Source organism: Ceratotherium simum, chromosome 13 (genome assembly GCF_057802395.1).
Source record: "Ceratotherium simum simum isolate JZ-2026a chromosome 13, ASM5780239v1, whole genome shotgun sequence".
Classification (NCBI taxonomy): Eukaryota; Metazoa; Chordata; class Mammalia; order Perissodactyla; family Rhinocerotidae; genus Ceratotherium; species Ceratotherium simum.
This window is the reverse complement of record NC_141912.1, coordinates 53538769-53682947: the sequence shown is the minus strand read 5'-3', so window position 1 is coordinate 53682947 and position 144179 is coordinate 53538769. Positions and strand designations below refer to the sequence as shown.

The following is a 144179-nucleotide window of genomic DNA, read 5'->3' as shown; positions in this document are numbered from 1 at the left end:
CTTTGCCTTAAATTACTCCTAATGCTAGTCTTTCTCTCCATTTCTCCCTTTATGTGAGCCATAAAACTAATTTTCTCTAAGCTAGATTGGGCTGGGTTGTCCGTCATGTGAAACCAAAAATGTGCTAATGGATATATATTGAGTTCAAATAATCTTGAAATGTACATGAATGCTAAATTCAATAATATGTAACACTAGATATTAGAATTTTGTTCTCCTAATATGCAACATGTCTCCTCACCTAGTGAATGGAGAACTATATATTAACATATATAAAATGAAATTAGCAAGCTCTATCTAAAAACAAAGAGAAACGGGAGCTTAGAGACCTGGACCTAGGGTGGAGAGCTGGGACCTGAGTTGGACACAGAGGTGGAATGGGATTGATATGGGCTTCAGGGCACAGACCCGATGGAAAACCTGAATGTCAGAGCCAAGTAGATGGTCCAACAGAAGCATTAAGTCACAGAGGCCAGTTAGTAAGTCAGAAGACAGGCAAGAGGCAAAAGACCACAAGGATCCCCAAACCAGTGAATGAGGTTTACAATTGGTATTAAAAGGGCCTTGAAGGGGGTGCCTGATGACATGGGGATTAGCTGCACCGCTTTTTATAGGTCACCTTTAGAGTCAGCATAGGTGGAAAGGGAATTATTGAAGGCACCGGATAGACGGCGAATATGCTTGACAAAATAAAATATTCAGTTATGTATCCAGGCCACGTAAAATATTCAGAATTCAGTAGACCTCCAAATCCCCAAGGCAATATTACTTTGAAAGGAGGAATATCTTCATGTAGAAAAATACTCCCTATTGATGAAATGGTAATTCTCTGTGACCTGCAACTGAATGACTGAAAGCAATCAAAGCTCAAGATGAAAGTTGTATTTCTCTGCTTCTCCCCACCCACCCACTCCCACCCTAACATAGAATGTGTTTGGCAATGACTGCTTCACAATAAAAAATAAAGACATGACCTAAATTTACTGTAAATGCATGTGAGATTAAGGAAAGAGGTGAAAAATTTAAAGGTATTGCTACATAGAGAGAACCTGAAGAGTCCACTTGCCCAACAGCTACAGGTCAAAGCTAGACTCAGACAAAATTATGAGATGAAAGTCCTTACCCAAGTGGTTCTCAAAGTGCATCCCAGACCGGCAGCATCAGCATCATCTGAGAACTTGTTAGGTTGACCTGCTGAATCAGACACTCTGGGGAGGGGCCTCAGCACACTGTAGTTTAATAAGGCCCCCTGGTGATTCTGATTTACACTCAAATTTATGACCAGCTGCCTCAACCCAGCCTCCCCTCTCAGCTCGAGCCATCAAAGCTTTCCCTCTGACAAGTCAACCATAACCACTTTCTGAGCACATAGTGACCATGGAAGAGAAGATACAAAGAGAAAACCTTCTGGCTAGTATGGCAAATGTTCTCTACTTTTACAAAAGAAAAAAAATGAAACATTAACAAATAAAAAAAGAAAAAGGTGGATGAGGTCTTACTAAGGGAAGAAAAAAATTTTTTTTTCCTGGGTATATTTTTTCTTCATGAAAAACAAATATTATTGACAGCCAACCACAAAAATATTTGGCAATGTGGTTGCTACATAGATGCCTACATTGTGTAAAGATTCAAATGTGCGTTTGTTAACGTTTTTATTTGTTTTTAATTTTAGGCAGAAATATATTTGAAGCACATATTGGTGATTTACACTGGAAGTGAATACTAACCACATTGAAACCCAATACTCATCATAGACTCTTTGTATTGGGAGGGATGTTAATGGTCACGGATTCTAATCTCCCAGCCAATGCAGAAACCCCTTTTCCAGCATCCATAGTAAGCAATCCTCAAGTCTCTGGATGAATATTTATAGGGAGAAGAGACAGTTTGAGTGAGAATAATGGTCAGAAAGTTCTTTTATTAAGACTAGTGATCAGAAAGTATTTATTTTTTGAACTTTAGCTGATAAAGCTGCCTTGATATATCATTTTGTCAGCAATAACCCCCATTTTAAGGAACTCAAAGCCTGGTCACATGTGGAATTTCCTATAAGATGGTATTCAAACTAGGGTCCTGTTTGCTTATCTCCCATTGCTATGATCCACCTTACTCTCATGAAATTTAGCCACAAATGGTCATAACTTTTGGGTGTATATGTGGCTGCTTGAGGGTTGCTGGTATTTCAGAAGCTGTAGTAAAGCTCTTGACACTAACATTCTCTTTCTTGAAACCATATTTTAGTGCAGTGGTCATCTAGCATCATTAAATACGGGATCTTAGTCATATATGAAATTTCCAGATAAACAAAAATTTCCCCTATTAGTAATAACAGTAAAAAAAGGTGTAGTGTATACTTTACAGCCTGAAATGAGGAGGCCCCTTATAAAAAGCCTTTGGTGTGCAGAGCTGATCTTGGGGAAAGAGATGGACCAATTTGCTTAAGGCATTTGGAAGAGAAAATTTCAAGACCTTGAGTCATGCTCCATAATATTCAATATCAGTGAGAGCTAACTGAGTGAATTCATTCATTCATTCATTTATTCACTCATCCCTCTATCAAGGACCAAGCACGTATCTAGATGTTAGGGACACAGCAATGAACAGGGCTCCTGCCTTCTGCTCCTGGCCAAGTCTGCTGGCAGAGCAGAACTCCAAGAAGGTGCTTGAATGGCAGCAAGTCTGCCACTCTAAGGACAAAAGTACACAGGAGGAGAGATGATATTAGCACACCAGCCTCCCTGCCTTAGTGACTGTGGTCTGTGGAGCAATAACTGAGCATGGGAATATGAATAAAAAGACTTGAAATTTTGATCCTCATTGTGGAACATCATTATGGTGCTGGCAAGAGCCTGAAGCAACAGAAATATTCCTGCTGCAATGGAGAAGCATCATCCCACATCTGTGTCATCCATTAGCTTCCATGCTGTTTGAGAGGAAGGAACTGATGGCAACAATGGATCAATTATTTTTCTGTCTGCTTAATGTCTGAAAATAATACTAACCTCCTTTTGAACTGAATAACTTCCTGGAGTTTTTGGACAATGGGAATTGGTGGGCAGACGTCTCAAGAGAGAGATAATGGATTTACTGATAATAAATAAGCCAATGATTGAATGGCTAATTGACAAAAGTATAAGTGGTTATATACTTATAAAAGCAGGTGAGTTGGTACAGTTGATCATGGAGGCTATTACTAGAATATCAATGCCTGCTGTGCTATGAGCTACATATATATTATGTCTAACCCTCCCACAATTCTACATGATAGATCGTATTTCTCTTTATTTAATAATCTGTACAACATCACACAGCTATCCACTAGAAACTAAATAGTACTTTAAACCACTGTTGGTATATCTTAATAGTTCAGGGCTCTTTCTTCTTAAACCAAGAGGTTTATATTGCACATAGTGCAGCCATATTAAATAGAAGCTACCCAAAAGAAATTAAAGCCCTTTATCAGTGACTCAGGTCTTCATCGTGAAAACTATTAACATGATAGCAGCATAATATTACCATATGGAATTCACATATTCAAAGAGATTTGAAATTATGTTGATAGGCAGAAGATTTATCCCTCTCTCCCCCAAAAATTTGCTCTATTTTTGTGTCTTAACCAGGAATCTACAGGAAACTGAATAGACCAGGGAGAATCACCATTTGCATAATGGCCTTTGGTTCTACCACATTCTGCATTTCTTCTTATCTACAGTGTTTACTACTCTCTGGAGAAGGAATCTAGTTCTTCTCTAGCATTTTGATGAATTGCTGCTGGACTTTGGGAGAACACACAGGAAATTAAAATATGAAGTAGGGGAAGCTTGGAATATTGGAAGACCTCTATAATCCACATGATTCCCTTGGTATGCTGTAGGTCTGTAGTCCTGAGAAGCCAAAAAGGAGGCAGGGTCCCCAAAAGACAACATGAGATGCTTCCTCTATGGCTTTTTGCCCAGTAAGTCTACTCATGTTTTAGAATACAATTATTTATGGTAATGGGAACTTAGAAAAAATTTTATATAGAAAAGGAATCATTTCTTTGTGAAATGTACAATTCTTTGTGAAAGATTATTTCCTTGAATTAGTCTTGAAACAGGGTAGAATCTATTCTTATGATATAGCTGGACATTATTAGGATAACAAGGTCAAAAACTCTAGAATTTAGGGGCATCTCTGCATTCACTCACTTCCTACTCTAGGACCTTAAATGATCATGGCCCTAGAGAGGATCTTGGTACAATTAAAAAAATAAAAAACAAAAAAACTCTCCAACTTTTGTGCTAGACTATTTTTGAATATGTATAACTCTTAATTTTTCTTTGATATCTCTTTTTGTCAACATTCTCAGACAAATGCTGCATCTGTCTGTGTTTTCCTCCTGCACAGGTGACTTCTTGTCTCAATCCTCCTCTGACTCCCACCAGATAAATCTACAACTTTATTTAACGTAGGATTCGAATGCAAAACATTCAAGGCAAAACCCTCAAGTAACTTCATATTTTCTATGCAAGATAAGCTTTACGGGCTGTATGATAGCTATTTATTTAGTTTTTCCATCTACTTCTGGGAATGTAAAAGGGCATTGGCTGAGAATTTTCTAAATTCCAACCACTAGCTAGACAATGTGTTACTATAAGGTGGACCATAATGCTTCACATCAAGGCCTATTCCAGCGAAAATACTGTAAATGAAGGATTACTAAACCAGACTACTCAGAGATCAAATACTGACATCCTTACAAGCAAGCTATATTTCTATAAATTCTAAGAAGACTGAGCCCAGCAGAACTAACTGAAATATATTCACCTTAGGATTTAAGGAGGCTTTATCTAAATTTTATTAAAAAGTTGTTTAACAAGTATAACAAAATACCATATTTATATGCAATGACAATAATTCTTCTGTAATGTAGTTGTGGGACAAATACATATTTTTTCAATCATCCCGTAAATATTTATTGAAAACCCGGTATGTATCAAGCATTGTTTGTGGTTCTGAGGGTATACAATGAACAACAAAGACAATGTTCTTGATCTCAGGAAATTTACATTCTTGTGGGAGGAAAAGCCAATAAAAGTAAATTAATATAAACATTTTAGATTGTGATAATGCCTATGAAGGAAATAAAAATTGATAACAGTGTAAAGAGGAACTGGACCCAAGAGCAAGAGCCTACTGTGAATAGAGTTGTCAGGGAAGGCCTCTCTCACAAGATACATTTTAGCTCAGACCGGATGAAACTTTAAACTTCAAAAGTTAAACTAGCATTTGATATGAACTAAAAACATTTTGGTAAAGGAAAAGTTTAGAAAAAACAAAGTACACAAATGAGAGTCATAAAGCTCGGAGGAAAGAAAGATAATTTAAAAAACATGTTTGTGTTATGTAATACTGAAAGTTCAGGATTTGTTTTTTAAAGTAGACGTCATTGTATTGCTAAGCATTCACTGGACGTGATTGAAAGCTCTAGCGAGTAAGTTATTACAGGCAGATACACTCTGTGCACATTAAAATGATGGAAGGAAGATTAAAAGTAGAAGTCTTATTAAAAAAATCACCTATCTATATTTTTGCCTGGGATGACCCATATTTTCTGTTCCAAAGCACCTCCACATAGGAAAATAGGATTTGTCATGCTGGATTAGAGCACTGCTCTATTACATGTGCAATGCTGATTCCAGCAAGAGTCAAATAGTCCTTGCGTCGGGCAAAAGCAAAAACTTCCAAAATAGGTTGTCATACTTGCTGTGCTTTCAACAGCAGCCAAAATTCCTTCTGGAGCTATACTTCATTGGACTCCCATTTTAGATAGAAGATATTTTATTCAAGAACGTTAATAATACTGTATTCCATATTTGAAAGTTGCTAAGAGAGTAGATCTTACAAATTTTCGTCACAAGGAAAAAAAATTTGTAACTATGAAGGATGTTAACTAGACTTATTGTGGAATCATTTCACAATGTATGCAGATATTGAATCATTATCTTGTACATCTGAAACTGATGATATAATGTTATGTGTCAATTATACCTCAAAAAAATAAATAAAAAAAAGAACTTTATAATAACTTGTCTTATGAAGGTCTGTATAAGTCTTAATATTGTCACATCTTCCAGCTTCCCTTCTCCTCCTCTAAAATAATTTCTCCTTACCCAACATCTGCACTCAAGTTGGCTGTCATGGAAGGTAAGGGAGACACAGAGGTAAAGAGTTAGAGAGTTCCATGAAGTGTGGTTGAGGCAACAACCATGCTCATCTTTTAGGCTGCTCTTTAGAAGTTTTCTTTCTGCTTCAAAGAAACCTCTTGGTGTTTATGTTACAGCTATGTATTTTAGCACAAGGGACACATAGTGTGATTTGCCGTGGCCCATGAGCCCATAGGAATGGCTCCATTATCATTCTTTAGAACCTCTCTGCCTGAAATGCCATAAGAGTCATGGTGGACCCCACTCATGTAAAGAAATGGTTAGTCATAGATAGAATCTTTTCATGCCTAGTTTAGGGATTGTATCCTATACCTCTATACATCCCAACTATGCTTGCTTTACTTTCCAGATTCTCTTGCACGTTGTAGGTACTCAATACACATTCTTTACAAGAGCCTGTCAAATTTGATTTTTCAGTTGAAGAGTTTAGGCCATTTACATTTATTAAGATAGCCAATATATTTGGCTTTGCCATATTATCTTATGTTGCACTTTGTTTTCCTGTTCTTACTGTCATTTACTGCCATTTTCTGTATTGATTTTTCTTTTTTTTTCCTCTTTTACAGGTTTGTAAGTTATAAAATGTATTACTATATTTTTGTGTTAATTTAGGAATTTTAATATGTATATTTACATTAAAATTTGAAGTCAATCGACATTTTTACCTTCAATCCAAACAATACATGGGCATTAGAATGCTTTAACTCCAATCACTCGTTCCCCCATATAGTCTAGTAACTATTATTTTAAGTTTATCTCATTTAAACTTAACTCCAGAAATTAGACACAATTATGAATTTATATGGTCAATATTTGTTTATATTTGTTCACATAGATTCCAGTTTTTGCTCACCAACTCTTCTTGCGTTATAAGCCTTCCTTCTGAGATCATTTTCATTTTTTCTGAAGTACATTTTTTAGCATTTCCTTTAGTGAGAGTATGTGGGTAACAAATTCATTTTTGTTTGTCTAAAAATTTTTATTTTACACCCACTTTAAAAACATTATTTCACTGATTATAGAACTCTAGCATTTCTAGGTTATAGGTGGTTTTCTCTCAGTGTCTTGAAGTTATCATCCCATAGTTTTTTGGCTTCTATTATTTTGTTAAAAAGACACTCATCAGTCTAATTGCCTCTCCTTTGTAGGTAATCTGTCTTTTCTTTCTGGAAGCCTTTAAGATCTTTCTTTGTGCATGATATTCTGCAGGTTCATTCTGATGTATCTACATTTGCATTTCTTTGTATGTATATTGTTCGGAATTTCTTGGACTGCCTGAATCTATGATTAAGTCTAGTCAATCAGTTCTGAAATTTTTTGAGCCATTATTGGTTTTGATATCATTTCTTTTACATCTCTCTATCTGCTTCTTCTGGAATTTAGATTAAATAATTGTCAAATCTTCTCATTCTATGATTCATTTGATCTAACCTCTTTTTAATCTCCCATCTCTTTTTCTTTCTTTCCTGGGTATTTTCTTCAGATATTTCATCCAATTTATTAATACCTTCTTCAATTGTGTCTAACTTATTATTTAACTTATCCACTATTCTTTATTATATCATAGTTATATATTTTATTTTGGGTTATTTTTCCAAACTGTCAGGTCAATTTTTTTTTTTTTTTTTTGAGGAAGATCAGCCCTGAGCTAACACCCATGCCAATCCTCCTCTTTTTAATGAGGAAGACTGGCCCTGGGCTAACATCCATGCCCATCTTCCTCTACTTTATATGGGATGCCGCCACAGCATGGCTTGACAAGTGGTGCGCCTGTGCATGCCCGGGATCCAAACCCAGGCTTCCAGCAGCAGAGCATGCGCATTTAGCTGCTACACCATGGGGCCGGCCCCTGTCAGGTCAATTTTGATAACCTCTTATCTCTTCATCATATATTTAATATTCACCTTAATGTCTTTAAATATTTTAAACATATTTATTTTTGGCTCTGATTATCTGATAATTATCTAAAATATCTGATTATTATAAATTATTGGAACCTTTTTGTTTTAGGTTCTCTAACTGTTGCACTTAGGGTTTATTCTGCAGTTGGTTGTTTCTGATGACTCCTGTTCATTTGGATTTGTGTGGTTTATGATTAAAAATTCTAAGGAGAGACTCACTTTTAAAAAATTGTTATTCCTCCACTCTATGCAGAACCAAGGACAAATAGGCAAACTCATCATTTCCCTCTGAGACACAGCTTTCTAAGCCACTGAGCTTGTCATCCTCTACGGATCAGGTATGATACAATAGGACAGTTGTTTCCTATTTGGCTGCCCAAGAGTTTCTAATCTGTTTCCTACCCAGCAGACAAGCCACCAGATCTGAATACGCTCTTGGAACCTTCTCACTTCCCCATATTTAGGCTTTCTTTTCGTTTCACACCTTCAAGTGTTTCCCTTACTCTCCCACCAGTTGAGCTATTCATTAGCTCAACTAATGCATTTTCTAAAAACTTGTTTTAACTGTGTATGTATATTGTATATATATGAAGACATAATGTTCCAGTTATGAGCCTAGGTCTCCACTTCCTTTCTTGAACCCCTAAAGCTACCATGTGAACAATCTTGAGCTAGCCTGCTAAAGGATGAGAGGCCACATGGACGTGAGGGAGCCAATTCATTTTGGCTAAGACTGCAGACAAGTGAGAGATCAAAGCCAAGATGAGCAAAGCCAACCCACAGATGACCTGAGAATTGATTACAGACACTTGAGTGAAGTATCATGGGTTTTCAGCAATTTTATTATGCCATGCTATCTTGTGGTTTTCTTTGTGTTTGTTTTGCTTGGGGTTTGTCAGTCTTCTTGGGTCTAAGGGCTTATTAAGTTTCATCAAATTTAGGAAATTTCCAACCAATATTGCTTCACTGTTTGTGGCTTCCACCCGTCTTTCCTCTCTTTCTGGAACTCTAACAACACAGCTATTAGACCACTTAGTCATGTAAACATTGTTTTTTTTTTTTTCCAGTCTCTTATTTCTGTGCTTCATTTTTGATAGAATCTCTTCTCATGTTAACTGATCTTCTATTCTGCATTGTCTAATCTGCAGTTAAACCAATCCACTGAATATTTTATGATATATTTTGCCTTTCATCTCCAGAAGATTCATTTGTTTATTTTTATATCATCCATTTCTTTTATCATTGTATGCTTGTTTTCCTTTAAATATTTGAACTTAGCTATAATATTAATAAAGACTATATTAAAGCTCTTGTCTATTAATTCCATTCTCTCTGTCATTTCTGGGTCTGTTTCTATTAAGTAATTTTTCTCTCAGCTTTGGGCCCCAATTTGTTACCTCTTAATATAAGTAGAAAATTTTTATTGGATGCTGAACATTGCAAATGTTACTTTGTTGAGTGTTTAGATTTTCTTGTCTTTCTTTGAAGAGTGTTGAAGATTATTTAGGCAGGAAGTTAAGGTTACTTGTGGATAAAATTGATCCTTATAAGCCTGGTTTTTTAAGCATTGTTAAGAAAGATATAGAGTAGTCTGAGTAGTTTTATTCTAGGGCTAATTTCAGCCTACTAAAAAGGCATGACCCTTCTAGGACTCCTAATGATTACCCGAATGTTCAATGAGCTTTCTCCACTCTAGCTGGCTTGAATTTAAATATCTTCTAGCTCTGCATAAACTTTGGGAATTGATCATCTTATGACTTCCCAGCATTTTTTCTTGCCTAGCCTCCTGAAGTTTCATCTCATGAATATACAGATTAGTATTCAGCCAAAGATTCAAGGAGAGTGCTGTAGATCTATAGAGGTCTTACTATGTATAACTTCCTCATCTGTGTTTCTCTGCCTGATAAACTGGTCCAGCCTCCTCAACTGTATTCTCTGTCTCTTCATCTCAACAAGAGCTTCATCTCTGCTTGAATTCTGCTCAAACACACACACACACAAATGCACATCCCATATTCCAGAAGTTGCTTCCAGACAGAAAGTTACAGTGATAATAGAATTCATTCCATTTGTTTCTCTTTTCTCAGGGAGCATAGTCTCAAACTACCTGCTGCCCCAATGTCTGAAAACAAATGTTTCATATATATTTTGCCCAATGTTCTATTTGTTTGGGGCAGGAAGCAAGTTCCATGCCAGTTTCCTTCAAGGCTAGAATTAGACGGCCTTTTGATGCTGGGGTTCTCTTGCTACATAGGCACTCCCCTAAGGTTGGATACATACAAGAGAGTCCAAGTCCATCTACTTTCCAGTATTTGCTCTCATCACTGGAAAATCCCAAGTCCTTGGCATGCAAAAAACCAAGAGTCAAGCTGTTTCACTGCCACTCCCTTTTGCTCAGACCATCGTATCTATTCACCAACCTTTTTACATATTCAAGGAGTCGTGGAAGCTCATATGTTGGGCATGATGACAGGTAAGCTGTACTATAGAGTGAAGGACAGGAAGCAGTTCTCAGCGTATGGGCTCCTGAAACACTACAATGACCAAGGAGTTACACTTAAAGCCAAGTTTTCTCCCAGATGTTTATGCATTTTCTCTTCTGACTCGCATTTTTATTTATTGTTTAAGCAGACTTTCATTAATCATCTGTTTAGCTTCACTTCTCCCTCACTCTGTGCTGATTCTTATCCTGCAGAAATGACAGAGTTTCGTACATACTTGGCTCCTGTCTCTTCCACAGTCCCTTATAATGAATTCTTGGCAGCTGCTGGCTCTACCTATTTCATTGGTCAGTATAGTCTCACTTGATTTTAATCTTCTAGTAATTATTTGAAATATCTCGTTCATTGATGATATTCATTTTATTCTCTTTGCCTTTAGGAGTTTACTTCCTTCTGTACATCTATACATTGTTGGGAGGGGGGAGAGTGAGAAGACAAATGTTTTTGCTCAAACATTGCCTGAGGTGCTCTCATTGCCTTTTTAAGTGCAGTATGTATCATAAATCTGTTTAGTTATCAAGGATTGTTATGTATCTCATGAGTGTTTGTCATGAACATGCACAGCTTCAAAGAATAGAAAACATTTTACCCAGATTCCTGGAAATAAAGATTATAGTTCTGATTTTTCTACTATATGACAACATAAGTCATTTGCCCCTCTGGAATGCTGATTCTTTATCCTTAAAAAGAAGAAGTTGGGCCATATTCTTTTGACTAAATACTCTCTGAAAAATCCTTAAATTTTATAAATATATGAAAAGCATATATTATAATCTATTGATGTAAACATGGGAGGTCATACTTTTTTGTTGGTAGTTTTTCTTTTGTCCTTCCATTTTTGAAGATTTTATGCAGCTTAAGTTTTTTTGTAAACATTTTTTATGCCAAGACTTATCATGCATGTGGTTAAATGTCTGCCTACTGGTGGACTTGTCAGAGTGGAAGCCAGATTGCAGTAAAATGAAGACTGAATAGTTTGATACATTGGAAACCATATGTATAGATAAGTCTTTCATTAACTTTGATATGAAGGAAAGGTAAGAAGAAAGTGGAGAGGGACGTGGAATCAAGAGGGGTTACTTTGGAGGTGGAGTCAAGATGGCGGCGTAAGCAGACTCGGAACTCACCTCCTCCCGTGGACACAGCCAATTTACAACTACTCGTGGAAAAATTACCCCTGAGACAGAACTGAAAACTGGATAAGAGGAACTCCTGCAACAACGGACAATCCTAACTGAGGTGGAAGAGGCAGAGACTCCCTTCTGGAGAGGAAAAACGCTGCCTTCACAAGCCGCCAGCTTCATGGCCGCGGGAGCAGCTCACAGGTACGCAGCCTCCCTGGAGGCGCGGGGCCCTGAGCCGGGGAGCGCCCTCGTTGTGGGCATTTTGTGGACCCAGCACAATCGAGACCAGCGGCATAATATCTGACTGCCTGCTACTAAAACACTGGGGAGCACCCCCAGAAAACCCAGTTCACAAAGAAACTAAAACTGGCTCTTAAAGGGCCCGCGCGCAAACTCACCCATTTCAGAAAGCATCCTAAAATCACCAGAAAGAAAGGTGCACAGTGCTGTGGTGAAAAGAGACTCACCTAATAGGCCCTGAGTGCATCTCGGTGAGGGGTGAGACCTCTCCAGGGACTGGGACATTGGCGGCGGCCATTGTTGTGGCCTGGTGTGTGCGTGCTGACACAGATGCCATTGGAGTTCTCCCTGAGGCCTGCTAGCCCAGGGTCTGCCCCACCCGCTAGAGCACCGATTTAATCCTGCTCAGCCAGGGCAGGCAGCCCACCCTAGAGACTGGCCCCACCCAACAACAAGCCCTCAGGCAACTTGTGGGCCTGCATAGATTGGTGACTGGATTCTCTGCAGCCTGGCAACTGAGCCGACTTGAGCGGGGCAGGGTGTGCACAAGGAGCGGGTGGAGAGTGTGGGGCAGTGACGGAGTGTGTGGGGCTCCCGCCGTGGAGAGACTGGGTCCACTTGGGGAGGTCGGGGCGCTCACACGGGGCAGGACTGTGTTGACTGTGTGTGTGGACCTGTGGGCGGCAGGGTTTGTCAGCTGCAGAAGACTTGTGCTTCTCAAAGACCCACATAGGAGGTTTGCCCCACCTTCCAAAGCCTGAAACAATTGGGTGCTCCTGTGCCTGAGGCCAGCCCCACCCAGCTGCAATCCTCAGAGAGCTGACAAGAGACCTAATAGGCTAGAGACTTACAGCAATTGTAAGCCCCTGAGCCTAACAACCTGCCACACTGGGGGCCTACTCACTTAAAAGAAATACTGCAACACAAATGTGGTATTAGAACTTGCAGCCAACTGTGCTGGGGCTCCCCACACCTGATAAAGAGACTAAAGGGCCCACAACAACTACAAGCAGCTGAGCATTACAACAGCTGGCCAGGAGCATAACTCAGCCTCCCTGGGCGCCTACAGGGAGAGCAAACAGGCCGCAACAGAAGGACACACGTAGCCCACATAGGGGTCACCCCTGGAACATTGAGAACTGAGGGAAGCACACTGGAAGCCTCCTAAGCCATCACTCACATAAGGTCACCTATCCAAGAGCAGGAGACGTAGCTGACCTACCTAATACGTAGACACAAGCACAGGGAAAGAGGCAAAATGAGGAGGCAAAAGAATACATTCCAAGTAAGGGAACAGGACAAAACCCCAGAAAAGGAACTAAGTGAAACAGAAATGAGCAACCTACCTGACAGAGAGTTCAAACTAAGAGTGTTAAGGATGCTCACTGATCTGGGGAGAAGAATAGATGAACTCAGTGAGAATGTCAACAAAGAAATGGAAGATATAAAAAAGAACCAAACAGAAATGAAGAATACAATACTGGAAATGAAAAATTCATTAGAGGGACTCAAAAGCAGAGTAGAGGATACAGAAGAACGGATCTGTGAGCTGGACGAAAGACTAGAAGAAATTACCCAAGGTGAACAGGTAAAAGAGAAAAGAATAAAAAAGAGTGAGGACAGTCTAAGGGACCTCTGGGACAACATCAAGCGCACTAACATCCGTGTTATAGGTGTCCCGGAAGGAGAAGAGCGAGACAAGGGGGCAGAGAACCTATTTCAAGAAATAATAGATGAAAACTTCCCTAACCTAAGGAAGGAAACCGACATCCAGGTACAGGAAGCACAGAGAGCCCCAAACAAGATAAACCCAAAGAGGCCCACACCAAGACACATCATAATCAAAATGTCCAGAATTAAAGATAAAGAGAGAATCCTAAAAGCCGCAAGAGAATGTCAAGTTACATACAAAGGAAACCCCATAAGGCTATCAGCTGACTTCTCAGCAGAAACCTTACAGGCTAGAAGAGAATGGCATGATATATTTAAAGCGCTAAAAGGAAAAAACTTACAGCCAAGAATACTCTACCCAGCAAGGTTATCATTCAAAATGGAAGGAGAGATCAAAATTTTCCCAGATAAGCAAAAATTAAAGGAGTTAGTCACCAAGAAACCAGTGCTACAAGAAATGTTAAAGGGACTGATTTAAGGGGAAAAGAGAAGACCACAAATAGGAAAAATTATCTATTTCCATGATTAGAACGTAATGGATACAAATACACAAAAAAGAGGTTAGATATGATATCAAAAACATAAAAGGAGGGAGGAGGGGAGTTAAGAGTACAGCTTTCAAACAGAGGTCAAACTAAAGTGACCATCAATTCTGTATAGAAGAAGAAAGGAACAGAGAAGGACTACTAAAACACTGAGAGCAAAAAAAAAAAAAGTTAAAAAACGGCAGTAAGTACATACTTATCAATAGCTACTTTAAATGTCAATGGACTAAATGCTCCAATTAAAAGGCATAGGGTGGCTGACTGGATAAAAATACAAGACCCATATATATGCTGCATACAAGAGACACACTTCAGACCTAAAGACACTCACAAACTGAAAGTGAAGGGATGGAAAAAGATACTCCACGCAAATAGCAATGAAAAGAAAGTTGGGGTAGCAGTACTCATATCAGACAAAATAGACTTTAAAACAGAAACTGTAAAAAGAGACAAAGAAGGGCATTACATAATGATCAAGGGAACAATCCAACAAGAGGATATAACACTTGTAAATATCTACGCACCCAATGTAGGTGCACCTAAATATATAAAGCAATTATTAACAGACATAAAAACAGAAATAGACAGTAACACAATAATAGTAGGGGACTTTAACACTCCACTTACACCAACGGATAGATCATCCAAACAGAAGATCAACAAGGAAACATTGGCCTTAAACGACACACTAGAACAGATGGACCTAGTAGATATATACAGAGCATTCCATCCAAAAACCGAAGAATACACGTTCTTTTCAAATGCACATGGAACATTCTCCAGGATTGATCACATATTAGGCCACAAAACAAGTCTCCATAAATTTAAGAAGATTGAAATAATACCAACCATCTTTTCTGACCACAACGGTATGAAACTAGAAATCAACTATAGGAAGAAAATCAGAAAAGCCACAAATACGTGGACATTAAACAAAATGCTACTGAACAATGACTGGGTTAATGAAGAAATCAAAGAAGAAATCAAAAAATACCTGGAGACAAATGAAAATGAAAATAGGACATGCCAGAATTTATGGGATACAGCAAAAGCGGTTCTAAGAGGGAAGTTTATAGCGATACAGGCCTATCTCAACAAACAAGAAAAATCTCAAATAAACAATCTAACAATGCACCTAAAGGAACTGGAAAAAGAAGAACAAACCAAGCCCAAAATCAGTAGAAGAAGGGAAATAATAAAAATCAGAGCAGAAATAAATGAAATAGAGACCAAAAAAAAATAGAAAAAATTAATAAAACCAAGAGCTGGTTCTTTGAAAAGGTCAACAAAATAGACAAATCTTTAGCTAGACTCACCAAGAAAAAAAGAAAATAAGTAAAATCAGAAATGAAAGAGGAGAGGTTACAACAGACACCTCGGAAATACAAAAGATTATAAGAGACTACTATGAAAAGCTATATGCCAACCAATTCGACAATCTGGAAGAAATGGATAAATTCTTAGAATCATACAACCTTCCAAAACTGGATCAAGAAGAAGTAGAGAATTTGAATAGACCAATCACCAGTAAGGAGATCGAAACAGTAATCACAAACCTCCCCAAAAATAAAAGTCCAGGACCAGACGGCTTCCCTGGTGAATTCTACCAAACATTCAAAGAAGACTTAATACCTATCCTTCTCAAACTCTTCCAAAAAATTGAGGAGGGGGGGAAGCTCCCTAACTCATTCTACGAAGCTGACATTACCCTGGTACCAAAACCAGACAAGGACACACAAAAAAAGAAAATTACAGGCCAATATCACTGATGAACATCGATGCAAAAATCCTCAACAAAATACTAGCAAATCGCATACAACAATACGTTAAAAAGATTATACACCATGATCAAGTGGGATTTATTCCAGGTATGCAGGGATGGTTTAACATTCGCAAATCAATCAATGTAATACACCACATTAATAAAATGAAGAATAAAAATCACGTGATCATCTCAATAGATGCAGAGAAAGCATTTGACAAGATACAGCATCCATTTATGATAAAAACTCTGAATAAAATGGGTATAGAAGGAAAATATCTCAACATAATAAAGACCATATATGAGAAACCCACAGCTAATATCATCCTCAATGGTGAAAAACTGAAAGCCATCCGTCTAAGAACAGGAACCAGACAAGGATGCCCACTGTCACCACTCCTATTTAACATAGTACTGGAAGTCCTAGCCAGAGCAATCAGGCAAGAGAAAGAAATAAAAGGGATTCAAATTGGAAAGGAAGAAGTGAAACTGTCACTATTTGCAGATGACATGATTTTATATATAGAAAACCCTAAAGAATCCACCAGAAAACTTTTAGAAGTAATAAACGAATATGGTAAAGTTGCAGGATACAAAATCAACATACAAAAATCAGTTGCATTTCTGTACACTAACAACGAAGTAGCAGAAAGAGAAATTAAGAATACCATCCCATTTACAATTGCAACAAAAAGAATAAAATACCTAGGAATAAACTTAACCAAAGAGGTGAAAGATCTGTACACAGAAAACTATAAAACATTTCTGAAAGAAATTGAAGAAGACACAAAGAAATGGAAAGATATTCTGTGCTCTTGGATTGGAAGAATTAACATAGTTAAGATGTCCATACTTCCTAAAGCCATCTATAGATTCAATGCAATCCCTATCAAAGTTCCAACAACATTTTTCACAGAAATAGAACAAAGAATCCTAAAATTTATATGGAACAACAAAAGACCCCGAATAGCTAAAGGAATCCTGAGAAAAAAGAACAAAGCTGGAGGTATCACACTCCCTGATTTCAAAATATACTACAAAGCTATAGTAACCAAAACAGCATGGTACTGGCACAAAAACAGACACACAGATCAATGGAATAGAATCGAAAGCCCAGAAATAAACCCACACATCTATGGACAGCTAATCTTTGACAAAGGAGCCAAGAACATACAATGGGGAAAAGAAAGTCTCTTCAACAAATGGTGTTGGGAAAACTGGATAGCCATATGCAAAAAAATGAAAGTAGACCCTTACCTTACACCATACACAAAAATTAACTCCAAATGGATTAAAGACTTGAATGTAAGACCCGAAACTGTGAAAGTTCTAGAAGAAAACATAGGCAGTACGCTCTTCGACATCGGTCTTAGCAACATCTTTTCAAACACCACGTCTGACCGGGCAAGAGAAACAATAGAAAAAATAAACAAATGGGACTACATCAAACTAAAATCTTTTGCACAGCAAAGGAAACCATCAACAAAACGAAAAGACAATCTAACAATTGGGAGAAGATATTTGCAAACCATACTTCTGATAAGGGCATAATCTCCAAAATATATAAAGAACTCATGCATCTCAACAACAAAACAACTACCAACCCAATTAAAAAATGGGCAAAAGACCTGAACACACATTTCTCCAAAGAAGATATACAGATGGCCAACAGACACATGAAAAGATGTTCAAAATCACTAACTATCAGGGAAATGCAAATCAAAACTACAATGAGATATCACCTCACGCCCGTCAGAATGGCTATAATTAACAAGACAGGAAACCACATGTGTTGGAGAGGATGTGGAGAGAAGGGAACTCTCATACACTGCTGGTGGGAGTGCAAACTGGTGCAGCCACTATGGAAAACAGTATGGAGATTCCTCAAAAAAGCAAGGATAGAACTACCATATGATCCAGCTATTCCACTGTTGGGTATTTATCCAAAGAACTTGAAAACACCAATTTGTAAAGGTACATGCACCCCTGTGTTCATTGCAGCGTTATTCACAATAGCCAAGACTTGGAAGCAACCTAAGTGCCCATCAAGGGACGAATGCATAAAGAAGATGTGGAATATACACACAATGGGATACTACTCAGCCATAAGAAACGATGAAATCCAGCCATTTGTGACAACATGGATGGACATTGAGGGTATAATGCAAAGTGAAATAAGTCAGAGGGAGAAGGTCAAATACCGTATGATTTCCTTCAAGAGGGGAAGGGGGGAGGGAGGAGGGTGAAAGGGATAATTCGGCACATATGTGTGGTGATGGGTTGTAATTAGTATTTTGGTGGTGAACATGATGTAATCTATGCAGAAATAGAAGTACAATGATGTACACCTGAAATTTTTACAATGTCATAAACCAATGTTACTGCAATAAACAAAAAATTAAAAAAAAAAAGAAAGAGGGGTTACTTTTTTTGAATGAAACATCCTTGAGCATGAGAAAATGCTGATAGTAATTCACCTTTAGAGAGGGAGAGATTGAAGATGCAGGAGAAACTGTGATAACAGCTAGAACATGGTCCCAGAGAAGGTTGAAGAAAATGAGATCTAGAGCACAAATGGAAAGATAACACTTAGAAGGAAAGAGAACTATCTCATTTATTTTAATATAAATTTAATAAAAATAAATGATCAAAGAGTTGGTCATTGATTGAATGATTGATTTTGGTAGCTGGAAACTGAAGGAAACCTAACCATAACTCAGTGGCTTGAAACAACTTGCATTTATTTAATTCACAAATCTGAAGCTTTGCTAGGGGTTGGCGGGGATTAAATTAGAAATTGATAACAAAAAACACCTGGAAAGTAGCAAATACTTGGAAATTAAATAACACACTTCTAAACAACCATGGATCAAAGATGAAGAAAATAAAGGAAATTAGAAATTATTTTGAACAAAATGAAAATGAAAACTCTACAGAACACAAGTGGTAGGATGTATCTAAAACACTATTTAGAAGAAAATTTATAGCCCTAAATGCTTATATTAGAAAAAAATCAAAATTCTAAAATCATAGATTATGCTTCTACGTTAAGAACCTAGAAAAGAAGCGCAAATTAAATGCAAAATATGTAGAAGGAAAGAAATAAAGATAAGAGTGAAAATAAATTACATGGAAAACAATAATAGGGAAAAATCAATGAAACATAAATTTAAGTTTTAAAGATCAGTAAAATTTATAAACCTCTAAATAGATTTATCATGAAAAAAGAAAGCATGATATCAAGATATAAATGATATTACTATCAAGAATGAATTAACCCGCATGGCCAGAGATATGAAAAGTATTGAAAGGATAATAAGGAAATATTGTGAACAACTTTATACCAATAAAACTGACAACCTAAATGAAATGGACAAATCCTGTGAAAGACGAAAATTTCCAAAACTCATATCGACAGAAATAGAACATCTGAATATCCCTATATCATTGAAGAAATTGGATTGTAATTGAAATTGCCCTCAAAAAGAAAACTGCAAGCCCAGATGGCCTCACTTTAATTCTATCAAAAATCTAAGAAAGTTATAACAGTCCAAAAACTTTTTCAGAAAATAGAAAGGGAGGGAATAATTTCCAATCTATTTTATGAGGCCAGGATTATCCTAATAACAAAACCAGAAAGACATTACAAGACAAAATAATCACAAACCCACGTGCCTTATTAATCCTCCTGCCTGTTATTATGCCCATTTTACTGATGAGGAACCTATACTTAGAGTCAGTTGTCCAAGATCACGTAGCTAGTAAGCCGCAGAGCTGGGGCCGGAACTCAGGGAGTCCATGCTTTTAATCACTAAACCCTTCTGCCTATAAGGAGGTGCCCACATTTTCTACCAGAAGCTGTGATTTCTAGTCGATACCAGATTCCAGGCATGACATCCTGGAGAATTACTGCTTCTACAAATATCTGGTACCTTCATACACTCTGCAGGATAATTGTTTTGATTGGGTAAAGGAGTGCCTAAGGTTCCCTAAAAATGACCAGCAGTCTTACTATAAATATATATTTAATTGCAGCTATAAATTCTAGAATTCCTTACTTTGGATACCAGTTTTTAAAGTCATTGAAAGACTACAAAGTTTTACATGCAAAAATTCCATTCATTTCTGCACACTTTTAACAATAGTTGGCAAGAAAAATAGAAACAAGAGTTGGTAACAAATTTAGAGAGCAATCAGCTTATCCACACCATTCAATAATACTTGCAGGCAATTCTGCTAAAACATTTAAAGTAGGTAGTTTTCTTTCATCACTGTTGATTCTGCAATTTTGATAAGGAGTTACAGTTTTAATCAAAAAGTGAAGTTTGTCTGAACTATTAGATTTATCCCATGTCTTGAATATTCCAACATGTGTTTTACCTCCTGGCCTATACACATGAAAAATGAGGAGATGAAGAAAACCTTGTATCTTTAAAAAAAATATACAATTTATAATATTTTCCACGCCTGTTACGCCATTTGATACTCAGCTCTGTGAATTTGCCAGAATTCTCACAGTTTGCTCCATTTTACAGAAAAGTAAACAGAGACACAGAGATATTAAATGACTTGCTTGTCTAGGATCACATAACTAAGATGGAGCAAAAAAGTGTGGCAGAACTCAATCTTTTTAAGGTTAAAATTTTTATTCAGCAATGTATGTTTATTGTCTCTTAATTTGATGTAAAAGTTTCTCAAGTTTTTCTTTTCCAATAAAATAAATTAACCTGGGTGTGGCTGCAGAGGGCTTGTAATTTACATTTCAAACACTGGACATAGAGGAGGGAATCAATAGAGCATAATCATCATGTAACTGACCCTTCTTCCTTAGAATCCATGACAGAGCTACAGCTATGGCAAACACCTAAGCATCCAGGGAAAGGGTAAATTTCCAGTCACTGCTCTTGTATTTAGAAAAAATCTGATCTAAGATAACGCCTGCTACGCTGTTGCACTTCTGACTTTTAAGGCTATATATTGAGCCAACTTTTGAGTTAGAGTTATGAGAAGTAGGTTACAGAATTTCTAACAGCCATGAACACTAAAGGTACAGATGTATAATTTTTCTGTGTCTGTAAAGACATCAACATACCCTAAGAGCGTGCGTGATGGCAAAGAGGTCACCCTTTCTCTACATAAGAAGGGCTACAAAATGGAAATGTCTCTGCTATACATAGGTGCATGGGTAAAAACACTATTAGTGTCTTCTACTTAAAGTTAATACCTTCTACAAGAAGGTCCTGTATAGATTACAAAACAATCTTTTAAAAGACAATTTAACTAAAGTTGGCTGGCTAACCTCAGTTTTTTTTGATACTCAGTCCAAAGTTTTTGTAATGTTCCTGGAAGCAAGCTGGGAGAACCTATCTGGTTGCAGCTGAATTTGTAAGCATACTCTCTCAGAAACAACCAACCAGGCAAAAGGAGTCTTTCTTTGCAAATCCGATCTTTTCCAGATGCATGAAACATTGGCCATTATTGTAGCATTCAAATTAGTAGTTTAAAAACTATAAAAGTGTATTTAACAATTTAACTGTTCATTATTTAATTATTAAAATACTAAAAATCCATTCATTCATGTAATAAATATTTTTGAAGTCAATTATATGGAAGGCACTATAAAAGAATCAAAGATGTATAGGACATTTATCCTGGCCCCAAAAGAGTTTACAAAAGAATAAGAGATTTGTCAATATACATCAATTACTGCAAAACAAGACAGGCTATGATGGAGGTGACGTACAGCAGGGGTCGGGGTCCCTTGTACACTGGTGAGCAGGGAGGGCTTGCTGTAGGAAGTGACGTGTGCACTGGGTCTTGCAGGATAAGCAGGTGTCACTGGGCAAAAATAAAAGGGAATCTAGGAAATGGCATGAAAAAAACAAAAGGATGGCCTGAAAAAGTGTAAGGCATTTTTGAAGGACAGCCAGCAAAATATTGCATGGACTGTTCCTAATAAGGTAATAAATATGCTATATAATATAAAATAATAAAATTTTGTCATGATTTACTTTAAAATATAATCATTTTACGGTGGCTTTTACTGATTTAAACTAACATCCTGACCCAGCAATTTTATTAGCAGGGCAATTAAATCTGTACCTGAAATATGTAATTATAATTTTAATTACAAAGTTTTACTAAGATATTATGTGGATAACTACTGACGCTATATGTATAAGTAATCAGTTGTGTCAAATCAGTGTCTTTCTACTAGCACTGTATTCCTGGCGGGCACACAAAGTATTTTCAAACTGTGAAAACTTTCAATTTCCTTATAAATGTGCTCAAATTAGAAGTATTTCAAAGAAAGCAGCAATTTTATCAAGGATAAATGAATATGAATCAAGATACATTCTATCATCAAACTCCACAAATGAATATATTTATCTTGATTACCAAGAATGAAACTTTGTAGCCATTTTTTTTATGGTGAAAATAAATATTCTTATTATACTTTGACATCATAAAGGAAAATAAAAAATGATCAGACACCATTTCTAGGCGTACAAGTGAACATGAGCTAGTTCGGGTCTGAAACCTCCGTGCAATTCCTTTAGTCCCTCACAACTGGAGGGCGCCCTCCTCACTCAGCCCCAGGATGTGCACCAGATCCACCAGGCCTGCCCTGGCCCTAGGCTCCTCCTTTATCATCAAGTTTATGAATATGGGTTCCCTACCTCAAGACTCAACATTCTCCCCACTCCATCCTCTCTCCCTTTCCCCACTAGGAGGAAAATGGTAACGAGGATCACTACAGCCTTCACTCTCCTGAGTTACTCATTCTAAATAAAAATGCCTTAACCCTTAAGTTCAACTTTTTGTGCAATAGACCCTTTTGGCATTCTGATGAAGTCCATGAACCCCTTCCCAGAATAATGTCTTTAAATGCACATAATACAATTCAGAATATTACAAGGAAATTAGTTATATTGAAATTCTATTATTAAAATTAAAACGTGATATAGTGATATATGTTTCTTTATTAACCTATTAAATAGCAATATCTAGTGAAATGTCTAATACCATATTTTCAAAGTCACAATGAGAGTAAATGATATTTTTGGAATACTGCAATAACTTATGTGCCATAAAAATATCTACACTGCTGGTGATAAAGCCACAGGTATTGCTAATTCTACTGTGGTTTGTTGCCTATATTCAAAACTAATGAAACTGCTAAATTTGAGTCAGATGTTAGTGAAAGTGATGATGTAGGTTTTTCCTCACCCAGGTTCCTGGATTCCCTTAATCCTCTCTATGCACCCCTGGTTGATCCTTGCATTAATGATGACAATGAGGAATTTGTGGATTATGACAGCTGAGAAGCAGCAGAGTGTCTCATGAGTTTGATAATCAGTGAGACCCAAATTTCAATCCAAGATATACTATTTACCTAGTACCAAACTCTGACAAGTTACTTACATTTCCGGCCCACTTTCCTGCGAAGCACAAATAATAATAACTACCTTGCAGTGCTATTGAGAAAGGGCTTGTCGCCTAGTGGTTGTTCCTTTCCCTACCTCCTCCTGGTGAGGCCAACTCCTGGACAAAGACAAGGAGTCTACTAGGATTTCTCGAATCTCATTGTGTAGTCTGATGTAGACCACAGCAACTTCTAGAACTATCCCAGCTACAGTCTAAAGAATAGTACTTTCTTTTGTGCTCTCCTAATTATTTATATTTCTCCTTTGGCACTTGCCATCTATGACTTCTGTATGTATTTAGAGGCCAAGTTGTCCTTTAAAACGTAAAAAAGCTGGTATGTTTGTCATCCCACATTCACTGTGTGGTCTAACAACTCTACCATATAAACCTCTGTGTATTTATCCAGGGCATATTCTCTCACAGGGACTTCTGCCCAGTCTCTGTTTTTGGTGAACTTTTAGTACTATGTGCATCTCATGTTCTTTTCCTCTTTTTAGTGCTGACGGAAATGGAGAACTGGTCACTCTTCCACGATCACCCTCTTTTGCATATCCTCCTCAATAAAGAATGTCAACAATGCACAGAAGGCATTTTGTAGGCAGACTTGACTGGCGCTTTAGGGCAATGGAAGGCTCCATATCTGCCTGTTGCTTAGATCCCTTTCCTCTCAATTCTCTTCTCACAGCTCTGTTTTCCCAGCCCTTAGCATCCTTGGGCTCTGCTAGCAAACTCATCCCCTTTCCTATTATTGGGATCAGTATTTTAGCTCTTCATCACCTAAGGCATGCAGAGTTTACTTTTGTTGATCCAAAGACTCATAAATATCTACTCTAGCAAAGGAACCATCTATTCCTTTAACAGCAAAGAAGAATCGGCATTTCTGTTCCCCTTCCTCCAGCAGTCTCTGGATAGGAAAGAGAGCAACAGGGAGATTTATTTTCTCACTGATGCATATTTTGCCACCCATCTCAGAAGGCAGTGAAAGGTGGGTTAAGTTTTCGTTTTAAATAACAGATTCCTCTGTTGCCCTCACATGACAGTTATCTGGTGGACCTTCTAGCTTTCTCAGGGCAGTCCCAGATCCTGGAGGAGAGAGTCAGGGACTTTGCAACACACGAGCTCCTCATTGTATAGCGAAGTGCTTTGCACACTGTATTCCTTGAGGGGGAAATGAATGAATAGGTGAATGGGTGAATAAGGAGAGAGGATTTGCAGTATTGTGCAGTCTCGGCAGGTACGTAAATGTTTCATTAGTGGTCTGTGTGAGCAGCAGTTTGCTGGATGGACAAGGTCCAAGTGATTCATTTGCCAGGAATGTGCTCTATGTGAACTCTCAGTGAAATCACCTCTTAAATAACATATTTAAATGGTAAATGTGTACCGAGAGCTATTAGGAGAAAAAAATGTAGATGTAAAATCATTCTGAACTCTCATAATACAAAGGATCTAAATAGAGTTTCTTACTTTCTGATACATATCACAAAGTGATAAAGTACATGGGATTTAGAATAAAGCAAATCCAGGTGCAAATCCTGGTCTGCCACATACAAGCCAGGTAACTTTCACAAGTTTCTTAGCCTCATTTTTCTCACTAGTAAAATAGTCATCATTAAAGAAGAGGTGTCGTGAGAATTAAAAGAGAGATACTACATATAAAGCCACTAGCTCACGTCACATAATGTTTACTACACAATCAGGAAATATAATAAGCTGCTTATAATAACTGTCATTCTATTATTAAAAAGAAGCAACAATAACTAAACCTCTTAATGTTGAGGAATGTGCCGGGCACTAAGCTAAGATTTCCTTTGACTTCAACTTGTAGAATTTGTTAATCCTCTGGTAATCTTTGAAGTCAAATGAAATTTTGTAATTCTCCCTCATTCCACTTATTTTCAACCATGTTCAAGAAGTACAAACTAAGCCGTGTGACACATCTGTGGTTCAATGAGATCAAAAGAAAAACCTCAAAATATTCCATTGTGTTATTAGCAAAAAAAGGTTGTCAGATCAGTTCTAGTATAATCCAATCCATGGCACATTTGTACAGATTTTATTCTAAATTGTGAAGGGGAGCTGGTTGTGCCATTCATTATAGCTTTTATTGCCTACCATTGGAAAATATATAGACAAATTATTTCAATGATTTATGTACCTATCTTAAAATTGTATCCAAAAAATGTGGGAAGGTTCTTAAGACTATTCTATGAAAAGGGATTTAATTCAGTGAGTAGGCTGTGTTTTGACAATGTGCTGTCCAAAACTATCACTGGCTTCGACATTGCTGTGTGAATTTTAACTGGGACTCAGCCATCTTTTCTATTTCAGTGTTTGTGATTGCCAAAGCCATGGTGATTAGTCTTTGTGGGCCTGATTGAGCTTTCTCTGGTCTGCAGGGTGCTAACTGCCTCCACTTTGTCCCTTTGTACTGAAGCCTTATCAACAACTGCGTGGACCTTTTAGCTCCATATAAATCCCGAGTCCTGTGAGAAATAGAACTTCCTCAAAGGGCAAATAAGATCCCATGCCGTTCTCTTTCCTCACATTTATGGGTAATCAATGCCCATTTAGCTGTGTTCTCTAATGCATGGTGTCTGCCCATTACAAAAAATGAAGCATATTTTGCATGTATGTTAATAGCATTTGTTGAAGTGTTTCTGGTTTCGTAAAGCTAGAAAGGCTATTTCTAAACACAGAAAGAGAAGAAATTTGAAAGTGCAAATATATATTATTCCTTTCGTACCAAGAACATATAAAAAGCCTATATTCCTAAATAAATATAGTCTTACGTGTGTCAAGTCCCTAGGAAATCTCTACAGTTCAAATCCCCAGAGTTGAACTGTAGAGGAGTTGAGAGCTAGGAAAGAAACTGCATTTGAAAAGTAGATGAAAACCTCTGCAGGCAGCCAGCTGCTCCTGTTGACAGTATGTCTGTGGGGAGAGACAGCTCCTGTTTTCTTTTCCTTGTAGGAACAACATTGAATTTGATTGTTTTCTAGCCCAATAGATGCCCCTACATCCAATAAGCGCTTGGTGAAAGAGAAAAGATTCAAAAGTAGAGAGATCCAGAACAGGATTTGAAGGACGAACTACAGAAAATGTGGGAATAAATCTGCCTAACAACTAAAAATAGAAGACACTGATCTTCCATCGTGGCACAGGGACAGAGGAAAAATAAGAGAGTGAGAAATAACGTGAGTTCACAGATCCCTTCGTATGCTCTCCCATTAACTATTCGTGTTTTTGCGTGAACAAACAAGAGATGACAAGTAGGAATAGAGGAAGCTACATGGTCTATACATTACCATTGGTTATCTCAGTAACCAATAGAGGTATATGTGATAATATATTAATGAAAAAATACATCAAGTACCACGATTTGTCAATAGATATAAATAGTTTTATAAGAACAGCCCAGATCAATTTCCCCTGGGCCATAGATATTTGCTAAAATTTAATCTCCATTGGTTGTTCAAAATTTCTATCTGCCTAATCCCCATAGTGCCTCTCTAAAAATGATGTGTTTAAATATTTAAATGAGGTCGTTAGGGGCTAAAGAGTGAGAATTACTAATGCATTTTGGGGATAGACTCACAATTGTTTAAAACAGGCTTCATTTCAAATATTTAATTCTGTAGTCGTCCAGTAAATGTCAGTTTGAGTTGGCAAAATATAATCTGTCGAGTGCGGCGAAGATACAGGAACGAGCAGAAGTTGGAGTGGGTAGAGGTAAGAATAATCAAATAGTTTACCTGTTGCTCTCTCAGCTTTTCTCTCTGCCACATTGTTCATTTGCTAGATCCCTCCATCCCTTTCTCAATCTGAAAACATTCTTATCAGTGCCCAGTTTACGTGTTTCCTCCATTGTGAGTCTGTCCTGAAAAAATCCACCCCACACTAAAGGAAAATTATTTCTACCATTGTGGACCCAGAGAATTTTTTGTGTGTCCTGAAAGCTTAATATTTGGATACAATGATTTGTTTTTATGCCCGTCTTCACCTTTACTGGGTCTTTCCATACCACGTATTTAGCATAGAGTAGTCACTCAATGAGTGTTTACTGAATAACATGAATCAAAAGCAGTAGAAGGACTCGAGCTGAGCAACAGAAAATTGGAGACATTCCCCACCTCTTTCCATCCAAGGACCATATTTCTGGTCCATTCCACTCTTACTCGGCTGCCTCTTACCTTTTATTCTTCTCTTTCTTTTCTTCCTTTCTTCTGGTATCTTTCTTTTTCCTTCTTTATCTCCTCTCATTTTCTTCTTCTTTCTTTTTTTTTTGTTTTTAGTTAGAGTTGTTCATTTATCATGAGACCTAAGAAACCCGAGTGTTAACTTCACCATTAATAAAATTTAACTTTTAACTTTTTATTTATGCATTAGAATTTTCTTCATGATCTTAAAATTTCAAGGAATATAGAGGAATAAATGCTTTTTATTTCTCTCTTTTTCTCTATTCTCACTTTCCCCGATCCACTCCATACTCCCAAGACTTACTCACAATAAAGTCTAACTAAAGTTATTTCCATTTGTTTTTAAATGTAACCAATTTTTTGGATTCATCAATGAGGAAGTGGCCATAAAAAAAAACAGATTTTTTTCTGCTTGGTGTGCAAGAATGCTTATTGCTGAGATCTATGTATGCTATCAATTAATCCTAATTCCTTATAGATCAACTGTATCTCTAAACAGGAGAATTTACCTGGAGCCAAGTATAATCCTGAAGATTTTTTATGTTTATAGCAGAAGAATAAATCAGCAAATAGAAGATTGTTGACTGCCTATTTTTATTTTAGCTCAAGACCTCAAAGTTGAAATCAAATAGGAGTATTTAAAAAACTCCCCAGGTTCTTTTTTTCCTCATAGGCTAATTCATTTTGCTCTAATCAGTTCTTACATTCAAACACATTTCACAATAATTCCTTTTTTTTCCCTATTGAAATAGATCGTGTTTCCTGTCTTCATAAAAATTATTTACATTTCAAAACACTGGATGGTGTATTTGACTGCAGTTTTCTATTATAACAATCCATTTTCTGGTTTGTTTGTTTTTTTCTTTGAGAAATAGACTTTTGTTTTATGGAAGATGCACTGCTCAAAGAAAAGGTAAAGCTTTGAAAGCTATGTCTTTGAAAGCCATATCTCATCACAATGTCCCAATGTGATAGGGAAAAAATAAGCTAATTTCCTCGTTTTATGGAAGAACATACTAAATCCCAGAGAGGTTAAATGACTTGACCAAAGGCATGTAGCAGGGAATGGAATACAGAAATTTATCATTCCCACACAAGTATTTTGTGAAATTTCATTTCCTCTTAACTCTTAAAGCAATTTTAAACTTATAGCACTATAATTCTGTTTTTTTTTTCTTCCAGCATGGTTCTTTTTGATCCATATCTATGATAAACATTAAAGAAGATTATATTACACCAGTCCAATAGAGGCAAAAGAAATACACAATATACATCTCCTTGGTGGAGAAGAAATAAATTCCTTGTCATAGGATATGTGGAAAGACACAAATTACCTCAGCCTCCCTGTTGATGTTCAGCTTGTAAAACCAATCCGATTAATTGGAACATATGAACTTATAGAGTATTGGAGAAGGTAAAAATAAATGATCATATTACAGTACAGTTAAGCACGCAACCATCATTAGGAGTGCCTTATTTCTTTATATTGTTCAATGTTCATAGTTTTTGCCAATAGAATCCACCTTAGCTAGTTTAAGCAGAAAGGCATTTGTGGAGCCTTATTGAAAGTGCAAAGAATCATGAGGCCTTGAATACCATTGTCAGGAACATCTCCTACTACAGACTGGCCTGAGAAGTTTGCTTCACACCCTAACGACACCAGAAGAACTTTGGCTCTGCCACAATTGAAATTCTTAGTTTGAGATGCCGTCACATTACCCACTGCCAGCCCCAGAAACACCACACCGAACTGGCTTGGTTGGGAATTTGTCACTACTGTCAACCACAGAAACAAGAGTCTCTGATTCTACCCAAGTCAGCAAAGTGCATTTTCCATGTTGAGCTCATCGTCTAACTCAACTACAAACTAGAGCTCAGGGAGGCTTTGTCTCATTGGAGGAACCTAGATCATCTGTCTGACACTCATGGGAAGGTAAGCTGGGGAATACAGTCTTATGCCATGGGAAGGCAGCATTCATTAAGACTATCAAACGGTGGAGGGAATGTTCAAAAGATTCTGGGCATCTCTGAATGACAATTGGTCATTACACCTGTGCAAAAGTATCACTCTTATTTGTAGACATATATAAAACTTGAAAACAAGTTAAATACTAACCATCCACTAAGTTTTTTCATGCAGATTACCCGTAGCTAATTGGTTCTCAGATATTTCCTTGGGAAGAAGTTCTGAGGCAAGCTTTATTTTAAAATCATAAAGTTAAAGGTGTCCGTATATTTTAGTTGTAGTTGTTCGGAAAAGTAATCAAAGTAGACTTCTAAAATTATGTTCTTCAAAGAGTCAAAGTACCTCTGGGATTAATTGAAAGAAATGTTTGACAGTGATATGATTAATGAAGCCCACTGCTTTCTAACCTTTCAGAGTTGAACTTTGTTAAACTTAAGGTACAACGCTCAACTATATTTGCTTTCCTTTAATACAGGTTTCTGTGATTTCACATTTTTTTGGTAAAACATTATCGAATGCTGTTATTTCCAGGTAGCTTGTTTTAGAAGATACTCTTCATCAATAAAGAGATGCTATTTTACCTTGGCTAATCTAATTTGGGATCTATTTTCTTCCCCCTGTTTCCTATATATCAGGTTGAGCTACATAAAGCGAAATAACCAGGTGAAGTGAAAACATTACCATCCAGATATTGTCAACCATGGGATCATACCAGCAAAATCTTGTTTTGCTAGTAGGTCTGCCACATCTGACCAGCAAAGAATATTTCCTGGATTGCCCATTTGAACGCTTGTAGTCTGGTTTTGACTCCATCATTAGATGAATAATCTTCAACAAATCATTTAAACTTTATATGTTTTGTTTTTCCACAGTGGTAAGATCTAAAGCTGACTTTTTTGCATGACTCTTCCTTCTCAAAATGGTGGAAAGATGAAATTGATAGCATCTGTACATGTTCTATGTTTCTTCCAAGCAATGTATAACTATTAAACTGTGGTCATCTTTGAGTTAGAGAAGAATATCCATTCTTCTGTGTTTCTGTTGACCCTGCATCTTTTCCCCCTTGTTTTAGGTAACAGCTCTCTCCACGTCTTTGGGGATGTCCCCTCCTCTGCTTCACCCAAGTGATTCTGGAGGAGGTGCCAAAACACAGAACCTCATTCCCCCGGCCAGGGATGTGAGGATATACTTCAGACCAAGCTCATTACAGTTTCTACTTCCCTGCCTCTAGTCATTCACCCCAAAATTTGAGACATAATGGAAGCCAAGCCAATAAGAGTCTGTCCCTGAGATTCATGTACCCTGAAGAAGACAGTTTTTCTTTCCTCCAAAGCAATGGTTCTCTCCAATTTTGGCATCCTTCAGAATCACTTGAAGGGTATGTTAAGACACAGATTGAGGATGGGGAGCCCAGATCCAGAGTTTGTGAGTCAGTAGGTCTGGGATGTGCCCCTGCCATTTGCACTTCTAACAAGTTTCCAGGTGTTGCTGCTGCTGCTGGTCCAGGGAAAACACTTTGAGAACTGCTCCTCCGGAGTCACCAAGTTAAGATGATGCAAGCCTAAAACCACTAGTGACTAATTCCTCTGCTATGTGGATAAAGTCTGCTCATTTTTTTCTAATGTGATGAAGCCAAAGCTCAAAGAGGTGGAGAAAAAGAGGTCAATGAAGACAGGAGATAGAGAGAGAATGGTGAGGTCACCATTAGGCTCTGAATCCTGTTGACCCTGTGCCTGGCTCCATCTCTATCTTCTCAGTTATATGAATCAATAAATGTCTTATCTAGCTCTTATTTGAGATGGCTTTTTCAAAAAAAATAAAGGAAAATTTGATAATATCATTTAATGATCTAAGTTTTATTTAAGAAAGTTCCCAGAAAAATGTATGGCACTGTGGCCATGTTTGATTCTGTAGGAAGATGTCGAGGCATCTTTACATATACAATATTTTGTACCAAAGTAGTACAAAATAGTACCTATTTTTAAATTGGTTTACCATTTTCATGTGTCACACACTGGAATATATTAGATAGTATAGAGGATCAATATATTGGTGATTGGTTTCTTAAGAAATAGATACACATAATTATTTTGAATTACCATTAAAGATGATATTTAATTTCAACACAGCTTTTTCTCTGCTCATCATTCTCAGTTGGTTTTGAAATAGTTCATCAACAGAGTTCAAACTATAATAACATAGGGGCAGAATAATATTTCACTTACTTACAAACATACTTCCAGTGCTCTAGTTTGGAACATACCCACAATGAAGAACCTGTTACTTTTTTGTATATTTGCACTGTTTTATTAATTTATAAAATCACAGAACTTATTCAGAAGTTTAAATTAATTTCCAAAAATAAAACTAGAAGGATATGAGCGAATGGTGCACGGAAGGTGCAGGAGAAGAATTTTGATGATCCTGCTAGGTAATTAACACGATAAGTAATGCCTTCTTTGCATGAGCTCTCAATTCTCCCACAGAGCCCAAATCAAAGTCTTTTCATCTTTTATTCTGTCCCCATTTCTAAAGATCTTTTCTTTATACTTCCCTGAAAAGTCCTTCATTTCTCATTAATGCTTTAAGTACAGAGCTAGTTCTGATGATGATATAATTTTTCCCAAGTCTAAATTGGTTTCATACAGAGCATTACAAAGTCAGAAGGCAGAACTCATGCTGTTCTGCTATTTGACTTAGTGTTTATATGAATGAAGAAGCATGGAGTTTCAGATGTTTGTTTTTTCTTTTCCTTTGTTAAATCAAATTTTTGTAGTTGACTTAGCACTTGTTAGACTGAAAATAGCAGAAGTGGTCAGTTTGATTATTTCTATCATTAGACTTTTTGTTCTTGCCCAAATTTCAAAAGGATACATAGAGTTTCATTCAATAAAGAACTTCTGTATATGTAGCCAAGGAAGGAGACATCTAAATTTTAGTAAAACTTTTCTGTGTATTTGCATCATATGAGGCTCTATCAAACTCAACTTCCTGATGCTATTAAAACCCAATTTTTATTGGTTTCTTATTTTCTTAGGATTTTGATTAATCTGAATTATCTCATTCTACAGTCATTACTGATACTAAACTTATCCAAACACTGAAATGCTCACCAAAACATTTATATTGTCTGTGTTTAATATTGGCTATTCATCAGCAAGCATACATTAAATATGCGTTTGGAATAAATATTACATTAAGCACAATTGAGGACATAAAGGTTTCCTCTCTCAAGAAAATTCCAATCAACTATGAAGAGAATATACGTTATACATACAGGCACACACAAACAGACACAGATGCATACACACTCTATACATATACATACACACACATACACATACATACACGCATTACTTTTTTAGTATTTTTATAATACTGTTTAATGTCTATTTTAATTGCTTATCCAATATTATGGACAAACAATGTAATATTAGTCAATTCTTGGTAAACATAGTCATTTGTATTTCAAAATCAATTAACTGAGGATTTATCTCTTCCCTGACTGCTTTCTGGGAGGTAGCTAATTCCTAGGACTTATTTAGCCTGCACTGGAGCACTGTGTGTTGGGGGAGGGAGTAGAAAGGCATTTGGACCTCATCATATGCATCTGCCCAAACTGGCATAAGCTGACATGATGCTCATCGTCCTGTCTGGTCTCAGGCAGGATCGTCCCTTTATCCACTGGGACGTTCACCTCACTGTCAACCTCCAGTTCATTCCCATTTTGTCCAACTCACTCTAACTTAGAGGCCACTCTTGCTATTTCTCTGTCCCTGTCTGGTAACTAGGAGACTTTCAGTCTCTCCCATGCCACTCTAGGACTGTGGAAGACTTGGAGTCATGTTAGTTTAGCATGTTCAAATGTGAACTCTTGGTTTCATCTCATTACCTGCTTTTATTCATTCTTCCACATCTCAGTGAATGACGCCACTATCAACCCAATTGGTCAAGGGAAAACCCTAAAAGTCTTCCCTAATTACATATCCAAATCCTCTTTCTTCCTACTTCTCCTTATCGCTCAGTCCTCAGTTACTACCCTAATCTGAGCCTCCATTACCTCTTACCTGGACTACTGCAATAGCTTGCAGACTGGTTCTTTTTCTTTGTCTTTCGTTCTCGCCAAACTATTTTCCACACAGCATTTTAGTGATTGATAGTAGCTGCTCAGTTGCTTCCCTGAGAATAAAATTCAAGCTCCTCACCATGATCTCCACAGTCCACATGGATCTGTCCTCTGCTACTTCTCCAAAATTACCTTGGTCCGTCCCCCCATGATATCTCACCCCACCCCACTATGCTCTGGCCAGTTTATCCTTCTTTCAGCTATTTTATGACATCAAGAATATTCCTGCCTCCCCTTTGCATAGGATATTTCCTTTCCCTGAAATTCTCTTACTTCCTTTATTTACCTGGCTGATTTCTTAATATCTTTAATGTAATGTCCCAAAAAAAGCCTTCCATGCATGCCCATGCTATCTGCATGCCCATACTCTCCCTCATCCTAGCCTGTTTCTGTTCTCTATGACCCTTGAATGTTAAATATATTTGCTTTTTGTCTGTTTATTTGTTTATTTGTCTGTCTACTCACTAGACTGACAATAGAAAGTATGTCCCTTTATTTCATCCCTATGTGACTAAACTGTTCTCAATACTCTGCAATATACAAGGCACTCAAAAGTATCAGTTGAATTAGACACCAAATGAACCGATGCAGAAGAATTAGACCCAGCAAGTTAATATCCTCCTTCAAAGCAGTATTTCTAGGACAAATTCAACATATCCTGGAGATTCACTCTGACAGTTCCTGAGCTGTAACTTTGTTAAGTTTTCCAGAACTCTGGAGTCATTTTGGAATTCCCTCTCCCTTCACTCATCACCATTGGTCCTAGATCAAGTCCTGATAATCTTATAACCCTAAATATCTGGCAAACCTGGACAATTCTCTTCTTCACTTCCCTAGTCTAAATCGCCACCATCTCCAATCTCAGGTTCACAATAGACTGCTGACCAGTATCCTTGTATCTCGTCTTGCTCTTCTCAAATCCACACTCCAACTAGCAGCCCAAGTGACCTTTCTAATCCTTTAACAGCCCCCGTTGCTCTGGAGATAAAGGCAAAACTCCTTAACATAATTTCTATGGTCCTTTACGATCTGCCTATTGCCCACATTTCTAGCACCCTCCCTGCCAATCTCTCTCGCTCACTTACAGAAGAACCTCTACTTGACTTCTTTGAGATAACTTCTCCCTCCAGGCCTCCCTAAAACATTATCACCTGTCATCTAGGCCTTCCTTTCTCTGGCCTACTCCTACGTTTCCTTCAGGTATCAACCTAAACATTCCTCCTGAAGAGGCCTCTACCCACACTCTGAACTATAATTCCTCCTGCTACAGCTCCTAGTCATGTGGAATTTTCCATTAAATTATCCCTCATAATTTATTGTAATTATTTTTTAATGTCTATTTTTTCATGCCAGACTAAAAACTACACGAAAGTAGGACCTAAGTCTGACTTTTTGCCCAAAATATCCCCAGTATCTGGCACAAAATCTAACACAGAGCAGGCCCTCAATAAACTTCTATTTTATGATCAACTTCCAAATTTAGACATGAAAGATCCTCCCACCTGCAAAGTTCCAAAAAGACTGTAGGTGCACATATGTATAAATGTGGGCACATGTGTGTGCATAGGTCTGTGTTCTCACCATAGAAGACATCAGATTATTAAAACCATTGGCAACAAATGAACACTGAGGCCCTCCTCCCTACCGCAACAAGCCCTGAGAATCGTGGAGGATGGAGGCTTCCATTTCCATCTCCTAAAACGAGACTTTAAGTATTTACTCCAGATTCTATCAGGCAATTAGGACTCTCCTTTTTCTCCCCCTACCCCTGTCAGTCCTTGGAAAATAACTTGAAAACTAGAGAAGAGTCAATTCTATTTAGCGGCCTTTGTACACACGGTATCCACGGGGCCTAGATTTTTTAGAGTAGTCACAATGTCAAATAGATATCTTATTACCTCCCTAGGTACACTTGTAGATATCCAACCAGGCACCCTGATGGTCAGAAAATACGGACACTCACCTTACCAGAACTACCCTGATGGCAAGCGGCTTACGCTTAGCCACCAGCCAGATTGGATCTTGGGGAGTGAGAAAACAGCTTCTAAGACTTGTTCAAAAGATCTGTGTTCTCTTCCCTCTACCTTCGCTGCCCCTGGTACCATATTAGGATGGGGAGAAAGGTGCTCTGTCATTAAAGGAGTTATACCTGTGCTCCTTTAAATGATATCTTCTTCAGCTGCATGGACTCCTCCTAAATTAAGTGAGAGACTGTATGAATAGCACTTCTCTTGTTACTCTGTACATAGCAAAAGCCCAATGAATGTTAGTGTGATTAATATGATAACTTAGTTAACAGGAACAAATAAAACAATAAAGGTTTAGTAACTTCCCAGAGGTCTCAAAGCTACTTTACCTGATAATTTAATATTCACAAGGTGCACTGAGGCCTTCTCTTACTGTATTTCACAGATACCTTTCAACACTGTATTAAAATAGGAAAAAAGTTTTCTTTTGACATATTTGTCTATCCTTGTGGAATAATAAAGTGTTTAGTTACCATAATTTCAAAAACAATGCTATTCTTATTACTTCAACTATGTCATCATCTTAACCATTCTATAATCCTTTTAAGCACTGCTCACAAGCATGTTTAAGCATGTCAATACGTAAAATATTCTGACAAATAATCAAAATGAGGTTTTTTCTACCAAGAAGTTATTCCAATTTTAAGTTAATATTTATTTCCAAGCAAAGATAGCTCATGCCATATTAATTCATGAACCAAAAGCATAAATTAGACAGAGTTGGTTAAATGCTAAAGAGATTGTAAATGGCAATTATCAATGGTAATTGCAATGATAAGAATAAAGCTTACTTCCTTTGAGTAAATATCTCTTTTCTTTACTGGGACTATACCTGTGAATTCAACAGATCAAATACTGAAAAACCTTAAAGAGAAATATAACATACTACAAAATCTGAAACAGATTGTTAAATGCCAAAGTCATTTATGTTTTAGCTGACTTTTTTTGCTACTTTATTTTCTTTTGCTCTGCAGGAAATTAGCAGACTCAGAAAGGAATGAGTTATAGCTTGTAGTTTCACCTGAAATTAAAGAACTAAGACTTATCGCCCTGGCCACAGAGAGTGGCGCTCCCTTGGAGCGTGGACTCCATGAGTAAATGCATCTGTGAACTAGCCTGTTGTGAATTTTCCGGTTCAAATATATATTACAGACCTAAAACACTTAAATATGTTTCTTGCAACACAAGGTACATCGGTGCAGCTGGTTACCAAATCACATAGTCTGCATATCATGCTATTAAATTGTTTCTACATTGTATTTGTAAACTCACTGAGTAGAGATGATCTAAGAGAGTACAGGAGAAATAAAATTAACTAGAATTGATGCAACTATTCTCCAGGCTTGACTATCTACAAATGTGTTTTCTTTTAAAACAATTAAGTAATTACAATTATAAATAGCTAAAGGAAGCAATGATTATACTGAGAGGCATCACTTAGAGAGCACCCTACATAAATGCTTAAATTAGAACACAAATAAAGCTCAAAATTAATGAGCTAAGAGTCCAATTTACGAAGTTAGAAAAAATTATCAGAATAAATGCAATGAAATTAGGAAGGGGAAAATAATAAAAATGAGAGCAGTCGCTATTAACAGAAAACAAAAGTACAGAAGAGAGTATCAATAAAACCAAAACTTGTTTCTTTGGAAAGGAAAATAGAATAGACAAAACTCTGATGATGTTGTTCAAGAAAGTAAGAAAAAGAGAGTCCACATATTAAAGAATAAATAACATTAGGAAGGAAAAGTAAGAAATAATTGCATATCCAGAAAGATTAAAACAATATTAGTCTGAGTAATATAAACTAATATATTCCAGTAATGTAAAAACTTATATGAAATGAGCAAACTTATATATAAATAAACATTTATTGCTTATATATGCTGCAAATCTTTTCTTTCCCTTTGCCGTGTCCATTCACTTTCCTTATTGTCTTTTGATAAGCAATGTTCTAAATTTCATTTAGCCAAATTTAGCAAAAATGTATTTCATGGTTAATGCTTTCTATGTCTTATTATCTATTTCTTGAGTCACTTTGTTTTATATATGTATATGTACATATACACACACACATATACACATTTATATGTTTAATTATATAAATTTTATAATATATATAAGTAATTATATATAAATTATTAGACAAATATATAAAATATAAATATACAAATATTATATAAAATATAATATATATTATATAATAATGTATATATAATAATATACAAAATATATAATATGTATTATGTAATAGTAATGTATAATATGTATTTATTTAATTATATAAATGTATGTATATGAAAAAAAGTGACTCAAGAAGAAATAGATTGTAAGACACAGAAAGCGTTAACCATGAAATAAGTGTTTGCTAAATTTGCCTACATGAAATTTAGAACATTGCTTACCAAAAGACACAATAAGGAAAGTAAATGGACAAGGCAAATGGAAAGAAAATATTTGTAATATACATAAGTAGTAAAGGTCTGATAGCTGGAGTAGGCAAAGAATGCCAACAAAGTCTAAGAAAAAGACAAAAACCTTTACAAAAATTGGACAAGAAGACACTAATAGGTATTTCTCAGAAAAGGAATCACAAATGCCCATAACTTATGAAAAACGTTCAGCTTCATTAGAATCAGGGAAATACACATTAAAAGCATAATGGAATATCACTTTATACCCAAAATGATGGAAAACATTAAGAGATCTGAAAATACAAAGTGTTGGTGAGAATGAAGATCATTGGGAACTCTTCTATATTAATGATGGGAATATAAACTGGTAAGCAATCTGTCATTATCTTACGAAGTTAGACATTTAGATGTAACCCAGATAATTTATTATAGACGTATCATAGAGCAGTGATTATCAAATGTTAACATGCATTAAAATCACCTGGAAGACTTATTAAATGTTTTCTGGACCATTCCTCAGAGATTCTGATACAGTAGTCCAGACTCTGACCCATGAACTTGCACTTCTAACAAACTCACGTGTGATGTCAATGCTTCTGTTTCTAGGACCATACTTTGAGAACCACTACACTTGAGAAACTTATTCCTGTGTTTCAAGAGATATATACATGAAGGTTCATGATAGCATTGTTTATAACAGCAAACAAAACTAGAAACAAGCTAAATGTTCATTGATGTGAAATACCACAAAGCACTGAAAACGAATTATAGTTACACGCAACAACAAGGATAAATCCTAGAAAGTTGCAGAAGATTATTTATAGTAATATTGCAATTTTGAAGCACTCAAAAAAAAGTAAAATTATACCATATATTGTTTAGGTATTATAAATGTGTAATAAAGCTATTTAAAATGATAAACACAAAATTCAGGACAGTGGTTCCTTCTGGGGCAGAGACAAGGCAATAAAATAAAAGGAACTCAGGTAGATTAAATCATATTTATAGTGTTTTATGTTTTATTTGTGAAGTGTACATTCTATTATTATGGTTCATTAGTTATGCATTTTTACAAATAATCTTTTATTAAAATGTATTTTAATATACATTTAATTTTAATTATATAATTTAATGTATTAAAATATATAATAAAAAACATTTTAGAAGACTGTTGCAGAAGATACTATGAAATATACTTAATATTGCCAATGTGAGGATCTCTCAATCAGTCACTATTAACACTACAGGATATGTTTTTACAGCTAAAGTGAATCTTGTTTAATGGGCAGGGAAACTGAAACCAATGAAAATAATTACCCTTGGAACTGCAGCTGGCATCCCCATCCATAATGGCTCACTAAAGGCTGGCAAGTCAGAGAATCATCACCCCCAACAGCCTATGTCAAAAAAAGGCTAAACCTTCAGGTAATTCATTTACATGAATGATTTCTGGGACTAAGCAGAGGATGATCTTGTATTCATCACCCTCTCACATGGAGCTACAGTTGTTCCACACTCTTTCTTTCAGATTTGGGATGCCTACCACAGGGTACCATTACCTCACTCCAGGGCTGGATGCTTGTTAAAGTGCAGAAATCCACAAGACAACCCTGGTATTCTGACTCGGCAGCAATCTAGAGAAATTGACGTGTTCCTTGGTTTGGATGGTGGATGTATGTGTATAAGATAATGGCCAAAACCCATCCCCCCTCTTTGAAGAATTCTAAAGGGAAGAGTTTGGCAGGAGCAACCTGCCAGAAGATAACCAGCATGGCTATCAGAGAGGACAAGCTGGCACCCCAACACCTCTAACAGTTTCCCATGGGTCTTGTAAGTTAAGAGCCCTAGTTAGGTTGGCACATTGCCTGAGAGAGCAGGCTGTCAGGGAGGAGGGGTCCCCAGCAATAAGAGGCTATGGGGTGGAATGATGAGAGCAAGAGCTGAATGGAGGGAAATCAGACAGAGAAAGCCTAATGTATATCAGCCTAATGTATGAAGGGTGGAGGTTTCTGCAGAACTGCTAGAAAGCCCACACATCTGTAACCCATGAGAGAGCCAGCATTTGGATTCCTGTCATCAAAGGGCACCAGGACGAGCCCGCTAGAGCCAAGAGAGGACAAAAGAGGAGCCACAGTTAATAAAAGAATTCTGTCCTTTCCCATTAATCTTTGTCCCTCCCTACCCCCGGCCACACTCCGCCTTCCCTACCCCTGTCCTAACCCCGCAAGTGGACAGAAACAAAAACGGAAGGCAGTGGTTTAAAAATGAAAGACCACGTGCTGCTCCTTCTCCCACTCCAGTCCCTGAGCCAGGAGTCAGAGCTGGGGCCGAGGCACAAGAGGGAAGGCGGGTGCTGTTATTTAAGCTCCGCAGTCTATGGTAATTTGTTACAGCATCCCAAACGGACTAAGACAGAAATTGGTACTGAGAAGTGGGGTTCTGCTGCAACAAATCCCTAAAAACGTGGAAGCGACTTTGGCACTAAGGGTAGAGGCTGGAAGAGTTCTGAGGTACAGGCTAGAAAAAGCTGATATTGCTGTGTAGACTTTTATTGGCAATTCAGGAGAGAGCTCAGCAAGAAAAGAGGAGAGCTGGAGAAAAAGCCTCTACGTTCTTAGACAATACCTAAGTAATTATGAATAGAATGTTGGTAGAAGCATGGATATTAAAGGGCATTCTGATGATATCTCAGACAGAAACAAGGAACACAATGAAAACTGGAAGAAAGGTCATCCTTCTTATAAAGTGGCAAATAACTTGGCTGAACTGTGTTTGTGTTCTAGTGTTTTGTGGAAGGTAGAACTGTGAACGATGAAATTGGATATTTAACTGAAGAGATTTCTAAGCAAACTGTTGAAAGAGTGACTTGGTCCCTCCTGATTGCTCATAGTAAAATGCCAGAAGAGAGAAATGAATTGAAGACAGAATTGTTAAGCAAAAAGAAATAAAAACTTAAGGTTTGGAAAATTCTCAGCCCGCCCATATGACAAAAAATAAGAAAGCTGGTTCAGAAGAGACCACTAAGAGTGTGGCGAACTGATCATTTGAAAAGGAGATTAGCGTGGGTGAGAAGCACAAACTGATCAGCCATCTCAACAGAGGCCAGAAATAGAGATGGGATTATGCCAGCAAACACTGCCAGCTGCGACTAAAGGAACAGAGAAAATGGGACAGAATGGGGGAAGGCTGGGCATGTATGCTATACTTCAAGAAAAGGGAGGGACCCCAAAGGCTACTCAGAGCTCATCGAGACCACTGCCTAGTTTTCACCAAGGCAGACAGAGCCTGACAGAAGCTGTGCCCTTATAAGAAGAGATGCTACAGCTTGCTCTCTTTCTCCCTCTCTGCTCTCCACCACGTGAGGATACAGTGAGAAGACAGCCATCTGCAAACCAGGAAGTGGACTCTCACCAGAAGTGAATCTGCCATCACCTTGTTCTTGGATGCCCTAGCCTCCACACCTGTGAGAAATAAACGTTGTTTAAGTCACACAATCAGTGGTAATTTGTGATAGCAGCCCAAGATGAACAAGACAGTAAGGTCGTGAGAGATGATAGCATTGAGCTGGAGGTGAAATTAAAACTTTGAATTATAACATAAAAACTTTTTTTTTTTTTTTTTGGTGAGGAAGATTGGCCCCGAGCTAAATTCCATTGCCAACTTCCCTCTTTTTGCTTGAGGAAGACATGCCGTGAGCTAACATCTGTGCCAATCTTCCTCTACTTTGCATGTGGGTCACCATCACAGCATGGCCTGACAAATGGTGCAAGTCCACGCCCGGGATTGGAACCCACAAACTCTGGCTGCTGAAGCAGAGCATGCCGAACTCAACCACCATGCCACCAGGCCAGTCCCATAAAAACCTTTTAATACTTAAAAAATGACAAGTATTGGCATGTGACTGTTCTTATAACTGAGACTGACTGGGTACCTTGGACAGATATCATCAAGGGTGAAGAAGAGGAATCTGACAAAGCATTTTAGAAGGTGGTAGTTGGAGAAAAGTAAAGCCATCTTTTGTCTCTGTAGCTCTTTATACTCGGTCCATTCAATAAACTGAGTACATAAGGGACTGAATCCCACTGAATTAAAAAATATTTGATGACTTTAGCAAATCATTTGTGGCTCACCAAAGAAAGCTATATACTTCCTAGAAAAAAAAATTGTCATGCTTTTAGTAATTAAAACAAAAGCTTCCTCAAAACTTGTCAATAGAAGTTATTCATTCCAGACACTGTGCTTGGATTGGTGGTCATTGTACAGCCATGTTCCGTGCCCTTCAGAAGATGACCTCACAGTGGAGGATACAGGGAAAGAACGTGGTTAGTGACAGTGTAGTATAAGTCAAAAGTGGTTTTGTTCCAACATGATGTGTTCAATGCTTAGTCACTTGATAATTTAGCAAGCATTTGTTGTATATAAACCATGTTTGCTACTGGTGGTAAAAATCGGGAGGAATAAGACAGAATCTTTACCTTAGAACAGCTTACACTTCACTGGATATCATCTTACCAAGCTCTAATGATTATCAACAGGAAATATACCCTTGAAATTGGAAGATATAACATTTGTGGTTTTGCTTTTCAAAAGGGAGTTGTGGGTCAATGACTTGTACAGTTTTAATATCCCTGATGCAGAGATTTAAATACTACAAACTATGAGCCTGCTGTGGGGGTAACTGTCACTTACATACAGAAAGAAAGTCATCTACTGATGCTAATGACTGACCTGAATAACAAGTGAGCAGTCTAGAGAGATGACGGGTTTTAGCCATTAATCAAAAGTTGTCTATAACTTACGCAGCAGAGGGTTGGAATTATTGGTAGCTGAGATCCATGATAAGAACCCTTCCACTATAATGGTCATGAAAGCAGTGATGACATTGGTGATGACAATAGCTGTCATTTATTTACAGCTTACTCTAGGCCAAGAATCACGCACAATGTTCACCATACACTCTCAATTACTACTCATAATAGCAAGCGTTATAAGCATTTATAACTCCAGTTTATAGATTCAGAAACTGAGTCTCAATGACAATAATTTGTTGACAGGGGGCTTCCAGCAGCCATCTCGTTGCTGCATCGAGAAAATATAGCTGGGAAAGGCCATATGGAATCAAACAGAGCTGCGACCTTGAGAAAAAGGTGGAGTACTAATGGGATCATTTAAACTGTTGGAACCAACCACGCCTAAAGCTAGATCCCCCCTCTTGATCACTTCCATTTTATAGGTAAATGTCATTCCTTTCCGGCTTAAGCTAGTTTGACTTGGGTTCAGTACCATACTATCAAATGAAGCCTAGTACTATTGGTCGGACACACAACACTTTTGAAATATATCCCTCAGAAAAGAAAATTTTGTCCTTCATTGAATAAGTTTAAGACACATTTTAAAAAAGGATGACTGAAATTTTGGGTTCTCTTTAAAACACACCTCATTGAAGCACAGTTCTCTCACATACTTTAATGGCACTAACACACCATAGTCTTTGACTGGCTCGCCAGTGCACTGTCATAAGACATTTCAGACTGACTCAGACCTAAGGTATATCCAGCCCACGGCTGCGTTCTGAGAAAGGCACCAAAGGCGATTTGTAGGTAAAGATAAATGTTCCTTATTTTATCAGAAGTCAGAGGTCAGGGAATGCCAATCTCTCCCTAAAAGCTAATTATGCACCTTATTATTCAAAACTGTATACATGCCAGTATCTGCAAAGTGTGTTTTACAACAGAATAATTTGAGGGATAATACAGGGCAAGGACTGTCTCTCTTGTCGGTCCCCCTGCTATCTATCTAGCACCTTGCACAGTGGCTAGAACCTTGCAGGTATATGATAAATATTGAATGGATAATGTGTGACGTTGGGAATTTTTAGGGGAAAAGGGTCTGTGGTCATTTGTGGAACCATTGTATGTAATTGTACGTGTTGGTCAGCGCAGAAGTACCTGAGCAAGATGAGAGAGGGCTGAAACCCAGGCTGTGATTTGCCAGACTTACTGAAGGACTTCGCAGCAGCCTGTTCATTGTGAATCTTGAAAATGGTAGATATAACACCAGATGAATCTCAAATTCTACATAACTAGACTCGTTTTCCCTTATAATCTCAGGAGAAACATAGAATTAAATGGCTCGCCTTATGGGGATAGAAGGTATAGACAGGGGATGGATGATGAAGGGAAGAGTCATTGTCACTCTTTTTCTAACTAATGAGGCTCCTGTGGTGGTGTCTCAGGAGAAATCCCACTTTACTTAATTACCTGTCAATGACTTTTTAAACATTTCTATCAGATATGGTAGCAAAATGATACACAATAGTGTTCATGGCCTTCATTCAACCACCCCATTCTTGACAGTGTTAGCCTGGGTTTTTCCCTCCTTCATTGACTTCTGTGGGGAAGGAACGTCTGTGTGTTCTTTCGGAGTCTCCTTTCTGATGCAGTGGCGTCTGATGGATTGATGTTCCTTCTCTTAAAATATTTCATAAGACAGTAGTTTGTCAGCTACTGCTCTCTTTTTCCTCCTTTTTTTTTTCTTTTGAAAATGGAATCAGCTTCCGGCCAAAGAAAAATAAATTTCCTGAGATCAGATCCTCACAATCTTTTTGATAGGCAATGATGGTCAAACATCAGACAGAGTCCCTAGAAACTCTTGTGAAGAAAGTGGAGAAAAAAATCTTTCCCTGCATAGATTATAGTATATTCCCAATAGGTCAAAAGTGTTTAACCAAGAAAAGAAAAAGAACATGTAAGAGCAAGCATTGTAGTACTTAAGACATATGTATTAACTAAGGACTGAGTCTGTGAGCTAATCCATCATTGAGAAACCATTCATTTATGTAACCTTAATTTCCAATATTTACATGGGATGAACCAAAAATTTATTTTCTATGTTTATCCTCTTATTTATTCCTTGCTCTTATCCTATTCCCTTCTGTATCTGTATCCACCCGATAAAGGATGGAGGCTGACTCTGACAGCCTCTTCATTTCATAACCTCCTGAATCAGTTGTCTTTCGGCAGGATCAGCCAATGAAAGGCACTGATGAGAGCTGGGAGGCAGGAGGAAAGGAGAAGCCTCTGTGTTTCTCCCCCTTCCTCTCTGCCTCAGTTGGCAAATTTGGCAACATCAAGTCTTTTCATGAGTCCAGCTTCCACCAGACAGGCCAGCCTTGCTTCTGGTTACCACCAGGAAAAGACCAGCCTCTACATTCCAGTAACCCACCTCTTCACTCTGTCCCTTCAGTCTAGGGACAATGGCAGCTTCCTATTGTTGCTCTTCTCTGGACTGGTTCACCATCCTCTTGCCTTCTGTGTTCCTCTATCACCTATGCAGCCACTTTCTTTCACTATATTCCTTCTGTTGGAAACACTTAGAGAGGTTTCCTTTTTTCTGGTTGAATATTGCTAACAAACTTCATTCCATATTATGCATTTTTAAGAAAATTTGTGAATATGCATTTTAAAAAGCTGGGAAAGTCTTTTCATTGTTTAGAACAGAATGAGATAAGACTCAAACATTGTGACGCAGGAAAGACCATGCGCCCTATCTATATTCAAGGTCTTCCCTACTTCTTCCTGTTTTATATTTTTTAATGCCACCTGAAGAAAGAAGCATTGTTCAACCGAATGGAGTGGCCAGGCTTTAATTCAATGCGCTATATTGGGATAACTTCCTCTTTTTCCAGGAAAAACCATACACAGTAACCAGTTTAAACTGGAACCCATAAAAGCACATAAATGGTACATACTTTTGACTGAATAGGAAGAAAACCAGATCTTAGTGCTCACAGTGTTATCCAATCTGAGATACATTATCCTGGCAGAGTTAAATGATCTTTATGGACAATTTTTCTCCTGCATATTCTTAACTCAAAATACTAAGACCCCATATATGCAAACAGAGACAGGAACTCTAAAGACATATGCACCAAATGTGTGGTCTTTTCCATTGCTCAGTCCAAGCTGAGGTGAGTAGGGCACACTTGCATGCCAAGAAAAGCCACAATGTAGGAGAAACCCATCTAGTCATCAGTCAAATCAATTTACAAAGAGTTACTCAGTCCCTAGCGTGGGCAAAGGAATATACCAATCACTATTTCCTGAAGGTTGACTCAGGGCCCTTGGCAGGTAAATAGAACCAAACGTGCTCTTTAAGTTTTAAAAATGAGAAGCAACACCATTCAAAGGAAGACACTACCTCAACAAACCTCAGGAATAATATTTCCTTATCCCATTGGTATACTTCTGTCTCAGCTAACTTCTCTCACCTTTACCTCTTGGTCTGTAATTGCTGGACAAATATATCTTTCACCTTTCAATGGGACTTACTATTGTGATATTTTCTTTGCTTTACCTTCAAATCTTTGGGATCAGCTTCCTCATCAGTTGGGATCATTAGAAAGGTAGGAAATTTTAAAACAGCAGAATCTAGGCCCACAATGTAGATGCACAAACCACAATGTGAAAATTAATTCCAACAATTTTTGTCCGTTTACTAACAAGGACCGAGATTGGATCAACTTAATCCCATAAACAGTGGCGTTAGTCCTCTGGCATCTTAGTGCCTTATCATTTTTTACTTCCTCAGTCTTGAACACCTAAGGAATGTTTTAAAAGTGTTTTAACATCTGTAGCAGAGACACTGCAGGTGCCCTGCCCACATAGCCTCACCGGTGCCATTTCAGTGGACATCAACCTGGCGTCCAACCACAAGAACCTGCTTTTCTTTGCCTGTGGGGTTTTTTTTTGACACTGGAACCTGCTTTTCCCACCCTCATGCCAGATCAGAACAACCAGGGAATTCACTGCCCCCAGGAGCAGCCCACAACCAACAAACATCTTTCTTGGGTGGCATGTATCTGAGGAATGTATGAGCAGTCCCCAGTGGGATAAGAACAAGTTGCCTGTGGCGGTGCTTTGCTTGGTAATGCACCCTATATAGTCTGCCTTCACTACCCTGCATCACTGCCCCAGTCGCTTCTCAGTGTCCCCTTCTCTGCCCAAACTATTTGCACTCAAAACCTTGCCTCAGAGGCTGCTTCTAGAGGAATCCAGACTGAGACAAAACCAAATTATTTCTCAACCCTCTGAGGGAACATTGGCTAATCCCAAGGTGAACCAGTCTTATGTATATTTTCTACAGAAGAACCAAATGAATTGATGCTTTTTCTGACAAAGCTGCGGTGATGAATGGAGAAAACAGCAATTGCAGCAACACTGCACCTTCCTGTGCTTGGCTTCCTCTCATTTTCAACACATCCAGCTTATCTATCCCGGGCATCTTTGGACACAGCAGTGTAGAAAAGCCCCACACCCGAAAATGAAGATGACAGAGTGTCCAGAAATTAAGGCCATTGTATCCCACCATTGTAATTATAACTGGCCATTCTCACCTATCAGCTTTGCTTCTTCGTTTATTAGTTTGCCATTTAAGACGCCAGTGAATTATTAAAAGATTATGTCCTTTCCCAACCATTATGATGATGCTATTTTGGTTTCTCTGACTATAGAGAACTAAAATAAAAGTTATATGCAAATCAGTGCCAAAATAGCTTACTTTTTAGAATCTCAAGCAGTGAACTGTGAAATGGTTGTGATAAAAGTGTATTTATTCTTTCTGACTCGTGGCATCATGTTGCTGTTCTGGGGGGTAAATATGTTATCTTTCCAAATACACTTTTGCAGCTGATTTTAATAGACTTGACACAATGTGTACTGGCTTCCAAAAATAGGAGTGTATATGTGTCAAGACTACTTCTATTATTAGCCTCTAAGCATTCCCATTACTTACCATCTCCTCCACATCACAGGCTGTTACATGGTACCATAAAGAGTAGTTATTTCCTGTGGGCAGTTACCTTCCTTTTTGAATTCAGATTGTGAGATAGGTTTAGACAAATAAAAAGAAACAAAATGTTAGCTTATTAAGAGAAACAATAGTCTATTTCCATTGCTTTGGGCAAAACATAAACAAGGTCTGAAGTGAGAAAGCACCATTTGGTTGAAAAAACCGTAAAGATAGTAAACTGGTGTTTTCATTGCTTTTTGTCGTCTGAAGTCCTCATTGATCAAAGAGAGAAACCACATCGTTGCTACAAATGAATGCTATGAACTGTTAAGACCAGTGCTGTCACACTGTGAACTATCAAAGTCAAAAGGACAGTGTCATGAGAGAAAAATAAACACAACCAGGGAGCTTTAAAGGCATTTAGCCACTCTGCCGTCCTCTGTAAGTATTTTCATGTACTCAGTAATATAAAGGAAGCAGAAGCAAGAGCCTGGGGTGAAACAAGAAGACAGGCACATTATAATAACAAGGTGAAGAGACAGATCACAGAGAACCTCACACTGCTTAATTTCAATTTAAGGGGTTACTTAAATGCATGGCCTTATGGAAATTTGATAATATGTTATGGTTCATCTGAACTTGTCAGTTGGCCCCAAGCTGCGATAATCAACTTTTCAATGTCAGACTCGTTTACTCCTCGAAGAATCCTGAAATAGCCATTCTCTCCCCAGGACTTTCCCCAGGAATTGGCAGCGACCTGTAGAAAAACAAAAAAATAAAAAAGCTGAGTATCACACTTCCATATTTTTTAATCCTGCCTGTAAAAACACAGGGAACTGATATGTAGCTTTAAATGCCTTTTGACTTATTATGAATTGTAATTATTAAGAACTGAAATATTTTCTAAATAAGAATAAAACAGTTATATTATTCATAAGTTAGATTAACATGCATGGATATACATGTAGGCAATAGCCAGGATTGGTGTAACACCTCTGAGTCCCCCAAAGTACAACAGTGACATATACGTCAGAGCTTGAAATGCCTCATCAGAAGATGGCAGACAAGCTGCAGTTATCAAGTGTCTACTGCGTGACTGGCCCTGTGCTGGGCACTGGAGGAACACAGGTAAACAATACCTTATCCTGTGTTCAGAGAGCTCATGGGCTAATGAAGGACGACCACCATAAGGCAAGTGCTAAGGTAGAAATACGCACAGAGTGCTGTTGAAGTCAGCAGAGGGGCATCTCGCTTATTTGAATGGCTCACGGAAGTTGTCCCGGAAGAAGTGCCACATGAGATGCATATTGAAGCCTGAGCATAAAATAACCAGATAAAAAAGGAGGAAGGAGAGTCAAGTAAAGCGAAACAGCAAAAGCATAAATACCAAAGCACGAAGCAGCATGAAGCAGCGAAATGAAGCAATGAAATTGTATAATTAGATCATTAAATGGAAGCAGGCTGGTAGGTTACGAGGCTGGAACAGAAGATAATAACATCCATACTGAAAAAATATGGTAAAAATAATGGCAAGTTTTGAGTTGTTTCCAGTAGGAGAACGAGGTGGACAAATTTATGTTTTGATTACATTACTCTGTGTGAAATGAAATGGATGGACTTAAGAGGGTAGACCCAAGAGGCAAGGAAACTTGTTAATAAACTTGTAATAATCAAGTTGGATGACAACGGGGGCAGAGAAAATAGGGAGAGAAACAGAGAAAGTATTTGAGAAATATTCAGAAAGTAAAATCAATAGGGATTAGAAATTTTCTTTCTATTTTTATTTTTAAAACAGGAGGATGGTTAGAGAGTTGGGATAGGTCCAGAATGTCTCCCGTGCTTAGAGCTTGGGTGAGTAAGCGTACAGGAAGCAAACCCATGAATGCAGTAGATAGAGAGTCTCATGAAGGCCAGAAGGACACTCAGGAGGGAGGCAGTTGACCACAACTAAATGCAACAGAAAAGTCCAGTAGGATAACAACTGAAAATTTTCACGGGATTTGGTAAATTGGGGACTTCAGAACAACAGCTTCCACGCTTGCCTCACATTCACCCTCCCCTGGGCTTAAGATGGAAAATTTTCTCAAACGTGAACTACACTGATATTCTCAAGGTATATGGTGTTGCGTTGAGTTCGACTGTTTTCTATCATGTAAAAGGGCAGGTTTACTCAGCGACAAAATAGTCGTGACAACATAAGCTTTAAGAAAGAACTGACTCTTGTCATTTCTTTTAAGATTTGTCTCTTTGCCTTCTTTTTTCCCCAACTTTATTGAGATATTGACATATAAAATATGTAAGTTTAAGGTGTACAATGTGATGATTAGATACATGTATATGTTGCAAAATGATTACAACAAATTTTAATTAACACCTCCATCTCTTCATGTAATTACGATTTGTGTGTGTGTGTGTGTGTGTGTGTGTGTGTGGTGATAACATCTAAGATCTACTCTCTTAAAAACTTTCAAGTATATAATATAGTATTGATAATTATGGTCACCATGCTGTGCATTAGAGCCCCAGATCTTATTCATCTTATACCTGGGAGTTGGTACCCTTTGACTAATATGTCCCCATTTCCCCCACCCCCCAGCCCCTGGCAATCACCATTCTATTCTCTATTTCTATGAGTTTGGCTTTTTTAGATTCCACATATAAGTGAGAACATATAGTATTTTGTCTTTATCTGTCTGACTTACTTCACTTAGTATAATGCCCTCAAGATCTATCCATGTTGTCACAAAAGGCAGGATTTCTTTCTTTTTCATGGCTGAATAACATTCCACTGTGTATATTTTATATATATAAACATTTTCTTTACTCATTTATCCATTGATGAACACTCAGGTTGTTTCCATGTCTTGGTTATTGTAAATAATGCTTCAATGAACATGAGAGTGTAGATAACTCTTCAATATTCTTTTTTATTTCTTTTGGATATATACCCAGAAGTGGGCTTGCTGCATCATCATATGGTAGTTCTATTTTTAATTTTTTGAGGAACCTCCATACTGTTTTCTATCGTGTCTGTACCAATTTACATTCCTACCAACAGTGCACAAGAGTTCCCTTTTCTCCACAGCCTCACCGGTACTTAATTTTTGTCTTTTCGATAATAGCCATTTTAACAGGTGTGAGGTCATCTTGTTGTGGTTTTGATTTGCATTTCCCTGAAGATTAGTGATGTTGAGCATGTTTTCATGTACCTGTTGACCATTTTTATGTCTTCTTTGGGAAAATGTCTATTCAAGTCCTTTGCCCTCTTTTAATTGGACTACTTGGTTTTTTGCTATTGAGTTGTATGAGTCCCTTATATATGTGGGATATTAACCCTTTATCAGATATATCTGTTTTGCAAATATTTTCTCCCATTCCATAGATTACCTTGTTATTTTGCTGATTGTTTCTTTTGCTATGCAGAAGGTTTTCAGTTTGCTGTAGTCTCACTTGTTGATTTTTGCTTTTGTTGTTTATACTTTTGGTGTCATATCCAAAAAATCCCCATGCTTTTGTTCTAGGAGTCTTATGGTTTCAGGTCTTACATTTAAGTCTTTAATCCATTTCAAGTTAATTTTTGCAGGTAGTATAAACTAGAGGTCCAATTTCATTCTTCTGCATGTGGTTATCCAGTTTTTCCACCATTTATTGAGGTAACTATCCTTTCCCCATTGTGTCTTCTTTGTTCCCTTGTCAAATGTTAGTTGATCATATGTCCGTGGGTTTATTTCTAGGTTCTCGTTCTGTTCATTGGTCTATATATCTATTTTTATGCCAGTATCATGCCGTTTTGATTACTATAGCTTTATAATAAAGTTTGAAATCAGGAAGTGAGATGCTTTCAGCTTTGTTGTTCTTTCTCATGATGGTTTTGGCTATTCAGGGTCTTTTGTGATTTCATACAAGTTGTAGGATTGTTTTATCTATTTCCGTGAAAAATGTCTTTGGAATTTTGATAGATATTGTATTGAATCCATAGATGGCTTTGGGTAGTATGGACATTTTAACAATATTAATTCTTCCAATTCATGAACATGGGGTATCCTTCCATTTATTTGCATCTTCTTTAATTTCTTTCACCAATTTCTTATAATTTTCAATATACAGATCTTTTATCTCCTTGGTTAAATTTCTTCCTAAGTATTTTTTTGGATGGTATTGTCAATGGGATTATTTTCTTTATTTCTTGTTCAGATAGTTTGCTGTTAGTATGTAGAAATGCAACTGATTTTTGTATGTTGATTTTGTATCCTGCAACTTTACCAAATTCATTTATTAGTTCTAATAGATTTTTGGTTGTGTCTTTAGGGTTTTCTACGTATAAAATCACAGCATCTGCCAACAGAGACAGCTCTACTTCTTCCTTTCCAATTTGGATGCTTTTTATTTCTTTTTCTGGCCTGATTACACTGGTTGGGACTTCCAGTACTATATTGAGAGGAGAGGTAAGATTGGGCACCCCTGTTGTGTTTCTGATCTTAGTGGGAAAGTTTTCAACCTTTCACCACTGAGTATGATGTTTGCTGTGGGTTTATGATATATAGCATCTATTGCATTAAGGTATGTTCCTTCTATACCCAATTTGTTGAGGACTTTTATCATAAAATGATGTTTAATTTTGTCAAATGCTTTTTCTGCATCTATTGAGATGGTCATATAAATGTTATGTTTCATTCTATTAATGTGTTGTATCATATACATTGATTTGCGTATGTTGAACCATCTTTGCATTCCAGAGATAAATCCCACTTGATCATGATGCAAGGATCCTTTTAATGCACTGTTGAAATCAATTTGCCAGTAATTTGTTGAGAATTTTTGCATCTATGTTCATCAGGGATATTGGTAAATAGATTTCACGTAGTTTTACTATCTGACTTTGGTATCAGAGTAATGCTGGTCTTATAAAATGAGCTTGGGATTGTTCCCTGCTCTTCAATTTTTTGGAAGAGTTTGAGAAGGATTGGCATTAATTATTTAAATGTTTGGTAGAATTCACCAGTGAAACCATTTGTCCTGGGCTTTTCTTTATTGGGAGGTTTTTGATTACTGATTCTATCTCCTTACTCATTATTGGTCTGTTCAGATTTTCTATTTCTTCATTATTTTGTCTTGGTATGTTGTATGTTTCTAGGAATCTATCTACAGGCATACCTTAAAGATATTGCAGGTTTGATTCCAGGCCACCACAATAAAGCAAATATCGCCATAAGGTGGGTCACAAATTTTTTGGTTTCCCAGTGCATATAAAAGTTATGTTTACACTATTCTGTAATATGTTAAGTGTGCAATAGTACTATGTCTAAAAAACAATGTACATACCTTAATTGAGAAATACTTCATTGCTAAAAAATACTAACCATCATCTGAGCCTGTGAATTTTCCAGTTTTCTTCCTGTTTTTAATTTCTAGTTTCATACCATTGTGGTCAGAAAAGATAATTGGTGTGATTTCAATCTTCTTATATTTTTTAAGGCATTTTTTATGACTTAACACATGATCTATCCTGGAGAATGTTCTGTGTGCACTTGAGAAGAGTGGGTACTCTGCCGGTGTTGGGTGGAATGTTCTTTATATGTCTATTAGGTCCATTTGGTGTGATGTATAGTTCAAGTCCAGTGTTTCCTAATTGACTTTTTTTCTGAATGACATTTCCATTGTTGAAAGTGTGGTATTCAAGTCTCCCACTATTACTGTACTGTTGTCTATTTTTTCCTTCAAACCTGTTGGTATGTGCTTTATATATTTGGGTGCTCCTTTTTTGGATGCATAAATCTTTACAGATGTTATATCCTCTTGTTGGATTGACCCCTTTATCACTATACAATGACCTTCTTTGTATCTAATTATAACCTTTGTCTTAAAGTCTATTTTGTCTGATAAAAGTATAGCTATTTCTTCTTTCTTTTGGTTTCATTCTTTCACATTCAGTCTATGTGTGTCCTTAAAGTTGAGGTGAGTCTCTTGCAGACAGCATATACTTGGATCTTGTTTTATTATTCATTCAGCCATGCTACGACTTGATTGAAGAATTTAGTCTATTTACATTTAAAGTAATTATTGATATGTAAGGACTTACTAGTGCCATTTTATTAATTGTTTTCTGGCTGTTTTGTAGTTTCCTACTCCTTTTTTTGTTTATTGCTGTATTTCTTTGTTAATTGATGATTTTCAGTAGTGATAGGCTTTTATTCCCTTTTCTTTATCTTTTGTGAATCATTGTAGGTTTTTGCTTTGTAGTTATCATGAGGCTTAAATAAAACATTTTGTATATATAACAGTTTATTTTATGTTGATAACAACTTAACTTTGAACATATACAAAAACTCTAATCTTTTACTTCCCCCTCCCCATAATTTGCTTTTTGATGTCATAATTTACCTCCTTTATATTGACTCTTTGCCTTCTTAACTAGCCCTGACTATATAAAAGAGCACTTTTAAAACTGTGTTTAACATTATTAATTCAATTTACCACTTCAAAGATGGAATGGACTTTGAATTAAATGGAAACAAGACAGCATTAAAGCGTGTGAGAGTTTTAGCAGCTGAATTCCAATTTCCATATTTTCTAGTCAGTTCCAATATGTATACTTCCAAACACTGAGAAGTCAAATAAAATTAGTCGTAACCTAGGATAAATTGTTAGGAATATTAATATTTTGTAAATTCTTGAAACTATGCTATGTAGCATTCTACCTAGTCTCATTTGGATGTCTTGAAAATTATTATTACTCAATACTTTATCATTATATATTTGGTAAAAATCAGAAAGGTATGTGATGATTTTATAAGCAAATGCAAATTTATGTACTGAGAGCTAACCATAGATTTGCAAGAAAGTCAAAATAGTTATAAAGAGTGGCACTTGGTAAAGTAGTGCTAATAAAAGGCACCTCAGGACATGTATTATTTTTATTAGTCTTATCCTTCCTACTGTCATTTCTTTCATTTCTTCATCAATTTTGTTTCTTCCAAAAACCTGAATTTTTAAAATTTAATTATAAAGGAATGGGCAGTAATTCAGGGGAGAAATTTTATAAAAACTTAACTTTCTATCTTTTATATTGAGATATGTGATACAGTCACATGTGTAAAGTGCATTAATCTTAAGTGTACAGTTTGGTGAATTTATACACATGTTCATGAGGTTTATGCCAATGCGACCTCCACTTAGATCAAGATATAAACCATTGATAGCACTCCGGAAGGTCAACCATATTCCCTCCCTATAAAAATCTACCCTCCTCTCTCTCATTAATTTTTCCTGAAATTGATCTTTACAATAAAGAGAATAATACAGTATGTATTCTTTCGTGTTTGGCTTCTTTAGTTCAATATAATGTTTATGAAATTCATCCATGTTACAGCATATATAAGTAATCTTAATTCCTTTTTATTTCTGTGCATTTTAGTTGTATAACAACTATGCCATAATTTATTTATCTATGCTCCTGTTGATAAACTTGCTGAACATAAGTTACTTGTATTATCTACATATTCATTAGTAGTATGAGGGTTCTAGTTACTTCGTATCCTCACACTCACCCAATTTTCAATTTTAGCCTATCTAGAGAATGTGTAGTGGTATCTCATTGTGATTTGAATGTGGATTTTCCTGATAACTAATTATGTTGACCACATTTTCATATGTCTGTTGGCCACTTGGATTTTCTTTTTGTGATTGCCTGTTCAAGTCTTTTGTCCAATATTTTATTGAGCTATTCATTTTTCTTTCTTCATATATATTTGAACAAATTCTATATATTCTATATGTGAATCCTTGCCAGATAGTTTTCCAAATAGATAGATAGATAGATAGATGGATGGATGGATGGATGGATGGATAGATAGATAGATGATAGATAATCTTCTCTCAGTCTGTGGCTTATCTTTTCTATCTGATAATGCTATCCTTTGATGAGTAGTAGTTCTTATTTTATTATAGTCTGATAATTTTTTTCTTATAAAGTTTATTCATTTTGTGTCCAGTTTAATAAAGTTTTGCCTAATCAATACCATTCATATATCACCTATGTTTTCTTCTAGAGACCTTATTATTTTGCAATCACATTTAGGTCTATGCTCCACCTCAAATTATTTTTGCACGTATTCTTGAGGTAGGAGCCAAGGTTCAATTTTTTTGTATACAGATATAAAATTGCTGTAGCATAGGCATTGGCAAACTATGGCACATGGACCAAATCCGGACAGCAGCCTGTTTTGGTACAACTTAATGAGCTAAGAATGTTTTGGTTTGGGGTTTTTTTTTTATGTTTTTAAAGAGTTATAAACAAAATTTTAAGTAAAATAGGTGACAGAGACTGTGACACTCAAAATCTAAAATATTTACTATTTTTCCCTTTACAGAAAAAATTGCTAAGCCCTAATCTAACACTTTACTAAAAAGACCCTCCTTCCTCAATTGAAATGCAATGGTGTCTGTTTTAAAACAAGTGTATTGTGTGCTGAAAATCTGGATTATTTTTTGTAACATCTGTCTATTTCTCTATTCTTGTGTTAATAAATGCTATCTTAATTACTGTAGCTTTATATAAGGTCTTGAAATCTGGTAGTGTTAAGTCCTCCAACTTTGTTCTTATTCACTGACGTCACTTGGGTAAAAAATCTCTACTGGGACTTAGATTAAGGTTTTATTGAGTTTATAAATCAATTTGGGAATGTTAATATGGAGCCTTCCAAAACATGAGCATGGTGGATCTCTCCTTTTGTCTAAGTCTTCTTTAATTTCTCTTAACATAATCTTGCACAGCTTTCATTGAAATGTGTCCTAGGTTTTTACATTATGTCATTTTAGATCATATTTATTTTTAATTTCCAAATGTTTCTTGTTACTATATAGAAATATAATTCATCTTTTATATTGACCTAGTATCCAGGAACCTTGCTAAATATGCTTATTATTTCTAATATTTTCTTTCTAGATTTTTTTTGGATTTCCTATATACATAATCATGTCATCTGCAAATAATGTCAGTTGTATTTCTTTCCACACTTCCCCTTTATTTCTTTTTCTTGTTTTACTGCACTAAGTGGAACCTCCAGTAAAATGCTAGTGAAGGTGATGACAATAAACGTTTTATGTTTCAATGATAAGAGAAAAGTGTTCAGTATTTTACCATTAAATATGATGTTAACTGTAGAGTTTTTGAAGACAGACTTCATAAGATGAAGGAAGGTAAATTCTATTCCTAATTTGCTAAGATTTGAGATCTTGAATGAGTTCTGTGGTCTGTAGAATTCTAGAATGGCCTCCAAGATTCCTGCCCCCTGGTGTACTTGCCTTGCATAATCCCTTCCACTTGAGTGTGGGCAGGACCTGGGAATACAATGGGATGTCACTTCTGTGAATAGGTTGTATTATATGACAAATTTGAAGGAACTTTGAAGATATGATTCAAATCCCCAATGAATTAACTGTGAGTTAATCAAGAGGGAGATTACTCTGCCTAACCTAACCAGGTGAGCCCTTTAAAAGAGGGTCTAGGGGTCAGAACTCTTTTTCCCAATGCCCTTGAAGATGCAAGCTGATGTGTTGCTGACAGCCAGCAAGAAAATGGAGACTTAGTCCTACAACCACAAGAACTTAACTCTGACAACACCCATGTGAGCTTAGAAGAGGGCCTTGAGCTTCAGAAAGGAACACCACTCAGACAACATTTTGATTGCATCCATGTGAGACCCTGAGCAGAGAGAGGACCCTAAGTTGACTGGACTTCTGACCCACGGAAACTCTGAGATAATGAATGTATGCTGTTTTAAGCTGCTAATTCGTTGAGCAACAATTGAAGACTTATTCAGGTGTTGAATTTTATCATTGCGTTATCTGCATTAATTAAGATAATCATGGTTTTTTTTTTCCTCCTTTACTCCGATAATGTGGTGAACTATATTGATTGATTTTAATATTTACAAGCAACTTTGCATTCTTTGCATAAACCTCACTTGATCATAATGTATGATTCTTTTAATATATTTCTTGATTGTAATATCTTATTTAGAATTTTATGTTCGTGAGAGATATTGACCTGTAATTTTCCTTTCTTGTATTGTCCTTGTCCAGTTTTGGTATTGATGTTATGCCAGTTCATAAAACGAGTTGGGAACTGTTTCTTATTTCTTTATTCCCTAAAAAAGTTTAATGTAAACTTGGTTTTATTTGTCCCTTAATTGTTTGGAAAAATTCACTAGTAAAGCTATTTGAGCCTAGTGTTTCTTTTTGAGAGTTTTTAAAGAGAGTCAACTTTTCAAATAGTATCATAACTATTTAGACTTTCTATTTTCAACTTCAGTGAGTTTTGATAAGGAATTTTTTCAAGGAATTTATCCATTTCAACCATATTTTCAAATATATTGGCATAATGTTTTCATAACATTCTCTATTGCCTACTTAATATCTATTGAAACTGTACCAATGTCTTCTTTCTTCATTTCTATGGTCAATTTTTTCCCTATTTGTTTCTTTATGAGTCTTCCTAGGAATTTAATCTTTTTGAAGAATCAACTGTTTGCTCCATTGATATTCTCTATTGTATGTCTGCTTTGTTTTTCATTGATTTCTGCTCTTCTCTTTATCATTTCCTTCATTCTCTCTTTTTGGGGTTTGAGTTCTTTATCTAGCTTATTGGATCACTATTTTCAGCCTTGCTTTTTTTAATATACGCATTGATTTTAACCCTTCTTCTTTTCTAATACATGCATTTTCTATTAAATTCAGTACTACTTTAGCTAAAAAACACAAGTTTGGACATGGCATACTCTGTAAAATGTCAATCCTTTCAATTTGTTGAACTTGCCCTATGGCCCAGCATAGGGTCAGTTTTGGCAAATATTCCTTGTGTGTTAAAAAAGAATGTGTTACCTGGTAATATTTGTGAGTAGTATTCTATTCATTTCAATTATTTAAAGCTACCCAATAGTTTTTTAAGTCTTCTATATCTTTCCTTACATTTTAGCAGCTTTTTCTATGAAATACTAAGTGAGGTATGTTAAAATATACAACACAGTTATGGATTTGTGTATTTCTCCTCCTTCCTGTAATTTTTGCTTAATATTTTTTGAAGCTGTGTTATTTTAGCTTTTGTTTGAATGAAAATGTCTCTGTTTTACTTTCTTTGAAGAAAATTGTCACCACATATCAAATTCTAGGTTGACAGGTAAATCATCATCATAATTATTGTTATTATGAATTATTTTATTCAGCACTTTAACAATGTCATTTTGTTGTCCTCTGACTTCCATTTTTTATTTTTTCTGTTGAAGTCAGGCATTAGGGTTTTTTTCCAGCTTTCTTGAGATATGATTGACATAAAACATGGTGTAAGTTTAAGGTGTACAAAGTGATGATTTTAAATACACATATGTTGTAAAATGCTTACCAAAATAAGGTCATTAACACATCCATCACCTCACACAGTTATTATTTTTGTGTGTGTGGGGTGAGAACATTTAAAATCTACTCTCTTAGCAACTTTCAAGTATATAATACCATACTGTTAATTATAATCACCATGCTGTACATTAAATCCCCAGAACTTACTCATCTTATAACCAGAAGTTTCCCCATCCCCCAACCCCTGGCAACCACCAATTACTCTATATGAGCTCAGCTGTTTTAGATTCTACATATAAGTGAGATCCTATAGTATTTGTCTGACTTATTTCACTTAGCAAAGTGCCCTCGAGGTTCATATATGTTTTTCTAAAATGGCAGGATTTTCTTCTTTTTTATGGATGAATAATATTCTGTTGCATATATATATCCCTCACGTTTTCTCTATCCATTCATCTGTCAAAATACTTTTAAGTTGCTTTCTTTTTTGACTGTTATAAATAATGCTGCAATAAACATGGCAATGCAGGTATCTCTTTGAGATAATGATTTTGTTTTCTTCAGATATATGCCCGGAAGTGGAATTGATGGATCATATGGTAGTTCTATTTTGAATTTTTTGGGAAACGTCTACACTGTTTTCCATGGTAGCTGTACCTATTTACATTCCCACCAACAGCGCGTAAAGATTCCCTTTTCTCTTCCCCTTCGTCAGCACTTTTTATCTCTTGTCTTTTTGATAATAGCCATCCTAACAGGTGTGAGGTGATATCTCATTGTGGTTTTGATTTGCATTTCCCTGATGGTGATGTTCAGCACCTTTTCATGTACCTGTTGGCCATTTTTATGTCTTCTTTGGAAAAATATCTGTTCCGATCTTTTGCCCATTTTTTAATAGGGTTGTTTTCTTGCTATTGAGTTGTATGAGTTCCTTATATATTTTGGATATTAACTCTTAATCAGATATATAGTTTACAAATATTTTCTCCCTTCTGAAGGTTGCTTTTCCTTTTGTTCATTGTTTCTTTGCTGTGCAGAAGCTTCTTAGTTTAATATAGTCCTACATGTTTATTTTTGTTTTTGTTACTTGTGCTTTTGGTGTCTTATCCAAAACAATCATTGCAAAGACCAATGTCAAGGAGTTTTTTTTCTCTGTTTTGTTCTAGTAGTTTTCCAGTTTCAGTTCTTACATTTAAGTCTTTAATCCATTTTGAGTTAATTTTTATAAGTGGTGTAAGAGAGGGGCTCAATTTCATTCTTTTGCATGTGAACATTCGGTTTTCCCAACACGTTTTATTGAGGACGCTATCCTTTCCCCAATCATCAGTCTTAATGCCATTTTTCAGAGGGTAATGTACCATTTTTTAACCCTGCCTGTTTTTAAATTTACACTTTATCGACCCTTTGATTATGAAATGCCTGGATTTTTTTTTTTTTTTCTCCTACTTGGAATTCATGGAGCTTCCTGAATCTTTGGATGGATGCTTTTCAGTTTAGGAAAACTTATGGCCATCATGTCTTCGGTTATTGATTCTGCCTCATTCTGTCTCTCATCTTTCTAAGAATACAATTACATATATGTTAAACCATTTGATTTTGTCTTATCTGTATCTTCACGTCGTTCTGGATTTGTTTTTGTTTTTTTCATTATATTTTCCTCTGTGTACCACAAATTGGATATATTTTATTGGATTTTATTTAAGATCACTAATTCTATCTGTTATTTAGCTCATACAGTGAATTCTTAATTTCAGACATTGCATTGACAAATTCCAGAATTCATTTTTTGTATATATTGAAATCCTTAGCTGAAATTATCCATCTTTTTATCCATATATTTTTTGATGTTTTTTACAATGGTTATTTTAAAGCCTACATCTAAAGTATCATCTATTGCTTCTATTGATAGTTTTTTTCCCTTGGTTATTGGTCACAATTTCTGCTTCACATGTCTCATAATTTTTAAATGTATCCTGGATATTTTGTCACAATAATTACAGAGACTGACATTGGGGTTATTTTTAAAAGGTTAGCCTTTTCTTCTAGAGAGAAATGATGAGGGACTAATGACCTCAATTTAGTCAGGAAGTGAGTTGGGTCGGGGCTGGAAAGAAGTTTTTGCTAAACTCAGTCCACACCTTGTTTCAAATATTTCAAGGGCTCTACCTCTCGTGTGTTTGTTTCAGGCCATCTTCCGGTAGGACTCCATCCCCAGGCTCTGCAATGCTACAGAATTCACTCTGCCTTTCCATTCCCCTTCCTTAGCTACTCACACTACTCCAGCACTCAGTCAATATTCCATGGGAAGAAATGGCTGTGTTTGGAGTTCCTCTGAATTCCAGCCCAGCTGAAATCTCCTTCTCCTAGAGGGCTCTCTCTGTCTATTTCAAATCCCATCCTTAGATTGTGCCCAGACCTACCCAATGCACCCAGGACAGAAAATCGTCTCCAGATTCAGTTCTCTCATTTCTTTAAAAACGTAAGTTTGGGAAGTTAATGCTGTTATTTTCTACTTATATAGTGGAATTTATGGCTTGCTGCTATCCATTACACTTTTACTCAGTGGTGGAAGTCATCTATTTATTTTTTATTATAATTTACTATATTCTAGGTCTATCTGTCAATATTTTGAAACACTCATATATCATGTGGGGAAAAAAGCTACCTTGAACTTCTCAGTTCTCTTGCAAAAAATCCTAGTCTCCTGACACAGAAAAAGTGTATATGACATAAAGATAGGGAATATTTGCTTTCACTTTTCCTAGAAATATTTTATCTTCACATACCATGAGAATTAGATCTGTAGCCATTTGTCTAGTTAATTGATCTGATCTCAAAACGTAATAAAACCTCTTATCGGCCCAAGAGGTCCAAAGAGATAGAGACCAGACAAGGTCCTAAATTAAGCCCCAGGGTTCCAGGAGTACTGGAACATCATCTCCCTCAGTATTTACATGTCCATGTCAAAAGGGATTAAGACCAGCATTTGGAGACATTGTCTGCTGTTTACCTGGCCCTTGGAAAGACATATTTCTATTGCTAAGTGTTAGGATAAGAACACAGGTCCCTTTCCATTTCATCTTAACGGAATAAAAGTTTTTTCTCTGCTTCCAAGAAAGGAGGAGGTTTCCTGTCCTTCTCCCATCTGTAAATGGAGAAAACCATTGTTCTCTGCCTCTTATTCAAGGGGTGTAAACTGCTACCTGTGTAGAAAAGTTCCATTGGCTCTTATCATTTCACCTGCAAGACTAAAGTGTAGGGGACCAATGCTGTGACATCTGGCTGTTGATCTGTTCGTAAACATCAATTAAGAACTCTTCTTCTGACCCAAGTGCCTTAACTCAAGTGGAATAACATCTCAGACCCTTCACAATTCTTGACAAAACAGTACAATAGTACTTAAAGATTTCATATTTTAATTAAACCAATATTAAGTTTCATACAAAATGAAAACTATTTTAGTGACTTGACTAACTTTTCCTGAGTGCATAGATTAATGTTATTCATTCCCTCATTCAACAAGTATTGTTTATAGTCCCACTATGCACCAGCCGCTTTGCTTTGCCCTTTGGATACATTGGTAAATAAGGCAGGTATGATACTGGCCCAAGATGATATTTCCTTCACACTTTAGTGGAGGAAAAAGTCGACGGAAATGTGCAATTTAATAAAATATGATAAATTTTCAGGCTGATTCTTGTATTCCTACCACTTACATTCAACAGTTTATGGAAAAGAGTCATAGCAGAAAGAAATCCTGCCCCCATGTCCATGAAATAAAGTTTTCTTTCAAAATTTTTTATAAGTAGTAAGTTCAGAATTCATAGTAACTACAACAAAAGTAGTGTAAAAGGATAGTGTGCACGGATGTGCTGAATATATGAGTGTGAGTGAGTGTATATGTGTGTATGTGTCTACAACACATGGGGCTCTAGGATGGAAATGATGAGTTGAGGGTGAGAGGATCACAAAATGTTTTCCTCTGCATTGATATTCATATTCATATTCACTCAACACATGCATATTCACTCAACAAATAGTTATCGAGTGCTACATGCTAAGAAATGTTGTGAGTTAAGTACATTAATCAAAGAACTTGTTTTTGTCTCTAAATATTATATTATTATGAGATTGAATAACTGTTCAAATTCAGTTAAAGTCTCATACAGAAACTTAATTGTAGGTATTGAATAACATGTCCTCTTTCATATTTTATGAATTTTAACTATTGAATATTAATGTTAATTATTAGCTACTTCAAGGTTTATTTTAATGAGGAAAATAATACTTAAGAAAGCTTAGTTTAAATACAAAGGATCATCATTCTACTTAAAAGCATAATACTTGTATATATCAACAAGACAAATACAAGGTGCGACCACATACTTGGGTGATTGGTTTTTGTGAGTGTCTTGTGGAGAAATCTAGTTAACCAGAGTCACTTTGGTGAGCATAAGTCCTAACATTCAGTGTTTTATAAGTGATAATATGCCCTCTACTGCATACATTCGAATTCAAATTCCATGACAAACATCATCGCCTAGACTTTATTCTATTTCTGAAAAACAAAAAAGGTATATAATATCAGGACTTGGGATAATTAATCCAAGTTTATTGTAATCAACTGAATATTTGAGGTAATATGTTCCAATCTTTTTCAAACTGTTTCTTAGACGTAACTTTCTATTATTTTTTTAGACTAGACAGTTGTTCTTTCTCCGTAAAGAAACATGTATATGTTATAATTGGCAAACACAAAAACAAAACACTTAACCCCTAGGTAATGTGTGTGTGTGTGTGTGTGTGTGTGTGTGTCCCCTAGAAAATGTGTATGAGTCTATGTGTATACATAGATATATATGTAAATTGATACTGGCAACACAAATTGATTCTAGCATTATCATGCATAGCAAAAATGATGTAAAAACACAAAGTTGATTGACTTATATGAGAAGACTAACCATTAAAGTTTAATATAGATAACAGTAGAACAAAAAGTTTTCCTGTTGACTCTCATTTTGAAAAAAAAAATACTGACTCTTCTTTTACAATTTAAAATAAGAGAAATTGAGGAAAATTATTACTCTAATATAAATGATTATAATGAGTTTTGTGTTGGAGTAAATATCGATATTATAAACAATATTACAGTGACTTAGGATGTGACTAAATAACACAAAGCAGGGAGTAGAGACACAGAAGATTCTAAAATATTCACTTCACAGTGGAAATTCAAGTGGAGTTACATACCCAAAATTTTTCTTTCCGCCCCTGGGCTCCTCTCAATATGCCCCATCTACAAATAATAACAATAATAAATATTGGGATGATTAAAAATGTTTTATTTGCATCTTGATAAAATGCGGATTATTGTCGGTATTATTTCTTTTCTATTTTCCTTTTGCCCCACTCTGTTTCACTATGAAACTGTCATCATTGCTCTACAGAAATGTGCTCATATAGTTTTCTTTTTGACCACAACATTATTTACTTTCTCAGAATATACTCAACTATATCTAAATGGCTTGAAATCAAACTGACTGACCAAAGGAGATAAGTCTTAAGGCAACCGGGGTACAGAGGTTTTAAAGTACTTAAAGATGCCTCCTCTCTTTACTTCTAGCTCTCTCAAACTTTACCCTAAATGGCATAAACTAAAAGTTCCCAAGACTACTGATAAAAACCATAATGTAAATACAGATAATTGTTGTAGATCAGAGAGTTTAGGTAAAAATATTCATATGCATATATTATTTTATAAAATGGCTATGTGCCTAATGTGGAATTTCCCTATACATATGGAAATCAAATCCTATATTCCCAGTACTGGCCCATTTCAGTGTAGCAGGAAACAGTTCGTAAAGAACCAAAACCTACAATATCTCATTTTTTCTCTTGACTAAACCCAGTGAGTTAGGTGTTATTAACATGTCCTATGTACTAATGAAATAACAAGACTTGTCCAAGATCATAGAGTGGGAAATGTTGATCCAGGACTCCAAATCCCATGCCCTTCTTAATATGTCATATTGCTTCTCTTAGAAATAGACATTCCCCAACTGCAGTATGTACCGAACAGCATCAGTTTTATATCAAGAAAACATATTGACTATCACTATCCATCAATCGTGAGAATATAGTCCTGTCCACGTATCACCCCATCAATCCATCCCTAATATCCCAACATCAGAGCTCCTTCAAGCTAAATCATGGTGTGTCTTTACATAACAAACATTCCTGGAAGAGGTATAAATTTGTTGTTCAAATATTTTCAACATTTCAGTTTGGAGACAGTTATTTTTAACAGGGTATAAAATAGAGTGATGGCACCATAGCATGGAGGTATTACCTAAAGATGACAGGTTCGTGGTAAAGATCTTGGGGCATTCAAGAAAATATATTAATGCATTTGGATATTTCAGCATGAGAGCAAGGGAAGAAAAAAGTGATTTGGGAGGTGGGAAAACACTAAAGAACAAGTTTTATTTCTCCTGTTCCTAATAGAGGCTAGGAGGGATAATTGCACTGATTGCTGTCTCTCTTTTAGTTCTCTGCTATACACAGGGGTAGACTGAAATACTTTAAGATTTCAAATATCCTGGGTAGTTTAATGTGTAAGTTCAAACTGGTTCAATTTCCAAAACCGTTTTTCAGTTTTGAAATTGCATTTACATCCTTGTAACTTTTCTACAAAGACATCACCATTAAAAATTTACCAGTCATAATATGTGCCCCCAAATCTTCAAAGGTCATTATGTACTTCAAGTAGTAGTTCATATCTGAAGCCTCAAGTCACTCATTTTCTACCCACTTATGCTACCATAACAATTTCAAAAAGCCTTTATCACGCAATCAAACTTCCTTCCAGACGCTCTGGCTACTGGTTACTTTAGCTATTTACACAAACCACAAAATACAAGACTAAATCAGAAGAATCTAAGGAACCATTCGACTCCAAAATTATACAGGCAGTAGAGGAGCCCCATATCTGAGATCCCACCAGATATGGTGAGAAGGGGGGGGGGGCAGTCTTGCTTGAGGCACTGAGGAGCTTCCTAAGAAAGAACTCCTAATCAAGAAAGAAGGATGCAGACATGACAAGCTTGATCCAATAATTAAGCCTTGATCAAAAGAGAGGAGGAGCAATTGAGAGTATCATTTTGTTGCCTGTCACTCAGAGCTGTCTAAGCTTAGCTCTCACACTGCACTCAAGTAAGTTCAGAATTAGGGAAAGGACAAGTCAGGCTTGTTAATAAAACCGAAAAGAGCTATTTCACTAAAAACTCTGCATATTCTATAAAGCACTCTAATAACACTCAAATATAGGGTAGCACCAAAAGTGGATAAAGTTTCTTTCCCACTTTGTAAGATCTTTCAAACTTCTTGGGGTCCTATGTATTGAGGATGGTGCACGGGAAAACAAAGAAATATTCAACAGAGGAAAGTGAAAAGACATACAAGAAAATACATCATGAAATAAGTATTGTACTTATTATTAAGTCCATTTTAGATACTCTTAGGCATTCTCAGAAATATTGAGACAGTGTTTTGGGGCATGAAGATCCACAATTGCATACGAAGTTAAGATTTAGAAAAATAATGTCTACACATAACGCCATTACCAACAGATCAGAGACTGACTAATTCTAAGGAAACACAATAGTTCCCCATGAAGGAGAAGAGGAACTTCAGAATGTAGCTGTTTAAGTTTTCTTATTCTAGCATTACCAAATAAATTGAGTGGAATAAACTACTTTAGTTTGGAGATGTCTAAGAAATACAAACCATCACTATTACTTTTGCTCAAATGGTATATTTTTCATATGTTCCTATATATTTTGTCATGATTATCTAAATAATATTTTCAATGCTATAATAGACAGCGATAATTCTTATTTTGCAAATATCAACTCCTTGGATTTGCTATGAATTTCTTTTCAAGAAGCATTGCTGTTTACTATAACTAAGACACATTATTCAAAACACCAGTCATTTTTAACCCAGGGAGAATGCCAGCATTCATATTATTATAAACATTCTAGAAATGGACAGAAAAACAAATTAATAAAATCTTCAAATACAGGTGAAAGAAGAAAAAGAAAGTAAGCCTGCTAAATTGGATAGTTTCAGAGACTAGGATGCTTGTGAAAGATAATTATAAACAAAAGATGTTAATCTGGATGCAAAATTCAGAAGGAAAGAAAATATCACACCACCACAGAAGCTATCATGCAGTTCCCTATGTTACAGCCTGCATATCAAATGACAAGCAAGGTCCATCCATCACAGGATCTAACGTTTGCAGTGGAGTCTACTCAGCTATCTTTCCTCTCCTCTGTATTCTCCAGACAGTTCCTAAGATGGTAATCAAATATCCTGTAGATTCGCAATGGGGTGTTGTAGAGAAATAGACACGTGGGTGGTTTTCTAAATATCACATACTCTGAAAGACTGGGAAAAATCGCTTTACCCCAGGTTATTTCCCATTGGTATCAGAGCAAATTCAAATTATCCAAACAAAAATAAAAGTTAACTAGTATAAAGCAAGAAGACTACTTATATTATTCACTTACAGGAGAGAGTTCCCCTCTTTTTGACCTATGAAGGATATTTTCCCTTAATGTATGTATGTTTTTGAATTGTGGTACTAGACTTCTGCTTGCCATTATACCAATAGGCTGAAAATTCTAGAAATATGCGTATATTTTCACATATATTCTCTACGTCAACGGCTGTCTTTGAGGACATGAGGATCTTCATTTCATTCATATTTGCTCTAAACAAAGCTATTCACTCTTCTTTCCTTCACTTATACCTCTTCATTTTAACCTTACTCTGCTGAGATTGTTTCCTTAAACTTGCTAATCTAGAACAAGGTATACAATAGGTTCACAAGTTTGAGAGATCCTAATAGTGGCTTTTCTTGCCTCAAAGGATTCAACTTCCTATGAACTTTATATTATTCTTTTGAAATTTTTCTACCTCATTAGATTAAATGATTTCAATTATTTGTTAAGATCCAGGAATGCTTCTTTTCTCTCAAAATCTAGTGACACCTGGGAAAATGCTGGTATTGAAAATATCTGGGCAGCTCTTAGCCCGTGTCCCACATTCCCTGAGGATGCCTGAGAACCGATGGTTCCCTACACAGAATCTCTGGTTACATCTACCACTTCAAACACATGATCATTTAAGCTCTTCCTTCTGGATTCATCTTACATGCTAACTTTTAGATAGTTCTAGAAACACTACTCTTTTGCATAATATTAAAAGTCTTTCCAGAGAGACCATAAATTCTGCATATTAAAGCATTAAAACCCATTAAAGAATGATGTAAGAGTTTGTATTGCTAAGGTTATGAATATCTTTATGTATGTTCCCTTCAAAACGGCTGTTATTTTCAGATAACTGTGTTAAACAATACTAGACTTTTAAACCCTATTTTAAGCTATGTCTCGATAGTAAAATAATTAGAACTGAATAACTACTTTGTATAAGATTTTAAATGATAATTTTTTTCTCTCCCTTTGTTTTTGGTTGATTTTGCCATTGAGGTCCACATATCCAGTGGTGATCATATTAGACACAGTAAATAAGAAAAAACTGAAGACACAACTTTCTTGAAGTAATATTTATATTCCCATAAATATCTCTTTTAGGAAGAAAACACAGACTTTCTTGTGTACTTCATCCATTTATTTCTGCCTTTATTCTGCAAACAGTATACTCTGTAGTACAAAGAAGATACATCTTTTGACTCGAAGAAGCTGACAATCTAATGGGAGTAAAGTTGTGAAATGAAAAACAAATCAATATAAAACTAATTTGAATTATATAACTGCTACTTTTATAAAAGCACGTTTGAAGATTTTCTATGGGTTACAGATAAAGAAATTAACTGTTTGCAGAGGGCAGAGACAACTCCCTTCACAGAGTTGAGTAGAAATTTCTCAAGTAAAAATGGGAGTGTAGAATTTTAGGCACAACAAGTAAGTGCAAAGTCACAAGACAGCCATGAAGATCTCATCTCAGCCTGGTCTAAGAGCAGCACTTGGTTCAGGGTGACTGGAGAACAGTGATGGGAGTGGCAGGAAATAATGTTAGAAAAGCAGATTTGGCTCAGGCCGTAAAGAGCACTCATGGCTACCAAGCTTAGCATTTACAAAGTTGGTGATGAAGAGTCCTCCAAATATAGGATGTGACATGGTCCTGATAGTCTTTCAGAGGGACAACTCTGTGATAGCGTGGGGGATAGATTCCAGGGGGAGGAGGTTTAAAGCTTAAGATGAATGTTGTAGTTAAAGCAAGAAATAATGAAATTCTGAATAAGAATGTAAGACCCATAAAGCAAATATTGTTTATTCTTTTAACAGCTGTGTTTCCAACATCTCAAATAGTGACTATCACACAGCTGACCCTTAATAGATATTTGTTGAGCAAGTAAATTGAAGTACACTGGTAGCGAAAATTAACAGGAGGCACAGATTTGAGAGCTATTTTGGAGGTGAAAGTGATGGAATTTGTTAACCAATTTATATCGACAGAAAGGGAGAAGAAAGAATCAAGGTGAACTCCAGGATTTCAAGGTTGAATGAGTAGATACATCAAACGCAGCATTACTCGAGGTACACTTCACATCACACAGAGATGTGTTCCTGCCAATCAGGTTGATTTATTGCTGCCTAAGACCATAATTACAGAGTTGCTTCATCTTCTTTTGAGTTCTCTCTACTGATCATGGTTCTGCATATTAACCTTTAAAATCATGGCTTTTCAGGGTTTCTGACAGGTAAAATACTGTAAGAACCAAAGAAAGCTGGTTATTAAAAGAAATTGCAAAAGACTTTTCTACAGACTGAGGAAATTCTTCTTTGATGAGAATATTTCCTAACTCGTGTGTCAAGATTACATTTGCTTACAATCTAGTTCTTTAAAGTAGATCTCACATCCATCCAAGAATTTAGAGTTATAGAAGAAAAAAAGTTTTATTTTATATTGACGGTAGGTGTACTACATTGTAGCAGAATCATCTAGACTAAAATGTTGCAGTGCTTCTGATGATTTTCTATGTCTAGAGTCCCAGCAGGTCTCAATAGACTGACAACAGGAATTCAAACGCATGTTTTCTAGGCAGACCAATTCTGTATTAGTGAATATAGATCCAGACAGATAAAAAAAAAGTTTCTAAACAGTGGACATGTAAAGAAATTTTATGCAGTACAGCCTACTAGAACAGGAAATTTTGGAGGAAAACAGGGAACAAATATATAAGAGAGCCTGATACAGAACTCCAACCCTTCTTATTAAGGAAATGAAAGTCAGATAGGATACAAGTATAAAGAAAGCACCAGATGAGCTTCAAGTCAATAACAATGATATGACTACTCTGGATATAGGATTTTGCTTTTAAAGGTGAGACTGCAGATAGACTCTCAGCTCCCTTTACACAAAGATTTGAACGATAACTGCAGTAAGAATGAGGCAAAGATATGCAGGTTTTTGTTGCCTTACAAACTTTCTACAGGGGAGGCTTAGTAACTTCCTTCAAAAAAATACTCAGGCCCAGTGAGTGTGGCAGTATTGAACAAGATAGAGAGCTATCAGAAAGTGCTAATTAATGCTATCTCAAAGATGAATGAGAGTAGACTGCATGGGAAAGTACAATTAAGTGAGGGAATTCCTCATCCTCCTTCATTTTCTACTGAAGCAAAATGTAAAGCCAGCCAGGGTTCACTGAATCTAAGATCAGGTACTTTTATTGACATTTTCTGCCAAGGAGCTATAAATTTTATTATAGATTGGAGAAGCCAATGGATATTTCTGAAAGATCATGTTTCTGAATGAAAAGGTCAGAGATGATTGTGTTCTTAATTAATCAACCGACCAACGCTATTTATTGAGTTGCCGACGTATTGCTTATCCCACCTTACCCGAATATTTCAGGAAGCAAAAAGATTGTAAGTATAATATCACATGTAATTTGACCTGTACAAAGGAGTATGGAGGAAATTGACTACAAGATTTGTATCCAGTTTATGCTCTGGTCAGAATGATCTGCTGTAAAACTGAGAGAACTATCCCTCTGCATTTATTATATTGAGAGACTATATGTTAAGATGCCCAAACCATGTGAAATATACTGGAGAGAGAGAGCAAGACTAAAATCATCCATTATCACCAATGACAATTAACTAGGGTAATATCTTAGGAAGATACACTTTGAGGGAAAACTTCAGCCCTTTGATGTTAGGAATATAAATGGCTTTTTATTTTCTCATAAAATCTTAACACTGCAAGGAGACTCAGAGATTATAGTATATTCCAGGGGTTGGCCAACTGTGACTCACAGGTTAAATCCAGCCACAGTCAAGCTCACTCATTTACATATTATCTATATCAGCTAATGGCAGAGTTGAGTAGTCGAGACTGTTTGACCCCCAAAATTATTCTGACTCTAATCCAATTTCTTTGCTTCGTAGATAAGACAACTGAGGTCCAAATAGGTTAAGTAACATTTCAAAATTACTTGATAACTCGCTAAACTGACACTGATATCTAAGGAGCAATTAATAACAGAAGTGATAAAAAGTAGGATGTAGGAGAAGGCAGAAATGGGTGGAATCATTTTCAGCTGCAATGAGAGAAGTTATGATGGGCCTTGAACAATTTGTAGAAGATGCCAAGAGGAAAAGAGGGCATACCAGAGAGGAGAGCCTGAAGTAATGTCAGGAGCTACTCTTTGTGCATACACATAGAAATCACAAAAGATTTAGAAGGAGGAGGCTTGTAGGCAGCCATAGAAAGACAAAGCTGATAATGAACAAGATGGACAAAATTGACAAGTGTGGTGTTGGAGGCAGGAAGAACAGTTTGATCATTACAACAATATTCTAATCAGGATTACATTCATCACATCCAACCATCTCATTTTTATCCAGAAATGTAATGATCATAATTATTACAATGATGGGGATGGAAAAGAATATTTAATGCATTTATTCTGAGGATCAAAATAAATCAAAGTTGTCACTTAATATCACAAGTAGCATTCTTTCATCATCTGCAAAATTCTTTTTTCTGTAACCATTTCCTTTTTATTGTAACACAGAGTTGGCCTGACCTTCTCTTAGGTCTTATTGAAGCAGTCAGTAATATCCTACGTGTTTCTGTTCAGAGAAGACATTGTAAATTGCCATAGCAACACACACATTTTAACAAAATCTCCAAGTTCATTCATTCATCAGAATTGTTATATATATCATATTGCTGGTGCACAGGATAAAGTCCTGATCCTAGATTCTGAAATGGTAAACTCGTATTATATGCTTTTAAGAATGTACGGTGATTACCCTGTAAGTGTTCTCTTTTTCAAGGGAAAACCAATTGCTTGTCAACACTTCGGTTGACAAAATGAAGTCAGAAGCCACTGTACTTCCTACTTCTGATGTCCCCTCCCCCGACCACACATCTCTGGAAAGTCACAGATATACACTACCTAACCTTCAGGTGAATTCTATCATATTTGGAATTTTCAGGGCAATACCTACCACAGAAACTATTAAATTATAAAACAAAATCACCAAAAAGAACTAATTAAGCTACATTTGGGAGGTAGCACTGCACAAGGGGCTAAGTAAAATTCCATCACACAGGCTCCCAAAATCTGAAGTATCCACAGACATTAAAACTCATCTCAGCAAGTAGGTAAAGTATACTTTCCCAATAATTGAAAACATTCTCAACTGTGGTGTAATCCATTGCCCCCAGTTCTCTATAATTCTAAGGAATTGCCTATAATCATTTCCTCTATTGAACCATTTGTTCATGTACCACAGCTTTCCTTAATGTTCACCAACTAGAAAATTATATTTCCAACCACACTGCCTTTACACAATCCAATAGAGTTAAAGTGTATGTGACCAGACTCCTACTTTTTTGGCTTTCTTGGTACATATAGAATCATATTATCTAAGGTCGTGAAAATTTTATCACATTTACCAAAGAAATTAATTCTTCCCTCCTATAGTCACATTTCTCTTTCCCTTTTCATCCTTAATCATCTACTTGTGTTCTCAGAGTAAGCTGGATCAAAAATTTTTTAAAAATTAGAATAAATTGAAATAAGTGTAAAAGTATATATATCATAGATAAGTGCTCATTAATGCCATAATTGAATCAGCTCCAAATTATACTTTCTAAAAATAATTCTGAAAACAGGGTCAGAGTAATAAAGAAGTTAAAGAAAGTATGTATTTTTTAAGAATTAAAAAATGTGTAAAGTGAGCGGCCTTCTAGGTAGCAGACACACTATTCCATTTAATCCTCACAACAAGACAGGGGGAAACTATTAATTATCCCAATGTGATAGATGAGAAAAACGAGACAGAGAGAGAGATTAAACAACCTGCCTGAGAACACCCAGGGAGAAGGGAAGAACTAGTATCTGAACCTAAGCTTGACTCCAAAACCCTCGTTCTTTATGCTCCACAATCAAGATTAGCCCTGCACTGACCCAAGCAAAAAATATCTTAGAGTCCTTTGTGTGTGTGTGTGTGTGTGTGTGTTTGTGTACACATATACATGTGTTTTGTATATATGTTTTATAAGTCACGTTTTTATGAATGTCAAGAGACCTTTCCAAGAATTCTTTTTAAAACAACACTCTTTCCATGCTTCCACCTAAGTAAAAATAAAGCTTTTCTTTCTTGCTATGGTTGTTGTTTTGTTTTGTAACAGTCCAGTTCATAGTAACAGCAGTTATAGAGTCAGTGTCGAGATGACAAATCAATGAAAGACCAATGTCAAACAAGAGAAAACAAGTGGAGCACAAACTGTCCTGTCAATTTGATTCAGTACTGACAGACAAGGCAACACAATTCAATCAGCACTGAAGATACAAGAAAAATCAAACCCATTTATCAGTTTCACCGTCCCCAGGGTCTGCTCCACCTCCACTCTTCTGTCAATTAGTTCGGCTCAAAAGACCCCAAGAGTCTGTGGAACCTCCTAGTGGCTTCCTTGAATGATTGGTTGATAGCTTTTCACAGCTGCCTCAAATCGGTGGGGCCTATTTTATTTTATTTATTAAGGTTTTCCTTGTTATTCATCCCAGCATCCCCAGCACCTAGCAAGGTGCTTGGTACATGATCATGGCTCAATAAAATTTGTTGAAAGTTTGAGTTGAGAATCAATTTGAGGAGCGTCTACATGAATGCAAAGAATTGCACTTTTTTAATTCCAATAATGTTCAAATATTTTTGAAAGTCATTCAGTATAATAGCCAAAGGATTCTCTTAGCCTTCATATAATCTTAACTAATTAGGCATTTTTTCCTTTCTTCAAGTTTAGTACACACACAATATGAAAAAATGTGAATGTCAAGTAAACTCACATAAGACAAATCAAATTTGACAGAACTTAAGATGGAGATAAAAGAATATTCTAGTGTAATTTGCACCCACAATTATAACAGATACAAATGCAAAGATTCAGCAAGAAGAACCAACTGCCATTTATTCTTTCTTTTTCTACAGACTTAGATATTGCCAAGCCCAGAGGGAATTTTTTAGCATCTGTTTTATGCGACCTCTCACCAACATTTCACACTGCTAACCATCCCTGCCTTCTTGGAACGCTCCCTCTCCCAGGTCTGTGTGACACCAAGCCTGCTTCTCCCTCTCTGACCACCTCAGTTTCCTTTACTAGCACCTCCTTCTCCGTTTGACATTTAGATGTTGAGGTTCTTTGTGTTTTGCTCTATAACCCTCCTTTCCACTCCCATGGCTTCAGCTACCATCTAAATGCTAATCATTTTCAATGGTTTCTCTTTGGACCCAAAAAAGTCTATGGTTTCACTCCAGAAATATATGTATAAGTGCCTATGTGACATTTTTATTGGATTTCTCCAGAAATTTCAAGCTCAATACACTTAAATTGAACTCCTGCTTCTCTTTCTGCTTCCATCTGCTCCTCTTCCATTGATCTCCATATCAGTACATGGAACATCTGTGCAACCTGCTTCTCACGAAAGATGCTTGAGACATATCCTTGACACCTTCCTCTCCAATCACCACTCCTTCCAACAAATTACGAAGCCCTGTCAATTCTACCAAAAAAATATACCTCATATTCATTTATTCATATTCAAAACTACCAACCTAGTTCAAGCTACTGTCATTTCTTTTTTTGTGTGTGTGAGGAAAATCAGCCCTGTGCTAACATCTACCAATCCTCCTCTTTCTTTGCTGAAAAAGACTGGCCCTGGGTCAACATCCATGCCCATCTTCCTCCACTTTATATGGGACGCTGCCACAGCATGGCTTGCCAAGCAGTGTGTCGGTGCACACCCCGGATCCAAACTGGTGAACCCTGGGCCGCTGCAGCAGAGCGCATGCACCCAACCACTTGCGGCACCAGGCCACCCCCCCCTTTTTTTTTTTGTGAGGAAGATCAGCCCTGAGCTAACATCTGCCAATCCTCCTCTTTTTTTGTTGAGGAAGACTGGCCCTAGGCTAACATCCGTGTTCATCTTCCTCCATTTTATACGGGATGCCGCCACAGCATGGCTTGGCAAGTGGTGCTTCGTTGCGCGCCCGGGATCCGAACTGGCAAACCCCGGGCCACCGTAGCGGAGCGCACGCACTTAACCTCTTGCGCCACAGGGACGGCCCCTGCTACTGTTGTTTCTTGGTCAGGCTCTGACACTACTTTCCTAGTTATTCTTCCTGTTCCATCTTCAACCCCATAATTTCATTCTCTAAGCATCACACAGAGTGACCTTTTAAAAAAGGCAAATTATGTAATTTTCCTGTTGAAAACTGTTTAAAATAACTTTCCTAAAGATTGGGATGAAGTTCAAAACCCTAACCATAACTAACAAGGCCCTGCAAGCTTTGTCCTATGCCCGCTTCATCTCTTGTCTTGCAACCACATTATCCATACTTGTGTTTCTCCCAAGCACCTCCTAGTAACCCCCAGAAAACATAAGGACAGAGACTAAGAGGATATAGTGAAGCATAACATCTGGGGCAACTAATTCTTATAAAGAAAGTGCAATAATTGGCTGTGGAGCAGGAAGATTCATTTAGTAGTGACAAATGCTGATTGGCACTTAGCATCATGTCCCATGTCAGTTGCAGTAGAGCTTGAGTAGAAGTGTCAACATAGAACAATAGTGGAGCTAGGAGCTGTACACATCAACCTGAACTTCAATTCAGAATGTAGACTGGGGATTACCAAAGACCAAGGCGATGGTGAATGAGGCTATGAACAATCTACAACCCTGTCTATTGGCAACCACAGAGTCTAGATAGATTTCCATTTCATGGGGGAGGTAGAAGAAGAAAAACCATGTGACAACAAACAAATGAAAATACATATATTTAAGCAATATGAAACATTTTCTTGTGTTCTTGGAAAAAGATAACACCTTGGAAAAATTATTTATTATAAGAACCAGGAAAATTCTCTATGAGTTTGAATTTGCATTCTCAGTGGATTGAAAGAGGGTTTGGCTTTTATGGACTGATGACACAAGTAGAGAAGAAGCTGAGAAACATGAGTAACAAGACAAATGAAGTGCAAGTATAACAAAGAAATTGAAAGGAAATCAGACAAGGCAAGGAAATTAAAGTTACAATAGCAAATTTCACACCTGAGTCTAAGGTTGTTGTGAATCAGAATTGACCCTTCGGAAAACTAAGACAAAGATGTAAAGGGCTCATTTGATAATACTGCATGCAGCACTCCACAGTATCTTGTAATAAAGCATCAGAAGTTCAGTGAGTTATGTTGTCTTCCTCACAAGTATTTCATGATAGCTCTCCTGATATTTATAATTTTATTTTAATATTTCTTTTAATTTGGTTTTAGGGTTTTCTAGTAAGTAAAAAATAGTTGATTTTCTTTCTTAATCTAATCTACTTTTCTTTTTTTAAGACAGCTTTTGAAAAATAAGAAATTTTATGCTTCAGAAAACTCATACATCTGTTATTATAATAAAAGTACATATTTCAAATATTTTAGTATTATTGAATTTAATATATTCAAAGTCAAGAAGGAGAGACAAATATAATAGCACTATATAATAAATAATAATATTGTATGTTTTTATTCCCTTCTGCACTCCCACATAACAACCTTTTTAAAAATAGCACAAATACACATATGAATAACAATCTCGATATGAATATCATACAAGTAAATATAAACATAAATATAATCCAAGGTTTTTGAGCTAAAATGTCAGAATCTTATTATTAAATTTTTTTTTAATTATACGTCTTTTAAGAATATTTTTAACTGTATCAGGAGCAGAAGTCTAATGTAGAGTTCATGTATGTGAAGCACTTAGAACAATGCCAAGCAATTTAAAGACTATCCAGAGGAGTTGGCAACAACTGTTACTACTTTTATCATCATCATCACATTATTACTACAACTAACTCACTAACCTTGATGAGCCAATTTTCTGGAAAAATATCAATTTAATCAAAGAGTTGAAAGCCAGATTAAATAAATAAATATAAGATAAACTAGTAAAGACATAAAATAATTATTACCCCACAATAGATTTAGGGTCAAATAATTTAATGTGAGTTTTTTTTTTAAGAAAAATATACCTCATAAATAGCTCTAGAACTTTCAAATTTACCCAATTTATTTTATGAGATTGTCATAATCTGTTACCAAAATCTGAAAAGGCAATAATGTAAAACAAAATTTATACTAGTTTCCTTTATAAGTAAAGTTGTAAAATTTAAAATAAAATGCTAACAAATCATGTATAAAGTTTATAAGGCTTCATAACATAATAGAGTTAATTCTAGAAACATAAGTAGTTTACTGTTAGGAAATCCACTGATAGAATATAACATTAGTAGATCTATTGCAAAGCATTCACTCATCTCAACATATATTAAAAGTTTCTAATAAATTTTTAAAACTCAGTATGATCAAAACTTTTAGAAAACCAGGATAAGAAGGATGCTTCCTGACCATATAAAAACAATCTATCTTGGGAGGGGTTCAAGCAGAGGAAGAGCCTGAACTTACCTCCTCCCATGGACACAACAAATATACAGCAACATATGAATCAATTCCCTCTGAAAACAAACTGAGACCTAGATGAACACATGCTTTACAACAGAGGATCAAAAGAGCCACATCAAGACAGGTAGGAGAGGCAGAGAAACGCTTTCACTGAATACCCCACCCCAGTATGGTGGCACACAATATGGAGGGATCTCACCAGATGGGTATTTCTCCTGGGTGCTTCTCCCAGAATAGTGAGGGGTTAGTGCTCCACATCAGGCACCCCAGCTCCTGGGATCTGAACCAGAGAGATGAGCCCCCAAAACATCTAGTTTAGAAAACCAAGGGGCTGATAGCCAAGTGTCCCAAAGTACTACAGGAAACTGAGATTCCCCTCTTAAGGGGCTGCATGGGGTCTCACCCCTGCAAGACCCAGCAAAATAAGCATCAGTTTGAAAAGTGTTGAGATTATATGTGAAGGAGAGTCATTTGTAACTCTAAAAGCTGTAGATGGAGGGGTAGGGGATGGTGGAAAGGGATGGAGGCACTGGGGGTTGTCATCATTGGGCCCCTTGCCTAACCTGCCAGCACAGGTGCGCAAGCTCAGATGTGAGGGCCAGTTCCTTGCTGAACTCAAGGAGATCCAGTGGTTGCAGCACTCCCCTGCTCTCTGGCTGGGGCAGGCGGAGTGTGAACAGGCAGGGTATTCTCCTATTAAAATAGACTGCTAAATATATAGATTGTTATATATAAACCTCATGGTAACCACAAACCAAAAATCTATAATAGATACACAAAAAATAAAGAGAAAGAAACACAAACATAACACTAAAGAAACTCATCAAACCACAAAGGTAGAGAACAAGAGAAGAAGAAAGGAACAGAGAAGAACTTCAAAAATAAGCAGAAAACAATTAATAAAATAGCAATAATTACATACTATCAATAATTACTTTAAATGTAAATGGACTAAATTCTCTAATCAAAAGACATAGGGTGGCTGAATGGATAAAAATTCAAGACCCACCTATATGCTGCCTACAGGAGACTCACTTCAAATATAAAGACACACACAGACTGAAAACAAGGGATGGAAAAAGATATTCCAAGCAAATGGAAACAAACAGAAGGCTGGGGTAGCAATATTTATATCAGACAAAATAGTCTTTTAAACAAAGACTGTAATGAAAGACAAAGAAGGGCATTACATAATGATAAAGGGGTCAATCCAACAAGAGGATAAAACATTTATCAATATTTATGCACTCAACATAAGAACACCTAAATATATAAATATTATATATAAAGCATCTAATATATAAAGCAAATATTAACAGACATAAAGGGAGAAATTGACAGTAATACAATAATAGTAGGGGACTTGAATACCCCACTTACCTTAAAGGATAGATCATCCAGACAGAAAATCAATAAGGAAACATCGGCCTTAAATGACACACTAGACCAGGTGGACTTAATAGATATATACAGAACATTCCATCCCAAAAACTGCAGAATACACATTCTTCTCAAGTGCACATGAAACAACGTCAAGTATAGATTACATGTTAGGCCACAAAACAAGTGTCAATAAATTTAAAAAGACTGAAATCATATCAAGCACCTCTTCCAACCACAATGGTATGAAACTAGAAATCAATTACAAGAAGAAAACTGGAAAAAACACAAATATGTGGAGACTAAACAACATGTTACTAAACAACCAATGGATCAAAGAGGAAATCAAAAAATACCTTAAGACAAAGGAAAATGGAAACACAACTTTCTGAAATCTATGAGACACAGCAAAAACAGCTCTAAGAGAGAAATTCATAATGATAAAAGCCTACCTTAAGAAACAAGAAAAATTCCAAATAAGTAATCTAACTTTACACCTAAAGTAACTAGAAAAAGAAGAATAAACAAAACCCAAAGTTAATAGAAGGAAGGAAATGATAAAGGTCAGAGCAGAAATAAATGAAATAAAGACTAAAAAAACAATAGAAGTGATCAATGAAAATAAAAGCTGGTTCTTTGAAAAGATAAACAAGATTGGTAAACCTTTAGCTAGACTCATCAAGAAAAAGAGAGAGGGCCCAAATAAACAAAATCAGAAATGAAAAAGGAGACATTACAATTGATACCACAGAAATACAAAGGATCAAAAGAGATTACTACAATTATACACCAACAAATTGGAAAACCTAAAAGAAATAGATAAATTCCTAGAAACACACTATCTTTTAAGACTAAATTGTGGAGAAATAGAAATCTGAATTGACCAATTACTAGTAATTAAATTGAATCAGTAATTTAAAAACTTCCGACAAACAAAAGTCCAGGACCAGAAGGCTTCACAAGTGAATTCTACCAAACATTTAACAAAAAATTAATACTTATCCTTCTCAAATTATTCCAAAAAATTGAAGAGGAAGGAATGCTTCTAAACTTGTTTTACGAGGCCAGAATTGTCCTGATGCTAAAACCAGACAAAGACACTACAGGAAAAGAAAATTACAGGTTGATATTCCTGATAAACATAGATGAAAAAATTCTCAAGAAAATATTAGCAAATCAAATACAATACACTAAAAGGATCATACACCATGATCAAGTGAGATTTATCTCAGGGATGCAAGGATAGTTCAACATCCACAAATCAAGCAATGTGGTTAACAAAACAAAGGATAAAAATTTTGTGATCATTTCAATAGATGTAGAAAAAGCATTGGACAAAATTCAACATTCATTTACGATAAAAACTCTCAACAAAGTGGGTTTAGAGGGAACATACTTCAACATAATAACGGCAATATATGAAAAACCCACAGCTAACATTACACTCAAGGGTGAAAAGCTGAAAGCTTTTCCTCCAAGATCAGGAACAAGACAAGGATGCCCATTATCCCCACTTTTATTCAACATAGAATTGGAAGTCCTAACCACAGCAATTAAGCAATAAAAAGAAATAAAAGACATCCAAATTGGAAAGGAAGAAGTAAAACTGTCACTATTTGCAGATGACATGATAACATATATAGAAAACCATAGATTCCACCAAAAAACTCTTAGAACTAATAAATGAATTCAGTAAAGTTGTAGGATATAAAATTAATATACATAAATCAATTGTGTTATTATACACTAATAACAAGCTATCAGACAGAAAAATTAAGGAAAAAAATCCCATTTACAACTGCATCAAAAAGAATAAAATATCTAGGAAAAAATTTAACCAAGGAAGTGAAAGACCTGTACTCTGAAAACTACAAGACATTGATGAAAGAAATTGAAGACAACACAAATAAATGGAAACATGTCCTGTGCTCATGGATTGGAAGAATCAATATTGTTAAAATGGCCATACTAATCAAAGCAATCTACAAATTCAACGCAATTCCTATCACAATACCAATGGTATTTTTCACAGAAGAATCCTAAAATTTGTATGGAACCACAGAAGACTTCGAATACCCAAAGCAGTCTTGAGAAGGAAGAACAAAGCTGGAAGTATCATGCTTCCTGATTTCAAACTATACAACAAAGCTATAGTAATCAAAATAGTATGGTACCGGCAAAAAATACAGACACGTAAATCAATGGAGCAGAATAGAGAGCCCAGAAAGAAACTCACACACATATGGTCATTTATTCTATGGCAGAGGAGGCAACAACATACGATGTAGAAAAGACAGTCTTTTCAATAAATGGTGTTGAGAAAACTCTACAGTTACACACAAAACAATGAAACTGGACCACTATTTTACAACATATACGAAAATAAATTAAAAATGGATTAAAGATTTGAATGTAAGACCTGAAACCATAAAACTCCTAGAAGAAAACATAGGAAGTACACTCTTTGACATCAGTCTAGTAATATATTTTTGGACCTGTCTCCTCAGGCAAGGACAACAAAAACAAAAATAAACAAATGAGACTACAACAAACTAAAAAGCTTTTCCACAGCAAAGGAAACCATCAACAAAACAAAAAGGCAACCCACTAAAGGGAGAAGATATTTGCAAATCATATATCTGATAAGGGGTTAATATCCAAAATATATGAAGAGCTTAAACAATTTAATGTCAAAAAAATGAACAACCCAATTAAAAAGTGGGCAGAGTACCTGTATAGACATTTTTCAAAGAAGACATACAGATGGCCAATAGGCACATGAAAAGATGCTCAACATCACTAATCATCATGGAAATGCAAATCAAAACCACAATGAGATATCACCTCATAATTGTTAGAATGGCTTTTATCAAAAAGACCAATAACAAGTGTTGGCAAGGATGTGGAGAAAAGGGAACCCTCACGCACTGTTGATGGGAGTGTAAACTGGTGCAGCCACTATGGAAAACAGTATGGAAATTCCTCAACAAATTAAGAATAGAACCACCATATGATCCAGCTATACCGCTTCTGGGCATTTATCCAAAGAACATGAAAACACTAATTCAAAAAGATATATGCACCCTTATCTTCACTGTAGCATTATGCACAATAGCCAAGACTTGGAAACAACCTAAGTGCCCATCAACAGATGAATGGATAAAGAAGATGTGGTATGTAAATGCAATGGAATACTACTAAGCCATAAAAAAAGATGAAATCTTGGTGTTTGCAACAACAGGGATGGAACTTAAGGGCATTATGCTAAATGAAATAAGTCAGACAGAGAAAAACAATTACTGTACAACTTCACTCATATGTTGAAAATAAACAAACACACATAGATAAGGAGAACAGATTGGTGGTTACCAAAGGGGAAAAGGGTGCAGGGAGGGCAAAAGGGGTAAAGGGGCACATATGCATGGTGATGTATAGAAACTAGACTTTTGGTGGTGAACATGATGCAGTCTATACAGAAGCCAAAAGATAATGATGGACACCTGAAATTTACATAGTGTTATAAACCAATATGACCTTAATAAAAATTTTAAAAAGTGGTATATATACACAATGGAATATTATTCAGCAATAAACAAGAATGAAATCTTGCCATTTGTGACAACATGGATGGATCCAGAGGGTATCATGCTAGGTGAAATAAGTCAGACAGAGAAAGGCAATTACCATATGATTTCACTTATATGTGGAATCTAATAAACATAAAAAAACAAAACAGAAACAGTCTCATAGATATAGAAAACACACTGGTGGTGTCAGAGGGGACGGGTGTTGGGGTTGGGTGATAGGTGAAGGGAATTAAGAGATACAAATTTCCAGTTAGAAAATAAATAAGTCATGGGGAGGTAATGTACAGCATAGGGAAAATAGTCAATAATATTATAATAACTTTGTATGGTGACAGATGGTAATTAGACCTATTGTGGTGATCACTTTGTAATGTATATAAATATCAAATCACTATAATGTATACCTGAAACTAATATGATATTGTATGTCAATTATACTTCAACAAAAATGAAAAAAAAGCAATATTGCAATCTAAAAATAAAAAGCAACCAATCTATCTTGAGTCATGAACCAATACATACTTAAAGATTAAACCCTGGAGGCATTCAGATTAAAGGAAGAAAAGAACAACAAGTTCTCTATTCCAATTAGTGAGTTCTAGAAGTCCTAGATAATTTAATATGCATGAAATAAGCTTTTGGTTTTCTCTTAGGTTATTTTGATGTGTACAATAGATTATTTTCTATACCTATCAATACACCAAAGTTAACTTCTTTTTCAATTTTCACTAATGTCCTCTATTACTTAATGTCATGTTTTTTCACACAAAAATCAAGATTTTGTATTTATTTCATTCAAAAATGTTAAATCTATATTCTGCCCAGGTTTCCCCCAAGAAAATCCAGGAATAGTGTTTAATCAGATGTCTTCACTAACAACCCAAGAAACTCTTTCAATTACATTTCTGAAACATAAAAGATATTTTATATTACCTAATTTTCTCTAAGTTCTACACTAGTGTCTTGACCTACTTTGAAGTGCTTTAGGAAAGTGTCAGCATTTAAAGGACGCAGATAGTACCACTGAAGCTAAAATTTTCAATTAAGTTCATCCAAACTTTGGAATATCAAATTACAGAACGTAATTCTGCCTTCCACCCCTCAGCAAAATTCATTCTGAAGTCAATTACCAACAGCAATGGTGGCTTTGCTTGAGAAATCCTGAAATAAAATTGCACGGTGTTACTATATTATAATGTATAAATTTAAAATCTTTAAAAGTATTAGAAAAGAAACATTGAGTCAATTTTTAAGAATTATTTAGATGATATCCCTTGTTTAATATACCCATGATGGTTTTATTTTTCTTATAAGCCAGTTCAATTTTCTCATACCAGAAGTTCAGCTTTCATTCACAAGGAGAAATCTGAATAACATTTATAATTTGAGAATGTCATTTAAAATTATTAACCTAGTTTAAAATGTGATAGATTTGGGGGAAAATATAGCAAATTTTGAAAGTTGTTAAAGTATACAACTAATTACAAATATAACTCAATTGATTTCCCCTTTTGATACTATTGCTAATAACAGTTAGTGTTTATTGATTGCTCCCATATAGCAAGTATACAATTACTGTGCCTGCATAATCTCATTTATTCCTCACAAACAATCTTTTACCCTCAGCTTTAAAAAAGCTAAACATAGCTAAATAAATGGCAGCAATGTTTTTGATATAGATGTGTCTGACTTTAACACACATGTGCTTAATACTGTGTTGTGTCCACTGGTTTATTTATCAAACAAGATTAGTACTGAAGTGACTCGACTGGGTATTGGTTCTGCAACTAACCAGCATGCAGTCTCTGGAAAATCTCTATCACTACGTCCTCTTCTTTCACAGGAGTTTATTGGGTAGATAAAATCCATGGGTCTTTACAGATCTTAGATGGATAATATATCCTAAGTTTGAAAAGTGGTAAATTCTTTAATCAATTTAATCAAATTATCATTTTAATACTTCTTTTATTTTTAAAATTATTTACTATTGAAATGATAGTAACTTGGTAACAAAAGTGAAATAAAATAACAGTTTAGCAGCCAAATAGCTTCACCTTTGAAAGTTGCACTTAAGAATGATATAAAGATTTTAGGGTATAGAGAAGAGAAAAAAAAGTATTACAAAAACAAAATCCTTGAAAAATAGCATTCTCTAAAGAAAAGTAAATGCAGTGTACTTAATAATAGTCTTTAAAAAGTAAAAAAGTTCATATTATCTTCTTTATAAGTGAAACATACAAGATCCAATTTAAATTGCTGTAAGTCTTTTTAATCTCATTGGGAAAAATAAACAAAAAAAAATAACTAGATTTGAAAAAATGAGAGCATTGAAGCAATGTGGACACCATCCAGTATTAAAGCAAAAGCAGTTGAATAATAGACAGGGAGTATTTTGAACAGGACACCCCAGAATCTAACCATAATAAATTGATCTAGAAATTTAACAAGCAATACAAATGCATTACGAAGAGTCAGGAGGGGGCAGGTGATTCATTATGTGGCCTTGGTGCTTTAGCTCAGAATTTAAAGGAAAAAAAATTAGATCATCACCACACATCATTCATCCACATATCTTCCAGGTACATTTTTAACTTGATTAATTTAAAAACACAACTTTAAAAATCTAGAATAAAAGTTAAAGTACTGTCCAGGTCAAAGCCATTAAAAATAAATTTATAAAAGCCAACAATAAACCAGAGTTTAGTTGATATTATAAAAGGGTTAATGCTTCCAATGCATTATGAGCTCATACACATCAATATGTTAAAAACTAAGACTATTAGAAAAATGAATAAAGGACGTGAATAAAGAGTTCACGGTGGAGGAAATGCAAACGAATAATTAATCTATTCACCTTTCTTCTAGGGTCATTTCCTCCTCTACTCCTCACTTGTACCACCTCTAACGCACCTGCACACTCTTAGGTTAGGTTCGTCCCTTCTATGCTTCCATATGCTATCATTCCATCCATTTCAAAACCAATGCACTTACATTATGCATTTATGGGGGTGTCTCCACTACTAGACTGTAAATACTTCAAAGCCAGGCAAGTGTATGTATGTATTTCCCGGAGCTCAGCTCTGCCACAGGGTGTCAGGGAAAGAAAGATTCCTTTTCCTTTTTGAACAGTATTCAGTTTCCGCTACTTGCCTGTAGCAGCCTGTAGCAGAAACTGAATAACGGATCCAGTTTACTGAAATCCCATTTCTTTTCTTTGGTGAGAGTTTCTGATCTCAGATTTATCTCATCTCAGAGTAGAAGGACTCAGAACTAGGATGCTGAACTGAACCGCTTGCAAATGTGGAAGACTTGTATTGGTCTCTTTATTGGGAACACCACTTCTCAGAACATAGGACAGAGAGTTGTCATATAGACACTTCTTGGAACTTTCACTGTAAGCCACACAATGTTGCTGCAAAGGCATGTAAGTTAATATAGAGATAATGGAGAAATGTGAAGGAAACTCAGAGGCAGTGAAGCAGTCAGAGCCAGGCTAGGCTCCAGGACAAGTAAGTTAAGTTATCACTAAATAGAAGAATGCCCCTCTGACGGGGCTACCTCTTAGTCTCATTTTTCACTAGATTCCTCCTCACTCTACACTCAATACATATTAGGCTCCTTCCAATTCCTTAAATATGTCATATTCTCTCTCTCTATGAGATTGTGCATTCAACGCTCACTTTTCTTGGAACAGGCTCTCTTCTTTCTATATACAGTTAATAATTCCTACTTGCTCTGCTAAAGCCCACAGCAGGTTCCGCCTCTTCCTAGAAGTCTTCTCTGGCCCTGGAATTGGAGTTATTGCTTTCTTCTATGATGGACATCCTTAATACTCAATATAAATTCCTATCCTGTGTCCATCTCCACATTTAAGACATTGTGTGTTGGCACCTGCTTACTCTTCTCCCTCTCTCTCCCTCTCTCTCCCTCTCTCTCCCTCTCTCTCCCTCTCTCTCCCTCTCTCTCTCTCAACTTGCTTGAGGACAGGGCCAATATATTAGTGATATTTGTATTGTTTTTGTTTTTGCTGAGGAAGATTTGCCCTGAGCTAACATCTGTGCCAATCTTCCTGTTTTGTATGCTGGTCGCCACCACGGCATGGCCGCCGATGAGTGGTAGGGGTCTGCATCTGGGAACTGAACCTGGCCCACTGAAGCGGAGCACGCCGAACCTAACCACTAGGCCATGGGGCCGACCCCTGGTATTTGTATTCTTAATGCCTAGCATGGTACTTGACAAATATTATGTACTTAAAAAATGTTTCTTGTTGAAAAATTAAACAAAAGTCTTTATGTACGGATTAAAGATGTATAGCCAAAGCAAGCGAGAATAGAATTTTAGATAGGAAAAAAGGATATATTTATTTTTACCCTAAAGAAATTTTTAGTAAAAGACAAAATATAGCAATTGCTTGAGAAATCCTCAGTGGTAAGCAGAGATTGAGTGAATCTCGACAGTAGACCTTCCTTGTTCATATACACATATATTTATGTACATAGACATATGGAGATATATATATTATGAAAGTAGTATTGGTCGAATATTTATTTTGAAGTCAGAAGGACCTGAACAGCTTTCTAAAACATTCTTAGTCTCTTATTTCTGGTAAAATGAAATAATAATTCCTATCCCATAAGAATTTTAAGTATGAAGATTGTGAGACAGTGCTACTTCAGTGATTATGGATATAATTGATACCAAATACATTTATTAGTTTATTCAATCTCGTAGAGCAGTGATTCTCAAAATTCCTCAATGAAGAGTCTCTAAAAACAGAACACACATTGGGGCCAGCCTGGTGGCATAGTGGATAAGTTCACACGCTCCACTTCGGCAAACCAGGGTGCACAGGTTCTGATCCCAGGCACGCACCTACGCACTGCTTACCAAGCCATGCTGGCGTCCCACATATAAAGTAGAGGAAGATGGGCACGGATGTTAGCCCAAGGCCAATCTTCCTCAGCAAAAAGAGGAAGATTGGCAATGGATGTTAGTTCAGGGCTAATCTTCCTCACCAAAAAAAAAAAAAACAACTAGAACACACAGTTACAGAGGGCCTGGGAGATGTAGACCAAGTCAACTCTTCATAAACTCAAAATCTGAGTCTCTGGCTTTTCCTTTGAAATTTACACAAATTTGGAATTCTACTCCAAAATAGAGCTCTATTTGTTCTGACATTAAAATGTTCCTGCCAAATCTTTTACATTACTCAGCCACCTTTGCAGTTGGGTGGAGCCATGTGAATTTTTAACCAAAGGAATGTGAATGGAGTGATGAGGCCATTTCTGAGTCAAGGCTTTATAATAAATGAATTTAAGAAGCCTTCCTCATGCTCCTCTTCATTTTCCACAGGCCGAAGGGGATCACAACTTGTGACCCTCAGAGATGGCAGAGCAACAAGGTGGAAAGAGCTTGGGGACCCTGAAACCACATGGAAGAGGGCCACCTAAAAACTAGGATCACCCATCTTGAGCATTATGTGAACAAGAAATAAACTTCTACTAATATATTTGAACTATTAAATATTTTGAGTCTATTTGTTGCAGCAGCTACTGTTAGTCACACCAGTGCACCCCTTAACCCCTCAAAAAAGAAAGAACTAAGCATTTTGCAGTTGAAAGATATCCTAATACCCAAATTAAATGTTTTTATATATCGTCTATACTAATTATTACACATTTATTTGCATCTTCTAAATAATTGTAGTTGAAATGTTCATTCAACTGTCTTAGACTTTGCCATGCATTAAAAACCTCTAATTAAAACATCTGCTCAGAATTTATCAATTTGCCAGGGGTTAGACATAACATAGCATGAAAACTCAGGCTTAACATTCAGTTGTTATTCAGAAAGGAAGAGAGAAAAAAAGATGAATGGGGAAAAGCAAGTGGTGGCCCCAATAAAGCTATGTCAAATAATTTGTAATGGCACTAAGTAATAACTTATGCTCCTGGAATCCTTGCTATTTATGATATGTATAGAAAATATGGAAAAATATGTTAGAAATTTAACTCTGAAGCATTATTTTTATACTCTCAGAGGGCAAGTGTCTTTAACTGGATAGATAAATGATAGATAGATAGATAGATCGATAGATAGATAGATCAAAAGTTTATGACTACAAAGTAGACAATCAGTATTACAATATAATTAGGTACTAACAGAAAATTATGGCTTTTAATCACTCTATAATACTGTATTTATAATCTATAAATATTACTTATTATTAATTGATTACTTTGCTTCTCATAAATAATGATAAAAAATCTAAAAGATAAGAAAAATAAATAAGAGAATCATAAAATCACTGAGATGATAAGTATCACAGCCTTTAGCCCAATGATTTTTCCATTTTCTCCATATCCATCAGTCCTCTCGTTTCACCAGTTTTACTAAGCTTTCTGCTATTTTAGCAATACTTGCTTCAATTCTCATATCCTAAATCTCTTGTTTTTCTGACTCTTCATTGCACCCATCCCGAAAACTCTCAGTCTTGGATGAACTTTTATTTTTCTTTATGTACACCCAAGTAGCTGTCTACAACTGCAGACAGCACACACAAGAGGGCAGAGTAGTACCATTAGCAATGTGTGGCAATCCCTTTAGTTTCCTCTGGGCAACAACTTCTCCTAAACATCTATATAACCATTGCAAACCATCACTATTCTCCTCAAATTTCTCATAATGTATCCTTCCCACCACCTCTACCTTCTACGGATAACCTTACCTTCTACTTTCTGGAGATAAAAAAAAAAAAAGAAGCAATTTTATAGGAATTTTCTTCACTTTACCACTACCTTAAATGCTAAAATAGTTTCATCTAACCCCATCCTCTCTGCCTTCTCTCTTGATACAACAGAGTTGCCACTGGGTCTCTCTCTAAGACCAATCTCTTTGTATACTCTGGGTCTCAACTATTGCAGCTTTCTGGCTTTCTCAGAAATCTTACACTAGTAAATACTTTTTTAAACCTCTCTGGCCTCTCCTCTTTCTTTGTAGAATCATCGTTTTCTAACCAGTCATTAAATGTTGGTTTTTTCCATGGCTTAGTCTCAATCAGTCTTTCCTTTTTTCTTATTCTGTTCAGTCTCATCCATCTTCAACTCTTATCTCTCCTATGACCTCAAGATCAGCGTATCTACCTGTCTTCTCTGACATCTATCTGCATTTTTACGTCTCAAAGACACTTCAAAATCATCAGGCTCAATAGTGAACTTCTTCCTCATCTCATTGTCCATGCTCTATTCCAAATCCACATCACATCTGCCAGCTTTTCTCCTTAAATATTCCTTGATCCACTCATGTCTTCCCAACCTTTCTACCGTCTTCCAAGTCCAGACTGTTATCTTTTACTTGGATTACTACAATTTGCCTTTTTCTATTTCATTCTTTATAATCAAAGCAATCTTTAAAAAATACACAGAAAGATCGTGCCACCTTCCTATTTAAAACACTTCAATGACTTCCCCTCGCCCTTAAAATCCTTAACCAAATACTTAACATACTTGACTAAATTCTGTAAAATAGGCTGCTGAGATTCAGCAAACACAACCTTCTTTGTGTTCATACAATGTTTTGCATCCTTCTGACCAGAGGTCCCTTACGTAAGCTGGTCCCTTTGCCTCTTCCTAAACAACCTGAAAATCTCAGCTCAGACTTTTCTTTTTCAGGGAGATTTCTCAGATCTTCAAATCTAGATCATGTATTGTATGCCCTCTTACCACTTTCTACTCTGCCTTTGTGAAATGTATCAGAACTTTACATTTTTATGTGTTTTTGTTTAATATCTAGTTGCATTTGAAGGGTGAAAACTGTTTTTGATTTTTCTCACCATGCCTACTACTCAGCACAGTACCAAGAACAACATGGCTTCTCTTCTAATATTTGTTGAATATTTAGAAAAGAGAAACTTATAAATCATTCTATTTGTGCCCAATTTTAAGTCGTATAATGAATTTGCATCAAAGTTTACAGAAATCTCTGACTTGATTTTTGATGATTCACTCAAACCAGATGTCTTCACAGTCACTTATGGGAAACATGCCAAATTTCTATCACTTTGAAGCATTTTTTAGCATATTTTGGGGTGTTCAATTTAATTTAAAAAAACTGGCAATTATCATTCACAATCTCCTTGAAAAACATCTTTGTTATTCTTTAATCTGTTCTCGGACTATTCGAATGGATGTTTTCCTTTCAGTCTCCATATCACAATGGTTTGCGTTCTGTCTGAGTCGCTACTCAGTATTTATAAGTAAAAAAGTTGATACTGTTGACCCCAGAGACACATGCACAAAGTTTAGCACCAAAACTCTGGCCCTTTATAAAACATGACTTTATTTGCCTGACAACTATACATCAATTAGTAGAATATAAATCTGATGAGGACCAGGATCTGTGTCTATTTTGTTCACTAATATATCCTAAAACAACACCTGGCACATATAGGTACTCAATAAATAGTCATTGAATAAATAAACTTTCACAAAAAACATTATTTAACAATAGCAAAAATATGTCCTAAAATATTTTATTATTCTTTTTGGTGATATATAGACTACATCTTCCATAAAACTCTGTCCCACAAGCAGAGATGACAATGTGAAGAAAAGTCAATGTTTATCGCAATTATTTCCCTTAATTTTCTAAAATTTATAACTGCTAGGTTTTTTTCCTTTGAGTTTTAGTGATGATTCCTGAGAATCAGATGCAAAAGTAAATCACATTCATGCACTACTTCATCAACTTGTGACTTAAGGATTAAAGAAAGCTCAGAACCTTTGGTGGATGGTGCAGGATGAACTATGATGGATATAGAGATGTAGAATAGGATCCTAACACAGAGAACGTTGGCCAGCGTGAAAATCTCAGAAACCACATATTTTTTTTATTGTAAGATACTTTTTCCCCCACATTTTAACATCTCTAAAATTAAGATCCATCTAACAATCAATGGACTTGCTTAGTTTAACTGGTAATGTTTTCTTCTTATTACTGGTATATAAACGAATGCCATGTCTCAAAATATATGGCATTTTTAATTCAATTAAACACTTTTATAGTTATGGTATTCATAAATGAAAGGGACAGAGGTTTTAGAAAGAGGAGAGAGGGGAGTGAAATAAGGTTATTGGGAGCAAATAGGGACATTACAAATTTTTGTCTATATACCACAATTCTGTTCTTTATATATAGAAATATATAGCTTTTGTCACCTTATGCTACAATCAGTTGTGAATGTATCTGCCTCATTCCCTAAACTCCTTAAGAGCAGGACTATGTATTAATTCTCCTTGTATTCCCCGGTGCTGGACACTTGATAGAAGTTTAAATTCATTTGTTCAAGTAAGTTAAATCTCATAGCTTTGTCTTCTACAGAAAGGGCAGCAAAAAGAATTTGTTGAGATAAATTTGTAAGGTACTTCATAGCAGTATATTAAGCTCTCTGATAAGGAACATTAACTTACTTGGGCTATTTGATTAATCTTTAGTTCACTGATGCGTTAATTTTCTGAATGCACTAATTACGAAATCAGGAGTTACTAATGGAGAAATGAATTAAAATCTACCGCTCCAGGGCACCTAACAATGCCCAGGTGGCCTAAAATACTTCTGAAAAATAAACATATTCTCCAGAAGTAATTTGCCTACTAGCAGAATAGCCTTGTTAGTTGTCACACATGTGAGGTAAATTTGTAAAGGTCTCAATTTTCTGGGAGTTTATAAAAGTGAACACATTACTGTAATTGACACACTGAACACGGAAAATCAACAAACAGTTACAGAGTGATTAAATGTGAACACATTTATATCTTGTTCAACCTCAGCATGAATGAACTTAGTAGAGTGAAGAAAATATGACCAGCATGGCTAAATAAGTGATAAAAATGATAAATGATCAGTTCTAACAAATCTAGGAAGGCTCCACATCAATGTTGGCATTTTCAGAGTTCTCTGAATAATAGGAAAAATTATTTCAATCACCGAGTGTATGGTGGGAAAATTTTTCCAAATCAAGGATGTCACTAGAGAAGACAAAAATTGATCATGACACATACATAGGAAGAAGAGATTTAGAAGGAATGGGCTTTTATATTGAAGGTAAACGGAACTCAAATAGAGTTGAATTTCCAGTTACAGTGGCAGTATAAAGGCATTTTTATTCCATTTGCCTTCCTGAAAAGTCAATAAACCATTAAGAATGGAAAAACAAAGTAAAACAAAACAATTTAAATCCTTAATACCTTCTTTGCATCTTTAGTGAACCAAGCAAACAGCTGTAATCCCAAATAACAATATCCAGGAATAACAGAAAAACACATTTTGTTCTGTACCAAAGCAAGAGTAGATGCTGAGAAATAACACTCACCACAACTCTTCCCCTCCACCTCCAGATCTCCATAGGAAAGTTTTACCCTCAAAAGTATATAAGACAGTTCAGAAATACCCTTCAAGATCTTTCTAATGAGGGCCATGAGCAGGCATGGCAATCAGGCTATGTCAGTCCTTTCCCATACCACCCATGGGAGGTCTGCTGAAGAAGAAATCACACAGGAAGCACATTGGGCCACTGAAGTCCTGGCCAACCCCCCAGGGGCAATGACTGAAAGATGGAGTGAGGTGAAGGAAAAAGGAAAAGCAAAGAGTAGCCCATGGCAGCAAAGAGCCCTGCAAGAGATCTATTATGAGTCCCACCAGACTCTCCGGGATATGAACTAAGGGCAGAGTGGATTTGGTGAGCATGAGCCCGAGAATCACAAACATAATCAAAGCTGAGGAGTGCCTGGGCTGTCTCCTCCAAATTCTCCTCCCTCTATTTTTCAACCAATAGCCACCCTATTTAAAGATGAGTACTAAACAAGAACTATCATAGAGCATATGCATAAAAAATTCATTTTTTGAATAGAAAAAGCATTAACTATATTATGGATTATTGTATTAGGTAGTTTGGCTACATCAGTGAATAATACAGACACCTGCTGTCATAGAGCTTTATTCTGGTAGGGGAAACAGACAATACACAATCAACATAAAAGGCTAATTAAATTAAACAGTATGTTACAAAGTGATAATTGTTATGAAAAGATTTTTAAGAAATAGATCAAGTAAGAGGGATCAGAAGTGCTGGAGGAGAGGGTAGGTAGCAGTATTAAATCGGACAGTCAGGAAAGCAACACTGAGAAGGTGAGATCTGAGCAAAGACTAGATGGAAGCACAGACACTAAGAAATCAGATGTGTGATGAAAAGCATTTCAGGCAGAGGGAAAGATTCTGAGGTCTGGGTTTTTGAAACATTAAAGGCCTACTAGCGCAGGAAGAATGAGGTACAGATGAATAGAAATTGAGATCAGAAAGTTGATGGGGGTGCAGGCAGGCAGATGGGGAGTCCTCAGATCACGTAGGCCTTTGTAGGCCCTTGTAAGGACCTTGGCTTTTACTCTGAGGGAAATGAGAGAGTATTGTAGAGTTCTGAGCAAAGGGGTGAGAAGATCTGAGTAACGTTCTAAAAGGAACGCCCTGGTTTCTCTGTTGAGAATAGACTGTTGAGGACAAAGGTAAATGCAGAAAGACCCGTTAGAAGCTACTTCAGTAATCCATGTACAAAATAATGAGTAATGGTGGTTCAGGCAAGGGTGGTGGTTCAGACAGTGAAAAGTGGTCAGATTCTGGATGTAAGTTAAAGGCCAACAGAGTTTCTGACATTGAAAGTGAGTTTTGAGGAAAGGAATAAGATAATTCCAGAGAGTGACGTCAGCATCATGGCGGAGTGAGCTTCCCCGTGAATTCTTCCCCCACAAGATACAACAAAAGCAACAGCCACAGACCAACAACGGAATCCCAGACAGTGAAAACCTAGAGCGGAGAGATCCACACTGCCGCACATCTGAGACCAGAACGTGCTGGGCCCCCAGAGGAAGTGGGGAGAGGTAAGGAGAACTCCGCTCCCTCCCCATCAGATCAGCAATCCTGGTCCGCGCGGCTCCCAGAGAGGGGGGAGGGGCGGCCTTCAGCGGGAAACCGCGGCTCTTCCGACTCTCTCAGCCAGTGGGAAACTCCCGCACAGAGGACTCAGAGGAGCCACAGGGCTACCATCAACATCTGAGCACCCCAGAGAGCGGATAAAGAGGGGCAAACGAGAAGCCTCCCACGTCAGGGACCCAGAGGGCGAAAGAGAGATCTCCCCCCTCCCCGCAACCCGGAGTCTGCAGCTCCACCAGACCAGACCTAGCGATCCGAGGCAGACCTGATCAAACTGGACTGGACCCGTGGATCGTAGCGGGGGGGGGGGGGGGGGGAACTGCGATCGCAGCAGAAAAACCGGGGCAGAGCACAGGGGGCTTAGACTACACAGCCCTTTACCACCAGACAGTGGCGGCAGGTGGAAATTGCAACCAGAGACTTCCAGGATGAGGAAAAACAAAACCAACACAGGAACCACAACGCAAAAATATATGAAATCACCAGACCAGAAACAAAATGACAAGCACCCAGAAATCAACCCCGAAGACACAGAAATCCATAAACTAAATGACAGAGATTTCAAAATAGCTATCATAAAAACACTCAACGAAATACGAGACAACACAGACAAACAATTCCATGAGATTAGGAGTTTCTTCACAAAAGAGATTGAAATCATAAAGAAAAACCAATCAGTGCTGATGGAGATGAAGAACACAATGGAGGAGATAAAGGAGAATCTGGAATCTTTAAAGAACAGAGCTGACAATATGGAGGAAAGAATTAGTACTTTAGAGGATAGGAATACAGATATACTCCAGATGGAAGAAGAGAGAGAACTAAGACTAAAAAGAAATGAAGAAAGACTCTGAGAAATATCTGACTCTATTAGAAAATGTAACATAAGAATTATAGGTATTCCTGAGGGAGAGGAGAGGGAAAGAGGAACAGAGAGCCTATTCAAGGAAATAATAGCTGAGAATTTCCCAAATCTGGGGAAGGAGCAGGAAATACCAGTAAGTGAAGCCAACAGGACACCTATATATATTAACAGACAAAGGCCTTCACCACGACACCTAGTGGTAAGGCTAGCCAGGGTCAACGACAAAGAAACAATATTAAGGGCAGCTAGACAAAAACAAAAAATAACGTACAAAGGAACTCCCATCAGGCTCTCAGTGGATTTCTCAACAGAAATTTTTCAGGCTAGAAGAGACTGGAATGATATATTCAAAATACTCAAAGACAAAAACTTTCAGCCAAGAATACTCTATCCAGCAAAAATATCCTTCAAATATGATGGAGAAATAGTAACTCTCCCAGATAAACAAAAGCTAAGCGAGTTCATGGCCACGAGATCCCCACTACAAGAAATACTCAAGAAGGCCCTCAGGCCTGAAAAAAAGAAGAGAAAAGGAACACAAAGCTTGGAGGAAGGAGAAAAGTAGGTAGACAAAATCAGAGAAATAGTAGGTCTTTACTGGAATAGGTTAGCAACCACTTAAATACTAAACTCAAAGATCAAAGGAAGAAATTCACCAAAAATAAATTTAACCTCATCACTGTAAACACACAGCCACAACACAAGATAGAATAAGGTATAACAAGAGCAACTTAGAAGGGGAAGAGGAAAGTGACTGAATTGACTTAGTATAAGGAAATAGGAGGGTATCAGATAATGGACTATCTCATACACAAGATTTTTTGCCCAAACCTCAAGGTAACCACTAAACAAATAATCAAAGCAAAACCACATATGATAAACAAAGAGAAAACTAGAAGAATCATAAGACAGAACAACCAAACTGAATTGGCAGTCCAAAACAAATGGGACAAGAAACAAAGGAAATGCAAAAGAACCAGAAAATAAGTGACAAAACAACAACATTAAGCACTCATCTTTCAATAATTACCCTAAATGTAAATGGATTGAACTCTCCAATCAAAAGATACAGAGTGGCAGAATGGATTAAAAAGCAAGACCCAACAATATGCTGCCTTCAGGAAACACATCTTAGCACTAAAGACAAGCACAGGCTCAGAGCGAAAGGATGGAAGACAATACTCCAAGCTAATGGCAAACAAAAGAAAGCAGGTGTTGCCATACTCATATCAGACAAAGTAGACTTCAAGATAAAACAGGTTAAGAAAGACAAAGAAGGGAAATATATAATGATAAAAGGGACACTACATCAAGAAGACATATCACTTATAAATATATATGCACCCAACATAGGAGCACCAATGTACATAAAGCAACTATTAACAAACCTAAAAGGAGAAATCAAAAACAACACAATAATAGTAGGGGATCTTAACACCCCACTTACAGCAATGGATAGATCATCCAGACAAAAAGTTAATAAAGAAATATTAGACTTAAATGAAAAACTGGACGAGATGGACCTAGTAGACATATACAGAGCACTCCACCCAAAAACAGCTGACTACACATTCTTCTCAAGCACGCATGGAACATTCTCTAGGATAGACCATATGTTGGGAAACAAAGCAAGCCTCAATAAATTTAAGAAGATTGAAATCATAACAAGCATCTTTTCACACCATAAGGCTATGAAACTGGAAATGAACCAGGAAAAAAAAACTGGGAAAGTGACAAAAATGTGGAGATTAAACAACATGCTACTGAACAACCAATGGATCATTGATGAAATTAAAGGAGAAATCAAAAACTATCTGGAAACAAACGAAAATGATAACATGCCATATCAAACCATATGGGATGCAGCAAAAGCAGTCCTGAGAGGGAAACTCATAACGATACAAGCCCACCTTAACAAACAAGAAAAAGCCCTAATAGGCAACCTTAAATTACACCTAACAGAACTAGAAAAAGAAGAACAAACAAAGCCCAAAGCCAGCAGAAGGAGAGAAATAATAAAAATCAGAGCAGAAATAAATGATATTGAGACCAAAAAAACAGTAGAAAGGATTAAAGATAATTCCAAGGTTTCCAGCTAGAGTATACGAAAGGACTGTGTTGTTGTCAACTAAGATGGGAAAGGTCGATGCTGTTCAGCAAGTACAACGTAAGAGATCAGGATTTCAGTTTTGGAAGTGCTGAATTTGAGCCAACTATTAGGTATCTAGGTGGGGATGTCAAGTAGGCCATGGAATGCATGAGTTTGGAGTTCAGGAGAGAGACCTGGGCTGGAGATACAAATTCAGCTGGTGTCAGGTTTAGATGGTACTCAAAGCCAGGATGAGCTCAGAGACTGATGAGTTCACCAGAGAATGAGTGGGACTAGAAGGAAGAAAAGGACAAGAACTGAGTCTGGGGCACTCCAACATTAAGAAGCATAGAAGTACTTGCTTCTTAAAGAAGAAAGAAAAGAAAAAAACAAACCTAGCAAAGGATACTGAAAAGTCACAGCCAGCAAGGAAAAACCAGGAGGAAGAGGTGGCCGGCCTGGCTTCTGCCTGAGAGAGCAATGTAGAGGTCATTGATAACCTTGAAATAAATATTTTTATGAAGAGGAAGAGGGAAATGAAAAAGTGATTGGAGAGATTTAAGAAAAAATGGGGAGAGAAGACCTGAAGACAGTGAGTACAGACAAATCTTGTGAGGAGTTTGCTCTCAGGAGAGAACATAAACGGAGGGTAGCAGAAGTAGAGTCAAGAGAGAGTTGGGTTTCTTTGTTTTTTAATAATATCTGAGAAATAATGGCATGCTCGTATGGTGGTAGAAATAAAATTAATTATAGAGAAGAAAAAGAAAAACATTGCTTCTGCATATTCTTGAATAGTGGAGAGGGGTTGGGTCTACACTGTAGCAAGAGGGATTTAGATAGGAGCACAGATGGTTCATCTATGTAAGAAAAGGGGAGAAAGAGAATGAGGGAGTGCATACTGATAGGTGGCACGTGTGATACTGGGAGTTGTTTTCGATTGCTTTAATCTTTTTGGTAAAATAGAATTCAAGGTTATCACCTAAGAGCATAAAGGTGGAGGTATTGAGGACTCAAGAAAAAAGGGGGGCCGGCCTGGTGGCACAAGCAGTTAAGTGCACTCGCTCCGCTGCTGCAGCCCGGAGTTTGCCGGTTCGGATCCCGGGCGTGCACCGATGCACCGCTTGGCAAGCCATGCTGTGGTGGCGTCCCATATAAAGTGGAGGAAGATGGGCACGAATGTTAGCCCAGGGCCAGTCTTCCTCAGCAAAAAAAAAAAGAGGAAGATTGGCAGATGTTAGCACAGGCTGATGTCCTCACAAAAAAAAAAAAGAAAAAAGGAAAAGTTTTGAGATAATCACCTGAGGATTGTGACAGTAAGCAGAATAGGAATCTAGAATATGATTGCCTGGTAGTATTAAATAACTACTTCATATTTGTGGTTATAAATTAAAGTGAAACCAGCATAATTATGTGTTTTTTCAAGCCGTGTTCAGATGCACAGCTGCAGGTACAAAATAGGGTGATTTGAATTTACCCAGAGCTGAGATTTTGCTAAGCTAATATGATGAAATAAGCAAGCGCAGAAGAGTCCAGGGTACTTGTGAGTGGTTACAATGATTTGCCATGGAATTTTAACTCAATAAGGAAGGGAGTGTGGGCATCAAGCATAAGAGGGACAGTTAAATGGTGGTCAGATTGAATGGCATAATTCATTAAAAGAATGTATGAGGCTGAAGGATTGCTGAGGTGTGAGTAGTGGAGAGAGTGGACTGGAAAGAGAGGCAGTCATGGTGAAATGTGGATTTGAGATTAAATTTTTTAGAAGAAGGCAAGCAAAAGATACATGAAGAATATACAGTTCAAAAGGAATTATTCAAGGAAACTAGAGAAGTCAGACATAGACTCAAAGAAATTACAGACATGATTGCTCTAAATATAGCTCAAAGAAAACCTTGCAAGGCAATCAAAATAAACAAATGGGTCTACTTCAAACCAAAAAGCCTCTACATGGCAAAGGAAACCATCAACAAAGTGAAAAGACAACCTAACAACTGGGAGAAGATATTTGCAAATCATATATTTGATAAGGGGTCAATATCCAAAATATATAAAGAACTCATACAACTTAACAACAAAAAAACAACCCGATTAAAAAATGGGCAGAGGATCTGAACAGACATTTTTCCAAAAAGATATACAGATGGCCAATAGGGACATCAAAAGATGTTTAACATCATTAATTACTAGGGAAATGCAAATCAAAACTACAAGATATTACCTCATGCCAATCAGAACGGCTATTATTAAAAAGATAAGAATAACAAGTGTTGGAGAAGATGTGGAGAAAAGGGAACCCTCATGACACTGCTTGTAGGAATGTAAACTGGTGCAGCCACTATGGAAAGCAGTATGGAGATTTCTCAAAAAGTTAAGAATAGAACTATCATATGATCCAGCTATTCCACTTCTGGGTTTTTATCTAAAGAACATGAAAACACTAATTCAAAAAGATATATGCACCTCTATGTTCACTGCAGCATTATTCACAATGGCCGAGACAGAGAAACAACCTAAGTGTCCATCAACAGATGAATGGATAAAAAAGATGAGGTATGAATATATATAATGGAATACTACTCAGCTATAAAAAGGGATGAAACCTTGCCATTTGTGACAACATGGATGGACCTTGAGGGCATTATGCTAAGCAAAGTCAGTCAGATGGAGAATGCCAAATACTCTATGATTTCACTCATATGTGGAAGATAAAACAACAACAACAAACACATAGATACAGAGATTAGATTTGTGGTTGACAGAGGGGATGGGGAAGGGGTAAGGGTGATAGAGGTAAAAGGGCACGTGTGTATAGCGATGAATGTCAATGAGACTTTGGGTGGTAAACGTGATGTAGTCTACACAGAAATAGAAATATAGCAATGTATGCCTGAAATTTATATAATGTTATAAACCAATGTTACCACAATTAAAAATTAATTAAATAAATAAAAGAAAGACAATCTAAAGAAAAGGAAGAGAAAAAATTTAAAAACATTTCAGAGGTGAGAGCCATTTGGAGAATGAACACCCAATACAACTAATGTTCAGATATATGGGACAAAGTAGAGAAAATCATACACAATGAAATGATAAAAAACTATAAATATTGTGAAAAAGGTATTAGGAGATATAGAAGATCCAGCATATGTGTAATATGTACTTTTAATTTTAAAAAGTAAATATTTTTAATTCAAAGATAATAAAAAGATGAATATGAGTATTCACGAGGAAAAAGTCACGTCACTTGTAAGGGGACAAAAGCATCTAGTTGGCCAGAGATTTTTCTAGATGAAAACTCAATGTCAGAAACCCTGGAGCAACATCTGCCAAGTTCTGAAGTTTCTATAGTCTCAGAATCTTATACCTGATAAAATTACTCTTGAATTGAAAGAAAACATACACTTTCTCAAATGTGCAAGAAATTAGGGACCACAGGCATCAGGAGCTCTTCTTGATTAAAAAAAAAAAAAAAAACAATTACTGGAAAATAAAATTCACCCAAGGAAATAATTAATAAAAATTAAACTCAAGGACAGAAAAGATAAAGATATTTGCTTATCATTGATTCCATTAATATACAACAAAGTATAAACAACTATGGATATTATGATTTCAGAGCAGAATGCAAATTTTGTAATCCCTTAACATATAAAAATAATAATATTACTAACAAAAATAAGATGTATGAGAGGAGGAAAGGTGGGAAGAAGTATAAAAATGATAAATTTTCTCATCTTTTCTATTAACAAATCAATAGATAAAATCTGAAATTGAAATATGTGGTTAAAAATGGACTCCAATCTCTAATTCTTTTAACATATTCTTTTCTTAAGTGTAAAGGATTCTTTTAGGAACCAGCATCTCCTGTGCTGAAGAATCAAAAATAACCTCATTTCACATCATTTCATTAAAGTAAACTTAGCCTGAATATTAGTGTTTTAAAATGCTGTTATCCTGTATTGTCTTTCTATTTTTGTCTCTCTAACTTCTCATCAACAGAGAGAGAGACAGAGAGACTTGATCTGACATGCTTTTCACCAAATGTTAATAGTGATTTGGGGAGATTAATATGATTTGGGATTTTCTTTCTACTATCTTCTTTTTAGGTCAAGAATTTTTGTAAGCATATGTGCATTTTATATGAATATAGTGAGCTAATATGCATTTTATTTAAAAATTATACTTTTTAAAAATTAAATCAAGCACCTTGTTTCATATAACCTAAAAATGTAGGGTAATATGAAACTATTTTAGGCCTCTAAAGAGGAGTAATGCTGAGTAATCAAAACTATACAGAATAAACTTATTAAAACGGAAGAGTAAAACACAGTGTTTGAAGAAATATTGGGAAACTGGCATTCCTTTTTTTTTGTTTTCTTTTGTTTGTATGTTTTTTTGGTGAAGATTAGCCCTGAGCTAACATCTGTTGCCAATCCTCCTCTTTTTGCTGAGGAAGATAGGCCCTGGGCTAACATCTGTGCCCACTTTCCTCCACTTTATATGTGGGACTCTGCCAGAGCATGGCTTGATAAGTGGTGCCATCAGTCTGCACCTGGGATCTGAACCCACAAACTGAGTGGGATCTATTTGTGAAATTACTTACTCTTGAAATGCAACCAATTTTGAGCCTCTTTCTTGCCCTTGTAGAGCTGAATGTATTTTACTTGCAAATTTGATAAATGTAATTTCCACAATTCTCACATGAATATAAAAAATAATCTTACATTGAATTAAAGGTGACCCTACCCTCTCTTCCTGCTCAATCTCTACCATTTGTAATTCTATCCACAACCTTCTCCCCAAATCCTAATACACTTTGGATCCGTACCCTTCCCTTGATTACGTCACATGTAGAATTTATGCCTATAATATATTTCCCTTGCACTCAGAACACAAACACAAAGTGAGACACAGAAAATCATCATCTTTCCCAGAATATTGAGTTACCCTTTAACAGGACTTTTTTATAAAATAATGACGAATAGTGTCAAGGCTCAGATAATTTTTAATTTGTATCAGAATCTCTTATACCATGGGGAATTCTGGTACCTAAACGCACTACATATACTCATTTTCAGTTTCATTCTCCAAAAGCATCAACTGAAGATTTTTAAGTAACTGCCTTACCCAGTGAGTTTGATGGCATGTGTCCGAAGCTTTCGATATTTTTCTGATTCTTCGTTTGTGCTGGTAACATGTCTATATATGCCCGTCTTATAATGGAAGAAATCCTCATGGACTTGCATTATGGCTAAAATAAAACCCAACAGGATAAATGACACGGTTTTAAAGAATTATCTTTAAAAACCTCCAGAAATTCTCATAGAATAATCGATGGGTAAAATTGCTAGGAGTAGAATTTAAGAAGGAATTTTGCAATTCAGCCTAATTTTCTTTCCTGCTTAATTTAATTGGCTGCAGTATTTTCTTGTTCTCTTATAAAAACAACTTTAGCTATTTAGAATATTACTTAAGTACACACTATACCTTTAAATCACCATCTATTCTTAACTGACGGAAGCACTATTACCAGGAATGGAGCCCCTTGCAGCAAAGGCCCACTACCTTTGGCTAGTAATTGCTATTTCTCCATTAACCTCGGGCTTCCCTACAAGCCTCTTAAAACTCCAATTAAGATAGTAGCAAAGGGTGAACCTAGCAAACCGGGCTTAAAGCAATTGTCCTTAATCCTTAGAAGTAAATACAAACCTTCCCTTGGTGAATTTGAATAAAAAGCAAACCCTTGGCAAAAGAATACTCTGACAAGATTTCATCCTTTCAGCTCAGGAGAGCTAAGCCAATGTTGTATTCTTTAGAAAGTCAGAGCCTATACTTTATAAAGCTCTCTATTCCCTCACCTAGATTGCTTCTTTTCTGTATTGTGTGCTGCTCTGTTGACGGGCTTGGACAATTCAGGGGGAAGAGTCTCAACTTCTCTTCTGGAAGACGTGAATTGAAAATATTTTTAGTTGGGACTAGATAAGTATACCTCGATAACTGTGTACAATGCTCATCTATCTTAGTTTGATGCGCATTTTAAATAAAATAAGAACTAAGGTCACTAGCATTTAATAGATCCTGAAATGAAGCTTCTACTCCAAAGTCAAATATAATTTTTTAATGTTCCACTTTTTATTTCATTTTTTAATGTTCCATGCCTTTTCTGATGTTGCTGAAATATTCTTAAAATTCTTCTTTATCTACTTTAAAACACATTCCCATAGGATTTTAAGAATGTATATAACTGTACTCTAGGCAGATCTTGGCTTTTGTTCTCTTTCCAGCACCTAAACTTATTTTTAATTCCACACATTTCAGAAGAATGCATAGTGTTATTTATTCAGCATTTTATTGCCTTTTACATTCTTTTGTACTGAGAGAGGGGGGAAATGCTGTATGTTAGCCCAGGCAGCAATGTGCAGCCAATCACGTTGCATCGACAGCAAGATGAGTCAACCAGCATTTATAAAAATGTGACGATATTGCTAGTGGTTTTTCTTTTCTATAGGCACACTGACTCCTTTAGTTCTTCTCAACCCTCTCTAAGCACCGTGAATAAAATGTACTCTTCATTGCTGAAAAACACTGCCAACTAAAGAAACATGGCTGAGAAGTCATCACAATTAACTTGAAGGTGGCTCCTTCCTTCAGTTTCTGACACCAAGACAGACTTGATGAACCCATAAATATATAACTATATAAGTTATTGCAGTGCAATTTTACTTTTGGAAAACTGCAGCGAACTTATTACACAGAACTATAATGTGCATGAGGACAGGCGGTAGCCACCTCCATTAGGGCTTCTTTCTAATGGCTCAGGCTAGCAGTAGGTAAATTCTCAACAATCATTTGTTAAATGGATGTTGAATAATTTGGATTTCAACTTTATTATTTTCAAATTCGAAATCTTTATTTTTGGTTCATTATATGAAGTTCATGAACATTCAAGTATTTGACCGTAAAATAAACCTAAGGTGTTCTCAGTTTTAAATAATTATGATCCAAATTTCTTTTGACTGATTAAAGAAAGAAAAAGAGAGAGAAACTTGAAACAGTAATACAATGATTTGAAGTTTCAGAGAGGTTAAATAACTTGCCCAAAGTCATTTAAGTAACAAATGTCAAAGTTGGAATTTTGAATTCAGCCTCGAGTACAAATGGCTGTGCTCCTTCAAATTAGTCACATAAACGCCACTTAATACGTCACACATTTAACAATTGAACATACATTAACATTGAACATGCATAAGTCATACATTTAACAAATGAATAGTCAACAATTCATACACATGAATTCCCCCACTCTTATAATAGCCAACAAAAATTACACAATAGTAAGGAGAAAAAAAATTCTCATTTTTGTCAGGTTTTGTGTAAGGCCCCAGGATTTTTAAAATCAAATTCAGGACATATTTAGCATAAGTTTTCGTTTCTCATAAATGTTAACCAGTGATAATGATAAATACAAATTCTTCCAACACAATTTTAAACTCTATGGTTCCTCTAGATGTTGAGCCAAAATCAATTAAATGGTCGGCATTCAGAAAAACAAAAACAAATACTGGCCAATAGTTCCTTAAGTATACATCAAATGTTTTAAATTTAATTTTTCATTTAAATTTATTTGGTTAATTTGAATTTATTTGATTTATTCCACTGCATGGATAATATATTTTGGGCATTTCAGTGTTCACAACCTGAATTTCCATTTCAGGCCTCACTGGATCTGTTCTTCCACGGACTTCAAGGCAATGTTTAGTACAGGGATATACGCTGTGAATTTATCTTTATCCATGCCCTTGGTGCAAAATAAAATTCAATATGTAAGCAGAGAAACTATGTGTCAGAGATAATAACATAAAAATCAAAGTCAACATACAGTAAGTCAGTATATTATTTTCTTTCTTTTTTTTACTTTGTGTGTGTGTGTGTGTGTGTGTGTGTGTGTGAGGAAGAGTAGCCCTGAACTAATATCTGTTACTAATCCTCCTGTTTTTGCTGAGGAAGATTGGCCCTGGGCTGACATCTGTGCCCATCCTCCTCTACTTTATATGGGACGCCACTGCAGCATGGCTTCATAAGTGGTGGGTCTGTCCACGCCCAGGACCCGAACCCGCAAATCCTGGGCCGCCAAAGCGGAGCGCGCGAATTTAACCACTGTGCCACCTGGCCAGCCCCAGTATATTATTTTCTTATTTACTGTTAGTTTACTATCATAACAAGTTTACAAAATTGATCAAAATAGAAAGCCTTTTATAAAACACAAAAATCATACTGGCTTATTTGATTTATTTCGAGCTTATCATAAAAGGAAAGTATCTACTTTGTTTCTACTGCTAAACCTTGATTTTTTTTTTCAATCCATTACCTAAACCATTTAAACTGAAGAGGAGAAAATTTCTGACACTATGTATGATTCTTAAATATGACTGAACAATTAAATGAGCTCCATCACTTAGCATTTCATATTTGACTGTCTATTTGGTCCGTGATCATTTTGGAAAGATTTACCAGACTTGCATGAAATGTCTCATTAATATTTAAGAATTTAATTTATGAACGAGTCTATCCTCTTAAAATGGCAGCTCATGAAGTTATTAGGTGAGCATATCTCCTATAATTGCACTGATCTTAGAACTGTTGAACCTTATGAATACTCTAAAAGTAAAAATTTTCTTTTGTTTATTAAGCTCCTTTTACATGAGCTAAAATGTAACGTTGTTTATAAAGGAATAAATAAAACACAAAATTATTTCATTCAAGCTTACCTTGAACTGGTCCGTTTTGCATGATTTCTCTCATTATCTCAGTTTCCTGGAAGGAAAAATATCAATGAGCATCATTCCTGTTATCAGAGTACACTAAATCTATTGTTTGGTGTATAATGTTAGGTGTTGTACAATCAGCTTAGGAGTTATACAACCCAGTGTGCCTTGACTTCTTGCAATTTACTCTTAATCACACTTTGAAATTCTCACATGTGAAATGCCGTATTGATGAAGTTACTACAAACAAGACGCACCCATTTGTTTCACTGACTTTTACCACTGATGATAGTTTTGGAAGGGAAAGGAAATATAACAACTTTTTATGATCATAAAGAAAAAATAATTAAGTGAAAACCATGTTTTACCTGTGGAGATTAGTGTCATCTCTCTCCTTTTGATCAAAGAGCCATCCCAGATGATTGTTTAGTGAGGTTTCTCAGTGTAGTTTTAGCATACAAATATTTCTGTGTTGCCACCCAATGTCTAACACAGCTGTTAGTATGAGACACGTGATTCATTCATTCATTCATTCATTCATTCATTCATTCATCTGTGCACATGGATCACAGAGTACATACCAGAAACTAGGTAGAAACAAATATTAACCCTTCACCTACCCTCAAGGTATTTGCATTTTGGTGGAGTAGACAGACAGTAACATTACTAATTGCATTATGATATAATAAGTTTTATTACAGAGACAAGCATAAAGTGCCATGGATACAAACAAGAAAGGGAAATTAATTCTGCCTAGGGGTCAAGAAAACTTCACAGATAAAATGAAGTTTTGACCTGGGTCTTGACACAAGTGTGGGACTTTACCAGTGGAAATAGATCGGGATAAGCATTTGGGTCAGAGGAATCTGGCTAAGTAGAGAAGTAAGGAAGAGCATGGTCTACCTAGGGAGCAGACCATAGTCCCAAACATCAGAACACTATGGGCAGGTGGAGGGGGTGGATGCTGGCAGGACATGAGGCTGTAAAAGAAGTAGAACCAAATCATGAAGGCCTGTATGTCATGGTAAGAAGCCTGGACTGTCTTCTGCAGGTAATTGGAAGCCACTGAAGGTTCAGATATTCTGAAAGTGGGAAGACCTGCGTAACACTGACATGATGAAGTAATATTTGCCTCAGCTTTTAATATGACAAGCTGGAATCCACGGGAGTCCTTTTCCCATTATAGCTATGTCCACTTCAAGCATTTTGTGGGATAAGGCAAAGGATTGATAAAATGACCTACTAGCACAAAAAACTCAATGGAAAGGGTTTGATTTAGCTTTTATTTATCAAATATATATACATATATATATCAAATACATATATATATATAACATAATTTTAAAACTCTATATCCATGGGCATTTTTAAATTTAAGCCAATCACTTATACTGCCAATATTACAACGATCAGAAGTCATACCCAAACTGAAGTCTTCAATGGACACTTCAAGAATACCAAAAATTATACCTGACAGCATAGCATTATTTTAGAGTATAATAGTTTTAAATAGTTTTTAAATATGTAGTTTTAATAACAGCAGAGCTATACATTTTTTAGAAATTCAACCATCGTTAATTCTTGTCATTTAGACTTACGTTGGAAGAGACTCTATATGGAGGAGAACATTGGTAGATCCTATTAGATTTCTCGAAGCTGTTGGGACACGGCTTTGTGGCATGACGTTTTCCCCGCGCATCAGACCTACTTGCCATGGCACAGTCATCCTTAGTAGCATTTTGGTCCTTGAAAAGTGGATAACATGCATGGGATACCAGTCTATGAGGAATAAGAAAAGTAATAAAGGTAATACTTAGGAAAGTGTCATAATATCCTATCTATATACTATTTTACTGAATTAAACATTCATAAATTATTCTGGCCACTTACATGTTTAATTTCAAAATGTTGACTGACTCCAACAAGCAGCTCAGAGACATTACACTCCCCGCCCCCCACTTATTTCTTCATTACAATTTTAATAATCTTGCTTCAATCTACTTTAATAAATAATTCTACCTACAGTATAGAATTTCCTGAAGATAAAAAGTGACCATCAATAAAATCTGTGGTAATATTAATAGGAGAAGGACTCCTTCATTCTTTGTCTATAATTATAACATAGAAGAGCCAAATTTAATGTGAAAAAGACAATAAATTTTATTATACTCGGGGTATTCTGATAAATTATCTAAGTTCTAGAATTAAAGGTTTTTTTCATACTTTTATTAAGTTATAGATATCTTCTCATAAGACTTCATTTATTATGTGTCTGTAGCTCATGATATTTTGGGAGAAATAGAATGTACTAATACAGTATTAAAAGTTAATAAAGTGGAAAGCTATCAGATATATACATTATACAAAAAGTAAAGAGAATAATTTTGGTTTCTGATTTTGAAACTGAATATAGAAAAGTATAAATGATTTGGCTCCAAATCTAACATAATTCATTGAATATAGAAGCAGATAGAAAAGAAAATAAAACAATGGAATTGGTTGTACTGATATGGAATGTTGAACTGGCCATTGAAGTATCCAATATGATCACTTCAAGAAAATTCATTAGTGTCCAAAACAGTAAGAGAATCTGAACAAGGAGCATGATGAAAGCAAAGCCATTAAAAACACCAAATACTTTTAAAAGGTCTTGCATTCAATACATTACTTTGGGATAATTAGTGGGGTGAACTGAGTTGTGTGCCCCACCTAATTCATACGCTGAAGCCCTAACCCCCAATTTGATGGTATTTGGAGATGGGGCCTTTGGGAGATAACTAGCTTTAAATGAGATCATGAGGGTGGGGCCCTCATGATGAGATTAGTTCCCTTATGAGAAGAGGAAGAGAAACTAGAGCTCTCTCTCTGCCATGTGAGGACACAGAGAGAAGGTAACCCAGCAAAAGGGCTCTTGCCAGGAACTGAATCAACTAACCCCTTGACCCTGGGCTTCTTAGCCTCCAGAACTGTGAGAAATAAATGCCTGTTGTTTAAGCCACCAGTTTATTGTATTTCATTATGTTAACCTGAGCAGACTAATACAATGAGATTTAGTTGGGTCTTAAGGATAATTTTTATTTTTAAGCTCCTAAAGGGCTTTAATTTTTGTCATTGCACAAAACAGAAGCCAATGAAGCAGTACTACACCAGGAAGGTATCAGCCCAAGTGGTCCACCCTAAGCACCACCTTATTAGGCAAAACATACGAAAAAAAGTTTTTTAAGAAATGTATTGCCACCCATCAATATCTAAAACCCTCTCTTTCATAGCATCTAACTATTCTATAGCAGACCCAGAGCACTCAATGGACTAGGAAAGAACAGGAAAGCAATATATATGTATGCTACTAGCTATCAGCTGCAGGTTCCTTAGCTTAACAACTCAGCCCTTAAGTAGATTGGCTCTTATAATAGACACGAGGATGCTGTGTGGGTATCAGAGAGTATCCCACATGAGAGTAAAGAAATGCAACCTGCCTTTTCTCATCAAATGGGATGGGGACAATTAATGAAATTGATGAGCTGAGGCAACTATAAATTACTTCTTTATTTTACTCATATTAATCTAATTTTACCTGCCATTATCTATTCACCTACCTGAGTTACTGAAAGATTCAACAGAGGTACCAGCAATATTAATGACTCTATTCCCTCCATGGGGACTCAGTAGAACCATTTGGCTCAGAGCAACAAAGAGACAATGCTTACTTGAGTCTTCCTATTAATTTAGCTAGGAATGCATACATTCTTCAAATAATTGTTTCCAATAGCTTATAATTTCAGTAGATAGCAAATATAGTATATATTTAAATATAATACATATATTTATACAGATGTAGCATATATATTTTTATATTTTTTGGTAAAAATCTTGAAATATGTTTTTTTCCTTATTCTAACCCCAAGCAGCACTCATAAGAATCCTAGAAACACATGTTGGGCAGCTATTTACCCACGTTTTCTCAGGTACCACCAAGCCCTATCAATGCTTCCACTGTTGCATCCATGACAGTCCTTGGCACAGCAAGAGATCAAATTCTGAGGGGATAGATTGGCTGTGTATCGCCCGTTGGACTGAATTGCTATTCGGTCGGCTGCCACACCTGTTTCAAATAGAATATTAATTAATATTCAAATAGCACATGTATTTCTAATTATTTACACAGCCCTTTTCGTTGGAACCCTAAACTAGTCTTCAAAATTTTATGTAATTTAAAATGAAGGCCAAATGTCATTAATATCTCTATATATTCCAAGAAGTTCAAATGTGTAACAATTTTAGTCATAACTTTTGTCTGATTTTGGTATTGCTCTATTGTTCTATCAATTTCAACGACTTTTCTGTTTCTTGTTCCTTTCATACTACATATACTTCTGAATTCTTCGTTAAGAAATCTGTCAAGTGAAACTCCTTGAGGGCAAGAGCCATATCTTACTTATATTGTATCTCCTGCACCTGGAAGAGTGTCTTACATACAGTCATGGATAAATATATGTTTTTTGAAATGAATGTAACTAAACTAAGTAAATCAGAAAAACTGATCATAGAAATATTAATTGGAAATTCATCCATATTAATCTGATATACTAGAATAAATTGAATCTGTGGTTTTTAAACTGGCACCTAGTTTCACAACCCAGGAGACCATTCTTAAGCTAATCTAGACTAATATGAATCTATCTTATAAAATATCTAAAAGCTACCTAGCATACTTTTATGCTTATAATATTCTAGAAAATTATATAATATATAATTATAATATATAAATTTATTGAGGAAGAGTGGCCCTGAGCTAACACCTGTTGCCAATCTTCTTTTTTTTTTTCCTTTTTCTCCCCAAAGCCCCAGTACCTAGTTGTATATCCTAGTTGTAGGTCCTGCTAGTTCTTCTATGTGGGATGCTGCCTCAGCATGGCTTGATGAGCAGTGAGCAGGTCTGCACCTAGGATCTGAACTGGCGAACCCCCAGGCCGCCAAAGCGGACCACGCGAACTTAACCACTATGCCACCGGGCCAGCCCCTATATCATACAAATTTATATACATACATAGGATTATATAAATAATTTCCTAGCATGGTTTTTGTTAAATCAGTTCATTCCTTTCCCCAACACATATTTATTGCCCACTACTAGGAGATAGGCGCTGTACTAAGCACTAGAAATTACAATGATGAACAAAAAATACGAGAGTCATAATTCTTCCCTCCTAGAATAATAGACTAGGGAAACTAATCTACCAGTAGCATAAAACTATACCTGTTACCATTTTAATCATAACACCATGATAAACTAATACAAGTAAGGAGATTATGAGAATACGGGGGTGGCTCCATTTTGGTACAGATTTTTGATTGTTGTTGGAAACTTGGTATAGTCTCATTCTTGATGTTTAATCTCTTACCCTTTTTTAAATAAAGGCAACAAAGTCATAACTTTTCATCTATCCATCCAGTTTTCTCAGAAGTTATAGTTTTTGCTCATCAAAATTGTCTGTGTACTGGAACCCCTCAAGGTGTTAATTTAGAATTATTCTAAAATAATTCATTTTAAAATAATTCATTTACAAATGTATTTCTGTGTATACGTGGTTTTTATGGAACTATAGCATATGTATAATTTTGTAGCGCAATTGCTGACACATTTTAGACACTCAGTATGTGTTGAATCTATAACCTCCTACTTCCTTCTCAAGTCCCATCTATTATTGTCCTAGGATATGTTTCTTAGGAGCAAATGACATTATACTACCACCTCTACTATTCTCAAGAAAATAATTTCCTATGTATTTCATAAAAGAACATAGAAATTCTTTGACGCTTTGACTTTCAATATAGGGGTTAGGAATCAAATATAAATTTTTAAAATGTTGGTGTAACTATTTTTTGGTTCAGGAAATACCTTTATAATATAGAAAAAATAGTTAAGGAGTCAGAACCCTGGCTTCCAGGATCATTTCTGAGACTTCTTGGCTTTTAGCTTTGGGTAAGTCACTTCACCTATTTGTGCCTCTATTATAAAACCAAAGGCTTGACAGAGGTGGCCTCTAAGATCCCTTCCAGCCCATGCATCTAAAGATTTCAACTGAAGGATAAGTGTTTTAAATTCCAATGGTATGCAATATGTTGCTCTTATATAGACATTTCTGAATCTTAGTGAAGGTTTAATCCACATTCATTTGAAATACTTAGAAAAGGTCAGAAGATTTGAGAATGACGCAGTTCAGAAAATTGTTTTCCACTCTTTTTTAAAACTTTTACTGGATTTTACCTCTGAGACACACTTTATTATTTTCCCTGCTCATTTTATTCTGTCTCCAAATTTGCTCTGTGGCATGTTATCACTCCCACCATGCCAAACTCCCTCACCTCTTCAGCTCTTGACATCTTGCTTGAATTTTATTTGGCTGCATAACTACTTTTTTATATATGTGTATATTTTTAAAATGTCTTATTTAATTTTTAACTTTTAGCTTCTTTGAAAGACAATTTTTCTTATTTTAACTGCTACTTCCTGATATAATTTTCTAGATCTTTAAGAGAACCTAGTTTATTCTGTTCTTTACTTAACACACTCAAAAATAATAGCATCAGCCTGATTTGCCACACTGAGTACATAGGATACAAAACCGTGTCCTCTGAAACCACAAAAGTATTGAAAACACTCTCTCTGGTGTTTTGGTGAATTAAGTAGGAGGACAAATCCTTCAGCCCTGTGCTGAGCCATCTGTGGGGCTGTGACTTGGAGACACCAAAATACACCACCCAAATCAGTCTAGCAAGTTCCTCTCAGTATTTCACCACCAATATCTTTGCTTAGACATCTTCAGAAATACTGGTCTAGCTTAAATTTAAGGCAAAATTCTTATATATATCACTTAGGAGGGTTAACACATTAACTGCATGAACATAAAATGACAAATGATTTTTCTGATTAAATCTCTGTCCACCTATCTGAAACAGGGCTCAAGAGGTCCCCATGTGGATCCCTAATGCATTGAAGACAAACATCAGATAGCCAGAGAGTATTTATACTGGGGGAGCAGGCAAGAGAGACGAAGCCACTCCAGAGATGGGCTTGGCCAACGCTATAGTTCTGCCAAAGGCAACATTTTTAGAATAAACTAGCTAATGCTATGAAGTAATGACATTTAGACAAAGACATCAGCACTTTTCTGTCCCAAGGAGTGTGACCCTTCAGAGCTGGCTTCTCTAAGAGCCTACGTACTTATTTCACAACGCTTTCTGTGCGTACACCGTTTTTGAGCACTGTTGGAATTACCTTCAAAGCCTAGAAAGTAGTTTTATAAGATCTTTGATAGTTGCCAATCAACATAATGCTTGGTTTGATTTAATTGCTGGAGGACAACCAACACTCCTTTGAGGATAATTTGGAGACCAAATCTTGGGATTAACCTGAGTATTGATTTACTAGATTTGTGAAATTATACGAAAGTAGCTATAAAAAAGGCATTCCTTACATTTTTGAAGTAACAGCAACACTAATTTGGAAGCTACTCTTATTAAAAGATCAGTTATATCACTTTAGAGTCAGAACCTATATATTTACTTTCATTTAAAATGAGATAAAACCCATGTAAATCCATTATCATTTAGTTCTTAAGTTCTACTTTACATCAAATTAATTTAATAATTAAATTTATTCTTGCAAATCTTATAAAGAGAAAAGAACATAAGAACTATATGGCTGTGTGTATATGTGTATTAGGATTACAGATGATATTATGGATGAAGAGGAGCCTCTAGTCTTCTTACTATCTGGCCTTAACTTTCATAGGACAAACAAATTTTGGCAACTTTTTTTTTGTTGCTCTTTTGATTTACTCTCTATTTAAAATTAGACTCTAAAAATAAAGACCAATTTTTGGACTAAAAATGGATTTTTATAAAATCTTCAGGTTATATTCTCTGGTCAGAATAAGATTTTATTTTAATTGACCAAATGTTAACGTTTAAATAGTCTAAATTTAAAAGCCTTTAATTACTTTCCCAGGCTCTAGAGTCAAAGGCAAAATTTATAAGGAAGTAATTAAAATGACTTTATTACTTGCAGTGGAAAATGCCCAAGATGCAGCACAATTTCTTTGATCCAATGGGCTATGAGTCCATCCAGGCCACTTATAAGAAGAAATAAAAAACTCTGGAAGATCAGTTGTTGCAGGTAAAGAAGCCTAAAGAAGAAGAGGCATGCGTGTCAGATTTTTTTCAAATGTATCCCAATAACCATTTTCATAAGAAAATGTCATGCCCTTTTATAACATTTATAACAATTTTTGAATTATTTTGTACATTTAAATTTTCTGAATGACATCCTTGAAAAGCATTAATTATGTAGGATTCCTATTTAACCATGTTTAAAAATGACAATTCAATGCGGGGAATCACAACATAGTGCAAAATCATAGGAACAATACAAAGAATGCTTTTGCTTGGGGTACCATAAAGTGCAATCATTTCAGCCAACGTTTCCGTCATCTTGCATCAGAGTTATGGTCATCCATGTGAAAGACTACATGGTGTTATTTAAATTTGGTCTCATAAATAATGTTTACTTTTATGTCTTTCCTATGTTGAAAAAAGCGGGTGATTCTGATGTGAATTTAATTTTGAAATGATACATTTGTGGCAACTATGCATTAACACACTTGGAGCCCCAAGGAACACCAATTTTACACCAGCTACTGGGAAACAAAACTGAGATGAATTGGTTGATTTTTATAAATCCTTGAAGATTAGAAAGGACTTCAGGACGTGTGTAATGCCAGCTGTACAACACCATGATGTCTTCGGAGCCCATGGTAAAGCCCTGACAGAGTCAATTTCAGCTGCTGTCTTTCCAAGAAAGCAAATTAAATGTTGTGGACCTTGCTGTGTTCATGTCACTCAAAGAAAATCTGAAACACAGTACCCTATTTCTTTCTTTTTTTTTTTTTTTGTGAGGAAGATCAGCCCTGAGCTAACATCCATGCTAATCCCCCTCTTTTTGCTGAGGAAGACCGGCTCTGAGCTAACATCTATTGCCAATCCTCTCCTTTTTTTTTTTTCCCCAAAGCCCCAGTAGTTAGCTGTATGTCACAGCTGCACATCCTTCTAGTTGCTGCATGTGGGATGCGGCCTCAGCATGGCCGGAGAAGCGGTGCATCAGTGAGCGCTTGGGATCTGAACCCTGGCCACCAGTAGCAGAGCAGGTGCACTTAACTGCTAAGCCACGGGGCCAGCCGCCCTATTTCTTTTCCAAACTTTTCAAAAACTGATAAATTTCACTTACATAAGTAATCAGGACTCCAACCAAATAAGGATTTGGTTATTAATTTTTTATCGCTTATGCATACTCATACATTCACACACACACATCATTTTTGAGAGTGCTTTAAAGTTTGCAAATTGTTTTAATACTCAGTATTTTCCTTTATCTTCTCAATAGCGCTACGTGATATAATTAGGGCAAATATTCACTCTATTTTATGAATGAGGAAACAAACTTCTAAAAGTTAAATGACATGCTAAGGTCTCTCAGTGAAAGAAGAAACACCCCTGGGGCTGGCCGGGTGGTGCAGTTGTTAAGTTTGCATGCACTGCTTCAGTAGCCTGGGTTTCGCAGGTTTGGATCCCTGGTGAGGACTTACACATCACTCATCAAGCCATGCTGTGGCGGCGTCCCACATACAAAAATAGAGGAAGATTGGCACAGACGTCATCTCAGGGACAATCTTCCTCAAGCAAAAAGAGGAAAGTTGGCAATAGATGTTAGCTCAGGGCCGATCTTCCTCAAAAAACAAACAAAAAAACAAAGAAGAAGAAACACCCCTGAAACTATACCTAGGTTTGACAATTCTTAACACTATGCTCCATTTATCATTTCCCTTTATCAGAAATACTTTATCAGAAATATGTGGATGCTTTGCAACAGAAGTAAAATGTCTATAAAAGCTAAAATTTTACTTATTTAAAAGTTTTATGATTGTGCATTGAACAAGTTAGACTACTAATCCAATATCTTGCAAAAAAAATACTTCTGACAAGTATATGATAGCTTCAAAGAATAAAGGAAAATTTAAAATGCACATGTCTGCTTGAAAGAGTATCCATCCAAAATATTTATAAATTTAAATTTTAATGTGAGAGTTCAGCTTTGATTTATAGAACAATTATCACCTGATAAGAAAGTTATTAATGGGGCTGGCATGGTGGTGTAGTGGTTAAGTTCACGCACTCCGCTTCAGCGGCCCAGGGTTCGCAGGTTTGGATCCTGGGCTCAAACATACACCACTCATCAAGCCATACTGTGGCGGCATCCCATATATAAAATAGAGGTAGTTGGGCACAGATGTTAGCTCAGGGCCAATCTTCCTCTTTTTGCTGAGCTAACAGATGTTAGCTCAGGGCTAATCTTTCTCACCAAAAAAAAAAAAGAGAGAGAAAGTTATTAAATCCTGAGTTCTATTACCAAAAACACTGCTAATTAGATGATGGAAGAAAAATGCCGAAAATGTCAAGCAGATCACTGTGGAGTGCCTTGGTGATAACTTGAAGAGCAGTAACAGAAACTCAGGTGATTTTAGATTCCTAGGCCATTAGATTAGCCACACTGCAGAACCTTAGTATTGGAGCAGAATAAATTTACTGCCCTGAGCAGATAGTTTCAGAGATATAGATGAACTCTCCAAAGGAGTCTTTCTAATTGGGACAGAAATACACATATCTTATGCATTACTCATACCTTCCAATTTTATTATTATTGGCTTATCAGTATGCTTTTAAGCCTTTATAATACTAAATCACCTCAAGTTTCCAGAAAAATAGGTGGAGTATCAATTGTTATTTTAATTTATCACTTTATAATTCCAATTTCATAACATAGCTGGGTTATTTCCCTTCTGCTCTTTTGAAGCAGTAAGGATATAACCATTACTTCAAACACATTTCAGCAGGGTTGAGTTATTTAGAATTTGACTTCCACATTCCAAAGCCTACCCTTGTCCTTTGCACATGGGAGGTATTCAATAAATATCTGATAATAATGAGGTGACACATATCTATCTGGTAGATTTCATCTCTTAACAAAAATCATTTTTTCCCCTGTAGGCATGCTAAGTTGAATTATAATAACAGCATGCATTTGATGCTTTTATGATTTATTGTTTAAAAATAAAAAATATGAATGGCTAATCCTTCTCAATAAGGCAATAGAGAAACAACAAGCAAAATGACATTTTTATTGAAAATATGTTTATCAACCCACTAAGCCAGATCAATTCATGAAGCTCATCTATTGGATCTGTCAGGATTTTTACCACCTATTTAACATTGCTTTTTCTAAAAATAAGCCCATATGATTTGAGGCCCAACAGACACATATAACCTTGTAATTTTGTTTGCCTTATGGTATCAGATAATCTGATCTAATGAAGAATGAGCAAATTTCATACCCCATTATTCCATAATTATTGCATTCCCCTGTAAAGTAAGAGTGTTTTTTAAGAGCTTATAAATAAAGGCAAGCATCACAGAATAACAGCTTTTAGGAAGTGGTAATAGGTCTGGCTTCAATGAATGATACTTTTTTTTTTTTCAAAGGATAGCTTAATAAAGCAAAATAATCAAGAGGATCAGCTGAGAGTGACAGAAATTCCAAAATGACAGTGGCTTAAATAAGATAGAAATTTATTTTTTAAAAAGATTGACACTATTACTTGGGGCCGGCCCGGTGGCATAGTGGTTAAGTCCATGCACTCTGTTTTGGCAGCCCAGGGTTCACAGGTTCAGATCCCGGGTGCAGACCTACACACCTTATCAAGCCATGCTGTGGCAGGTGTCCCACATATAAAGTAGAGGAAGACGGGCACAGATGTTAGCTCAGTGCCAATCTTTCTCAGGAAAAAGAGGGGGATTGGCAACAGAGGTTAGCTCAGGGCTAATCTTCCTCATCAAAAAAAAAAGGATTTACACTATTACATATGTGCATTTTTAATTCTTTTAATTGTAATGTTTAAAAAATTTCAGTCATAATCTAATTATATTTCCAAATTAACATTAGTCAAATTTGAGGTTAAATTTGAACAATCTCCCTGCTTCAATATTTCCATTTAGAAATCAGAGATTAAAGATATTGTGAACAAATATAAGAATTAAATGCAATGGTGAACACTGGAGAATTTTTTACAATAATTCCTGCATTTATTTGAATCAAAATCTCTAAAAGAGTAATGCAAACATAATCACAGAGCAACTTGAGAACAAACTAATCAAATTCAGGACATTCTGGACATTCTTAAAAGGAGCTCAAATCTACATAATATCCACTATGTGAATAAATTCCCTCTATCTCTAGTCACACTTTCCCCCACTTAAATTTGGATAATCACAGTGACCTGAGAATCAAAAGGCAACAGAGAATATCATTCTGTTCTGTCCTTCATAATCCAAGGTCAACGGTCATGAATACCAAGAAATTTCTTCTAACCTAGTTGATGTTGGAGAAGAAAGGGCTAATTTTCTGGGTGCTAATGTCAAAGTGAATATTTCATCTTCAGCAATATTTGCCTCCATGCCTTACCTGTGAAAGAGTTATGCGTTGCTATTTCTCTAGTTTGTATTTGTAGAGTCATTTTTAATGATGTACTTCTTGTAAATATCAATATTCAGTGATCACATTATGGCAGGTACTGCCAGTGCTTCTCCTCCCGCTTTCCATAGGCTTTCCCTTTGTTCATAGGAATAACAATTTTAGCTCAGCACACGCCAGCTCAGGAAAACGACTACCCTCGGCTACAAGGTGTTGGCCGCATTACTAAGTCCTGGCCTGTGGGATGTAAGCAGAAGTGTCACTGGGAGCTTCATTGATCTTTTTTTTCTTTTCCTGCTGGCAGGAATTTGGGTATTATAGATGGACATGGAGCAGTCTTCTTGAGCCATTATATGACCTTGGATATAAGGGCTCTGGAAAATGGAACAACAAGAAGGAAAAAGCCTGGGTGTCCAATGCCACAGAGTACAATTCTAGCACAGGACCACCCATCTCAAGATTTGTTGGTGAAAGATGAATTTCTGTACTATTTAAGCCACTATCATTTTGGATTTTTGTCACTCTCAGATGTGCCTAATCATAAATAAACAGCACACATAACTGACATTAAAGCTTCTCGGGCAATACCATATTTCACTGAACCCAGGACATCATCAAATGCAAGAAGCATCCCAATTCCAGAGGTGAAGAAAATCTACATCTGGAAATTGATGAAACTCTGATATTTCCTAAAATGAGTTTCTTAGAACACTAGTTCTGAGGAATTGTAATAGATAATTACAAAAGAAGGAGTTGATTGATCAAACGATTCTGAGAAGCACTGGTTTTGAAAATTAGATTTTTATCCTCACTGTAATATTTTTTATAAACTACCTAAGTGTTGTGAGGCTCTAAGTGGAAAAAATGTACATGATTTTAAATGTTCATGACTCAATGCAAAGTATTTTATTTTATTTCATTTCATTTCACAGCATTTTTATTGTGAAGCAGATCTTAGGACCAGTGTTGCATGGAACTACGTGAACTGAATAGACCCAGGCTTGAGGAGGCCAGACTATAGGTGCCTATTTTAAAAACATACCAAACCACCTCAGAAATCTACTTTTTAACAGCCCCAAATATTTGTTCATAGAGAGGAAAAAAAATGAATTTTCACATTTCTTTTTGAAGATTTGTCCTGCAGTGATCAATTCAGCCCCACGGTGTTGTTCAAGTCATGTTCAATTATATCACAGTGCTAGGCATCAGACTCTGACGAGTATAGAAAAATAAAACTGAAAATTCGGAAACTGATTTGAGAGAGAAGACATTCATTCTGCCACAAGTTCAGCTGAATATGGGGTGAGGCTGGATGTATGTTTTCTAAAGCTTGCTGAAGAACTTGGGATTCCACTCTGAGAGGGAGGGAAAGGAAGGAAGGAGAGAGACCCGAGGAGACATAAGCAAATGCCTTGATGCTCTTTGAATTTTAAAACTCTAATTCAGAGACAGCAAGTACAACTGGCATCCTCTTGTGTCCCTGGCTTCCTACCTACAGGGATGAGAAGATTCTGAGATGAGCTGAGAGAAATATACACTTAAACAGACCTCACCGTGACATCGGGCCATGCCCCTCTTCTGTAGCGTCATTGACACCTACTGTATTTTGGAAGCCTGATGCCATTTGCCTTATGCTCGTATATGTAGGAGCTAAACATGAATTTTATGGGAAAAACAGTCATTTTTGTTTAATATTATATAAAGAACATAACTCTACAACTGTTTTTTTACCTTTCTAGTCAGTGTTTTGGTTTTTACAGAAATTTCTGTTGACACAGGTGACAAATATTGGAATCAAGTAGATGTTTGTTCAGACGAGGTTATTGCTAATCAAATCAAAAATTTTAATAACCTTTGAAGGGTAATAACTAGACTTGGTAATATTCACTTTGATTTTTTCCAAAGGTACTTCTCATCCTTCAGTACTTGCTATCATTGAAATATATTTTGGAAAGGAAAAAACAAACTCCTCCTATTATAACTAATGACTAGAGAAATAAATCTAATCAATCAGCTGCTATGTGCTATCTAGACAATGATAAAGTATCCAGATCATTAAATAAATTTTCATTTCTCACCTCAGTGATCAGTGGCTTTAAAAGTTATTATATAATATGTAAAATGCTATTTTACTTTAACTTCCAACAAACCATAAAAAAAGACATTATTTTTCCTTTGTTAGTAATGCCTACTAAAACACACTTAAAATCATTTATGTTGAGTGACTGAGAAAAGATATTGTACTAGTAAACAATGAGGTTGACAAAAAAAAATTTTAGAACATTTTACATACATCAACCTGATATTATATAATACAGTGTATCTAAAGGATTTAAATGTTATGCCAGGCTTCTTAATGTTTTAATAGTTTCCAAATAGCTCCACCTTAGACGTGATACTTCTCTGTAATAGCTCTGGTAACTTGATTAACTCCCTGGGGAATCAACGATAAAACTATAAAAAACAAATTTTAACTGAGCCAAGTATGAAAATGAACTCTTAATTTCCCCATTTCTGTTTGAAAATAGTATTTTTCATTCAAAATAGTTGCAATATTTATAATAGGAGATAACACAGTGAAGATTCTTGACTTATCTCCCAAATTCAAAAGCACATGATCATTATGCCTGGAAAGACAATAAGGTGCAGAGTTGCTGACCTGATTTGATTTGATTTGATTTAGGAGCATAGTAGAGGAACTTTCACATTCACCAGAAATAGGTAAACTCCATCAATGCCAATAAATCCACAGCTACACCTTTGTTTATGAAGTAAAATGCTCCCAATGATGAAGCTTTGGATCATTTAGTCCTCACAGAACTGACTTTCAGAATCCTGCTCTTTTCCTAAGGTCAATCCAAGGGGGAAAGAACTTCATATACCACATAATAACATTTCTTGCTACTTTACTGTAGTCAGAGTGCTGCACTGAGCTCTTCTCATTCAGTGTCTCATGGAACTCTTACAAGCTTATGAGCTGGGCACCGCTGTGATCAGCATTCCACAGAGGAGGAAACGGAATCAGTCAGCGGAGGAGCCGGATTGAGACCCAAGCACACTGGCTTCAGAGCTCACGTCCGTCATGGTGTGCACAATGGTACCTCAAGTGTGATCACGCTGGCCTACGCGTGTCTTTTAACGGATTTCGACTGTGATGCTTCTGATGGCTCAGAAAGAGCTCAGTCAATGCCAGTTTTGCATACAATCATAATGGCTGGTTATCTCCATTGTCTTCTTTCTGAGACACTGAGAAAGTTCTGTTTTATCCCTGAATACACCTCTTCTCCCTCTAGCCCTCTTATTTCAATATTTTAGCTTAAGAAAGCACTTGCTAAAGTGTATTCTTTGGCACCTAAGTCCTGTAGAATATCAATAGTCCTTATAAACAACGATAAAAAGGTTCTTTGATCTCATGAATTTAGGAAACACTGAGTGAAAAAAAGATTAATGGAATAAGGGTTCTCAATGTCTTCAAAATACTAATAAATAGTGTGAATCTTCAGAAGGAAAATATAAGGCACCATTTCACAAATTTATTTGACCGCAGATGGGACATCTTTATTTCCAGAGCATCTTGCAAAATTGGCAGTCCATGGAGCAAATGTTGAGAAATATTGAAATAAGGTTTGAAACGTGTCATATCTTGTTTTGTACCAAGGAGATAAAGGGCTTAAAAAGCAGAATTTAAAATTCTTGTGGGGAGCTATAGTCCTTCTGAAGGCCAGTTCCCAATCAGTCCCATTGTGAGTCTATCCGTGCAACACACAAAGTTTCAATGGACTGGCAAAGAGTAGTTGATTCATCTAATCATTCTTACCATTTTTAATGTAGAACAATTTGGAACAGAGTTGTCCACTCAAGACATTACTTCGATTCATCTCAAGATAACACCTTCAGGAAAGTATCAAGCATGGATTAATCAGCCACCATTTGTTGACTTGACACTAGACATAATTCTAAAGTGGGTTGAAATGAGTCTTTATACACTGTAAGGAGTTGCATGGTCTAGGCAGGGTCCCCCTCAGCCCTCTTTCTTTCCCATTTTTTTTACTCCTCTCATCCACTTTGCTTATACCCAGAGAGAACAACAAGTTTATGTTTCCTTTTGCCTGCTCTCACTTAGGATTGTCATCCAGGAAGAGCATCCCCAAAGTCCCCAAGTTAGTTTTTTCCAACTCCCACTATCAACATATTTCTCTTCCTTATTATTACTAATCACACTCTACAGAAATTCATTTGAATTAAACCACTTCACAGGTTACACAGATTTTTCAAATTCATATGATCATAGAGCTCTTCGTACAACATCTATCGATCTTCCTCTAACTCATGTGCAGCAGACACATTATGGGAATCGTGACTTAACTAAGAAATAAAGCCAGGAAACCAGACAGGAAAGAGAAGAACTTTCCCAGGAATCAGGCGTGACTCACAGCTCATCTTTCCCACTCAGGATAAAGAATTTCCTGAACCCTAACTCTCATCCAGGTAATGTAGACGAGGAAAGGGAGATGCTTTGGGGTGGGAATGCAGTGTATTTTCTCAGCATGTCTAAAATCATACCTCTGTTGACAATTACCTACCCTAACTGTGCATATAGACCATTTTACGTTGAAAATGATACATAAAAAAAGTTTGGAAAAAAGTTATCCAGAAGCATACGCACAAAAAAATAACTTATTTTCACTGTACTCAGAGGCACTTTGATGTATTGGGGTATTTTCTATGTAGTCACCAGGATATGAATTAACTTGGTTTTTGGATCTTCCTGTAGCTACCAGTTTAACTCAGTTCATATTGACTTCATGTTCTTCCTAGAAGTACTTGTTATATTTCTGATTTTCTTATGTCTGACCAGATATTAGGACAACTCCAACACTAAGAAACTTTTTTGAAAGGCCCTCAATACCTAAGCTACGGTGCTTCAGAAATAAGAAGCTATTTCCTTGCCTTACGTCATAAGTGGGTAATAGAACTCTTACAGGTCACCTGAATTTTTCTTATTGCCTTCCTGGAATTACTTGGCAACTGCATTACATTAATTCATAGCATTTTGGGTAATTTAAATTCTCCAAAAGTACTAATCATTAGGATTTTTCGTTTAAATATCACCAGAGTGGTATTTATGCAAACAAGTTTGTTATGCAAACAAATCTCTAGCAGCCAATAAATGATTTAATATTAAATTTCTTTTTCTATGATACAGTCAGTGGCAACTTGGGAAAGAAATTTACCTCATTTTTTCTAGAATATAAAACATTCCAAGTTGCAAAAATCAAAGCTTAAGAGGGAAATGTTACAAATAATCTGGAGGAAATGTATACAGACACCCAAATGTGTATTTGGCTGACGAGGGTCCTCAATAAAAGCAATGGCAAAAGCAAGCCTTATAAAAGGGTGAATTGATTCTTAAACAATGCTGCCTTGTTTTTTCACAGATGAGGACAAAAATGAAAAGGAAAACATGTAGAAAAAAAATAAATCTTTTACAGTTGATCATACAGTTAGGTCACTAAAAACCATTAATCTGAGCCATACCTCTAAAAATTTTATATCTTATCGATTGTAGGAAAGAACCAAAAATATATCTAAGCTGATCATTTCAGAAAATTAGCTCTGGTTAAAAGATTAAAAAGCTTTTGCTATTTTGAACCTGGACTGGCCAAAGCTAACCGATTCTACTGGAACTCTAGGGAGTATTTTTTGAGGCAGATCTTTTAAGATATCCTGGTTCGGCAATCTAAGTAATTTGGTGGTGGCTTTTCACCTCTCTCAATCTCCCTGTGACTTAACTTCTCTCAGTCTCAATTTTCTTGTCTTCAAAATGTGGAAAATTCAGTACCCACTACATCCAGTTGCTGTGGGAATTAGATGAGATAATGTATGAAAGCGCTTATAAGAGTGCTTAACACACAAGTACTCAATAAGTGGCAGCTATTATTATTTTTTCTGATACTGGTTATAATTTAGCAGGCCCTACTACTGGAATTTGAATTGGAATAATAACTCAAGGGATTACATCTCTCAAAAGCAAAGCACATTAAACATTTAATGAGAAACCTGTGGATTTATAACTCATCCAAGAGCAAACAACAGCCCTGCTTGCTCAGAGACGCTGAGCGCTTCCAGGCAGCCAGGAACCTGACATCTTCATTGCAGAGTGAAGAGGCTCCAGCAGCCTGAGAGCCTCGCTCTGCCCTGGGCATTTGTAACAGGCCTTGAATACAATCAACGTCTCAACTGGAAATGGCTTTTCTGAGAGACGCCATATGTCGGGTGATAAAACTGCCCCTCTCTGAGTTAGAGGTCTGTGATACCAGAGAGGTAGAAGCCTCTTTATGCAAGTTACCTATTTTCAGAGGACAACACCTCTTAAAAATGAAAGGGAAAACCAGTACAATAGTACACACCAAGCATAAGAGTGTGAGGAAATGATACAGTTTCATGAAGGAGATTACCAGGTCATCAGGCAAATTTGAAGATGTTCTTCTTTTTTTTTTGTGAGGAAGATCAGCCCTGAGCTAACATCCATACTAATCCTCCTCTTTTTTTAGCTGAGGAAGAGCGGCTCTGAGCTAACATCTATTGCCAATCCTCCTCTTTTTTTTCCCCAAAGCCCCAGTAGATAGTTGTATGTCATAGTTGCACATCCTTCTAGTTGCTGTATGTGGGACACTCAGCATGGCCAGAGAAGCAGTGCGTCAGTGCGCACCCCGGATCCCAACCTGGGCAGCCAGTAGCGGAGCTGGTGCACTTAACTGCTAAGCCACGGGGCCGGCCCTAAAGATGTTCTTTTAATGGAAATTTTGAGGATTTTCGAGGACAAATCTTTACCAATTTTAACATATATGTCTGCAGTTACTAGCATTTATTTTATCCTCATGCAATAATGGATAGATCAAGAGACATTAAAACAGAGTTCATGAAATTTGCAAAATAACTGTGTTTACTTAAATAATGAAAAATAAGGACAACTAACGACTTTCTTAAGCTTTGGGTCACTGAACAACCAATAATCAGAAACATGAATTTCTATGAAATCATTAGCAATGTAAATGAACGCACAATTGATCTTGAAGGTAGGAGGCTATATCTAATGACATTAAGTGAACTTTCAAAGTCCACAGGAAACTTTTGAGGGATGTCACAGCGATGTGGGGAAAGGTCTTTATTTATATGACAAAATTGTAACTCTGAAAGCTCAAAGCTCACTATTTAAGTTATTTAAAATTGCTTTAAATGCACATATGAACGCACCTATACAAACACACACACAAACACACACAAGTCAAACAGAGAGAACACTTACTGTCACTTCATTCATCCTCAGAAGCATGGGGCTAGGTGGCAAGGTGCCAAGACGATATCTGAAACCTTCTTCTAAAGTCATTGCCCAGAATTGGCTGTAGTTCTGGGCTGTCCATCTGCCTTACAAATGAAAGAGAAAAATCTGTACAGGTTATGTAATATCATCTTTGCAAATACACGTTCATTTATATTTCTGAAATTATACAAAAGCAAATCTCGCAAATTTGGAACTATTACTGCAAGCTAGATATTCTTTGTATAAATGACACATTATTGGTTACTCTAAGAGTGAAGCATACGAGACACTTTTCCTAAATTAGGTCTCTTTCAATTATTTTAATGACTCAGATGAGGGACCTAAGGCTATATCAATATAGATTAAATTTAAGAATATAGAATCTTTACAAACTGTAAAAGGATTAAGTGGTAATAAGGCCAATATATGCAGTTTCTTTTAAATGTCATTAAATGCATTTTAGAAAGAAGCTTGAATGTACAGAAATGTACTTATTGATTAAATAGGGTATTATGTTTTATTTATAATTTAGGTTTGAAAAGAGGTTGACCATATAAAAAGAAGTGTCCATGAAAAATAGAGGATAAAATAGTTATACTTTAAAAGATTATATCAATACTAATTAATTTCATTGAAATATTCTATAATATATTAAATTAATTTGTAAGTGCCCAGTAATCTTATTTATTATTAACAATAATATAAATTCAATTGATGTGAAATTAGAAAAAAAATGCATTTTTTTCTAGAGATACATTTTGTGCCTTTTATAGAAAAGAAGCTTTATTTTCAAAATCTAATATTGAAATTTGAAGACAACAAAAATCCTTAAGAGATGATAGCAGATAAAAAATGAGAAAGACAAAAGTAATTTAATTATTGCTTGTTTGAATTATCTACAACTTGAAGGCAATATATTTTCAGTACTTAAGTCAAATCTAAACTTTATCTTGTTATGTTTATCACCTAAATTGTTTAGAATGTGATAAGCTCTTATGAATGATTGAAGATGCAACTCAATTTTCAATAATATGCCTAGCAAGTTAATGTTTTCTTTTATAAGATCTGTTAGTTAATGAAACATTAAGCAAGTGTGAGCTACAATTTTGAAGTGCAATCTCCATCACCCAAGGAATTTCAATAAGGAAATCTCTGACTATATTAGATATTGCAATATTATTCACGAGAGTAATAAGACCAGGCTTGGGCAAAATTATGACATCAGTAAAGTATGCTTTTGGCACTCTACACTAGTAGTTTTCAAACACTAGATCAGAGACATTTAATTAATCACTCAATTTAGTGTGCAAGGATCGGAATTTTTAAAAAATAAAATAGAATATAGGAAAATAATATTAGAGTTTATCGCATATAGTGAGAGTAAGCACTGTATATATGTATCTGTGTATCTACGTGTATAGATAGATGATAGATAGAGTGTATGTACATGTTATGTATGCATAATAGGTCACGAAGCAAAATGTAGGTTTTATTGTGAGTTACTCTCAAAAAAGTGTAAAAGACATTAACTACCCTACACCATCCTCTTTGACCTAGAGTCATCACTTTCCTTTTAATCCAAATTTAGCATTTACCGAATATTCTTAATTTATCTATCATATTCTTTAGTTAACACTGGGAACATAGAAATAAATAAATTTCTCTGCCCTCACGGAGCTCATACCCTAAACAGACTGCAAAAATAGAAATGCCTTCAGTACGTGTCATTTATTAGCAGTAGGTCAAAATATGATCAGAGTAGAGGATTCACACGTAACTCTGTCTGAAGGAGTTAGTACAATTTTTTACAGAAAGTGAATTCTGTGCTCAGTCTGGAAGGATGAAGATGAGTTTAGTGGTCACATGTGAAAGCAGAGAGCATTTACCCTAAATAAAGGCAAATTGGAAGCAAAACATGCAGGTTTGAAATTGGGTTGCACATTTAGGGAATAGCAGAGAAGAATTTGGGTCAGATTATTATTTATGCCCAGGAGTATAATTCTATTCTATAAGCACTGGAGTGTCAGGGAGGATTTCTAAGAATGTGATTGGCAGAATCAAAGCTTTGTTTCAGAAGGATAACTATGAAAGTATAATGGATTCGTTGGAGTTTAGTCAGGCTGCAAATAGAAAGAAAAGTCAGGTCATTTCAAACTCGGCTTGATTAAAAAAAGTGCGCTAGAATATAGCATAGGAATAGAGGAAGTAAACATCTAAAAGAAACTTTGAATGAGAGAATTATAAGAGCCTAGTGACTGTGAGTGAAGAGGAAAGCAGAATCTAACTCACTTCCGGTTTTCTAGCTTGGTGGACAAGGTGGAGGGGACACCGGTAACCAAGGATAGGTCAAAGAGGTGAATCCTTTCCTTCGGGGTATGTTGATTTTGAGAAACCAGAGAAAAATCAAGGCCAAATTATCCAACAGACTAGATTTTGAATTCACAAGAAAAATCAAGTTTAGAGATGCGATAGGTTAAAACAACCACAAATTACTGTGGCTCTTTCCATCAAGAAGTGGAGTCTATTTCCCCCACCTTTGTATGTGCGCTGCCCTAGTGACTTGATTCGCCCAACAGAAAGCAGTAGAATTGATGCTGTGCAACTTGCAAGCTTAGGCCTCAAGAGAGGCCCTTTGTAGCTTCCACTCCTGTTAGAGCACTGTCATTATGTACAGAAGCTAAGGCTGGCCTGCTGGAGACTTGTGGGCCCACCAACAACTAGCACCAACCACCAGACACGGGAGTGAGGCCATCTTAGACAATTCAGCCCCAGTTGAGGCCTAGACGTGTGTAGACACATGAGTAACCCCAGGAGAGACCAGCAAGAGAGCCTCAGCTATGCCCATCCCAAATTGCTGACATGAACAAATGAGAAGCTTGTGGTTTTAAGCCGCTAAATTCTGGAGTGGTTTGTTGCACAGCATCAGATTACTGAAATGGTTCTCTATCTCCCTCTGTTCTATTAACTTACTGATTATTACTTGTGCTACTAATTTGGCCCTTATATACTGCCCTGTCATTAGAAATCCTTTTACAAAGTTATGACATGTCAACTCTTTAGCGAGACTGTAAATTTCTTTAAGACAGAAATTATTTATTTGTATCCTCAGCAGTGCCACAAGGGAAATGCGTGTTTTGTTAATACTAGCTGATTACATTAAAAATAATACAGGGAATTATTCAGTAGCGAACCTACTGAAGTAGGTTATGTAAAATGAATAAAGACCTGTATCTAAAACACTAGCGAATTGTGAGAAATAAATGCTTTAAAGCAAAGATTGTACATATTTGTATTTAGGCTATTTTAAAAAGCACTTAATAAATATTGAATGATGCAATATAATTCTGCTTTCACATATGAAAACAATTTGAACATCAAGAACAGAAAACATCTGAGAATTAGAACTGTCTTTTAAATTCAAGGACATTTCCCCCCTGGTAAATAATTTTAATTTTACTCCTTTTCTTCATAGCTTGTCTCTTTTACTTAACTTTTTTTTATTTGGTCTGTGTATGTCTCCTTTTGCTTCAATTATACTTTACTTTTTATTCTTTTAAAGTCATCTGTGTTTGCTACTAAAAGGGAAAGCTCATGCCTCTTAAATAATCCTGAAGGACTCTCGCAATAAACAAAGGAGGGAAAGGAAATCCTTCCTTCCGAGGAAGGCAGCATTCTCGCCAGCTCCTGGACACCGACATGCACTTTCCCTCCACATTGCTTTAGACTGAGGTTTCTCATGGATTCTGTGACAGTGGAAAGGGAGGCTGCTTATTATGACTTCCTGGAAGTATGTTCTTGGTAGGCCAAGCATTTGAATACTTCTAGGAAACTGATTCAGATAATTTCTCATGATGACACATACTCTTATGTTCTTTTTTTTTTTCCTGCTGAGGAATATTGGCACTGAGCTAACATCTGTTCCCAATCCTCCTCATTTTTTGCTTGAGGACGATTAGCTCTGAACTAACATCTGTGCCAATCTTTCTCTACTTTTGTTTATATGTGGGTTGCCACCACAGTGTGGCTGATGAGTGGTATAGGTCCATGCCTGGGATCTGAACCCCAGGCTGCCAAAGCAGAATGCAATGAACTTAACCACCACACCATGGGGCCGGCCCCTCTTATGTTCTTTTAATGATTTAAATATCACTTAAATGCAGAAAATTATAATTGATTTTTCCTAGAAATATTTAAAATGTCATTGCATTATCACCAAAAATATTGGTTTCAGATATACACACACACAAAGAGGAATTGAGAATGGTTTAAGAATATTAATGTCAACAAATGTGACTTTCTGTATTGCATATCTTCCAAGAAAATACTTTGAGTACATTGAAATTCAGTGTCCCCATTGTGCTTGGGAAACATACGTCTTATGTGTGGAAGGAAATGATATTTCTAATTTTTAAAAATATGTTTCAGGATTATTTCACTTTTATAGTTGCTTGACAATAGACCTTCTTATGTGAAATCTTTTCCAGAATGTGGAAAATGCTATCCAGTGTGTATAGAGATTTGATCAATGGCAGTGGAAAATTCCTGAGGCAGATAGCAGCCACCCTATCCCTCTTCCTTTTGGTTCAGTAAAGACAGCCAGTGTTAGCACCTCCATCTTTTTTTTTTTTTTTGTGAGGAAGATCAGCCCTGATCTAACATCTGATGCCAATCCTCCTCTTTTTTCTGAGGAAGACTGGCCCTGAGCAAACATCCGTGCCCATCTTCCTCTACTTTATACGGGATACAGCCACAGCATGGCTTGACAAGCGGTGCGTCTGTGTGCGCCTGGGATCCGAACCTGCGAACCCCAGGCCATCGAAGTAGAACGTGCGCACTTAACCGCCGCACCACCGTGCCAGCCCCTAGCACCTCCACCTTAATTCCTTCTATGTAAGTGGACAAACCACGTAATTTATTAATCTGTTGGAGAGCATCAAATAGTTATTTCCTATGTTTAAGGGTCCATCAGCCCTATATTTAGTTTATTAACAAAGGAAGGGGCTCAACCTGTCTTTTGACTCAATTGTAAGTGAAATTGGCTAGATATCAGTCATGTCAGTGAAATTGTCTAGATATCAGTCATGTCAGTGAAATTGTCTAGATAGACTGGTTACTTGGGGGATAGTCAAGATAAAATACTCTTCTCTTAAGATTCTACCCAGGATAGCCGAGCATGTGATTGGCTGCGTCAGGAGAGCAGCAGAGAGAAAGATGGTTAACGTGAATAAATCAATTTTGCCTACTTCCTGATTTTGCCTGAATACTTATCCAAACTATCCCTTACTCACACCATGACACTGCTCCTCCTAGACAATTCAAGACCATGCTCTATATTTCTTCTTTGTGCATGTTAATTTTTAATTATTTAATGTTCACCTCTGTGCATTCCAATTTTACATGCCTTTCTCCCTCCTTTTTCATTTCTCTCCCATTCTTTCTTTTGAAATAATGGCAATTTTTAGAAGTAAATAATAGGAAATACATTGTTTGAAACTTGAGGAGTAACTGAGAGTACCAAAAAGCCTATAAAGCAAAATTTCTCTCACCCATAGTCTCCTTTATTGACAAGTTCAATTAATTCTGGTTGAACAAGGCATACATGCTGGGAACACTTCCATTGCTGTCCTGAGCATGTGCTGCAAAGATAGAAAAATTACAAAAGTGGCCTGGCCTTTATGGAGTACACTTATAAGATTAGTAACCAGAGTTGCAGATCATTAAGGCATAAAACATATTTTTGATTAATGTTAGCCATATGACTACTTGATTCTTAGCAAAAATAAATCATAGCATGTACATTAGCTACCACTTAAATGCTTTTATCTTCTACTCCAGACAATTAATAAATGAAATGACCTCACTTTCATTGAAGTTTGAAAACAACGGACAATTTAGATAGTAGATTCAATGCATTTGTATTCAGAAACTTTCTGTAGTACAACCCTTTTAAGATAGCCTGTTTTTATATGCAGCTACTGTGTTCAAAGAGACACGTCTTGCCTGTAGTATATCAGAATGTTTATAATTAAGAGGTGTGTTTTAGGCAGGCCTGCTATATGATGAATGCCCACTGTCATGAACATCAAACTGAAACATTAAAAGATATATTCATGATTAGGTTTTTCAATATTCATTAAAATTAAATATGATTATAAGAAGCTACAGATATGTGATATCTTATGACTTCCAATTCTATCTGTATTTAAATATATGCTTTGTTTCAGAAATATTCTGTTCATTTGACGAAAACATACACAGACAGTAGAATTCAGTTCTGTGTCACTTAAATTTATTACCAAGAGTTGCAGTTTTCTTTAATTACTGATCCTTGTTCATAATGTCGACCATCTCTGAAGCAACCTGTCAACATAACACATCAACAAATGAAAATTCTAAATTGAGTAATAAAGTGCATTAACATAACAATTAACCTAAAATTGTGTTTAGTTTTTCAAATATGCAAAAATATTTGGTGCTGATCTGATGGAAATCCACATCTGGGTTGTGTCAACGTTTATATATCGAACCTTCTGGGCTTGTTCCATAAGCTTTTATCTTTAAATTGCATATTATTTTCCAACAGAGTGGATTTGCAAAGCGTGGAAACTAGACACCAAGGAATTAATCACTAACCACACTCAAAATGTGTTTAAGTAGGTAAACAATAAAACAGTATTTGAATAAATTTATTGCATTTCTCATTTTAAAAAATCTAATCACGTCTCATAAGTGAATATGATTAATTGCATATGACTAGAGTAAGGAGCTCAAAGTTTTGGACCAAAATGTGAACCTATTTTATGAATTTACCTTACAAAGATTAATTCTATTTTTTCTTCAGGATTTGGATCAGGAGAAGAATTCATGAAACCAATAAGATTGTGGCCATTTGTGTTCTAAATTCAAATGTTTCTCAACTTTTAACTGAAACTAATTGTTAACTAGTTTACCAGATCCTATAAACTCCTGGAAAGATCAACTATCATCGTATGAAAACCATAAGTAAGATATTGTGAAAATAGCAACCTGGTTACAAATTAAATCCCTTTCGAAACTATAATTTACAGAAATTTAAAATTCATGCTGAATTAGCAAAAGTAGCAAAATTCACTACTTTGTCACGTGAAAACTTTGTTGACAGAAACATGTAATTGATAGATCATATCAATGGCCTCTAATTAAACAAGATGAATTCTAACTTTTTATTCACATAAACATAGGGGAAAATCTACACGTTTAGAAAGCATTCCAAGGGATCTGATTTAACTATTAGACACAAGGTCACAAAAGCTACTCATGGAATTAACTATCCTCTGATTTTTCAAAAAATTGTCTCATAGGAAACATTGCACAACTTTCCCACTTTAGCACGTGCTATGTGTTCACAGTTCAACATTTTGCTTAATGAATCTAAAATCTCTATGTATTTGCTTCTATTCACCTCTTTCCCATGAGTTTTTGATGTTCCACAATAATGGGAAGAGAGAACTCCTCTCGCCTGGATCACGGGCTTCTTGATGTAGAAAACTCAGGGGAGGGCAAAGATTTAACTTTAAATCAAGTTCAGAGTTTTAATTACTACCCAAGATTAGACACTTTTAATAAATGAATTTACACTACATTTGTAACTTAAAGAGACCCTTAAAATTTTTATTACCTAGGAGCAACAGAAAATTCACGTAACACTTCAAGTTTTCATTCAGAGTCAAGGGAAGTACTTCCCTGTTTGGTTTTAAAAGGAGAGTTGGGGGCAAAATCAAAGCTGATTTTTAATCATACCCCATGAATCTGGCTTGTCCCACATACCAGTTACATAGATCAAGGGAAAGGAAATTACAAAAGTCCTAAGGAAAAAAGACTGTCCTTTCTCTGACCTGTACTCCAGCTAGTAATTTTGAAGTCAAGAGCATACCATCACCAGGCCTACACCAAATCATTAGTACTAAGTCTAGTGTTAGCAAAAGTTCCATTTCTTGGTCCTCCTTTCTTAATATCAAGTCAGAGTTGACTATGAGAAACTATGTTTGCTGTAATCTCACTTGAGAGCAGGCCTCCTGAATAAAAACTGTAATCAGTTAATCTGGGCCTGGTCAAAGTGCTGATAAAGTGGAGCCCCAGCTTCTACATGGTACAGAGACACAGTCCACTCCTTTCCTATACTCCTTCCCAACCCCAGTGTATTCCTCATTCCCTACACAGCGTTTAGACAGATCTCTTAAAATCTAAGTAGTGTCACTCCCTTCTTAAAGTCCTCAAGTTATTCCCCATCAAATTTAGAATAAAACCAAACTTCTTACAGTGACCTATAAGGCTTTAGCCAAAATATCTCTGCCCTAATCTCTGTCCTCATCACTCCTGTTGTGCTGGCTTGGGGTGTGGTTCCCAGAGGAAGGAAGGATTAACATGATAGTAGTGAGGAAAGAGAGAAGCAGATGGACATAATTCGGAGGTAAAGCAAATGGGACTTGCTCATGGATTGAGTTTGGGGAATGAGGAAAAAGAGAAATCAAGGATGTCTCACTAGGATTTTGGCTTGAGCAACAGAGGGGCAGTGAAGCTATTACTGAAATAAGGAGCAGGCTTATAGCAAGAAATCAAGAGTTCTGCTTTGCATATTTTAGATTTACGTTAAATCTAGGTTTGACATCCTAATGAAGAATGTCAAGTAGAGTGGTTGGTGGAAGGCCAGAGTTAAGTCAAGGCTGGAGCATGAATTTGAGAGACAGCAACGTACATATTTTTTAAAGCCTTGCGACTAAATAAGGGTCCATCTGGGAGAGTTTATATAGGTAAGAGAAGGCCATCTCGGACTGAACTCAACACGCTCCAGCCAACAGACATTCAGAAGAGGAAACTGGGAAGAAATGGCCTGTGAGGAAGTAGGGAATTCGGGAGATGGTGGAGTCGTGGAAAGCAAAAGAAGAAAGTATTTCAAACAAGCAAAGTAATCAACTGTGTAGAGCACTGCTGAGAGAGGTCAAGAAAAGGAGAACAGACATCTGAAAATTGCCTTTGGTAAAGTGGATGTGAACAACCCTGCCAGGAGAGGTTTCGGTGAAGCAGCAGAGGGAAGGACAGCCTGTAGGGATGGGTCGATGAGAGACCCGGAAGTCAGGAAGCAAAAGGCTTCCTTCAGATATTTTGCCGTTTAAGGAAAGAAGGAAAAGCAGCTGGTTGAGGGCAAAGAATCAAGGGAGGACTTTTCAAAATTGGGAGCTACAAAAACACATTTTGTAAATTGATAGTTAATCCAGGAAAGAAGGGGAAAAAATGGTGCTTTAGGAGAGGGTGGGGGAAGGAGAGAGAGAAAAGGGGCAGAAGAAGGAGAGAGAGAGAGAGAGAGAATTGTGAAAGTGAAGATCTTGAAAAGATGAGAGAGGATGGGATTCAGAGCTCAAGAGGAGGGATCGACTCAATGTAAACAGTAACCCACATGGAGGTAGGTTGAAAATTATGGTGGTAGAGAGATGGGAGCATTCCTGGTGGCTGTATTTTCTTAAGGAAATGTGCATGAAGCACCTCAGAGTGAGTTAGTCAAATTGGTACACATACAGCATCTTGAAAAAAAGTTATAACAACTGCTGAAATTAAGGGAGTTTTGCAGCTCTGACAGCCATTAATACAAAAGTAGGCAAGTCAGATATTTGGAGAGTGAAATAGTTGGCCTGTTGATTTGAGAAAAGATGACATGGTGGCTGTCATTTATGTTCAAGTCCTTCATCATCATGTGTCATAATGTCTGTGCTGGTCTAAACTTCACTTCAAGGAAGGCAGTTCTTTGCTCTAATCAGGAATCCACATCCCAGGGTGGTCAGGAGCGTTCCTCCTGAAAGACCAGGCTCCAGGGCCGCTGCTCTGAGTGCTTCCGTTATCCACCTTTCGATGAACACTCAAGTATCAGTATAATGAATGTCAGCAATGGGCTTGCTTTGGTAAAATTAGTGGTTTGCTAATCAGCATAATGGATATAAGTAGTTAGCTCTTATTGGCTAAGTGAATAGTATTCAATTTATGTCGAGTAGCTAAAATATTTTAAAGTCACGTCCCACTCTTATACCCCATGGTTTGTATCTATCTCTTAAGGTAAAAAGCCTTTACTCTTAGACTCGCTGCCCTAGGATTGATCTCTCAAAGGCCCTGTGTCCAGCCATGGGGTAGGAGGGTTTCTCATTCCCTGACACTCACTGTAAGAGTTGGACCTCCTTAATATTATCACAAGTGCCTCCAATAAGTTTTTCATTCAAGGTGGATGTGGAAACACCTAAAAGGACAGGAATTTGAGACTTTGTGAAGCTTACAGAGGTTGTACGAATTGGTTTATGTCTTCTTACCAATGTATATACTTTTGTAACTATCAGTATACATGGAAGAATTTGGACTGTGATTTATCTTTATTATAATGTGGTTAAGGAGGTTTTAAAGGAGTGGCTCACCCTCGTCCAACTCAAATGTGTCAGTGGCTTACATACATTTTTTACCAATGTGAACATAAGAGTTGTGTGTAATCAAATTAGCTTAGGGCTGTTCACAACAGATGGTATACTAGACTCTTTCCTTAAGATGTGCTTACACCAAAAGATTCCGTCTGGAATATCCACTCTGGTTCTATTTCAAATTCTATCACTTGTTTTCTGTATCTGACATTCAAAATCCTCCAATTACTAGAAGTTACCACCAGAGATGGGGGAAAAACACAGAAGGAAGATATTTACCGTATGTCCAACTTCCAGTTTATACAAAAGGGACATATTTATTTTTTTTAATCCGTAAGATAATGTACATAGTTTTAAGTCACGGGTTTAAAAAGAGCTCTTGGGACAGTTGCAGTATAAAGAACTAGACAATACCATGTAACTAGATAACTGAACAATAATATTCAGGGCTGGCCCGGTGGTGTAGCCATTAAGTTTGCACATCCTGCTTTAGTGGCCCAGGGTTCGCACATTCGGATCCCGGGTGCAGGCCTACTCACTGCTTATCAGGCCATGCTGAGGCTGCATCCCATATAAAGTAAAGGAAGATGGGCACAGATGTCAGCCCAGGGCCTAGCTTCCTCAGCAAAAAGAGGAGGATTGGCAACAGATATTAGCTTAGGGCTAATCTTCCTCAAAAAAATAAAAAAAATAATATTTACTAGATTAGTGAATGACCAACTTAGCATCTCAGAGGAAAGTCACTTTACATGTGCAAAAAAGTTAGTATAAATAACATACCATTGTCTTATTATTTGAATTCACTTTCCAATATTGTGTAGTACTATTTTCTTTCAACTAGCCACTTTCATAAGCAAGACAAAAGAAAAAAATTACCTTCATGAGAGCAATTATAGTCTAACGTGAACTTTTGCTACCCAATAAAGTGAATAATTGCTTCCTTCCATAATGACTGGAATAAAAACTATACCTGCAACATAAGTTCTACCTAAAACATGACCCTAAACTAAAGTCTTAGTAAAATTCTAGCTCTCAGGCAAAAATGGACAGTGAAGAGGTAACAATTACGTTTCTAAATGGGCTACATGTTTCAAATAAGAACCGACTCGAACACTTTTTAGCACATCAGGAGCGCTGCAGCTTATATGTAATGACGAGACTCAACACCCATGAAGCCGACCCTATTCCTACTTAAGATCTTTTGATGAGTTTTCATAACAGAACAAAATCTCAAACTCTTAATATGGCCTATAAATCCTGGCATAATCTGACCTCTACTCACCTCTCAAACCTCATCTCATGTCACCCCCAACCCTCCACTGATCGTTAGTCTCCTGATATGATAGCCTCCTTCCAGTTCCTGGACCATGCCAAGCTCTTCCCCCTCAGATCTGCAACACCTTCCTGTCAACTCTTCTTCAGGTCGGTTTGCTTCTCCTCATCCCTCCTGCTGTCTTGGCTTAAAGGTCTTCCCTCACTGACCCCTCCACCCAGGCTAATGGTATATGTTATCTTACCTGTTAATGTTATATTCTGACGTACTCAGTCACAGCACTCTAAATGTTACCTTCAGAGAATTTATCACAATTTGAAATTGCACAGCGAATTTGTTAAATATCTTATACCGCCTCCCAACATGACTGTCACTTCAATGACAATACTGTAAAATCTTGTCTTTTTTCTTCCTCATTGTTTCCCCAGCACTAAGCAGAATGCATGGCACAGTAGAGATAGTCAATGAATAATTATTGACGAATGACTGGATCTTCTAGTAGAGTATCTGCCATTCTTTAGGATGAAATAAATGTTTACTGAGCTATTTATTGGTAAAGGCAAAGGCCTGGGATAAATGACAATTCTGTGAAAATTTTAACATAATACACGTGTTTTAAGAAGTGTTTCCTCAATTTTCAAACAAAACGACATTATTGAGAAGGAAAGCAATAACTTCTGGATTTTGAAATGAGGTCTAGATTTTGAAATAAGATACCAAATGCTAGTTTATTCTAAATTATCTTCTAACTATAATTTCTAGTCACTATCACCCATGCAGAGAATGTGACAGAGGTCTATTAAACCTGCATTTCTGCTGAGATTTGACATAATGGGCAACGGAGAAATAGAGCCTCACGTAACTGTAGCAGTAGAGTTTTGTTTATGTTTTTTTGCCAATCTTGGATATATCAGTTACTCAGAATCTATAGCTGTTCTCCTATAATTGGACCAATACAGTAAATGCCACCATTCTCCTTATAAATTATTTGAATTTTTTCACTCAATCTTAGACTTTTACAATTATTCTATATGAAGCCCTCCTTTGTTTTTAATAGTTTAAAAAAATCTCAGATTGGCAAAACAAAACAAAATGAAAATACACATGAAGAATCTATTTGATGTTGCTTAGGCAGGGTGAGTGGCTGACTTTATTTTGCTTTTGCAGTGGTTTCAGTGGCATTGCTATGCCACAAGTTCTGATGCTAAGAAGTCCATTAGTCCTGTGAAATAATAAGTAAAATGTTACATGACTCTGCAGATGATCAGGCCTGTGACTTTGATGAGATTTTCTAAGTGATTACATTCAAAAACTTGAGAGTCTTGCTGTCAATACATTTTACAAAGAACCAAAGAGTTTTAAGTAATTCTCATGTAAATTGAGTGACTGTTCAAAACAAGATCCAGATAAGCATTCATGGCCATCACACCAGAACTTTCCTGAAGGTGCTAGTATGATGCAGTTACCCTGCATCTAAACCAAAGCACTTTAACAATCCAAAGGAATTTATTCTAGTGATTGCAATATTGGAAGGAAGGAAGCAAGGAAGGAAGGAAGGAAGGAAGGAAGGAAGGAAAGAAAGAAAAACAGAGAAAATGTCAGTTTTTGTTATGAACTAGGATAATGTAAACACATTCCCAAGCCTACCTTCTGGATACCAAGACTTTGTATGAGGAGGCCATTCTTTCTCTTCACGGCAAAATGACTTGTAATCAGGACAGCAATCAGAATTTTCCCTTTCACAGAATTTGTCACAGTAACACAATGCATCGGCCTCAAAGAAGTGAGCGGCACAGCCATCATCTCTGTCTTCACAACAACCAAAACTTCTACAGTATTGTCCTTTGGAAATGGCTCTTTTGAATCGAGTACCTTCCAAAACGGTTTGATTCCTAGTGAAATCAGCTCTTGGGTCCACTTGTCTTTGAGATAAATACTGTTTCTCCATCCAAATTTCTGTGGTCAGATAAGAGAAGATTAAGATCTTATATCCAGTCCACATTCTCTAGAGGCCGGTATGGCTCCCACTTTCTGTTATATCCAATACTCTCGGCCTGGGGGCTTCTCCTTGGAGCCAGAATTCTAATCATCAAGATAACAGCCTGAATCCTGAAACTGATCCTTTGCTTGAACTGAGTATACTTCTTGTAGTTAAACATTAATCAAGAATTTCAGCGTTTGCCCAAGATAATGCAAGTGTTAGAAATAGACCACTGTCATTCCTCCAAAGTTAAAAATTGATAATATTTAATATCACGTAAAAGTGCTCATTGCCACAAAAATAAACACATAAAATCTTATGCATACGTGATATATTGAATATTGCTTGCCTCCAAAAACATCTAGATTCTTAAATCAAAACCTCTCTGGAATACACATGTCCCAAATTATGGCTGCAGTAACAACGGGCAAGGTGTAGAAAATTCAAAAGTCAAAAACACAATTATTTATTTCACCCACTTGCATGGCAACTAAAATCCAGGCTCTCGTGAGGTTGCCTGCCAGGATGGGTCAGATCAGTAACAGTTGCTCTCAATCACGCCCAGTCACACACTGGCTTGATTTGCCATCTGTAGCCCATTTATCTACCAGAAGCAATTTGATTTCAAGGCTTAGTGGTGCCTACTTCAGCTAGAAATTCCCCGAGGGGGACCTTAGTTCTCTCTACCCAAGTCCCTACTTGGCATCAACGTAGGAACCTGCAGTTTCTGGAAGGCAGTTTCTAGTCAAGAAAAGTCAGTACTCTGTGCTAAAGACCTGCAGGGGGAGGGAGTTGTGAAGAAAACTCAAAGGTCACGATGTCTTTGGTGTTTCTGTAGAGCAGAGCATTTACAGTGGGGTTTGCTCTGCTGCATTTATTCATTAACTACAATAACTCCCTTTGGATTGGGGATAAGTAACCAGCAGACGATGATTCAGCAAGAGTGGTTGGGTGGCCTAGTGGAAAGGACTTGTCTTGATGATCAGAAAACCTGGACTCTGGTCCCCGATCTATTGCTGAATCGGCTTTATGACCTTGGGTTCACAATTTGCTTCTCGGGTTCTCAGTTATTTTCCTATAAAATGAAGATCTTCCTCTCCAAGGCTAATTCATAAAGCCAACCCTTCAAACTCGTTCCCTGACTTTGCTCCAGAAATTATTCAACTCACACTTTTATCTTCATTATTTCACTTTCTTCTGGCATCTTCCTCTCAGGCTGTAAATGAATGCAAGTCTCTTTATCTTTTTTGTTTTAATTTTATCTCATCTTGGTGTCCCTCTTCGTAATCCCCCTGTCTCTCCAACCCAAAAACTGCAGCCTCCACTTCCATGCCATCCACTGTGTCACTAACTACTGCAAAGTGCCATCTACATTCTCACCTACTTTCACCGACGACCTCCTAACATCCAATTCCCATAGATTTGTGGGTGCATCTTTATCATATGGGAGTCTTCTGCAGCATTTAGCACTAGATAACAAACTGGTTAAGGATGGGGGTCTAAGAGTTAGACTAACGGAGTTCAAATCCTAGTTTCACCACTGTCTAGCAGCACATCCTTGGGAAGGTGGCTTACTCTCTCTATGCCTCAATTTCTTCATCTGCAAATTTGGATAATAATATTTATTACCACATCAGGTGGGTGAGAAATTTATATAAAATAATGCACAACGGACTTAGTGCATCACACATGCTAAATAAATGTTAGTTATAATTAATTAAATATATTCTCCACCTAGAAACTCTTTCCTCCTTTAACTTCTCTGCTTTCATTCTCTCCTGATTCTCTTCCTATTCTTCATAAGGCTCCCAATTTATCTACTTTCTCCTGGACTCATTTCCTTCCCTTCTCAATTGTCATTTCAAATAGGTTTTCACCAACATTCTCAATCCTTTCCCTCTCTTGTCCTCACACCTCAGCTTCCCTCAAAACTTCGAGCACTGAATCAACCTAAAAGTCATGGGCTACCAGACCCTATTCAAGGTGGATCTCCAACCTTTTTATCTCTCTGACCTCAATTTATACCGCTTTACCCCTCGCTCACATTGGTTCAGTCATCACACTAGCCTTCTTGCATTCCTCAAACATGCCAGGCACACTCCTGTCTCAGGACCTTTGCACTTGCTCTTCCCTCTGCCTAAGACTTGCTTCCCCCCGATATCAACATGGCTCTATCTCTCACCTCTTTCAAGTCTTTTTTCAAGTGACACCTTCTCAGAGAGGCCTTGCCAACATTCGTTATCTAAAATGGCATCCCCTCTCCAGACTCAGCATTCCCTATCTCTATTGACTGTGCTTTTCACTAATATATTAAAATTTTATTCGCCGATCTTATTTATCTTCTGTATTTCCTCTCTAGAATATAAGCTCTACAAAAATCACAGAATCTTGTCTATTTGTAATTTGTCTAACTGTTTTTTCTCCAGTGCTTAGTGCCTGACACATATTAGACACTCAATAAATCATTTATTCAATAAATGAATGAATCCTACAATTGGCATTTTCCACCCCTGACCCACATCTACTGAGTACTGTTGGAGATGACCCCCAGCCCATAGAATCAGTGCCACCACAAACTTTTGGGTTTTTGTCTCATATTTCTTCAACTTGTCCCCCATCTCCCTTACTGGCTCTTACAAACCTCCTTGCTTTCCTAACTTACTCCCTCACTTTCTAGAGATGACCTTCTCTCAGTGGTTTCCAAGAAAGCAAAGACAGCAAATGTTAATCCCACATCTTCCTGTGATCAAACCCATAAACCTGTCTACATTTGCAGCCATCTTTCCCATCTTCCTTCCAGACTTAGAAGGTGAAGTGTCATCCTGTTCTCAGACAATTCTTTCACCTATAATTTTCACTCTGCCACCTTTTATCTTATTCCTTCACTTATCTCTTGGTTCCTATACATCTTCAACCTCTCTCTCATCCAGTTCCTTCAGTCTGTTAGTAGGATTGTAGCATACACTGCTGTCACTCTGCCCATATTCCCACTATCTTTACCATTTTAGGACAAGCTAGCTGAGATTCCAACTGTATGAGTTATTGACCTGCCCCACTGCATAACAAGCCAAAAGTGGTGAAGAATTAACACCCTCCCTGGAACCCAGAAGCAGCCTTTAAACAATGCCTAGAGGAGTTTGTGTATGAATACCTCACTCTTCTTCCTCTTGGATGGGTCACCTCTGATATCCAGATATATGTAGCCCTCATCCTGAGGTAAGACTGGAAGCTCCATAGTGATAGGGGATTGAGAGTGGTATCCTAACGTATTTGTTTACAGCACATGGTTAAATACTGCAGTTTACCACTGTCTGGTAAGTGTTTCTACTGATTATAATACCTCGCTTTAACTAATTCATCCTCTCTAAATTGACAAAAGCTTTTAAAAATCCCTGCAAAGAAACTTTACATTGAAAGTGACATATTGGATGCAAGTTCTACTACTAATGTATTTCTTTAGACCAGTGGTTTTCAACACGGGGTGACTTTGCCTCCTAGGAAAAGTTTAGCAATGTCTGGAGACAGTTTTTATTGTCCTGACTGAGGAAGTACCGCAAGCATTTAGTGGGTAGAGGCAAGGGACGCTGCTAAACATCCTAGAATGCTCAGGACAGAACCCATA

The 144179-nt window shown here is 36.4% G+C and overlaps 1 protein-coding gene across 2 annotated transcripts; it reads right to left on the bottom strand.

The window, feature by feature from the left end:
• Positions 1 to 48436: 48436 nt before the first annotated feature.
• On the bottom strand, positions 48437 to 140578 carry TINAG (tubulointerstitial nephritis antigen). Of its 2 annotated transcripts, none has more exons than XM_004424008.2 (11): positions 140224 to 140578; positions 133167 to 133230; positions 132417 to 132506; positions 126856 to 126970; positions 115029 to 115152; positions 110915 to 111065; positions 108562 to 108742; positions 106967 to 107012; positions 103326 to 103449; positions 64499 to 64544; positions 48437 to 48653 (listed from the first exon to the last, which is right to left on the bottom strand). In XM_004424008.2, the coding sequence occupies exons 1-11, from the start codon at positions 140576 to 140578 to the stop codon at positions 48519 to 48521; spliced, it is 1431 nt and encodes a 476-aa protein (XP_004424065.1). In that variant the 3' UTR covers positions 48437 to 48518. The 2 variants fall into 2 exon arrangements, with proteins under 2 accessions (XP_004424065.1, XP_087294854.1); XM_087438728.1 differs by having other exon boundaries at positions 110915 to 111070; positions 115031 to 115152.
• Between the last annotated feature and the right edge of the window lie 3601 nt (positions 140579 to 144179).

Bases quoted from the DNA above. Each gene is read 5' to 3' on its own strand.
- TINAG (XM_087438728.1), bottom strand. From the start codon at position 140,578: ATGTGGACTGGATATAAGATCTTAATCTTCTCTTATCTGACCACAGAA. The intron at 111,071-115,030 runs AAGTAATAAAGT...TATTCTATTTGA, and splicing joins TCTTGGGCATTTTCCACTGC to AACAGGTGTGGCAGCCGACC. The intron at 108,743-110,914 runs GTAAATAGCTGC...TATTCCTCATAG, and splicing joins TGGTACCTGAGAAAACGTGG to ACTGGTATCCCATGCATGTT.